Source organism: Perca fluviatilis, chromosome 5 (genome assembly GCF_010015445.1).
Source record: "Perca fluviatilis chromosome 5, GENO_Pfluv_1.0, whole genome shotgun sequence".
Classification (NCBI taxonomy): domain Eukaryota; kingdom Metazoa; phylum Chordata; class Actinopteri; order Perciformes; family Percidae; genus Perca; species Perca fluviatilis.
In genome coordinates this window covers 22,524,107-22,631,902 of record NC_053116.1, presented here as the reverse complement: position 1 = coordinate 22,631,902, position 107,796 = coordinate 22,524,107, and the positions used below count along the sequence as shown (strand labels likewise).

The 107,796-nt window shown below is 39.6% G+C and overlaps 13 protein-coding genes and 1 non-coding gene across 19 annotated transcripts in view; 4 read left to right on the top strand and 10 right to left on the bottom strand.

Annotated features, from left to right (window-relative positions):
• Window positions 1-768: 768 nt before the first annotated feature.
• Window positions 769-4,627, top strand: lhfpl5b (LHFPL tetraspan subfamily member 5b). Its single transcript, XM_039801071.1, has 3 exons — window positions 769-1,298; window positions 3,667-3,906; window positions 4,528-4,627. The coding sequence occupies exons 1-3, from the start codon at window positions 890-892 to the stop codon at window positions 4,536-4,538; spliced, it is 660 nt and encodes a 219-aa protein (XP_039657005.1). The 5' UTR covers window positions 769-889; the 3' UTR covers window positions 4,539-4,627.
• Window positions 4,628-4,743: 116 nt separating this feature from the next.
• Window positions 4,744-19,933, bottom strand: srpk1a (SRSF protein kinase 1a). Of its 3 annotated transcripts, none has more exons than XM_039801068.1 (16): window positions 19,823-19,933; window positions 19,096-19,150; window positions 16,006-16,133; window positions 14,679-14,787; window positions 14,434-14,521; window positions 13,990-14,077; window positions 13,379-13,485; window positions 12,770-12,935; window positions 11,746-11,771; window positions 11,381-11,606; window positions 10,908-11,237; window positions 10,613-10,713; window positions 9,893-10,000; window positions 9,659-9,728; window positions 8,418-8,510; window positions 4,744-6,105 (listed from the first exon to the last, which is right to left on the bottom strand). In XM_039801068.1, exons 1-16 carry the CDS (start codon window positions 19,833-19,835, stop codon window positions 5,921-5,923), a joined length of 1,893 nt encoding a protein of 630 aa, XP_039657002.1. In that variant the 5' UTR covers window positions 19,836-19,933; the 3' UTR covers window positions 4,744-5,920. The 3 variants fall into 3 exon arrangements, with proteins under 3 accessions (XP_039657002.1, XP_039657003.1, XP_039657004.1); XM_039801069.1 differs by lacking the exon at window positions 8,418-8,510 and adding an exon at window positions 6,464-6,556; XM_039801070.1 differs by having other exon boundaries at window positions 10,935-11,237.
• A 1,173-nt stretch (window positions 19,934-21,106) lies between these two features.
• Window positions 21,107-34,679, bottom strand: mapk14a (mitogen-activated protein kinase 14a). Of its 2 annotated transcripts, none has more exons than XM_039800877.1 (12): window positions 34,255-34,679; window positions 31,317-31,446; window positions 31,058-31,116; window positions 27,216-27,327; window positions 26,925-26,954; window positions 26,307-26,354; window positions 26,088-26,202; window positions 25,909-25,980; window positions 25,023-25,102; window positions 22,803-22,881; window positions 22,485-22,658; window positions 21,107-22,340 (listed from the first exon to the last, which is right to left on the bottom strand). In XM_039800877.1, exons 1-12 carry the CDS (start codon window positions 34,371-34,373, stop codon window positions 22,276-22,278), a joined length of 1,083 nt encoding a protein of 360 aa, XP_039656811.1. In that variant the 5' UTR covers window positions 34,374-34,679; the 3' UTR covers window positions 21,107-22,275. The 2 variants fall into 2 exon arrangements, with proteins under 2 accessions (XP_039656811.1, XP_039656810.1); XM_039800876.1 differs by lacking the exon at window positions 25,023-25,102 and adding an exon at window positions 24,518-24,597 and having other exon boundaries at window positions 34,255-34,678.
• Window positions 34,680-35,700: 1,021 nt separating this feature from the next.
• elapor1 (endosome-lysosome associated apoptosis and autophagy regulator 1) lies at window positions 35,701-46,472 on the bottom strand. Of its 2 annotated transcripts, XM_039799342.1 has the most exons (22): window positions 46,015-46,472; window positions 44,455-44,575; window positions 44,125-44,305; window positions 43,878-44,025; window positions 43,690-43,770; window positions 43,488-43,593; window positions 43,232-43,381; window positions 42,839-42,927; window positions 42,444-42,621; window positions 42,126-42,254; window positions 41,528-41,618; window positions 41,323-41,428; window positions 41,095-41,232; window positions 40,174-40,437; window positions 39,098-39,274; window positions 38,861-39,011; window positions 38,274-38,367; window positions 38,003-38,104; window positions 37,771-37,897; window positions 37,016-37,194; window positions 36,717-36,882; window positions 35,701-36,628 (listed from the first exon to the last, which is right to left on the bottom strand). In XM_039799342.1, the coding sequence occupies exons 1-22, from the start codon at window positions 46,099-46,101 to the stop codon at window positions 36,548-36,550; spliced, it is 2,946 nt and encodes a 981-aa protein (XP_039655276.1). In that variant the 5' UTR covers window positions 46,102-46,472; the 3' UTR covers window positions 35,701-36,547. The 2 variants fall into 2 exon arrangements, with proteins under 2 accessions (XP_039655276.1, XP_039655277.1); XM_039799343.1 differs by lacking the exon at window positions 35,701-36,628 and having other exon boundaries at window positions 36,732-36,882; window positions 37,016-37,076.
• Window positions 46,473-47,808: 1,336 nt separating this feature from the next.
• Window positions 47,809-49,829, top strand: c5h1orf194 (chromosome 5 C1orf194 homolog). Its single transcript, XM_039801393.1, has 5 exons — window positions 47,809-48,007; window positions 48,955-49,071; window positions 49,173-49,288; window positions 49,394-49,503; window positions 49,700-49,829. Exons 1-4 carry the CDS (start codon window positions 47,933-47,935, stop codon window positions 49,494-49,496), a joined length of 411 nt encoding a protein of 136 aa, XP_039657327.1. The 5' UTR covers window positions 47,809-47,932; the 3' UTR covers window positions 49,497-49,503; window positions 49,700-49,829.
• Window positions 49,830-50,317: 488 nt separating this feature from the next.
• smc5 (structural maintenance of chromosomes 5) lies at window positions 50,318-65,959 on the bottom strand. Its single transcript, XM_039801532.1, has 24 exons — window positions 65,701-65,959; window positions 64,357-64,498; window positions 64,058-64,110; window positions 63,594-63,756; window positions 63,149-63,283; window positions 62,752-62,892; window positions 62,491-62,652; window positions 60,818-60,889; window positions 59,773-60,028; window positions 59,488-59,642; window positions 58,653-58,766; window positions 58,405-58,499; window positions 58,164-58,296; window positions 57,565-57,738; window positions 57,238-57,407; window positions 55,524-55,647; window positions 54,264-54,386; window positions 53,997-54,122; window positions 53,787-53,882; window positions 53,464-53,568; window positions 53,210-53,329; window positions 52,754-52,933; window positions 51,397-51,492; window positions 50,318-50,833 (listed from the first exon to the last, which is right to left on the bottom strand). The coding sequence occupies exons 1-24, from the start codon at window positions 65,862-65,864 to the stop codon at window positions 50,699-50,701; spliced, it is 3,234 nt and encodes a 1,077-aa protein (XP_039657466.1). The 5' UTR covers window positions 65,865-65,959; the 3' UTR covers window positions 50,318-50,698.
• A 3,422-nt stretch (window positions 65,960-69,381) lies between these two features.
• LOC120559933 lies at window positions 69,382-69,749 on the bottom strand. The gene has a single exon (XR_005639388.1).
• A 1,827-nt stretch (window positions 69,750-71,576) lies between these two features.
• Window positions 71,577-75,610, top strand: zgc:195245 (uncharacterized protein LOC565483 homolog). Its single transcript, XM_039799299.1, has 5 exons — window positions 71,577-71,802; window positions 73,164-73,191; window positions 73,687-73,837; window positions 73,951-74,095; window positions 74,952-75,610. Exons 1-5 carry the CDS (start codon window positions 71,662-71,664, stop codon window positions 75,051-75,053), a joined length of 567 nt encoding a protein of 188 aa, XP_039655233.1. The 5' UTR covers window positions 71,577-71,661; the 3' UTR covers window positions 75,054-75,610.
• Window positions 75,611-77,172: 1,562 nt separating this feature from the next.
• On the top strand, window positions 77,173-85,985 carry inavaa (innate immunity activator a). Its single transcript, XM_039800105.1, is given in 10 exon segments — window positions 77,173-77,298; window positions 82,198-82,294; window positions 82,536-82,669; window positions 82,803-82,925; window positions 83,009-83,243; window positions 83,347-83,400; window positions 83,613-83,899; window positions 83,943-84,031; window positions 84,124-84,820; window positions 85,232-85,985. Coding segments are annotated over 9 exon segments (1,776 nt in total). The 5' UTR covers window positions 77,173-77,298; window positions 82,198-82,230; the 3' UTR covers window positions 85,325-85,985.
• Window positions 85,986-86,062: 77 nt separating this feature from the next.
• LOC120558833 (inositol 1,4,5-triphosphate receptor associated 2) lies at window positions 86,063-93,623 on the bottom strand. The gene is made up of 13 exons (XM_039800103.1): window positions 92,452-93,623; window positions 92,274-92,337; window positions 91,930-92,002; window positions 91,810-91,837; window positions 89,901-90,041; window positions 89,676-89,807; window positions 88,443-88,587; window positions 88,326-88,366; window positions 88,187-88,234; window positions 87,970-88,115; window positions 87,747-87,869; window positions 86,410-86,523; window positions 86,063-86,333 (listed from the first exon to the last, which is right to left on the bottom strand). The coding sequence occupies exons 1-13, from the start codon at window positions 92,461-92,463 to the stop codon at window positions 86,201-86,203; spliced, it is 1,200 nt and encodes a 399-aa protein (XP_039656037.1). The 5' UTR covers window positions 92,464-93,623; the 3' UTR covers window positions 86,063-86,200.
• A 126-nt stretch (window positions 93,624-93,749) lies between these two features.
• On the bottom strand, window positions 93,750-96,406 carry rpl10a (ribosomal protein L10a). Its single transcript, XM_039800104.1, has 6 exons — window positions 96,321-96,406; window positions 95,792-95,863; window positions 95,609-95,689; window positions 94,386-94,534; window positions 94,106-94,278; window positions 93,750-93,974 (listed from the first exon to the last, which is right to left on the bottom strand). Exons 1-6 carry the CDS (start codon window positions 96,323-96,325, stop codon window positions 93,804-93,806), a joined length of 651 nt encoding a protein of 216 aa, XP_039656038.1. The 5' UTR covers window positions 96,326-96,406; the 3' UTR covers window positions 93,750-93,803.
• An 891-nt stretch (window positions 96,407-97,297) lies between these two features.
• fance (FA complementation group E) lies at window positions 97,298-100,997 on the bottom strand. The gene is made up of 10 exons (XM_039800101.1): window positions 100,683-100,997; window positions 99,504-100,089; window positions 99,234-99,278; window positions 99,082-99,138; window positions 98,416-98,559; window positions 98,219-98,342; window positions 97,933-98,008; window positions 97,753-97,819; window positions 97,529-97,654; window positions 97,298-97,447 (listed from the first exon to the last, which is right to left on the bottom strand). Exons 1-10 carry the CDS (start codon window positions 100,889-100,891, stop codon window positions 97,343-97,345), a joined length of 1,539 nt encoding a protein of 512 aa, XP_039656035.1. The 5' UTR covers window positions 100,892-100,997; the 3' UTR covers window positions 97,298-97,342.
• Window positions 100,998-101,196: 199 nt separating this feature from the next.
• mkrn4 (makorin, ring finger protein, 4) lies at window positions 101,197-106,606 on the bottom strand. Its single transcript, XM_039800102.1, has 8 exons — window positions 106,476-106,606; window positions 105,050-105,178; window positions 104,704-104,942; window positions 104,547-104,629; window positions 104,199-104,446; window positions 103,998-104,105; window positions 102,213-102,312; window positions 101,197-102,110 (listed from the first exon to the last, which is right to left on the bottom strand). The coding sequence occupies exons 1-8, from the start codon at window positions 106,538-106,540 to the stop codon at window positions 101,970-101,972; spliced, it is 1,113 nt and encodes a 370-aa protein (XP_039656036.1). The 5' UTR covers window positions 106,541-106,606; the 3' UTR covers window positions 101,197-101,969.
• Window positions 106,607-106,962: 356 nt separating this feature from the next.
• Window positions 106,963-107,796, bottom strand: part of ppardb (peroxisome proliferator-activated receptor delta b) — a 7,702-nt gene continuing 6,868 nt past the window's right edge. For both annotated transcript variants that reach the window (XM_039801190.1, XM_039801191.1), the window contains exon 8: window positions 106,963-107,796. This exon is cut by the window's right edge and continues 1,041 nt beyond it. The gene's annotated coding sequence lies outside the window, so the exon portion shown is untranslated.

The window sequence follows — 107,796 nt, the reverse complement described above, 5'->3', positions numbered from 1 at the left end:
CAAAACAATCCAGTAAAATCGAAGTTAGGATATGAAAAATAACCACTGAACATTATAGCTTGCATGCATGTCAGTTGTTTTGTTGGTGATGATCAGATAGTTTGAACCAAAAGTAACATTTTGTTTGTTGATTTTGGAGCAAACTCAAGGGTTACAGGTTAGCTAGGCTAGATGTTCCAAGAAAGATGTACTTTCACATTTAATTGTATAATAATAGAAGTTTAGTGTTTAGATTCTACATATGTATGCTTATTTTTGCCTCCTAGTTCCTTATACTAATTAATATATGATATTTCAATGGTTATCTTTTTTGTTTTTTGTTTTTTGTTTCTTTATTGAATATTGTGAATAGACAGACATTCAGCAGGCCATGGACATTCTTATACAATTTAAGATTCCAGTGTGTAAAAAAGTGAGCAGTTAAAATCAAATCAATTAAATTAAATATCGAAAATAAGGCATCTAAACATAAACAAACAATAACATCAATAAAGTCAATATAGCTACCTTAATCAGGAGTTACAGAAAATAATTCTTTAAAATATAAACTTGTTTTCTTTGTCATAAGGGTTAATGCATCCATGTAAGTGAATTCAATCAGAAACAAATGTTAAGGTTTGGGAAGGACGTAGAGAATGTTTATCTTATCTGTTGTTGCTTATTCTTTTAATCTCTGATGTCAGAGCAACGTCATTAGAGAGGTGAGGGTGCTGTCCAGGGTGCTGAATCCTGAGCAAGGTCTTTCAATGCAAAGCAGCCACAGCAGCAGCAGGTGTGAGTGTGTTTGTGTGATGTGGCGAGTTTAAAGACTCAGGACATGTGGATTGAGTTTTGAAAAATGTTTTACTGATTTACTGAAGACGGACATACTTAAAGAAATACTTGGAAAATGGATCTGCTTCCAGCCCAGGAAGCTGCTAAAATCTACCACACCAACTATGTGAGAAACTCTCGAGCCATCGGCGTCATGTGGGCCGTGTTCACCATCTGCTTTGTCATCATCACCATGGTGGTCTTCATCCAGCCCTACTGGATCGGGGACAGCGTCAACACCCCGCAGGCCGGCTACTTCGGCCTCTTCCACTACTGCATCGGCAACGCGCTCACCTCGGAGCTCATCTGTAAGGGCAGCGTGTTCGACTTCAGCTCCATCCCTTCACCGGCCTTCAGGACCGCCATGTTCTTCGTGGGGACCTCCATGCTGCTGATTGTGGGCACTATGGTCTGCTTCAGCTTGTTCTTCTTCTGCAACGCCGGGAACGTCTACAAGATCTGTGCGTGGATGCAGCTGGCCTCTGGTGAGGAAGAGTGTCCTCTACTTTATACGTTTAGTCTAGTCCACTGCATTTCAGGGGTTAACGTTGTACTTTTTACTTCACTACGACAGTTATACTTAGTAGTTACTGTTTAGATTAAGATTTCACGTAAAAAAAAAAAAAGATCAATTTATGAAATATGACGCATAGTTATTGTTAAAAGTACTAAACAGCATAAAGCTTCAAGTGCAGTAGTTATAATGATATATAGGCTAATGTATATGCTAATCTAATACAATGAAATGGTCCATTCCGCATCATGATTAGTTTTACACTTTTAATACAGAGTAGGCCTACAGTTTGCTAGTAATACTTTCTGTATGTACATTTTGTAATGCAGAACCTTTACTTGTAATGGAGTATTTCTACATTGGGGGATCACTACTTGTAAAGAAAAGTAAAGAAATACATTCTTCCACCACTGGTAGCATTCAATGTAAAAATGAACATGAATACATTCGATTAAAAGAAATCAGTAGCCAACATCATCATTTTGTAGGTAATGTTTTCATTACATTTTATTTTGTAGTACAGGACTGATACTGTACTTACAACTGAGTGAAGCTGACATGTAGTTACTATGTCATCAAAACGTTTCCTGGGTTTAAAATGGAGGTTTGAAAAACAAAGGAGTCTGTTGCTTTGCATATTCAGAGTTAAGGTTCAAATCTTGGCTAAGGTCAAAGGTCACATGTCTGTGGAGAAACTCCATGTCCACCACTTATTCTACTTTTTAAAACATTACAGTTGCTTTAGTGTCAGCATCTAATTATCCAAACAAAGACCACATTTTTACATTTTGTAAGGAAAGTACACATTCGACAAAACCTTGTTTTTTAGCACCTGAATATCAAAACTGTGGAAAGGAGCAGTGAGTCTGGAGGATGAGTGAGACTCTCTTATGAACTGCTCCCTCTAAACTGAGTGTGAGGTGATAAACTCATCTTCTCACCTCTCTGGTTTCAGGCGAGGAGTGTGTTTGGAACAAATGTGTTGATCCTCACTGTGGAAGCCAATAAGCGATCCAGTTTCAACCCAGACTCTGACACCTCTGATGGTGGATTGATTACATGTAACAAGATCCGTTGTTGCTGTGTTGTTAACTGATCTAAACTCACACCTGAAACACACCAGGGCTGAGGAAACTAGCCATATTAAGTATTAAGAACAAAATATACTGAAAGAATCAAAAGTAAAAGTACTCATTCTGCAGTAAAATGTCCCCTTTGACTGATATAGTATCATATATTACATTTTACTGATGCAACAAGCAGGCACATAGTTACAGTCTTTTTTCTAATGGTTTCCAACGTAGAGGTCAGGCCCTTCCATAAGTGTGGTATTTTCTAAAAGTATTTTAAATACAAGCCGAGAGACATGTATCACACTACTTTCCACTTTATTCTTCTTCTTCTCTGCACATCCTTTTCTTCATCTACGCACATACCTTTCACCTGTAACCTCACGGTGCACTCTAGCGCCCCTAGTGTTCATTAACAGTATTAACAGGACACACCAATAGGTTCACCAGATAAATCTGAGTGGTCATGAGATGATTAGTCTCGCATTGCCTGACCTTTCTCCACAGCGCTGCGCAGGAAGGTCTGGCCCTTCCACACAACATTCCTGGATAGGAGAAAAACATGCTCTGGTTTCAATTAAGAAAACTCCTCACATTTAAGAAGCTGGAAACTTTTTTACATGAAAAATTACCAAAACTATCAATTAATCAGCTGATTAGGCCTATATATTGTTGGGTAGTTTAATTTATAGCAAACCATCATATTTTATAAACTCTTTATATGTTTTGTGTGCAAAACTCTTAATTTTTAGAGTAACTACTAGTAACTTAAGCTGTCAGATAATGTATTGGAGTAAAACGTACAATATTTCTCTCTGAAATGTAGTAGAGTAGAATTAGAAAGTGTAAAGTACAAGTACCTCAAATTTGTAACTCAAGTACAGTACTTGAGTAAATGTACTTAGTTACTCCACCACTGTATTTGACTTGCCAATTCCTTGAAATGCATACTTGATCTGCAAAATTCAGATTTTAATCTAACTTTGTACAGTAACAATAGCAAAAGCCCAGAGGACTCTTTGCCAGATGAAGAGCATTTAACATTTAAGAACACACATAACAGTACATCATGCAAACAGCCCCACTGAGCATCTTTTGCTGCTGCACCATAAATACATGAAACCTTTGGCACTTTATAGGACTACATCATGCCTTATCCTGCACTGGGGGCTCAGAAGAAACTCTATTGTAATTATTTATTAAAGTAAGAGCACACAAGGGGTAATTATTGCAAGGCTCCACTATTTCAGTGTCTGTCTTCCCCCGCAGCTGCTTTGATGGTGATGGGCTGCATGATCTACCCAGACGGCTGGGACTCTCCAGAGGTGAAAAGGATGTGTGGTCAGAAGACGGATAAGTACAGCCTGGGGAACTGTACGGTGCGCTGGGCCTACATCCTGGCCATCATCAGCATCCTGGACGCCCTCCTCCTGGCACTTTTGTCCTTCACCCTCGGCAACCGGCAGGACAAACTGCTGCCAGATGACTTCGAGGTGGAAGGAGGAGCAGGTAATGCAAAGAGATGAAGGATGTGGGTATGGACCAAAGCAGAGAGGTAGCCATCTCTGCTCTTGAGCTTGGTTTGGGGAGCCTGAATGCTGGTTGTAGGTTTTTCCACAGCAGACATTTTGACTTGTCATAAAAGGAAAAGCACAGGTGTCTGTTCCTAGTAAAGCTGTGTGTGACAGTGAGCCAGCGTCCACAACACCAGGACCCTGAAAGTGAAGCAGCTAAATGGAATCCAGCCATTACCTATGCTTTTCCTACTTTGACATAAGTTTACTCTTTCCTTTTCACTTTTTCACTTGCACTTCTGGAGATAATCTAATTATACATATAAAAATGTCCACTCTGAACATTTTTATGTAGTTTAATCTTTAATGGTTTAATTAAATAATTAAGACTGGGCACAAATAAAACCTTAGAACCATAGAACATTATGAAATCCAAAACAAGGATGATTTGGCGATTTTCCAAAAATACCTACTGCATCATATTTGATACACATTTTACCACAACTTTCTCAACATTAGCAAAATGACTAGCTAGGCATGCGAGTTGAAACCCAACAAACCCCGTGCCTTAAATCCATTAAAAGGTATCTATAAGAGTGTTTTCCCTCTTTTACAGAAAATCCCTGATGAACATGGAGCTTCAGGACCAGTGTGATGCAGATGCAATGAGCAAGCATCCTGAGATGTTGTGATGTAGTTTTGGTCAAACTGCTCACCTGACTTTTGGTTAATTGAAATGCAGTTCTTTACTGCTTTACAATCCTGGCAAGAACTGCAGTTTCAAATCTGTACTTGATGCCAAACACCTAATAAAGGAGCTCGACACAATCACTTTGTATTGTATGAACATCTGTTTTTATTGTATGGTGTTGTACAGTTCCGTAAATCGACAACTTACACAAAGTCTATTTTCTTAAATCTGACACCGATGTAAATTTTGTTTTTACCTAGGCTCAATAGATACTTTACTTTGATATGATCAATTTGGGACACCATTGCATAACATCAGATCTCACCAGTTCTATGGTAAAAACAGAGACATTATTGAACAGATGGCAATACATACAACTGAGCTCGAACACATCTTCCATACGCTTTATTAAAACACAGCTATCCAGCTAAATAATCTTAGCGAAGATATAAGATTTGTTAAAAACTGTACATAACTGTAATATACATAAAGGCAAACTCTTTGGTACAGATATATACAGTTTATTTTCACTTTTTCTCCTTAAATTGGGCTTCTTAACATGTGGTCTTGCTGAAACCTTTAAAACACTATATTCCTGAATTGTTATAGTTGTATGAGAATACCAGACTCCCATGAGAATGAAAGATCTCATTTATTATAATTAATTAACCACACTAAGTACCAGGTGACAACGGATTTGTTATGACTAAATAATATGACCTAAATTATCAGACAGTGGATGTCTCAGTAAGAAATTGCTGTTAACATTACCAGAGTCAGTGTAAATATCAGCCCAGTGTGCAACTTCCTAAGCCTACTTTACAAATACAAAATATACCTTACATGTGTAACATAAGATAAAATAATTCATTAAAAAAAACAACACAGCACTAATGAAAATGCACAAGAGAAGAAGTGATAGCGAATCCTTCTAAAGGGAACAAAATGACCAAGAAAGGCTACATATCCTTAATTTGTTTGGGTTTTAGTGCAGGAGTGTAACAAACAAGGAAGAGTCACTAGCAGTACAGGTTTGCTTAGTTTGGTGGGTGAATGAAGCACAGCAGGTTCGAGCCAACATGCCCACAAAGTAATGTAATCCATTGGATTTCTAACGTCATCACACGGAGAGAAAAAGCAACAAATACGAAGCAAACATACACAGAAGCATTAGTTCAATAAGAAGAACACAAGAAACAAAAACGAAACAAAAAAAGAGAAATAAATATTCATCTGATATGCCCGAACTGGAAAGTGATCTGTTGCAGTCTCTGAAGAGAGTGGGAAGGAAGGGAGGTGCAATGGTTGAAAGTCTCCACTAGAGGGTGAGCCATGGGTGACGCAAGCACTCTGCGGCTGTGGCTCTCTTCTCTGGGACCAGGTCCAGCATGGGAAGCAGGAAGTCAGAAAAGCACTCGGCTTCTTCACGGGGCCACTCGTACTTGTCAATCAGCACCTCCAGCAGGCCCCATGGCTTCAGCTTGGTGATGTGTTTCAAATCACCTACAGACAATCAGACAGTGCTGCATCAGAGAGCCATGCAGGAATTCAGCACAACAATTTCCCCTGTGTAAATTCACTTCTACAAGGTAGTTAAGTCTATGAAAACATATATATATATAACAAATATAAGGATGGCATGCATTACATTTCTTACTTCATTTACTCTCACTGTATTTTCAAAACAGGCATTGCTTTTTTAAATAGTAATATTTAATATTGGAAATTTTTTAACAATAAAAGTTTAACATAAAACATATATTTTAATTTCACATAACACAACAGAGGAGTGAAAATATTATAAGCGGCTCTTGGGCAGAAAACCTTCTCTAATCTTGACACTGATGCTGCTTTGTTTTACCTTTCTTGGTGAAAAAATCCTTGGAATATTTGCCAGTCATTATGAGTTTGCGTGGGACACTCCCCAGCAGTTCAATGATCAGCGCTATATGGTCTACATGGCAGACGACAGCAAGAGGAGAGGAACAAGACAGACAAGACAAGCAACAGATTGGTCAGACAGTGTCCCGGACACAGGCCCACTCTGGGTGGGTGGGTGGAGGGCTGAGGAAGAGAGCGGTCAAGCTGACGGCCCACGCACACACGGATGGGCCAGATTGTTGCAGAGGTTGGGGTGCACAGACATACAGTTAGAAATCAGGTTATCAAACATGGCCACCAGACGCATGAGCTGTAATGTTCTTAAACTTTTTCCAGCTCTGTGTCAATAATCAACTGCAGTCATTTAGAAACTGGATGGGAAACTAACAAAATTTCCATATTGCCTATGACAAATGTATACAACTAGGGTTCGAAACTTTGTAATCAGCCTTTTCACAGTGTAGCTGACCTTTTGGATATAAAAAGGTCCTCACTTAATTGTATCCTATTTAGGGCTGGGCGATAAATCGATTTTTATTGATTGACTCAAATGTGTAGTCAACGTGGATTTGTCTAAATGAAAAATCGATTTTCTCCTTAACATCCGCCGACGCTCCCCTCTGGGCTCCCGTAGCTCCGAACGGGCTCATCCCTCTCTGATCTCCCCCCGCGCGTTTGCCATAGAGATACACAAACAACATGGCAGCGACTGGGACGAACATTAATTATTTTCTTAACCAGTCGTTTCATTACTTACTTATCCGTAATCTCCGCCGAAATGACCGGCCGCTCGCGGTGCACTGTCCCCGGCTGAGAGTCACCTATTCTGGGTAACTGAACCACCAGCTACAGCTGACCTGAAGGAGCACCATGCGGGGCACCAGAGGCCGTGTTGAGGAATTCTTTTGCGGCTCAACACATCTACTAAATGGGTGGTGATGGCGCAGTGGATATGACACGTGCCTTTGGTGTGGGAGATCCGGGTTCGATTCCCACTGCGATACATCAACCAATGTGTCCCTGAGCAAGACACTTAACCCCTAGTTGCTCCAGAGGCGTGCGACCTCTGACATATGTAGCAATTGTAAGTCGCTTTGGATAAAAGCGTCAGCTAAATGACATGTAATGTAATGTAAATGCTGCTGATACAACGAGCTTTGACGGAGGTCAGTAGCGGCTTAAACAACTTGCAATCGCCGCTGTGTAGCACGGAGCTCCGCTTCGACGTTTGTTTTTATCGCTATGAAGGAGCTTGCTACAGGTATGCTACATTCAAGAGACCATGGGAGGTTAACGTACGTTACTCAGCAACAGGTGAAAATAAGGGCAAGGCTGCGCAATAACGTTAAAATGATTTGAACTTTTAGCGAGGAACGAGTTACCACCTGTGTGAAAACGGCTTTATCTCACGCATCCGTTTTGTTGTTGAATATATAGCCCCCCCCCCCAAAAAAAAAAAAAAAATCCAACCTCAAACCATTTTATATTTCCACAAAATTGGCATGAATAATCATAATGGTACATGCCCCATGTGTGTGTATGAGTCAAAACAAAATAAAACTTGTTTTGAACAATTTCTTTGTCATCTGCAGATTGATTTTAAGTAGAGGGAGAAAAAAATCGATTTAAATCTTAAATCGGATTTTTTATTTATTTATTTATTTTTTTAAATCGGGGATTTTTTTTTAGGCTACAACTGAGTAGGAACTGAGTGTACCTCTGCCAGACAATCTTTGGCAGAACTACTGACACTTTAATCCCTGATGACCACTGTTCAAAGAAACATACATTTATAGGTCTGTATTAATTATTTTGCTTACTGGCCTGCACACACCAACAACTTTGGTAGATCTGAATGTGCTGACAGAAACCTTGCCCCTTCGCCTCCCATCCACCGTTTTCCAGAGCGAGCCACAGACAGAGGGGTAGCATACCTCTCTTGGTGAAGTATTCCTGTGAGTATTTCCCACTCAGAGCATAGTGGCGAGGGATTTTACCGAGCAACTCAATCATGAGAGCAAGATGGTCTGGAAATGAGGCACATCAGAGGAGGAGAGATTGAAAGTCAGAGGGTAACAGTTTGGAAAGGGAAGGAGATGTAAAGTGGGAGAGGGGATAGGAGAGAGATGGCAAACATGTCATGTGGAACAATGTATTAGGAACAATGGATGATGACAGCCTGGTATGACAAGAAGCACATGTATGAGAAACCTATATTATTTTTTTCATATCAAAAGCTACAAACATTTGAACCCATGTAGGCCATTTACTTTCATATCAGAAAACAAACCATCAAGATTGAATCAGACTGAAAATAAGGCTTAAAGCACAGCCATCAAAAACACATGCACGAAAACTTGTGCAGCAGATTCTGATACAGGATGAGTGATTAGTAAAAGAAACACAACAGAGCAAGCTGTGGAAGAATAAAAGCCTCATGAGTTCATGTACTGTAGGTGAAAAAGCAGATTCACAGCTGCGGCATGTGCCAATAAACTGAAGGTTGAATCTTAGCAAATACCTGACATGCCTCAGCAGAATCAAGTCAGTACAGAAATCTCAAGCTAAGCAGCGAGCCAACATTAGCATAACGGAAGCATAAGGATGAGAACAATGAAATGTGGAGAGTGGGTGAGGAAGAGATGAAGAATAGAGGAGTAAGGAAATGAGAGACGGCCCCGTCTCCAGTGCAGCAAAAGTGTGGTTCGAGGTGTTAGAGAGGAAATAAACACAGGAATGTTGGTACTCATCATACGACTCGCATCTAGATTTCTTCTAAATATGAGACCTTTTGAAATCACTGTAATAGAGTACCTCATTTACTGTAAATGTTAACACTGTGGAAACTTAATAAAAGTTCACTGCAACATATGCAAACTGCACAATAACTTGGAGTGAAGGTCACAACTTTTCATGCTTACTGTGAAACTCTTAGATGTGTGGATATTTCTAAATAACTCATAATGGCAATACAACACCAATGAGGCACAATTTTGCAAGAAAAACATCACAAGGCTTTTCACAGTAGCAATAACTGTTAAACGTTATCTGCAATGCTAAATGACTTACCAGTGAAACATACATTTCAAAAATACTATTAAATATATCATTTAGGATTAATGATGTGCAGTTAAAATAACGGGAGAAAAAGAGGAAAAGGAAGTCCCAGCAATACCTTCATCCCTGGAATAATCTTCCCCAGAATGTGGTTCAAATAAGTAGTCCCCTGTGGCGAGCTCAAAGGCCTGAGGAGACAACACAATCATAAACACAGGAAAGCTACTGTATGAAGGGATATATTTACACCCTCGCATCACCTGCTAAACTCTCATAACACTTCAAGATACATTAGACTAGGATTTTTTTCTTAGGCTTGATATAGTGCAATAGTCAGTACAATCTCTCTCACCATGCAGGCTGTGCTCCATACATCGGCCGGTGTGCTGTATCCAGCACCAATGAGCACCTCTAAGGACCTGTACTGTCGTGTCTGGATGTCTTCTGTAAAGTGCTTGTGCTGAGAGGAAGAGACAGAAAGAAAAGAAGCAAATCCTAAAAAAGGGTTCCAAAATATGTAAGAGTGGCAGCCAACAACTGTATCCAACTTCATCTCCCATTTAAATTTCAAATGAAACAAAGGAAGATTAAAGCTTTAGTGCGCAACTTTTTTTTATATTAATGACCGTCCATTACGTTCAAGCCATTGCCAAATGAGTTGCTACAAAGCTAATTAAGACTATCAGCTCCACACAACTCTCTCTGTATTTCTCAGCATGGCTATGTTCAGAAACTGGTATCATCACGCAACTTTCGCACGCAGAAAATCTAGCAAAGATAATTACCTCTTCTGAAGAGTCCATGCTTTTTTAATCATCCGTGTCCTCCTTGGTTACAAACAACTGTGTGGAGGAGGGGTGGGGGTGGTGCGCGATCACGGAAGGCTTGTATCATGTGGACGCACTGACAGTTTTGTTGTAATTACTTAGAATTCCTCATGGGGGAGACAGAAACTACGCACTATAGCTTTAAAGTATTTCTATTTTGGTAGCTTGATGACACTGCATGTGTCCCAAGCTGGAGGCTTCATCCCTAATCAGGAAATCCCTCAGGTCATTAGCAGGCTACTCACCACCCAGCAGGCATTTCCCAAGTCTGCAATCTTGACCTTGATCTTGTCTGAATTGAGTGGCTCAAGGGGGTTAACTAGCAGGGATCCTGCTGTTAGCTTGCCTATATCAGAAGCAGAGAGAGAGACAAAGAGACAAGAATGGACTAAAAATCTAATAAAAGAAGAGCCTAACGATCAATACTTCGAAGTTCACACGGCTGAGCCTATATTAAACTTCCAAAGCAACCCAGCCAGAGCAAACCGCTATCAAAAACCTCTTTGCAGTTAGCAGATGTACTCATTTTGCCTAACTGACCGTCCAGGCTTTCGGGCCAGTCCTCACCATCCTCCTGCTCCAGCTCTCCCTCCTCCAGCCCAGGAGGAAGATGTGTCTCAGTTACTCCACTGCTGTGAGCACCCCTGCCTTCAGTCTCAGTGTCCACACCGTTGCAGAGGAGGTGAACAGGGGACTCCTCGTGTTGCCCCTCCTGACTGTCACATTTCTCTGTGTGCCCTGCGTTGCCATTGTGTTGGTCCTCGTCCCTCCACTGGGACTGCCTCTGGTCTGCCTCCACATGGCCATTACAGTTAACCTCCAACAGCCCCTCTGGTCCCACCCTCATGAGATCTGCATTCACACTGCTCTCTGAAATATCAGGAAAAGACAATATTTTTTTTCTCCAAATTACTCATACCAAAGTTTTTATAACTGTCACAACCTTGACGGAACTTTAACCAACCGCAATACAAATTTAAGCACACAATACTCCTGTGATGTTGGCTTCTTACCTTCTGTTCCCTCATTTTCTAGCTCCAGAATAGACACTGGTCTGAGAGGAGCGCAGGCCCGTCCCTTTGGAGACTGCGGGTCCTCATCTTCATCCTCTTCATCCTCTCGTGTCTCGGTGGTCTTTTCCATCTCCTCCAGGTCCAGGATGCACTTTTCCAGCAGCTCAGCCTGCCGCTTCTGCTTCTTTTTTAACTTCTTCTTCTTGTTCTTGGACATTTTTACTGTCTGTCAGAGATGAACGTAAGAAACAAAATAGCTCACATAGATAGTTGCATATTTGTGGGACTCTAAATAAATGTGTTTATACTAAACAATGTGGGAGGCTGATGTCCTATGCAAAAAGTAAATAATAAAAGGGTTGTACCTGTTTTGGAGCAGGCGCTGTGCTTACTGAAAAGAGAAAATCAGATGAGTACAAACCAAATGTTACCAAATGGAGCTCATGAATGTACTAGAGATGCACGATTACAACTTTCTAGGCCAATTCCGATTTCTCATTGAGTTTGCTGCCGTTTACGATAAATAGTGTGGAAAACTCACACACATCTAAGTGCAATGTTATGGATATATATATATATATATATATATATATATATATATATATATATATATATATATATATATATATATATATACACATACATACATACATACATACATACATACATACATATATATATATTTCTCAAAACACACATACGCCTGTTTGAACATCAGTAACGTAACCTGAAAACATTTAAACGTCACCACTCATTTTACACAGTTTAGCAACAAACTAAACGCTGAGGGAACATTAATATTGGTTTTGAGCGGTATGCATCCCCACTAACCTGGGAAAGTGTTTTAAACAGTAACGTTAATACAGCGTGACGGAGGATTACAGTGTCTCTCTTCTTTTTTTTGTTTTTAATACAGCATCTCTTGCAGCGGGGAGTCCAAGGCAGAGGGACCGAGCTTTCGCTAAAGTTAGCTTCTTGTCTCATCTGGGTTCTGATAAACAGTAAATTCATCAAAGTCAGTTTGGCCAACACTATTTTCCGATAAACTGTTGCTGTCATATTTCACGGGACCCGCGTGAGTGCAATTTTCATGTTCCAGTTGTTCAGCCTCAGAGGGGAGAGAGAGCGGCTGACCGTTCGCCTGAGATCAGTAGAGCAGACGGCTCTGCAGAGCTGTGTATAATTACGACTTTATAACATTTCATAAACAGCTGATTGAGTTGATTTTTATCATGCGGCGCCCGAGTGCATTTGACCGGCATAAATCTGCATATGTCAGACTGACCTGCCGGTCATGGCCAATCACATGAAAATCGGCCAATTCCGGTCACCGGCCGGTCAATCGGTGCATCTCTAGAATGTACATATGAACAAGTGTTTGTCTCATACTTGCTGAACCAGAGGGAGGAGGCGCACCAGCCCTCTGCCACTCTGTGGCTTCAGCTGCAAGTTTCCGGACATAAGGCTCATCAACACTCATCAGGATATTCTCTGGCTTGATGTCTGTGTGGATGATCTGACACTTTGTGTGCAGGTAGTCCAGGCCTTGGAGTACCTGGAAAATCAATTAGAGAACAGTTGACTGATTGTAAAAGTTTAACTTTATCTTTGAACTGAAACACTTCTTAAATATTTAAATATCCTTTTATTATATCTCCTATATAACTTTCTCTATGACTCTTTTGGTTTTCAATACAGTTAAAATAAAAAGCTGATAAACATCTTGGCAAACATATGAAAAAGATTTATGTCAATTATCAAAGCATAAATAAAGAGCTATACATAGTGGCAATGTATCAATATTGCTATCAGTTACTTGCTTCATTATGACAAAAGCTACTAAAAAGAAAAAAATGAAAACACAAAATGCTGCGCCCTGACAGGTTAACTCACGCTGGAGGCTAACTGGCTCTTGTAAATGAGTGGAAGCTACAACTGAACCTTCATCAGGAGTCACCAGCATACAAAAAAGTGGGGACACTGTGGGTCTAATGTTACCTGTCTAATGATGCTCTTCACACAGGAAAGGGGCAGCCCTTGGTAATTGGACTTTATTATCCACTTTAATAAGTGATGCCCCAACACCTCAAACACCATGCAGACATCTGAAGATCACAGCAGTTAAGATAATACAAGTAAAGCCAAAGTGAAAACCCATCACAAGAAAACAGTTTACCAAACACATTGAGGCCCTGTGGTCATTCACCTACATGAGGATTATTAGCATTATTTATACTGTAAAAAGAAAGTAGGTCATAGGAGTGCAAAACACTACAGGGTTGTTAGGGAGTGTCATATTACAGCTACAGCTCTCCCTATGGCATTCAGGGGATCTTACTCAGCCAAAGTGCTGTGGTAGGTGGACCTCTGTTTGGGACACACAAGGTTCCATTGAGTAATCCCATCACCTGTTCACCAACTTTGTGCCTTGCATACTGCTTTCACAGCTACATTTGACACCAGGGGAAAGAATGATCCTCTCCTTGTCAAAGTATTTATCTAACAATTAACGGGCTTTAATCTTTCCAGTAGGAAGCAATTAAACAGATCACATCTGAATCATAAAACAATAACAGGAAGCATTAACAATATCTGGCTGTAAAAGATACGGGTTCCATTGATACCAGAGATCTTGAAGTCGTCTAACATCTGGACCACCATCTCGCGGTTGGGATCAGTGGGATCTGAGTTTCTAACCTGGGAAGAAAATAAAAGAAACAGAACAGCACAATCCAAACAATCAGGATTTACACTTACTAATGTTAGACTGGACAAATACAGGATTGGCATGCATGTATCTTTATCTGTAGTCATGTTATACTGCTTGAACATGCCTAACATGCTGAATGTTCATGTTACACAGTACCGTATGTGAAGTCACACATAATGTAAAGTCTATAATGGTTTTCACTGAAAGATGATTCACTGTTATGATCGTGAACTGTGTTCAATGTGTCTGCGTTGATGTCATTAGTACATAATTGTATACATTGACTGTGCTTCCTGATTTCAACTCATAAAAACTTTGGTGTGCAATTAACTCCTCTACTCACAGATCTGAGGAGTTTGATCTCATCCACTGCTGTCTCTGTGTAGTGCTCCGCACTCTTTACCACCTTCATTGCAACAAACCTCTTCACCCTGCAACCACAGAGCAAGTAACGTTCGCTAACAGGAAGCACCGTACAAGGTCCTACCACAACAGTCTCAGAGTCAGCTGCTACTGAATCTGTATCCAACTTCAGGCCTCAAAAACAAAATAGTGCAGTAAGAATATGCAATAAACTTTTTCTCGTACTGGATGTCCCAGGCGAGCCACACCGTGGAGAAGTGTCCCCAGCCCAGTTTCCGGATTACATGGTATTTTCCGTTGTAAAGGTCTCCTACTTTCACATGGTGGTAGCCACCTAAAAGAGAAAAATGCACATTGCCTAGACAGTTCAAACTAGACCTAGGCGATATGGCAAAAAATGTGATCACAATATATTTCCCATTTTGATCGATATTTATCACAATATAATTTTTTGCTGATACTGCCCCATTCGCAGTGCATACTGACCGAAGCCTGAAGAAACCAGAGGTTGATTACACCTTAGAATATAGTTTATTAACATATAAAATAAGAAAAACATGACTTTACAATATTCAGCACAATGTTTTTGTTGAGGACTCACATTACACATTATGTCCCACTGGTCAACAGAGCAGTACTGCCCTCTACTTGCAAAAGAAATTAAGAGTAGCCCTCTTTTCCTCATACAGAGTCATCTTACAATTAAGTTTCCTTTTTTGTGTCTACAAAATGAACAACTGCAAACTAGTGAGTAGTCAGTTTTGTAAACAATCTAAAACTACTTAAAAGCAACATATTAAATGTTAACTCCTGCCAAGAAAGCATCTCAAATGTTTGTAGAGCTAGCACTAAACCAAAGTAAACAAGTGCATGTGTAAACAAGTGTCTTTCGCTATACAATAACTAGGATTGGGCATCGAGAACAGATTCCTACTTGGAATCGGTTAAATAATTACGATTCCAGTGGAATCGTTTCTTTATTGGAATCGTTTAGAGGGTTTGGTTTCAAATCCGATCATCGTTGCCCTCAGCGCCACTTACGCTCATTTCTTCTCCCTTTTCCAACTTCACCTTCTTCTCCATACCTAAACCTGAACCAACCCTTATCCCTAACCATAACTATGTATGGGGAAAACACTATTTGACAGGGGAACACACTCCGATACAACACCGGCAACAAACGCTCACAACAGGAAGTGGGCATGCCGGTAAGCCGAAAAGCCAGACTGGCAGTTGTGTAATCGGGTAAATATGTCCAAAGCTTATTATCGTTATCGACCAGAATTTTATCGTGATCCCGTTTCGAGATTGTTTTATCGCCCAGCCCTAGTTCAGATAGGTCAGTCAACAACCTAATAAAAGGCCTTTTTTTTTAATTGTAACTCTCGTACACACATCTTAACTTGGTTCTCTTAGTTAAATTAAGGCAGTAAATTGGCAATACTCTTTATTGCAAACCACACAAACGCTTTAATCAAATGTTTAAATCTGGTTATTCATAAGAACTGGGTTATAGCCTGCAGGTAAACATTCTGAATAAGACGGGACTCACCTTTGCAGTAGTCGTTGGGGTCCTCCTGCTCCTCATCATCAGAGCCGAGGATCTCCTCAGGTTCCTCGGGTTCCTGAGGCGAGGCTTCTTGTTGGGGATGCTGTCGAGCTCTGGGATTGACTGGCTGCCTGATGAACATAAGAAATCATATACTTTATTAGCCTGCATAATGTATTACAGGTTATTGTTCCAAAGACAAAACAATAGAGCAGCAGTTAGCATTAATCTTACATGAGAGCTGTACTGTACTGGCCAGACACCAGACCTTCAAACCTCTGACAGGGTATGAATTTGAATCACATCACCAGGTATTTCAGTTGTGGGCTTTAGTGTAACTGCCTTCAAGTGTTGTTGGTTTGACAGTATCTGTCCTGGTTTAACCAATTGAATTTATCTACACTTTTAATTTAAATTCATGTAAAACACCATTAAGAATGACCTATATCGAATGATTTTGAACTTCAACCGCAGCTCAAACAAACGGCACGGGAAATCCAGAGCTAATCTGCAAGATTGTTGTAATTTTATTTGACCTCTGTATCTGCTAGAGACAAATATTCACAAACAAATACACAGCAGTTTGCACATTGACAGAGACTGTTAGCGAGCAAAGACACCTTGAGTTATAAAAACATTTTTCAGGTCAACTGCCTTTGAACTGCTGCTGATGACTGAAAACTGTATTTGAACTTCTATATCTTGTTCATGCTGGGGATGAATGGTTTTTGCCACAACAGATCGACACTGACCCTCCCCCTTCCACAAATATCCCACACACAAAATATAGGAGACATTGTAAGAAATCTGTTCTGCAGGCTATATTTTCTTAATGCACAGCCATGCAGCTGTCGCGCATGCCTGAATAAGAATGGCTTTACTAAACTTAACTCAGTCCTATTTTAGGTTTAAAGACATATTTCAACGATTTAAATCCAGCTCTGTGTCATGTCATGATGTGTTGACACATCTTGTGTTTAGATGACAGTGTTTGGCTTCCCTCCGTGGCATGTGCATAGAGCTCCCGTGGATATCCTGGAGATCCGCCGGATGACGCAAAAAACTGGATTTCAGCAGACCTCCGCTCCTCCCTGCACTGGTGCCATGAAGGAAAGCCAAACACTGTTTATCTGCACACACTGCCCACACAAAGATGACACAGAGCTGGTTTAAAACTGTTCCGTTAAGTCTGTGCTGTGCAACTGTATTGTTTATGAAAATATAAAACATTGTTGAATCACGACTTCAGTACTCTGTATTGGTAGATATTGTATAACAAATTAGGATCAGGGTAAAAAAAAAAAACTGCAGCTGCATTTAAAAGAAGACAAACTGCCACCACCTTTGACTGTTTTCCTGCTTCCAACGTTAGCTACATGATTGCTGGATATACCAAACTAACTTTTCTTCACTTTCCTGGAGCACGAGCAGATAGCTGTAAGGAACATCGACTGTTGTGTGGAATAAGGAAAAAACAGACGCTGTGGTTTATTGCCATTTCTTTAAACCAATCACAATTGTCTTGGGCAGCGCTAAGCGCCAGACGGAGCAACAGTGCCTCTGTAAAATAGCCTCGGGAAAGAACTTGTTTTGGTGGAACATGTGTACGTTAAAAGGTTGTTTTAGTTGTGCAACAGAAAACTCAGATTGGACAGATAGTCTAGCTAGCTGTCTGGATTTACCCTGCAGAGATCTGAGGAGCAGTTAACCATAGTCCTCATAAATCGACCACAGTTTGAAATGCCAACACAAACAAAGCGGAAGGGGATGGACATCCTGCCGAAATGAGGGACAACCGGTGGAAATTCTGGCAGCACCTGAACAATCCTGGAAATGAAACGGCGTCGATAAAGACTACTGATATAGTGCCCAGCATGCAAGCATGACTGTGGCATGCAACAATAGCGTTTTTTAGTTATATTTAGCTTCTTAGTATCATATGATTCTTCTGCCTTATGGAAATGCCTGTTTCAGCCATGAAGATAACACTGTCAGGAGGTGAGTATCTGTAATAGTGCTGTTTTCAGTGTAACACCATGCTTCAGTGGGCTGATGTGGGCTTCTTCATTCTCTAGTTTTAAATATAGCACAGGCTGTTTGTTATGTAAGAATCCAGAGGATGCCACTGATGGCATGATTAGTAAATTGTTAAGTATACCAAAATAATCAGTATTGGAGATCAACGCTTAAATTGTATATTTTGAGACCTGATTGTCGCATAATATTAATGCAATCATTCATAAACTATTTTTATAGTAGGACATAGTCTTGGGTGGTTTATTATAGGCACTGAATACAGCACATTCTATACGGATAATTTACAACTTATATCTTATAAAATTAACTGTCCAAATGAATAATGCTAATGCCCTTACTTGAACCCCATGCAAAAAACATTTGTAAACCAACCTAGTGTTCAACCTCTGGATTCTTTTGAGATAATGTTAATCAGTCTTACACTTCTTTATCTTTGGATCATGCACATACCAAAATAAAATGCAAGCATGCAGTCAAGGACCTTGGGTGAATTTCACATCTAAACGGCTGGACCATGTACAGACTAGGGCTGCACGATATGAGGAAAATATGCGATAACGTTGTTGAATATTGCGATAACGATATTACTTGCGATAAATAACAGATATTAACTGTTCTCAGTTCTGCCACTTTCAGTATTCTGCTAAAATACAACAAATTGCTTGTTGAATTTAAAACAAATGAAAGGAAATAATTTCTAACATTAATTTATTGAACAAATTGAACATTGAATTGAATATAAAAGGCAGCACTAAAAAAGAATGACAGCTACATTATGAAGTGAGTTTTCTACTCATATTTTCTTTCAACTAAACACAAAAAGTCTTTGAGTTTCTTTCGCAATATGTCGCAGCCTGCAATGTGTTTATTGCGCCAGTTGATATTGCGATGACGATACAAAATCGATATATTGTGCAGCCCTAGACAGCCACAGCTCATGTGTCAAACTGAAACAATCACCTCTGACTGAACTGAACAAATGCATGCTTGAGGGTGTCATGCACATAATGAAGAGACGACGAATCTTAAATGGGGGTTTAAAAAAAAAAAACTCACTTTTTGCTGGTCTTCTTTGCTTTCCCCCTCTTCTTCCTCGCCTGGAGTGCAAGAACTGTCAAAAGAAACCAGTAACCAATTACCTTGCCATTGTCTGGTTGCCGTTTGTTGTCTACTTAGCTAACACTCAAGACACAAAAAAGGATGGACACTGTCTGAGGTAGAGGATATAATTACTTTCTCACCTACAGCTCATAAACCTGGTCATTATGCATTGTATTATGTCATATTTGCAACTACCAATATCCAAATAATTGCGGTGCATCTGTCGGTCTGCCAGTCACCCGGTTTGATACTGGAAGCCATCTAACGTTAAGTTACATCACTAAGCTACCCAAATACCTAACGTTAGGTAACTGTAACGATAGTGTGACATTAGCTAAGTAACTCGACTCTGGTGGGTAACTGGTCGGTTAACACAATAACGGCTGGTTAATGTTGATACTGTTATAGGTTGTGTGTAAAACGGACAGACATAGAAAGCTAAACGCAGCCACATAATCCTGACATGTCCCATTGAAGCTAAAGCTAATGTCTAGAGAGCTAGCGTAGCTCGCTTCAGCTCAACAGTGCGTGACAGACGCGTTCAATTAAACCACCCTCTGGATGTATGCAGCTCGGCTACACTTTACATTTGTGACCTTGAAGGAACATCAACTGCAGTGTCAACACACACACGGGCTAGCATTACTCATACAGTGTACGGCGTGTCGGTGTAAAGATTTACCTTTTCTTTCCATGTTGGCTGGATTCGTAGCTTAGCCGTTAGCTACACTACCAGTGATCGAATGTTCCACGCATGCGCACTGGTTCGTTTTGCTTAAGGGGGGAGCCATAGAGCTTCCCCAGTGATGTCCCCACCTGAACACCAGACGATATTTTTTTTTATGATTTTTACTACACTGAAGCTGCAGGGCAACACATACAGTGAACAGTCTGTTATAAATAAGTATTTAATGTGGTAGTACTGATGGGATTTCCAACTAATTATTTAATTTCTTATTTACTTTTACTGCATGAAAATGGCTACGGTATGTTGACCTAAAGTTTGTAGTTATAGTGTTTGATGTACCTGATGGAGGGAGAGCTGATGAAATGGTTTCTGCCCACATAACAAATTAACTAGAATAACTACTAAGTAGTACTTAGAACTAAGTTTCTATGGCCTGTGTTAAATTTTAATATTCACAGCCAATAAATTATATTTGTATTATAAACAATCGGTCAGATGTTGCCAATAAATATTTCCATGTTGTATTTAACATTTTTCTTACATGTATGCCTAACAATCCCTCACATTTGGTTGATAAAAAGTTGTAAGAGGGACATTTGACAGTACCACAAACTGTAATGGGGACACTTTTTTAACTAGCATAAAAAGATAAGTGCAGAGAAGCCAAAGTTATCCAGTGGAATTACTTTTTGGCCGACATGTTTAAACAATAGGTCTGTTTTAAGTTAATTTCACCTGATAATATCAGGGCTATAGTCCATAAATGTTAACATTATTTTGTCAGCATCAGTTATTTAATTGTGGCTTAATAAGCATTTGACACTTAAGAGATATACAGTCAGACATTGATTTTCCATTTGCAAAAGTTGCTGCTGCTGAACCACAGACAAAAATGCAGCCTGTATCACTCCTCCTGCACACCAGTGATTCACTATGCACTTAAGACCAAGTGCTTTTTCATCTTTGTGAGTGAATGGCCAAATCTAAGGTTTTTCAATTTTATGTTGTAGTTTTCTGTTTATCAGTGTTTTTTCCTCAAGAACAGGACGGATACAGCCCTAGTCATCATCGTAGGTGCTTAAGAGGAAGTCAAAATATTCCTTAAGTAAAAATGAATTTTCAAAATGCTAAATAAATGTGCAGGCGATTGTCGTCTTGGTCAAACCATCCACATCAATTCATGTATTAATTATCAAGTTAAATCGCAGAATTGGGATGAATGCTAAAAAGTTATGCAAGTATGGGAAATAGTAAATAAATGAAAAAGAAAAACATAGGTCTCTTAAAAATAAGTCTTTATTTTGTTAAACAAAGGACAGAAGATAGTAGTTAATCTGCTGGACTAAAAATAGTTTAAGGGATATTTCGATTTGTTTATAAATACCACCTCCACAAAGTATAAATACATCTGAAATCCCTCTTTTACACATTTAAGCAGTATTTCTATTAGAGGTTTTAGCATGACACTTACAATTCCTGTAAACCAACAACACACTCTCGCAAACACACACAAAGTCTTTAACTGATGTACATACTAATATTGATTGCTTTATAACATAAGCACAATAAGTCAGAGATTTAAAAAATAATGCACAGATATTTACATAGTTTTGAGTAGAGCATGTACCCATGAATATTTTTTTCCCTTACTCAGGTGCCTTATTGAATAGCATTGTCCTTAAACAGCAAAGGCTCAGATTTTCCTGTGTAGCCAAAACATGTATAAGAGTCTCACAGAGCATCTAAACTATCAAAATAAACATTAAAATGTGTGAAATTTAGTTGGTGAGCACTGAAGGTCAGTGACTACACAGAACACGCACATTCCCAAATTGTCAAATACCTAAAAACATATCTACTTCTGTCGCTGATATGAAACTCTTCAGAGTTATCTCTTTTTAAATGTGGGAGCAATTATCATAACTGAATCACTTTACAAATATGTGTGACCCAGTGCTATATGTGAGAGCTTGGCAGGGCGAGTGGTAGACTAGCATATTCCTTTTTCAATTAATAGGACACAGAAGCTTATTCATAAGTTACTCAAAAGAAAATTTAAAAAACACAAAATAGCACAGCTATAGGTCCAGGTGTTTCAGCATCTCCGTGTCACAGTGACGAGTCATCAAAGTCTAAATTTAAAAATATCTGAATATAAAATGATTTCAGCTACTGGCAAGAAGTGACATTTCCCAGCAAAAGACCAACAACATTAGTGGTTCATAAATAAGAATAATGATAACTGGTCAAGCTCTTCCTTTCCCAGCGCTGGTAATGATTTCCTCGCAAGAGCTAATTGTGGACAATGTTTTCTGTGTTAAAAAAAAGACAAAGGCTGGTATGCACTCTCATACAAGTGTGTCTGACAGTTTGTTTAACACTAATGCACATGTTCGAGGTTGTTACAAATTGTCGGAGAATGGACTTAATGTGGGTAGCGGGTCTCGTTACTCCATGTCGTCCTCATCGAAAATAGGTGGCTCAAAACTACACAACTCTTCGTAGGTTAATCCTGCAAGAAATAAGAAAATGTTCAAATACATATCTGGATTCCTATACTGTCAGTATGGCATCTCTCTTTAGTTTCTTTTTCTTCCATATAACAGACATGAATAGATTTGTAAAGATTTTTTCTCTGTGTAGAATAATGACATACGTTTCCACTCTTCAATCTCCAGCTCGCGGCTCTCAAAGCTCTGGTCGTACAGCTCAGCCTCGGGCTCGTCATCTGGGTCGTGGTACTGAGCAAAGTAGGGGTGAGCCAGAGCCTCGGCTGCGGTTATCCGCTTGTCTGTGTCCAGAACCAGCATTTTCTCCAGAAGGTCCACAGCTTAAAAACATGTAAACAGAGACAAATCTTCAACAGTCTATGATCCATTAAAGAAATGTCATATTACTCACACAAAATAGCCAAAACAATTTATTTTAAAAACAAAATATGAATTGCAGTTAGAAGGGCTGACACTTGTATTACCTAGTGGGTTGGCACCAATGAACACATCAGCAAAGTTCCTCTTGGGCATGTGTGGCAAGGAGCTGATGTAGTTCCTGGCCTGGAATACAGTAAATCAAACGTCAGCTCCTACTAGCAGCAACATTTCGGCAACATTCACCCTGTTTTATAATGCTCACGCATTTCCATGCTACGGATTCTTTTCAATGTAGCACCCTGCATCACATTATTACATTTCCATCTACAGACATGACTACACTGTATCACATGAATGTATTTATATACTATAAAGAGTATGTTGGTTGTAAAGCTTAAGCCTATGCAGTACTTAAGGTTCAATGTTTATTTTTTACTGAAGATTTTTCACCCATATTTTTTATGACCCCACGCACCCAAAAGGTTGACGTGTTTCCTTGTGCTTGACAACACTGATTAGTGCAGGTTACAGTCCTCCTTTGGTGAGGAATAGTCCCCTTTTACTGACCGCTTATGGCAGAAAGCACAGCGACATAAACAAAAACAGGTTTTATTAAGCAATATTAGTGAGAGTTTTTAGCTCCAATTGTCTGTTCGCACCGAGTTTTTGACTTCCTGAAATGAGACGCAAGCAGTCAAAAATCACATACACAACTGCAGTTTATAGGTATGGAATGTGTAGCTTGTGGTAAACGTGATCGACAGCCCTAATGTGTTGCCCAATTCAAGACGTCGAGGAAAAACATGGTGGTGTGGCTCTCTTTGTCTGGTTTTAATGGTTAAACAAAGTGTGCCAATACTATTTTTAATATCCAATTTTCATGATGATTTTAAAATTCTCTTTTGAATTTTTCAATAACAAATCTACATGAATTAAAAAGATTTATTTTTTTAATAACGAGCCCCAAATGTCCTGTAGAAAGAAAAGACCCTGCTGTTCTGGTCTCCTCGCTCTTATTCTACCGGTTGTAATTTCCCTGATAATAAACCTTGCGGTGTAACAGAAAAGTTTAGGTTGCAGACGGACAATTATTCGATCATTTGGAATGAAAAATAACATGTAAATTACACAGAAACATGTTGAGAGAAGCAAGACACCAAGTTTCAGGATATGTGCAACCAAAAACAGAAAGAAAACCACAGAACAAATCATCTTTCACAAAGAAATATGCTCTAACGACTGCATCACCAACAGTAACCGCAACTATTAAAACAGATTGTGCATGTTTAATTCTGAAGAGACATTTTAATACTATCCAGAGTGAAATGACAAGCACAAAAATGCCTTTATCACACAAGTTCAGAGCCACTTCTGGCAATCATTGTTACAATATCATGCAGCAAGCAGGTCAGACAACACACAATTAGGATTAAACTGGAAAACTAAAATCTTAAATCTCTGGTAGTGTCCCCTAGAGGTTGTGCTGCTCCTTACACCCAACTTGACCAGAGTAGATTCAACAGAGTGATGCTCTCATTAGTGTGGCCACCTTCATTACCCTATCTCTTAAGATAATTCAATTTAAATACAAGATTTACATTAGGATTACAGTTCAATCTTGGCATCAAATATTACTGCTATTATTAATCCATAAATGTTAGAATGGAACCATTTTGGGGTAACACTCAGAATAGATATAGGATACTAAGCCAAGAACGGTGTTGCTTTGAATGCAAAGAAAGAGTTCCAGCAGATCCGACGGTCCTCCCGCCTCGTTCTACTGTCTGGTCTAAAGTAAGTAACTGTGGATCCTGCTCACCTCATGGCTGGGCATCCTGCTTATGAGAGATGCTGGGGGTGTTCCTGTTAGACGCATTATCTGCTGAAGCTGGTTTATATCTATGAAGCTTGTGTCAAGGGGAGTATAGCGACAGAGCAGAGTAGGTTAAGAAGCTGCTTGCTTCTCAATCTAACACTGTGCGGATAAACTCTAAATAAGCTACAATGTTATGTTGAAAAGCAAGCTTCAAGCTTTGAAGCAAAATGTGACAAAAAAAAAAAACGACAACACAACACAATACTTTGCATATAGTCAATCAGTGAAAGCCAGAGCTCAATCACCTGTTTCATAATCACATCATGACAAACAAACTTAATTCACCCAGTTAAAGAGGCAGAAAGCAAGTCTCGAACCCACAAAGCTGAATGCTGGAAAACATGCGGTCAGTTTGGTAGCAGATCCACCAAGTTATTGCACAACAGTGTGGCAAGTTTGGAGCAGAAAACTGGTTAGAGAAAAATCTTGCATATCCTTGTGAACTCACAGACTCTGAAGATATTTTCATCAAGAGTTCGGGCCCTGGTGTTCCGACGAGCAGCAAGATTAGCTTCAACTGATCAATGTCTACCGGCACACGGTAAAGGAAGACCAGATGATGGATAAGGGAGAATGTGTAATCTGACCTGTTAGCTTTCATCTTCCTTGTGAAACGTAGGTTACTTATCTGAGATATTATATGTCACTATATTTACTTTGTATTTCACACATGAGATGCGGCAAGAGAAAAAGCCCACACGTAAGTCTGCACAGAGGAGAGAACATTGTGAATTGTAACCTGCAGACAGCTACAACACAACAAAAGCGGAGGCAGTGGACAGCCCTGTTGTACACTTAACACAACAAGCACAGCTGTTAGTCTGAAAACGCTGGCAGGGGCAGAGAAAATTAAACAAAATATTAAGCACTGACAGCGCAGATTGATAGGCCCATACTAATACTGGCAGTGGGGCATGCAGAAAGTGGACCCGAGCCAATGACGCATACTGACTGTGTAAAAAGAGTTGAAGCACGGCAGTGGAAACATTACAGCAAAGGGCATGTGTCAAGACAAAGGGGAAGTGTGGAAACAGCTACTATCTGTGTTACGTTTGAAATATTAAAAACACCTCAGGCAGCGTCATGTTGGAAGAGACAAGCAGAAAAGCTTTTTTTTTTTTTTTTTAATCAAAAAGGACACTGAAAAGAAGAAGCATTGCTGATAGTTTCTGCCACTGTTCTGGCAAAAAAACTCATAAATCAAGTACTGATTCATTATGTTTTTTATGTCAAAGCACATTTAACTTGTTTGATTTGTTATGCAAATGGTGTGTTAGAGTCTTCTCCAGCTACGCAAGTTCTAAACATACTGTACTCTCAAATGAAAAGGATACGGTCGGTTCCAGGAAATAGAGTTTTTCCCGTGAGGAGTTCTGCCATTATACAGCCCACTGACCAAATATCCACTGAAACACAGAAAAGCAGCACACACACATTAAGTTTCACGCGTCAAGCAACTCTATCATTATGTATAGGTGCAAAAAGTCACTGGGGAAGATCTTTTGTCATCTACCTGTCATGTTGTAATGCATCCAGTTCAGCATTATCTCTGGTGCGCGGTACCAGCGGGTGGCCACATAGCCCGTCATCTCATCATCAGTGTGCCGCGCCAAACCAAAGTCCAAAATCTGGAAGCAATGGAAGTGCAAAAAAGCTGAGTTGTTTGTAAAATCTTCACATTTGTGGACTCAGGATAAACCAACGTTTTAAATGAGAGCAGCAGTTCACTGACCTTAAGCTCACAGTCTTCATTTACTGCCAGGTTACTAGGTTTCAGATCCTGAATGATGAACATCATTTTGGTTAGACAGTACATCTGAAATCTTGATTACTACTTTTCATGATTGAAAACAAATCTGTCCTTTTGTTGTTGAACTTAAAATGGAAGCATTACATCATGAACACCATGTAAAAGTAAAGGTCCTGTTTTTGACTTCCCTTCAGTGTTTGCACAAGGCACAGGCCCAACTCTGCCAAGTGGAAGATGTCATAAACCCTGACACACTTTACACACTTCTCTTTTTACAATCGGGGCCAAAGACACTGTGACATTTGTCAGACAAAAAACAAAAGAATATGTATGTGTATATTCACAAGTCTTCATTAGTTTTTATACAGTATATGTTTCCGGTGCACTTTTGCAATTATAACTTTATCTTCCAGCCGTTTTCTCTTTTATATTGTTCTACTTTATATTATGTATTTATATAGCTTTATATTTTCTTTTTTTTTGTAGAGCTGACTCTAAGAGCAATGCACAAAACTTACAATGTACCTGTATGGCCTGTACCTGTGCAAATGGCAATAAACATCTATTCTAAAAAACAAATTAAAAAAACATGGCACTTACTCTGTGAATGATGTCTGCTGAGTGGATATACTGTTGAGAAATGGAGGACATGTAAATTACAATATCAGTTTAAAGATGTATTGATTTACCGCTACAGTACATATACAGTAATGTCATAGGCAGTGCAGTACAATGTAACCACTGATTGTGCTAACATTTGGGAAAATAAGCTAATTCGCTTTCTTGCTGAGAGTTAGATGAGAACATTGATCAATCTTTTCATCTGGCTCTTGGCAAGAAAACAAATAAGAGGATTTTCCAAAAAGTCAAGCTATTTCTCTTAAACCTCACCTTTAACCCTCTGAGGATCTGGTATATGAGGAACTGCACATGGTCATCTGTGAGTTTCTGACATTTCACTATGTTGTTGAGATCTGCCCCCATTAAGTGAGTCACAAGATACCTGTCAATCATAAAAGTGTAAAACAGACACAAATATCACAAGACATGTCAATGTTTTCTCACTCCATTAAAAGCCAGATGGATCTAAATGAATACATTTGCGCTTCCAACATTTCGTTCAACAGTTTCTTTGCAGTCTGAAACTAATTTCCAGTATGGCTAAGTGTAGCTTAAACCAGTTCTGCTCCTACTTCTTTTCAGTCTAACTTCCCCTACAAAGGCACTGAAGGCCAAGACCTTCACAAATGAAACCTCATTTAACAACACACCCGGATAAATAGGCATAATGGGACTGCATCAGTGGATAATTCAAATCAAATGCCAGAGCTGTTTAAAATGTCCAAACAGCACTTGTGACGAGAGCAGGATGCTACAGCCAAAGTACACAGAGCCATGTGCTGCTTCATCAGTCTGCCCCTCAACAAATACCCATTTCATGAATACTCTTCTCACACAGCGCAGAGAGCGAGGCCTTAAAATAGCACACAGACACTGTCCAAAGTTCACCCGCCTTGGGAAAAAAAATAAAAATGGATTTAAATAGTGACCTCTGTCTTCCTCTCTCCTATAGGAACAGGAGCTCTGAGGAGCCTTACCACAGCATAGTGACGCAGTGTCTGAATCTTTCTTTTAATGACCCATACTTAGATAGTATGGTTTTATTTATTTATTATTTTTTTTTTTATATATATATATATATATATATATATATATATATATATATATATATAGGATTTTTTCCTGCATATCATACTGCATTTAGAACAATTCTTATTTTACCATATTTTCTTCTGACAGGCTGTGACTCAGCATTTATTACCCTGCCACGTAAGGGATAATGTAGAGCGAGCCGGTCATTATTAAGAATTAGAAGCCTGACAGGGTGATGCAGGACTTGAATCAGCCTGAAGGGATAAAGACCCGATCAATCTAAATGATTTCACTCATTACATGGGGAGTTACTAAAGAAAATCAATAATTTGACAAAATATTGATTAAAACATGATTTTATTAATTTAAACATGGTCCTCCAGAATCTATGATCAGTATTACGTCCATAGCAACAGTCTGCTATTCATAGCAGTGGTCTGCTATACAAAAACAACAGACCGTAGAATGCCGTATTTGACAAATCAGAATGGAGTATTCAGCAAAGCTGCGTAATAAGGAGGTTATGTTTTCGGGTCACTTTGTTTGTTTGTTAGTAGAATTACAGAAAAACTACTGGCCCAATTTTCCTTTGGCTCTTTGAATGCCCTTCTAGCTCCATACCACCCACCTATACTCTTCCCCCCTATTTCTCCTTACTCTAAGGAACCCAGTCTCACACACAATCTACATGCAAGATCTTGTATTACTACTAGGCCTGTAACAATTATTACATAATTGTCAATTTTTTTATTATCCCGGATTTTTTGTTTAACCGCAATTAATTGCTATCATTAGCTAAGGTCTTAAGGGGTATGACTGGTATTTGTTGATTTTGTTTGTTATTATTTCAATTTTTAGTTGTTGACACTTGACCCTAAACACGTTCATAGCAACAAAAATGATAATAAAGAGGCGTAGTTTACTTCATAGGCTGTGTACTTGTGTTATTATCTGGGTCACATGACAGGTATATAACCCAAAGTTGTATCCTTGTTTGCTAAAGTAATAAATAAACAAACATTTTTTCAATTTGACTGAAAGAGACAATTATATTGTTAATCGCAATTATTTCTGAGACAATTAATTGTACAGCAAAATTTGGGATTGTTACAGCTGTAATTACTACTACTAGATTATTTTCATTATCAAACTTGTAGTCTACAGCCTCAACCAACACAAGTGACATCACTTGAGGCAATTTATAAGACTTTCCCCTCCCTCTGGAGGTACAAAAGGCTTCAAACTACTTTTTTTCCCAAATATGCAGTAGTACTCCCCACAACCTGTAAACAAACTTCAATGGGAGTTCCCCTTTAAAAAAATATTCACAAAGATATTAATCTTTACTACAGCACTTTCATGACATCACATAGACACATTGCTTGGGAGAGAGGCTATTTGGGGACATGTGAATTCTGTTGAATCTTTTAAAAAGCAATTGAAGACTCTGCTATTCAAGCAGGCTTTTAGTTAGTCAAGTTTTTATTTTTAATGGAGTTTTTTTTTTTATCATTTTTAACTGCTCTTTAATGTAAAGCACTTTGAATTGCCCTGTTGCTGAAATGTGCTATACAAATAAAGCTGCCTTGCCTTCTATTTGTATTTAAATTTTCCTGTATTTTAATTTGTTGCATTGTGTTACATTTTATTGTGAAGCACTTTGTGATTTTTATCTTTGAAAGGTGCTAATAAACTTTACACTACGCTTTAGCATACTGTATCAGCCCCAGCTGTCAACTGAATGCCTTTTTCAGATTTTGCATTAAAAATTCATCTTGGGTGGTCTGACAGTGGACAGCTCTCAATACAGGCATTAATGCAGCTAACAAAACCCATTCTGAGCAGTCAGGGAGGCAACAGAATATGCAGTGTAGCATGCAAGCAGGGTTTCCTGCAGTGTTTTATACAGCAGTAGAGGTGGGCTTTTATAACGTAAAGTACTAGACGACTGCCAGAGATACTGTATTATACCTATAAAACATTTTAATGTACATCATCTCTGGCGGTCAGGAAAAATAAAACAATAACCTTTAGTAGAAAGAGCAGAGGTGCCATTTCTCACAGCAAATGCCATATATTAATGAGTGTGGAAACCCTGCATTGCAAGCACATCCCTAACCACATTCACACAGGGCCTAATGTAGGATTCATGCGACACAAATAACTTCACAAGTGAATTTAGTTGATTTTCATATGCTAAACTACTCGGAAAAAGGTTAACTTATGACGAAGCTCAAATGTGAAGCATTTTCTGTTTAGCAGTGACTGCAGTTTCCCACAGTTAAAAATCAGGGAGCACCGTCTCCAAGTTCTTGGGCTCTGGTCTTGGGAGTTGACATATTCTCTCAGTATTTGAGTGAGTTTCCTCCCACACAAAATGGCATGCATGTTAGGTAATAGAAATAATACTGCCAATGCTGTTGACCAAGTCCTCAGACATGAAATGAGTCCCTGGGAGTTGCACTGCCCACTCCTAAACTGCTTCAAAATATTTAGGATGAGTCAAATCTTGAGGAATAATTTCCATACAGAAATGTAGAAAGTATGAAAATCAATAATTAGCATGAAGAAAAATCTGACTCCAAGTTGAGACACATTCTTATGTTGAGTGTCGACTGAAATCTGTCACAATTTAATCTCGATACAGTACAAGTCACTCAGTGTGCAGAGGAGAGAAAGAGACATTGCACACATGACAGGAGAGGCGGCACGCTCGTCTGAGGATTGAGTCACCGTCTAGCTGTCCACTTCCCTTTTTCATATGACTTAACATCATCAAACAATAAATACCTGTTTGCCAGCAAAGCAGGTTATGTTTCACAAAGCCAGAAAGCTGGAAACAAAGGGAAGGAAGCTGGGTGGTGAAACAACTCTAGCAGCAGCCTGCAAGTGAATAACTAACAGAGTTGACAGTCTAAGAAGAAATGTTCCAGTGTGTTTAGTCAGTTGGCCTGCCTCCAGGTGTTTCCCAGCCACAGCTAGGATTATCTGCTGCTGTGAAACTAAATGCTGCCGTGTGTTGTTGCTGAAGTGAACTTGGGATGAAGGTTATTATTCTAAACAAAACACATTCAACTTACACATCAGTGAATTCCTTCAGACTTGTAGCAGGGCTGAAGACATCTAGGAGGCCAATCACCTGCAAACAAATATGAAAACCAATGTGGAGTGAACAACCCAAAGAACAATAGGCAGCAACTAAACCATAATTATAAGTGAATAGGCAACATAATAAGCAAAGAAATTGTGAGGCATTGCATAGGCAAACACACACATTGTTTTTCTATGACTGTTCATCATCAGACAGAACAAAAAGGGAAGAGAAACAAGTGGACTCACATTTTCATGTTTCATGTGCTTCAGCAACCGCATCTCTCTATATGTTCTCTTGGCATGGATGATGGACTGAAATGGCCGAGAGAGCTTCTTCACAGCTATCTTCAAACCAGTCTTCACATCATATGCAGAACTGTTGAAAAAAAGTGGGCAAACATTTAAGCACAGTAATAATACACTTATCACTGTAACCCTACTTACAAGTCTTAATACAACGTTTTGTCAGCATGAGCAGGTTAAAGAATAAAACCTACATGTGATGAAAATCAAAACACTTTGAACTAGAAATTAACTTGAAATGAAAAGCAAGCTTGTCACTTTTAGGCAGAGGAGGAAAAACTGTTTTGGTTCAGAACGGTCTGAGTTTACTCTCAAAACCAAATTGGGTGCAGTAAGAGCTGCTGAAGGCTGCAGAAAAGGGCGACATCAGCAGAAAATGTCATCTCTCAGCAGATTGGGAATAGCCCTGCCTGCAGTCTGTCCTGCTCTCTAAAGGCTGACTGTCTCTAAGCCAAACCCAACAATTCCTCCTGCTCAGCTCACCTAACCAGTCACAGCCAGTGGACAGCCACCGGTGACTACTGCTGGGAATCAGAAACCAGTGTGACCAGGAATGCATTAACGTCACACTTCGTTAATGCTGAAATATCCAATATTTTACATCCATACCATATCAACCAATACCAATGTCTTTTTGGGAGTATTATTGAAAATGTGGATACACATGTCAAGCTATTAAAACATGCATATGTTTAAAAAAGCATCTATAGGAAGAGCAATTCCACAACAACCAAATTATAAATATGGATAATCCAAAAAAAAAAAAATGCATTTTCAGAGAGAGACACTGGGTGCTCAACCTCAAAGATATAAATCAGTTGTTTATTAAATAGAAAAATCGGGCTTTAAGGCCTCTGGCCAAAATGTGTCAGAAATTATATTTTAATAAAAGCTGCACAGACATTGACTGCTTTGATGCTAAATGTGAATAATATTGTGGCTCAGTAGATAAAGCAGGTTGTATATTAATCACAGAGTTAGCGGTTCTCTCTGTGTGTGTGTGTGTGTGTGTGTGTGTGTGTGTGTGTGTGTGTGTGTGTGTGTGTGTGTGTGTGTGTGTGTGTGTGTGTGTGTGTGTGTGTGTGTGTGTGTGTGTGTGTGTGTGTGTGAGAGAGAGAATTAGAGACCAATTGGTAAGCACTTTGAATAAAAGCACTAAACATGCAGTCTATTTATAAATAATGCTGATGTAGGAGTCACTTTCTGATTGGGAGAACTAACTGTTATTAGTAGTAGTAGTAGTAGTAGTATTTTCTATATACTGTACAGTTTTCCGGTATGTGCCATAACATTAAAGCTGTTGCAGTTCCAGTAAAAATAAATTGATCAGAAAGTCACAGTAAACTAACATGTAAACACTAACAATATAAACCAGTGTACTGTTTGGGGCATCAGTCAATGCACTGGGGAGCAGACAGTAATCTGACCAGCAACAGATTATCTTATTGCCCAGCAACAGCACAGCTGTCCACTTCCATTTGCAAAACAAACATCTGCCAACTAAATCAAGTGTACCGCTGACAATGTTAAGTCCTAGATAGTATCAGCAGCAGCATAACCTATTTAATCACCAGACCAATGCAACGGGACTATCCTATGAAAGTTTACACTTTTGCAATAGGGAAATCCACCTCACCAGCAAGATCTTCTGAAAGAAATCAAGAGGCAAGATCCCATCTCCACTGTAAATGCAAATGATTCTGTGCTGCAAATTTCATTAATAAAATTTACTGAGAGCAGCATATATCTTATATGCAGTTTTCAGTAATCATTTTTAGTAGTTATCAAGATGTTTTCATTACAGCTATTAAATATATTGAAATTATCATAATTGATATTTTGATGAGACTACCCCATCTACCCACCTATATTTGTGATTTGTATGACCAGGAAAGTTTCCTGGTCTTAATGGATGTTTTACAGTTAAAGTCACACAATTGTTTTTACAATTAATAGAATTAACATTTAATCTATAATATACCAGAAAAACTGAAACTAAAATGTTCAGTTATATAAAACAGAAAAGCAACACATCCCGAAACCAGGTTTTTGTTGTTGTTGCTGAATGACAATTAATCAATGATCAACATTTTGTGATTTTTTTTTTGTTCATTGACTAATAAATCGACCATAGTTTCAGCACAAATCTGAAGTGAAGTGAGTGAAAATAAAATAAAAATGTGGCCACTTTGTCAACACTACTAGTAATGTTTACTCTGAGACAATATCAGAGTATACTAAATATGTAAGGTTATATCAATAAAGCACCAATATTATAAATATTGTCACATCATCCATATGAAGGTAGCGAGTCAAAACATATTAGTAATAACGTTAGGTGTTCTCAAGATCCAACACACATTAGCAACACCCAAAAATAACGTTATCTGTTTGCCTCATCTTTACTTACTCGGATTACAGCACCTGTTGGTGGGACTAATAATGTAAATTAAATATCTTTTTCCAAACCAAATGTCATTAAACTAGCCTCTGGAAACAGGATATGCAGCTCCAGTATGTTAATTAGAAATACTTATTGATTACTCAGTTCTGCGATTGTCCACTGATTAGATTAGACTCCGGTACTTTTCAACAGTTGAACGTTATTGTTAGTGAGCAGCTTCCTGTTGTGTTGCTTGTGTGTATATGCAGTTAAACAGATTAAATAACGTTACAAGTTTTACAAGTGGATAGCACGACATAGATAGAAAGTAAACAGGTTTTCTGTTGAAAGGCACATCGTGGCTCCACCTTGCTAGCCGACAATCAAGACGAGCTAACCTAACTTTAGCATCTGCAGCACAGGCCTCGTCTAAATGAATGGAGGTTAAGTTAGGTGACTAACGTTAGACTACACAAACGAACATATAAAGTGATTTACCACACGGATCCGTAGGCGCCAGAGCCAACCGGGGACAGGTTTTGGTAGCGCTCCGGGACTTCCCATATCGTCTTGTTGACCTCATGCCGATAAAACTTGGGTCTATCTTTCTGCGACATTCCTGCAGAACGAACTGCCGACCACCGACTTGACTTTCTGCTCTGAGGTGGGTCCTCCGAGGCGTGCAGTTAAACTTCCCCCAAGTTACGAAAAGAGAAGCAAATGAAACGTTTCTCGTCGTTAGATAACTTTAAATAATCGAAAGTTACGGTGCTGCCTTCTTGCGAAATTTTGCACAATCACTGTCTGCTAAATGCACGTTTTAAAATCTTCACGCTATTTGTTCCTCTCTCCGCTTGCTTTCAGACAGCTCCCGAGATTTCACCCCGCTTGCAACACGTCGCAAAATCTCGCGAGAGAAAACAACTTGGGACAGCCGAGACGAGACCCTTCTTTTAACACATCCATCGACCCCTCAATGTACGAGATGAGAACAGGAACCAAACAAAATTAAGTAATAAGACACCTCATGAAAAACAATTGTCAAAATTGTGGAGTTATAAAACGAGTGAGGGGTGGAATGATTATTCAGATCCATTTGTGAGGACTAGTCAAAGAGTCCTATAGGATTTTCATCTTTTCCAATCGAATCCCTTAGTATTCCCATACATTTAAAAAAAAAAAATCCTAAAGGAATTCTATAGGAAATGTTTTTGTTCTTTTAGGATTTTCGCAGTCCTATTGGAAATCTTTTTTTCTATTGGTTCCAATAAAATCTTTTAGGATTCCTATTAATTTTTCATCTTGCAAGAAGTCCATAAAAAAGCTACCCCTGTATATATTTCATTTAATAGACACTGTGCTCCAGTTTTCTGCACTCAGCCATTGTACGTAATAGAAAGAGTTGTTACCCCTTTATGCCACAAGAGGGAGTATACCTTTACATTACCATTGTGGCCAACACTGGAAGCTTTTATTACAATTTCCGTCTGCTATTTCATCACTAAATTCACTAATTATTTTTTTTGGGGTCGAGAAATCAACTGTAAAGATTTCTAATATGAGTTTTTTTTAGGAAAACGGATGGTTGAGAACCTCCACAAACTGACGCAACAGCCAGCTGCCTGCTGGGTCGATCGCACCTGCAAGCAATTAGCAAAAAGACTGAAAACAGCCCAAACTGGTTGGAGCACATTTCATGGCATTGTCTCTTCAAAGTCTAGATTAATATGATAATATGATGATTCTGGGATAAAATCACGAGTAATTTGATTAGGTCATCCACAGCAGGTATAATACATGCAAGCAGCCGCATGGTAGTCCTGAAGCGATGTGGTTCCTTGAAGAAGAAAAAAGACAATTTTCCTGACTTTTTTTTTCTTGTAAATTTGTGAGTTTTTTTCTCTCGTAAATTTACCACTTTAATTTCAAAGAATATCCAAGTTTTTTTTCTCATAAATTTACGACTTTAATCTCAGAATATTAGCCTACCCCTCTCCCCTGACTCTGTATACTATTTGTTTTCCTTTGGCCTATTTTTATGACTTACTGTGTGTATTGCTGTCATAAAAATACTTTTTATAAAGAGTTATTTTATTAATTAAAGGCCACATGAAACTGCATTTTTAAACATAAGAAGTAGTTACATAAAAGCATTGTATAATATACGTAATTGTAAAGAGATGCAATATGATTTTACGAAGAGCACCTGAAGGGTTCCCAATACATTTGATGTTGTTTTTTATTGTAGAAAATGTCTTTACTTCACAATAAAGCAAGATCATATCCTTAGGTGCAGCAGAAAAGGTTATCAAAAGCTGTAGAAAATCACATATTGTCAAATAACATAAGACTGGATGGCTGGTCTAATAAAAAACAGAATAGCCTAATAACAAAGAACAGAAGAAAATGAAATATACACTCACAGTTATCTAAAATGTACACAGATGTGTGAGAACACATCTAATACAATTGTAACTTTATCCGCAGTTTGGCTCTTATATAATTTTGAAACACACCATTGGGCTTTGAAAAATACAGAATATCCCCAATATGAAGACTTTCTATTGCAGTATTAGGTTTGGCAACCTAACATATGACAAACAATACTAAATAAAATTGTTTCTCTTTACATTATTGTAAAACTCCTGCAGTAAGTAAATATCTTTTTTAATAAATAAAATGCATTCAACAGCCCATCTCTGTAATCTGTGACTCCTTCTGTTGGAGCTCATTATCTAAAGTTTAACAGATCCTCTGCACTCTGGTAGAAGGTTCTGTTCAACCTTCTGAATTAAGCGTCATCAGAGTCCTCCTCTCTTTGACGGCGTGAAGATGATTTAAGTGGAACTGAATCAAATCCATCTGATGTCCTCTGAAAACACATTGATAATAAAATAAAGCATGAGAAGTTGCCTTATACCGTACGTAGCTCAATGTGTGTTAATGGAGGGGTTATTTACCTCTCGTGAGAAGGACTTTATTTTGGTGAAGAAGGATTTCTTGGTGAGGTCCATGAGGTCGTCCTCGGCATCCTCTCCCTCCATTATTGCACAGCTGTCTGCAGTGGGCAGCTCACACTCCCTACCCTCAGAGCTCATCATCAGCTTGGAGTACTTATACTGCAACCTGCAGACAGAGAATGATACAAAATAACATCTCATCTTTGGAGTTTTCATACTATAAATTAATCTTATTTACTAGTATGACATATTAGTGCTTTAACAAACATCAAAGGAAATGTGAAGCTCAGCAGTCTCACTTGCGTGTCTTCTTCCAGAAATAGCAGCTGATACTGATGAGCAGCACAGCAGCGATCGTTCCTGTGGAAACACCGAACTTGAGCCAGAAATCCAGAGTCACACATGCACTGACTTTTTGTGCTGGTAGTGACTCTCCACCGTAACACTGCAATGGCTGCTGCCATACATACGTGGTTCTCTGAAACACACGTGTGACGCATGGCGCACACACACACACACACACACACACACACACACACACACACACACACACACACACACACACACACACACACACACACACACACACACACACACAGTTGCCTTGGTCACATATGAGATCACTACTTGAATCCTAATATTTACAGTATTTTCCTTACAGGAATAATGAGCTTTAGAGTTGTTGGTAGGCAGATTTTGTTACCCTTTGACGGAGTCCAGTCCAGTCTTAATGCTAAAATAAGCTAACCGGCTTATAGATGTACCCTTATATTTAATGGACAGACATAATAGTGGTATCAGTCTTCTCATTTAACTCTGCCAGAGAGCAAATAAATATATTTCTTAAAATGACAAACTATTAGTGTTTCACAGTGTCCATATCACACTTACAGTACCTTAAGTGAAATGCAAGATGCCCCTATCTGGGGCTAAATGATCATATAAAATGGAAGTTTCCAACACAACACAAGTTTGTGATCGACCTGTGATGGATTTGTGGGTTAGAGGAGGTAAAACATTTTTTGTCAATACATCTGTGCCTGTGCAGCACTACCTGTATTCCCTGGATGCAAGCGCTGACAATCTCTCTGTAGTGGTTTTTGGTGCAGAGTGGACATGCATGCTGGCTCTGCCACAGAAAGTGGAAAGTACAACCATCACACGTCCCCTCTGAACAGTTACTGTGGAGGAAAACACAGATAAGAGATCACAATTTTGTGTGATGAAAAAGATCTCCAAGGAGTCCTGTGGGGTCAAAAGTTGAGCTTGGTCACAGTGAAGGATACCTTGGCAGTGTGATGTGGTCTTCAGCAGTCACTGTGGGATTGCATCTCAGTCTAACGGTGGCTGATCTGCCTTGTTTACAAGCCTGAGTCGTCTCGCTGGACCTGGAAACATCACAAACATGACCAACATAAAAGTTTCAACTGACTTAGACTGTTTTTGATTCTGTATTACATTGCACACTTCAACAAATTATCAAACTTCCAGCATCAAATATTTACAATTAAAAATATGTATTAGAAAGCATCAAAATGGAGTTGTTATTTTACTTACTTGTAATAGAAGATGACATCAGGTAGGCTGGAAGCAGAGGGAAACAGCCATTTTGGAGATGAGATGCTATCCAGGGTCGTGTCAGTGGTCACACCTTCAGAATAAGATGATATAATATATAACAATTAATAAAAATTGTAAATTTTTATCTGATATATGACATGCACAAAATGTAAACCAGCAGTTCCAACTTTTTTTGCTATCAACCACAAAGAGCAACGTATATTTCAACCTTCTGTCACAGGCTGCATATGTCTGAGATGTGAGCCATTTAATCCAAGAGTTATTTTCCCTGTGTTTAGACTACACTATAGGGTATGAAACTACAAGTCTACAGCCACACTAATGGCTCTGTGAGGCTGTACTGTGGTATAATGGTGCTCTGAGCTAAATGCTAATGTCAGCGTGCAAAAGGCTCACAGTGAGAATACAGACGAAACAATATATGGCAATATGTGTTGCCCTTTATTAATATCAGAACGTTTTTAACACACATTTTCCATAAATGAATAAATTTGGTATTGGAAAACCATACAAACATATCCTCTCATTTACAGCAATAGATGTCTGCAGCATTCAGTCCATACCGATGAGTGAGTCACCAATGATGAAGGGCTGGGTGGACACCATGCTCTGACTCCTGATATCAGAGGGAACCACAGTGGACTGACAGATGTAACCTTTGACCTCTCTCCTGCTCTCTGTCACATTGTCCACACAGGCAGCAGGTACTCTGCCCTGTGAGAGAAACGCAGCAGGTTTAAATGCAACGTCAAACAAAATTTGACAAAAAATAGAAAGTCATCAGGATCACAGCTTCTCACCTCTTTCCCACACACTCCCAAATTAAAGTGATTGAAATATCTCAGGCCTTTATTGGTGAAGCGGGGGCTGCTGTGGAAGGCGGTGACGTTGGACAGAGGAGAAAAGTCATAGTGTAACAGCGCGCCTCCTTTCGTCTGAATGTCCAACGCACAGTCACTGAGACAAGCTGTATGGGCCTGGAGGATGGAGAGGTACATAAACGTGCTGTTTACAGTAGGTGGAATAATATCAAGTTCCAGCTGTGGTAAACCCAAATAAGACAACTGGGAAATGCTGATATCAGCTGGAATATAGAAGCATGCAAACACCTAATTCTGCGTGCTGTTACAGTAGAGGGCATCTTATCAGTGAATCTTAAGTTGATTTGGTTTTTGTGTTTTTGTTTTGTTTAGAATTAGATGTGTGAAAGCTATGTGATGTGGCTCAATATACTGTATATTTGGTGAGAGGTAAATAGCAGACCAGCAAATGCTGGTAACAAAACAATTAAAAATCAAATATGGCAGAAAATAGTGTCCACATGAGAACGTTCACTTTTGGGTAGAATGAGAAACAGAGTAATTGCATAATAAAAGAAATGAACATGTTGAGTGTTATACAGATATAGGCAGAGATATAGATACATTCAGGGACATAGCCAGAATTTTAGAAATGCTGAGGTCATGAGTCCAAATTCCCACAAAAGTTTATAAAACTTTCTGATTTAAATTTTTTATTTTTTATTTTATTTATTCAAATAAATAATTATAATAATAACAAAAATATATATATACACATACTTTACTAATAATATTTGTATTTTAATAATAATTTAGTTTTTTTTATTATAACTAAAAACAGCTGAACATAAAGATAGAGTCTACAAATACAAAAATCAGCCTTCAAAGTATTTATTTATATATTTATATTTGTAGAAAATATACTCCTCTCAGGTCGTTAAGGCCCACAAATCCCAGAAAGAACCCCAAAGACAAGACCTTTGTGTCTATAGCCATGCATACATTTATGTGGTAATATATTTAGTCAGGAATTTGTATTTAGAGCTTTTCAGTGGAAAGGATTTTGATCCCATTACCTTGTTTCTCTGTGTGTTTGGTCCACACTGAACACAAGCAGCCTCTCCGACAGGCTGATCGGCCCTGATGAAGGTGTTCGGTGGGCAGCTCTTACACACTCCTGTCTCATTGACCATGTAGTGTCCTGGTGGGCAGGGAACACAGGCGGAGCCAGCCTTAGCAGAACTCAAGGCACAGCGGCGACATTGGGAGGCCACACCTCTGATCACATTGGTGATGTGGATGGAGAAGATCTTTGCAGCATCCGCGCTGTATTTCCTCTCCTGAGGGACAAGAATCACAAGGTGTCATTCACCAGCTGAGTCGCTCTACACACAATGTAGTTGTTGGTTCTGCTTAAAGGACATTTTTAGAAAGTCTATCCCTATTTTCTACTCAGTTCTCATGCAGTCCATGTGCAAAAGTAATTCAATTTTTTTCAAATTGGACACAAACTCTGCCAAAAAACAAACTGCCCCCTAGAGTTCAGTGCAATAACTGGGGCAGACTCACTGTCAGTGCAAAAAAACCAAAACACTCCACAAATCAGCAAAAGCAAACATGATACAGCAGTTTATCATAACAAATTCCGGTGAGAATTTAAAATGTTTACAGCCATAATTGGTAAATAAATTCACAGTATTTATTGCTAAATTCCGTGCTTCATTTTCTTGCCTTCTTGAAAATCGAATGGATGTGTCAGCCTTCCTCTTACATGTACCCATAGTTCTCAGCATGTTGTTTTTACAATGTCTGATTATAACTAAGTAAACTTTAAAAACAGAAATTACAAAGTGTGGTACCAAGGTAGAAAAGAAGAAACATTGAGAGAGAGACAAGAGTATAACGATATTTATATATAAAATATACATTTTTAAACACAGACACAAAGTGCACATACTAAGATATATAAACTATAACATGAAGGGATTTAGTCTCACCATGTTAAGTTCCTCAGTTCGTTGAAATGTCCAGGTGAAGCTGGTGGTGCTGTTGCTCTGGATCAGGTAGGAGTATGACTGTTTCCTGTTGCTGCCTTTCCACTGCTCCACCACATCATTATTCCACTGGTTATAACCCTGCAGAGAAATACACTCACCTCATATAAATATATATGTATATATTCATACTGATGTCAACCTTATATATATATGAGCAATTCTGCTCACCGCCAAGAAGTAAAATTTGCAGTCAGCTGTACACGTGGTCTCAAAGACGAAGGTGATGCGAGAAAGTTCACTCCTCTCACTGTCTTTGGCCATGGACTGAGGCAGCCTGTGGAAACAAGTGGCATTTCATTCAATGTTTACAACTGGGATTTATAGTGTATACATATTAAGATGTTTAATTCCTTTCAGAAATGTTTGACTTTACCTGTATCCAGGGACATTGAGCATGAGCATCAGGTAGTCTGTGTCCTGATCCCCAGGGGTGGTGTAGACATACTCTCCAGCCACCTCCCATGCTGTCATTACAAATACAATTAAAAAAAAAGCACATTAACACTCCAATACTATCCTTCTAACAATGCAGACAATAATTGAGGTGGACATGCGGCGTCTTTAAAATAACTCTTCTAACATCTGTATACTGTAAATAAGGATCAAAGCATTAATTAATACCATAAGAAATGCATAGTCTTAACCTGTAAATTAATCTTTGACCCTGGAAATAGTAGCAGACAAAATAACCATACCAGCTTTTGTACCTTTGCACTTTAGCAGATTATTTTGTCAAATGCTGGGGCTGTTTTGTTGGTTATTTTATAAGAATTACATCCTGTACTTTTCCTTTATCTTCCAGATAATTGCTTTTTGGATGTTGTGCTATTTGTGCTTTAACCTCTGGCTGTTTTAGTCATTTTGTTCCCCTTCTGTTCTGTGCCTTTTAGAGTATTTTTTCTGACTGTGATGATTATCATTCAACTGCTGTGATGTCTGCCCTCTCCCTCTACACTGTGTTGCCTTCTCACCCGTGCTGTGTTCGGACTCGCTGAACTCTCGTTGGAAGATGGAGCTCTTCATGTTGCTCGGCATCGTGTTCCACCATTTGTACTCGAGACCCATCACTGGTTCCGTGCCAGAAGGGCACTTGGTACAGGCTGTGAGTAAATAATGTGTCATTAGGTCAAGGAACACATGGACTAAAAAACAGTTATGATAGTTTTATATACTGTTACAGTTTTATATACTTTCTTTTTTACATCACTTTGCAGTCAAGGCGTCTAATCAGTTTTGGTGATTTTTACAGGGACAGCAGATAGAGTATAAGGAGTGTACTGATTGTGCACCTGTTCCGTTTGAGTAGAAACCATCGTTGCAGGGTTCACAGGTGGAAGAGTTGGTGACAAAGAAACCCGGGTTACATGGAGGACAGGTTTGCTTCTCCCCTGATGCAGGCAGCTTCACGGCTCCTTCAACAGTCTCACTGCAGATCTTAGGCTCAATCCACTTGTACATTAGCTGAGTCTGAGACGCACAGCAAGCCAGACATGGACACATGAAAGAAGCCACCAGATGCTCTGTGGCACACACAATCGGCCCAGGCAATTTATATTCAAAGAAACCTAATAGTTGCACCAGATGGCTGCTAGCTATTTACTAGGTAACATCTCTCTCTGTGTGTTTACCTTTACTCAAGCATAAGCTCTGCCTTAACACACAGTCATGTCCTTTTCTACATTACCTTTCCCTCAGAGTCACAGGGAGTGTGGGTGTAGAAGTAGTCACTGTTTGTACACGCAGGTCTCGATTTGCAGCTCCCTGAACCAGCCACTGGAAAAATAGTAACCGAGCCAGGGGGGGAAACAATGGGCGGGGACGAGGGAAAACACACAGCTCACATTAAGATCCAGAGATAAGACAAACCTTACACACTTAAGCAGTAAATGCAGTATTTGCATGCAGAACGCCTTGCATGTGTGTGTGTGTGTGTGTGTGTGTGTGTGTGTGTGTGTGTGTGTGTGTGTGTGTGTGTGTGTGTGTGTGTGTGTGTGTGTGTGACAACATGCAAATACAAATATATAAGAGTATGCTGATCAATGATATAACTGGTGTCAGAAATTCAAACCTTTCATACCTGAATATTTGTCCTGTTCGCACTGATGGCAAACGATGGCGCCCTTGTTGGAATAGGTTTCAGCAGGGCAGGGGGTACAGCGGGCAGATCCTGCTTTTGCACTGTAGGTGCCGGGTTTACAATGGAAACACTCTGATGTGTAGGCCACCCCTGGATAAAAACCATCAATCAACTTGTAATCATTACCTGGAAAAAGTTGAGGAGTGAACAAATGTTTAAAACTGCTGTACACAACACACTACAGGCAATAATCTACCTGAGATGGCAATGTTCCTTAACAGCACGGGCTTGACAGCACTGCCCTGCAGAGTATACGCAGTGGTTCTCCAATACAGCACATTGTTGCCGCTGTTAAGCTCAGCCTGCACAGAGTGAATGTGAATGTGAAAATGAGAAAGGAACAAAAGAGAAAACATGAGAGCTTTTAATCTGAATTCTAATGCTATACTCAGACAAACCCCATATTTGCTAAAGTTGCTTTCAGAGATCTTCATCCACCGGCTCTCTGTGTCTGTAGACTGACACTGGTCATTCTGAACCTAAGGAGAGGGGAAAAAGATTCAGATGTGACCGAATATCCCCCCCCCCCCCCAAAAAAAAAACAGCCATCTTTGTCAACATCAACAGTCGTTTTTGAATTACTTACATAGAACTCAAAGTAAATGCTGTTGTCAGGGTAGAAATATTCAAAGGTCACAGTTCCAGGTTTCTTCAGGCTCACAGCATAGGACAGTGTTGCAGTGCACTCATCTGTATTTGAGGCTACGTAATCACCCTTTGGTGTCCAGGTTGAGCTGGAGAAACATCAGCAGCAGAAACAGTTTGATGAGCTTCTTGAAATAGTAAGAGCTTAGATTGATAAACAAAATCAAAACTAAAAAATGTATACTAACTTGGAGCAGTCTGTGTGGTCATCCCAGCCGTTCGTGGGCAACCCATGGGTGACAAAACCAGACGGCAGGCTGTCCCACTCATCAAAGGCCTCACCGGTGCCAAGAGAGTAGGTGCCTACAGCACACTTCTGGCACTGCTGCGACTGCATGTTGAGGAACTCCCCCTCACTACAGGAGAAGGCTGTAAGAGGAAGAGAAAGAAAGAGACCACATTGGAAATGTATCATGGAGATGTTGACAACATGACAAGGAACAGACAAAAGAGTGTGGTAACAATGTAATATATATAAAGCTGTAAAACAGATTGAGGTATAAGAGGAGGACACTCACTGCACTGAGTGCCTTTGACTGGATCTGGGAGGCCTGTGCATGTGTCGGCTTTGTTGGGAACCGCCACTCTCCATCGTGACCCGAGTACGTCACACTCTGTGTACTCAAAGTGATAATCTGACTGCAGGGACAAAACACAGGTGTTAGTTTCACACAGCTGGATGAAAACACACTACACACCATACATACATCAAATAGATTTAATTTATACATAAAGGTGCAAGTCAGCATGCATGTGAACAGCAAATGGAGCTGTTATTACAACCAGTTCAGAAGATTGTTTTACACCTCTGGAATTTCTTTTCCAAAACCAGGCAAACCTCTTTTCCAAATAAAGTCACAGCTAATATTTGCCCAGGAAGCCATCTCAACTGTTTTACTTATCAAGGATGTGCTGCAACTCTGCACCAGTAAAACTCCCTTCAGCGTTTATTTACTTATAGCCAAGAGGGGAGAGATGTTGATCCATCCAATCCTTTTGTAAACATGTAATTCTCAGTGTTGTCGCAGGACTTTGGAGACAGCAGGCGCTCAGGTGCAAAGCTTTTGCAGTATTTGTCTGTCGTGCTTTTTGGAGCTGACTGACAAACACTGTCCTACCCATCCCCCCTGTGTCATTTGGGATGTGACATAACGTTAAAAGTTATCTTGTAGATCTGACACCTTCTGAAACAAGCCGTGAATACTGACACAGTGTTATCTTGGCCAACAGCAGGCTGTAATATTCCAAGTAGTCAGACTAACCCAAGCCCACATAGCCTTGTGGGATTAATATTTAACAGAAACAGAGCAGCAGCACTCCTCTGGGTCTGTTTTTGATTAGAGTTGCTACATTAGCTGTGGTTGGGGTATCAGGTGAACATGTTTGGGTGGGAGGATCTGATGTAAAAATGCATCAAACTGGGGAAGTGCTGTAGCCTAATCGCCTCCTTTAAACAAACATGAGGAAACCAAGACAACGGGACATGATGACCGCTGTGCCTCATGGTCAATGGATTGGCATGGAAACTAACTCACCTCCTTCCCCAAATCATCATCACCTATAAGCCCAATAGACTCAAATTGCAAGACTACTTTTTCCTTACAACTGTCATATCTTAATTCTACCCATCTGCAGTAAAGTATGGTGATAAAAAATAAATGGTTTGAGTATTATCAAACTGTACTGTTATGCAAATGAAAACAGATATAGAAGGGCGAGAGCACGGCAGTGGATGTAACATATGGACATTCTAGTAAAACAATGAAGCAAGCAGAAGTGAAGTGACTAATGTAATGTTAAACATATTTTCATTTCTATTCTATTTCATGGCTAAAGCTGTTTAAGAGGCTTTAGGTCAGCCATTTCAACATTTTTAGAAATGTTGCACGGTGGCTTTAAATTAGCCTACATTTTCACATACAGCTCATCCATAAGCAATTTACCTGATTAAACATTAATATGCACATTCAATTGTAATAGGAAACAATTCACACCTGAATAATGTTAGCTTTTGGGGGTAGTTGTTATTATTTATAATGTCGAAATGGCTAACAATTAAACAATATGAATCTTCTCACCTCTTTGCACATGGGCAACTCCGCATTGGCTTGTGCAAAAAGCAACCACAGTAAAAAGTGGCGCAGGTGTATCGGGCCTCGCTGCATCGTCGCCTTCGGTCAGTGCTGAAGTGATGGAGACGGAGGAGCAGAGGGTTGACCTGCACCTAAAGGTGCAGCCCGCCTGGCGGCTGAAGGCGCGGCTGCAAGCTGAGCAAACATTCTCCTGGATAACTGGCTCTGGTGCCTGTTACTCTGAGTCATCTTTTAATGCCCAGCTTGTGTTGTACCTGCCTTCTGCTATTTGGACATTCAATGTAGAATTGAGTCCTTCGTAATCTTCAAGAAAAAAATATTAGCCTACTTAGCACGGTTAGGCCTACACGTATTTTTAGCGACTCGATCATGGCTAATAAAAGGTGGTGGATTTAAAAAATATAGCCTATATATTTATTTCACGGTGGCAAGTGGCCGTTTCATCATTTTTACAAAAGGGACACAGCAGTTAACTTACATGTGGGAAAAATAATGTGTAAACACGACACGTCATGACACGACACGTAATCTGAGGGAGCGCATTCGCAAAAACAATATAGGCGTAGACATACTCACATATAACCCACATAAACCTTCACAAACATGTTTCCTGATTCCTAATGAGATATAGCCTAGGAAATAAATATTAAACAAATGTAGAAGTAGGCCTAAATGAGGGATGAATTACACACTTAATCACACTATAAAATGTATAAATTCACTTCACAACAATAATAGAATAAAGGGGGCGACCTAGCTCACCCACTAGAGCGTGCGCCCCATGTCAGGCTGAGTCCTTACGGCATTGGCCGTGGGTTCGAATCCGACCTGCGGCCTTTGCTGCATGTCGCCCCCCTCTCCCCTTTCTTATTTAAGCTATCGATTAAAGGCCATAAAAGCCAACCAAAAAAATAGAAGAAAAAAAAGAATAGAGGATAAATAACCAATATGGTGTTAAGAAAGCACATCAAATATATTCTTATAACAGTCTATACATTTGTTGTCTTATGTATTATTAATCAAAGAAAGGGATTTAAGAAGTGACTCAAATTCCACTAAAAAAAAGAGGCGATGAGGGTTGAGAACCCAAGAATTTTTTCTTATGAAAGAAAAAATTCCCTATTAAAACAAAAAAGTTCACCACATAAATTAGAGATGCATGTTACATCCTTTAGAATAAAATTATGAGTGACCATGGGGGGATGGAAAATGAAACAATTCCACAAAAAGAACAGGAGCTATCAATATCCATATATCTAGATATTACAGAATTTACTGGATAGATTTTGTGTCAAATGTAAAAATTAATTTATTTTTGCTTTGTTAAAAATACAAAGTTTCTGAGGTAAAAGCCATGTTTTTTTCAGTTTGTCTTCCAATAAGACTTTCCTCTTTGAATAATTTTGTTTTTACTTTGCTAAATTTGACGGATATATTTATTATAAAATGTTTCATCAGGCAATTCAATACCATTCAAAGACAATGTAGGTTGAGCATATAAGCTAACTTCATTAAAACAAACACTTAATCAGATACTAGCTCAAACCTGAAGTTACAGCCACAGCCTTGTATTCCTTAAAAGGAATTGGAAAGTTGTGCTTTGATATAAAGTACTCTCGGACATTGTATTGTGTATTGTATGCAGCTTATCTGGCTTTTATTGTAATTTTTGAAGAATATAATGTACTATTTAAAAAAAATAAATTAAAAAAAAGGAGGGAAGCATTGCTTCGTTTTCTTTTGAAAAGGTCTATCCGGAAGTTTGCAGTTGCTTAGAAACCAGGTTGTAAACATTTAAGTAGGGTTCATTCGGGTTCATTCCTCATAAAAAGCTAACAGCAACAACATCATTACGGACATATATTGTGTTTTTCGTCTGCAGAGCTTCGTGTTGTCATTAAATATGTCTAGCCGGGATCCTTTCCCCTCCACAAAGTTTGAAAACTGCTTCACTCTCAGCGGATTCCGGCCGCAGCAGGTGGGTTTTCCTACTGATAAAAACGTTATGTTTGTCTTTATAAGCTAAAGGTTTAACCAACCGTGACTTCATGTGCAGAGGTTACTTTCAAAACACACATTTGATACTGACAATTTTGATACTGGACATAAAGCATTTTTTTCTCTTCTATTCGAACAACCTAGCTAGCTATAAGGGATGTCCAACATGCTGTAAACTCCTGTTATTTTGAATGAACATCACCCTACTAGCTACTAAATGCTGTGTTTTTCTTGTCCGGCCTTATTAACCTGCTACGCAAAAATATCCCGATGGGTTCCTAGTAAACCCTGCTAAAATATTACATTGCCCATGATTAATTGTCTGATAATTTAATTAAACACAAATCATCACAAAACTGAAATAATAAAGGGACACAGAGACCCACTTCAAAACAAGGCCTTAATTAAGATCCGGTATTAAAGCAGATGTAGTCAGTCCAATATCATGCAACTTGATACTGTGCTTTAGCAGGGCATATTCACATATTAGCAAACAAAGTTAAATGAAATGACCATAAACTGGTTGGCCATGGAACCTTCAAACAGCAAATAGCCAATGAAAACGTTAATGTTACCTCAATGTAAATATACAGAGTTAGTGTACCTGAGTATATCCTATCCCAAAAATACAGTCCCACATTTCTCTAAAGTTGTCATTTAAGCAAACTATACCCTGATTGATGGATCCCTCCAAGCATTTAAAATTTTGTATAAAACATTTACACTTTTGTTCACTATGGGCGTTACCTAAAGAAACATGCTAGTTTGACATGTTCGAGATCAGCCATTGTTGGCTCATTATATGGATTATTTTTAAATTCTTTGGTGAATAGATATTCATCAGTACAAGTCTTTAAATTATTTTGTGCTCTAATGTTTATCAAAATATAAACAATTTTGATTTTTCCCTCCTTGCTAATTGCACAGAGAAAAACCTATGATAAACCAACTCACATAGCCCAAACAGAGGAACCCTGGAGTCGCCTCCATGATACAGCCACTCTGGCCAGCTCCCGGCAGAGTGTTACGCATTATGAGCATCAGGTAACCTGCAGGGCGATGCATGATTTTGATCTTCACTTATGAAACCAGAACAATATTTCAAAGCAAGTACTTTGAATGCACCACTCTTTTCTCAACCACAGGCTCCAAACGACAGCCTCGACTTCCAACTAAAGTCAGTCTACGATCACCACAAGGACTTCTTCTGGAGAAAGAATCAGATTTTATACCAGAAGGAGACCGTGTCTGAGGACAGCAGGTGGGTATTTGTGAATTTTAATGTGTGGCCTGGCAGTACAACTTCACTCTGTTGGCATGGCATTTCAGGAGTCAAATTCAACCGTGTTTAAATTTCAATTTATAGGAAGCAGGGAAACTTAAAACAGGATGTGCTGGAAAAGGAACAAGAGAACGACATCAGAGTGTGGGTCGATCCACAGAGGTGCTCCATTTACAGCATTAAGTGAAGCTCAGGTGAAGTTCAGTTATATTATGATCCCCAGTTATTGCAGCAGGTGTCTGTGTGGATAAACAAACATTAATAAACCTTCAATTTCCTGACATAGAATCTGACTCTAACCAAACCCACTGATTCTGGGGAGAATCTGGCTTTGTGTGGAGCGAGGCGTGTCCCAAATACCAATACAATGCCCTTTTTTCCCCTCCACAGGCATTTTCAAACAAGGGCTACACCAAGGAGAATGGTGGCTTCTTCTATTCAACATGAAGTTTCCAGTACTACTATCTCTAACTGCTAACATCACAAAAGCTCTGTAAATAAAAGGAGTTATTTCAGTGCATTTGTGTATTGCTTGTGTTTATGCAAATGCCCTACATAGAAAACTGAATACTGAAAGGTGATTCATGGAAGAAAAAGATTTCAGGATCACTTCAACCACAAAAATCTCAACAAACACTGACCAAAACTACATGGTGGAATAAAGCATGCTTAAATGGCCAAGTGAATATGTAATGAAGGTACAAAAGTAAGGTACATTTCTGCATATTTTTAAATAACTTTTGTGCTTTTAACGCACAATGGTAGTGCCGTTTGTAGATTTAACTTTTGTTCAGATTGCCCCCAAATTTCATGCACATTAACACGTGCCCTTTTTCTTTAATAAAAAAAACAGTTTATTTTTGCATGCAAATACTTCTGTTCATATGAATTTTCTAGAAAATATCATTACCTACTTCATACTGCATTTCGTACTGAAGCAGTATTCAAGCAAAGCATACCATTAGATATTTATAAATATCAGCATTCTAAATAAATGTAACATACCCATTTAGAACACAAACAGCAGAATATTTTATTAAAATGTAAAAAAACATCTGCATGTGAACTGTTAACAGAGGAACAGTTGTACATATTTTGTATTATCAAAAGAATAAACCTGTTGCTGCATAAATAGAAAAACTGGGCAAATGAGAAAACAACAAATATTCTCAATGCATATTACAATTTACCATCTGTTGGACAACCCTTTCACAGAATCATTCAAATCTTCTCTTTTCAAGCTTTATATAGCAAATTATATCTAAAATAAAACCGCTAAACAGAAATTATTTATAATGAATGATAAAATATATTTTTTACAGTTGTATATTTTGAACTAACTGAACTGGAAACAGACTGAACTCAGGCAGGAAAGATCAGACAGTGGGTTCATGCCCTGGCTTTTCTTTCGAGACATCGTCTGATGAAAGCCTTCTCGTCCCATTGGTTGGGCGGAAGCATTTGGCCGCCATTATGGACACAAAGGACAGTCATCTCATCAGCGTACTGAAGATTCTGCAGCAGCTGAAGACAAACACCAGAGGAGCAAAGGTTCAGAAAAAAATGAAGAGCGCAGAGACGCATGGGTCACATAATACAGCGGATAAACATTAAAATAAAACATTTCACTTTTAACTCCGTTTTTGGTTTCCACCAACTCCTGAGGGAAATATCTGGCTCTTCAGCTGCTAAATGCTCTGCTATGTTCACCAGCTAGTTTCTGACTTTGTCTGTTGTTTGGTGCGGAGTAGGTAGTTTAGAGTGGGTTCTTTGCTTTAGAGTGGGCTTTTAGAACTTTTTCGCTGAAAACATCTGGAAACGAGGATGGTGAGTGAACCAAAACAGTAAAGATGTAGGTCGTAAAACCAAAACAATAAGCTGAAAGATGTTAAAACGTTCTGTAGAGCAGAGGAGAACTGTAGAGTTGGGTGATTATGATCCTTCTCTCTGTCTCACCACCGTGAGCGACACCTTTCAGTATTGATCCATTGTTAATATAAAATATTGATTATAGCCGCAGAATATATTATGCAGACTCAATGAGTGTTACCATCAGAACACACTCATTAGAAGGTACAAACACTCACTTTGGGTGTTATGAAGAAGTACTGGGACGTTGTCTCTTTGCAGGCCGTGCGGACCACAATGTCAAAGACTCTTCTCTCATTTACAGGATCCATTCCCTACACAAAAGAGAGAAAGTGCTGTGGAGTAAGGTCTGGCTACACCACATATACATTCTGCGATAGGAGGAAAAAATGCTCTTGGTTGTTTGCACTTCTTTAAAAGGTCCCATGACATGGTGCTATTTGGATGCTTTTATATAGACCTTAGTGGTCCCCTAATACTGTATCTGAAGTCTCTTTCCCAAAATTCAGCCTTGGTGCAGAATTACAGCCACTCGAGCCAGTCCCACAATGAGCTTTCCTTGGGCAAGGTGGAGGGTGTGTGTGTGGCCTTGACCTACTGCCACTTTGCTCGTTTGAAAGCCATGATGTCTCTCTCTCATGGGTGGGCCAAATTCTCTGAGCGGGCAAAGCAGAGAAAGGGGAGGTAACCTTGCTCCTTATGACCTCATAAGGAGAAGATTCCAGATCGGCCCATCTGAGCTTTCATTTTCTCAAAGGCAGAGCAGGATACCCAGGGCTCGGTTTAAACCTATCACCATTTCTAGCTACTGGGGGACCATAGGCAGGCTGGGGGAACTCATATTAATGTAAAAAACCTCATAAAGTGAAATTTTCATGCCATGGGACCTTTAAACCAATCACAATCACTAAGGTCCAGACGCAGCGACGATGGCTTTGCTAATCTCTGGAAGGAACTTGTTTTGGTGGAACATTTGCACCCCGCAAAAGACCACATAAAGCCATATAAAATATTAAATGAAGTTAACTGTTCACACAATACAGTACCGTGACCTATTATTAATTAGCTTGATACATGGTTAAACATAATTTGCTCTTACCAGTGTATCTCCGTGTATACTTCGTCCTTAGCAATCCTCTCCATTTGGTTCCAAATCGTCCCAGTTAGATAGTAAATGTCGTAAACATATTCGTTGTAAATCTTTACAATCATTCACCGAAAGAACCAAGGAGGCCTGCCTTATTGCACGATCCAAATTTTCTTTAAAACTTGCCCTTTTCAGCGTGTAGCTTGCTAGCTCAAAATTTGTTTTGTTGTTTTGTTTGTTGTTGTTAGCGAAGAGATGTTGAGAATGGCAAAGCCCAGAGAGCAGAAAGCGAGGGCCAAAGTCTGACATTCACACACTGGATGGCAGGCTTAATCCTGGAAATGTACTTCCGTTGATCCAGACTAACTGCTTTACTAACAAATGATGTTAGTGAAGCGAAAACTCACTTTGTTAAATCACTAAGAAACCTGCAAAATCTTCAGAGGACAGAACAAACCGATATGAAAGTGTGTGTGAGAGAGCACTACCTGGTTGATCTCGTCCACCACCCTGAAGGGGCAGCGGTTGAGCTCCTGCAGGGCCATGAGGTAGAGCATTGTGGAGACGCTGCGCTCTCCTCCGCTCTGATGGTAAGCAGTCAGCTCGTGGAGCTGAGTGCTGCTGTGGAACTTCACCCGAATTCGGATCCCATACTTGTCATACTCCTCCTGCAATGAAAGGCAGCATTTAATGGGGTAATAAATACAATTCTTATTGCCTGAACCAAAACAATGACCATAAGATATATTAGAGCTTTACAGGAATACATACTGTATACCACTGTTAAAAAAATACCAACTACATCTTATGTGAATAATTAATAAGGATGTCAGAGTGTGTGTGTGTGTGTGTGTGTGTGTGTGTGTGTGTGTGTGTGTGTGTGTGTGTGTGTGTGTGTGTGTGTGTGTGTGTGTGTGTGTGTGTGTGTGTGTGTGTGCATTTACCTCATTCTCTGAGTGCAAATCCACCTCTCCTGCACACTGCATGGAGCGGAAGAAATCACTGAACTTGCCATTAATCTGTTCCACCAGCTGCTTCAGCGGGTTCAGCCAGCGCTCCTTAGCCTGTGAGACACATACAGAAATCTCTACACACACATTTATACACAGGATGGCCATGCTGTCATATAAGAAATCGCAGACTGATATTTCTTTACAAACAAATCCCAGAGCAATCACTGCAGGGACACATAATGCACCTCTGATATGTTCTGTCGGTAGACGTTCAGGGCATTGCTCCTGTCTTCCAGCTCTTTCTCCAGATGTTTGATCTCCTGCTCTCTTTTGTTGTACTCTTCAACAACCTGCAAAACGGAGATAATTAACGTGAGAAGCATTCACACTGAGGGTACACGTCACGATGTATTCATACTCCCAATTTCTGTCCAAAAAAGTAAGAAAGCCAACAAAAAATTAATGGCAAAGAACAAATTAATAAATAACAATAAGATGGCTTGCATGGTGTGATCACAGTTTGCTATAGAGATGGAAAAAACGTCAGCTGATTCTCATGTGCTCTTACTCTTTCACTGAGGCCAGTGAAGCACTCAGCCCTGGCCCGCTCCTCATTCAGCAGTGTATCGATCTCGTCCAGCGTGTCGGGCAAATCGCTAAAAGCCTGCAATATGAAAAAAAAAAAAACAGGAATATTTTATGAGCTAATTAAACTAAATTAAAGAGATTAAAGCTGGTTTCATTCAGCAATATAATAAACACAATGATAAACACTAACATTACGCAGGTCTTCAGGTAATGACTCATCTGGTTGCATCCTGCAGATCGTCTTTGCTCTCTTCAACAGGCCTTTGCATTGTTCTGTCAGTTGGACCTTCCTCTGCTCCAGACGGCTGCATTTTTGCTGCAAGAAGACGTGTGCTGTTAGCATGTTAGCAGACAGCAGTGATACAGAATGAGGAGTAGATCATGACATACAGGAGTTAACGTCATGGACACTCCAGCAGGGCAGATGTATATGGAAAGGTGTGTGTGAAACGCTTACATCAATGGTCTTGAGTTCAGAAGCGCCTTCTCTACAATCATTCTCCAGCTTGGTCTTCTCAGCCATCAGCCCCACCGTCTCCAAAGCCAGGTACACCTTCTCCATAGTCAGCTTGGCTCTCAGCTACAGACAATGGAGAGACAGGGAAAAGGGAGGCCACAAGAATTGCACAGCATTAAGTTTTAATATGCATTCATTAAAGAGAATTTGACTGGCAAACAGTCAAAGTCCTTGACTGTTACTCAACTCCACTTCTATAATAAAGTCCATTATTCGGATGTTGTGAAATACCTGCCATATAAAAACCACATTTATGGGATCCTTGCATGACTGCATATTAACACCAACTTTAATAACTTATTAAAAGAGAGTCATGTTCAGCAACAAATTAAGACTGCAAACAAGAACAAAAGATATGGATTTTTTTTAAATTTTTGAACACACCCTCAAAGCACCTTGCTAGCTTGCAGCATGCAACAGACAGCTTTGTTAGGCAGTTTTGTCTTCAGATAGCTTTTTACACAGATCAACCAGTGGCCGGGCCATCGTGAATGACAAATTGTGTTCCGCTATGAACGTGCACACACGTATTTCTTTTTATCACAAACACTGTCGGTCATTAAAAGGCGCAGTGGCAGCGATGGCCGTTGCTTCCGGTAACGTACTCGTATGACAGAGTGCACGGGCCGAAGCTTTGTGACCAGCATTTAAGTCATGACGAGCAAGCACTTTCTTACCGCTGCTGCCGTAGTCTCTTCCTCGAATATATGCTGCAGAACTCGGGTAAACTCAGTGCATCATCCCATGTGGACTTTTTAATTTATTTAAATTTTTTCTAGAATAGCCACACGCCGGAGTACTTTAAGCCCTGTTGCTAACACGGAGGATTAAAAAACATGATGGACTCTTCAGAAGAGGTAATTATCTTGTAATTTTGATGTCCTCTTTGTCTCCAAAGCTGAACGCTGCTGTTTTCCTTTCTCAACGGTAACGTAAAATGCATGCCTCGAGCTTCTACGTGCGAAAGTCACCGGACGACACCATTTTGTAAACATAGCCATGCTGAGAAATACAGAGAGAGCTTTGTATCAACTCATTTGGCAATGGCTTGAATGTAACGGACGTTCATTAATATAAAATAGTTGCGCACTACAACTTTAACAAAACTTTTTTTTTTAAATAAAAATTTCAGCCTATCACAGCTATTAAATGTTTAGCAGTCATTTACATGTCCTTAGTTCTAAGTTCACTGATCCATACCTTCATTTGACTCATGAACACTGTGACTGTGGACACCTTCTGAGAATTGACAGCTGCAATTTTCTCTTTAGTCTCCTCTTCAATCTTCTGCAGGTCAATAACACTCTGCTCCATCTGCCTCAGACTGAACACATGGAAAGAGGGAGTGAGACTACTTTGAATAGATTTGCATTAGCCAAACTAACACATCTTTACAGAGACAATTTACTAGTCGGGTCATATATGCCAACATATGACAAGATACCGAGGGAAACGTTCTGTGCCTGTTGGGCCTTTTGACTATTTAAAGGTCCCCTATTATACTTCAGCATCATATTTGTACTCTTGGGGTCTAATAGAATAGGTTTACGTGCTTTGATGTTCTCATACTGCCCATTGCTACAGTGCATTCACCTGAAACACTAGGCTCGTTCGAGAAGAATTGCGTCTTGCTTGTAAGGCCGGCTACACACTGGCTGCTTGGCGTGAGCATTTCTGTTGCGTGTTTTTTTCTGTCTTTAGACACCAGAAACGTGTCTGACGCGACACTGCTGCTGCTAGCCTTGTCTGTACACATGTATGTTTCCCATTGATAAAATGCCCTAAAGCAGTAGTATACTTCATGTTAAACATAAATATATATTTGATTACAGCAAAGACAACATCGGCAGTATTGACGGCAAAAAATGCGCCTGTCAATGTGCATTTATGTCAAACATCAAAATGTAATTTATTAATATGTATTTGTGTCAAAATTACATATAAACATCTTTTCGTATTCTATTTTACCTGGAAACGCTTCCAACACACTTGCATGTCGTGTGAAAAATAGGCGTTGGTTCTATTTCTAGCATGAATGCGTTTTTGGCACGGCACGAGACGCGCCTGAGACGTGTGTCACGCAGGCAGCGTGTAAGCTCTAACCGGTTAACATGGGAGCCAAAATAAAAGTGGACACGCCATGCAGCCAATGCGTAGCAGGCCTAAAGTGGACGAGAGCAAGTGGCAGCAGCCAGGGGTGGTGACAAAAATTTGCTGTCAAGTCGGACAGTTAACAGCCGTTTCCAGCAGCCTTCAGTCTGAACAGGAAGTCACAGAAACACTCACATCCTGTTAGGTCCGATTCCGATTTAATAAAGTGTTATCAGACCTATATATCAGCTTGTACACAGTCTCCAGTTGTTTTTTATTATGACATGTTAAAATGCTCTACACTGTTGCTGATGTTAATAAACAACAGAATGTAGATGATCCGTAATCTGACTGGATTTAGTCTCTCTGACTACTAAACGTCACTATCAACCACACGTGTTCTGTACAGAATAAGCCTTTAGATCAGACAAAAAAGCACTTAAAATCCCTCCAATTCAAAAACAATAAAAAGTTTATATAAAACGTCATCATATTGAGTCGATTCTGAACCAATCAGCTGTTAGATCAGCTGAGAGCCAGGCATTTCCCATCATGCCCTTTGTCTAGCAGTCTGTGGAAAGCAACTGCGTCGGCTGGCTCTAAAAACTGCGGCTGCCTTGGTCACGTGAGGTTATCGTAGCCCACGTGTGCATGACGTCAGAGCAAGTCAGGATCAAGTCGGACACAAATCTAACCGGCATGCATCGGGCGGCGATCACCAGTGATCGATTCTGCGCAGGCCTGGCTCCCCTCAAACGAGCCTACTGTTTGAGCTTTTGGCCTGCCTTCCTGAAAAGCATAACAGGGGCTCTTTAAGACTTGCCTGTCCTGCTTGGTGCTGATTTTCTGCTCCAGTTGTCTCTTTTTGCCCTTTACTTCAGAAAGGTGCTTCTTCTCTGCCAACAATTCATTGTCACGGCGATCCAGTGAGACGGCTTCTGTCTGCAGGGCCTTCATCCGTTCTTCAATGTCTTGTAACTTCAACTCACAGGCCTAGTCGCAGTGGGGGTTAACAGTTAAACTCTAACATATTGAGATGTCTCAAGGCATATTTATGGGAGTAGCAGAAACTAGATTTGGTAAATGTTGGAGTTAAAAAAAAAGGCTCAAGGCTATGCTTCCAAAAGTGTTCCCGTGTCTCTCCCCTTACCTTCATCTGCTGCTCCAGCTGCCGTTTCTCTTCAGCGTCCACAGTGATGGTGAGGTACTGGGAAGGGTGAACTGCGGAGTTACTGGTGCTGATCTTGTTGGAGTAATGGGACCTCTTCAATGTGTACCTCTCCTCTGTTGTATAGAACACCCTGAGGTAGGGCTCCTCAATCACCTGTGAGGAAGAATGGTCATGGTCAGCAGAGACGCCTCACAAAATATGAAGTTAAACACTGACAACTCCGAGCAGGTTCTCTGAACTTCAAATGGTCCAGCTGGGAAATATCGTGAGAAAACAAAAGTGACGCAAAATACAGTAAAACTTAATCAGACAGTAACAAAATGCATCATTAATTAACACAATCCACTACATTGTCAGATCAGCAAACAATTTCTTTGACATCAAATTGAAGAATGCAACATCCTGACAACTCTGAAAGGCACTAGGTCCAAATAGTTGAATGGTTGAATTGAGTGATTAAATTATTTTGATAGGTGGTGCTTATTTACAGACAGATATATCCTACCAATTGAAATGACTTGCCTACTACTCTGCTGTTGTGTTGTAAGAACTTGAATAATATTGTAAGAGGAACGTACCGTTTTAATCATGGCTTTAGTTTGGTCATTGCCCACAGGGACGTCATGCACCTTGTACTGATGACAGAGGTAACTCATCACCTCATCAGGGGCGTCGAACATCTCGCGTAGGTAGGTGAAGAACCCAAAACGCCTACAAAAAGAAATCTAATTAAAACATATCAAAGTAAGTGTAAAACTAAAAAGTAGTGGTCACAGACAAAGACACAGTTACACAGTCAAATTCATTAATTTCTCTCACCTCAGGGCCTCAATACTCCGTGATGGCGGCCGCCTAGAACACGACTCCACCGGAGCAGAAATGGAGTTCACCTTCAAGTTCAACTTGTCACGGACCTGAGGTTTGGGACAGATCAAACTAAAGGTCTTATTTGGGAGGGTAAAAACTGGATGTCACACACAAAGTTAGGATTTGTCTGACAATTTGCACTCAAAGGAATTTTCATCCTCCACCCAGAACATGACAATCATACTCTGCAGCACCCTGACCTCAGTCATGAACCTCTCCATGTCGTCTTTTCTCTGGAATACAAACGCTCGCAGATCGTGGAATGAGATGTGGTTCTCCACGAACTTAGCAAAACGATGATCTTTCACATTGATCTAAGGAATGTGAAAAGGATTAGCATGTGAGCTATGCAACTGATACAAAAAAAAAAAAAACACCCCAATCACAATAATGATCAACAACAATTTTTTCAAAATCTTTTTTGTGAAAAATCACTGCTAAAAGTAGAACTTTATGGAATAATTCATGTCACTGTTTGGTTTTGTGAGGATTCCTAAAAGGCCAATAAAATAGGTTAATAAAAAAAGAAAGAACTCACCCCAATTTCAAAGAAATAAAATCAAGAATGTAAAACCCAACCATTAGCATTGAACACACCAGTTTTATTCTGTCAACCTGCCATGTGTACCCATTGTGGTAATACTTTATTTCAACCCCCCATTTAGCATTTATAAGCACTATATAAAAATGTAATAAAAAAAAGAAGAAGAAGAAAAAGAAGTTTATAATACACTGTAATGTAGTTGTATGAAAAGAGAAGGACATTTCTAAGTGTTTATTCATTTATTGTGTTTGTTAACAATTATATAATTCCAACTGTGTTTTTTCCTTAATTATGTGTTCTACAGCAGCCTTTCCTTATGAGAGCTGCCCTGATGCCCTTATGAGAGAGTTATACTGTAGTTGTTGACAAATACACTTATATCTGCATATAAACTTACAATGTTATCTACATTATAATGTCTTATAAACAATGTGTTAAATTTTATATTCTGCTCATAAATGCCAAATGGGGTGGGGCTCACTGGGACTCACCACCAGCATCATGGGCTCGTGGACATTTCCACCAAAGAGTTGTCTGTTCTGTCTGAGCCACTGGATGGCGTAGTGTGTGTCCCTGTGGCGTCCTCGCAGCTTCTCCTCTTTGGCATTCATCATGTTGTTCATGTCATTGAGCTTTCTCTCCAACACTGACAATTTAAACAAATAAACAAACATATGAACCACATTTGTGTGATACCTATGTTAGCAGAATCAAATGATTTCATCTTTATGTAAACTGGTTCAGCAGACACTGCAGTGTTTGTGGGAAACTCTCACTTCTGTACTCGGCAATGAGGTTGTCCTTCTCCCTGCGTAGGTCAGCCTTCTCTCCTTCCACCTTGGCTCTCTCTTCGCGGATGGTCCTCAGTTCGACATTTACAGCATTGATCCGCGGCATCACGTCAGGTTGGTCGCCAACTTTGGCAAGCTCCGCCTTCAAGTCGTCAATGGTCCGCCTGGTGTTGCTGATTCGCCTCTGGTGGTCTTCCTCTTCCATCTGCTTCAGCCTCAGCGTTTGTTTAATATCTTCAATCTGTAGAGAAGAACAAGGAGAGTTATCATTTATTATGAACAACGCACAGCTGCCGATAAAGTCTTCTTCATTCTGTAATAAAGGCACACGGAACAGGAAAAGTCAGCAACATCAGACTATATGAAGTAGGATTGTATCATAAATATAAAAAAACATATTGATCATTCAAATGGGTGGCAATTTCTTTTATCATCTCTTCTTAGTTGATACAGAGCTAGGAAAACATTGTTTCGTTAACTGAGTGTATGAAGTGTGAACCATGGCAGATACAAAAAGGAGAAAGTCCAGTTAGTGTATGATCCACGTTCTTACAAAACGGATTAGATTTAATGTTCTGTTCACTCACAAATATGAAGCCCCTGTTCAATAATTTATATATAAAAAAAATCAATAAATAAATCCATATATTTTACTTTTAAACTGTACTTATCTATGCCTTTTACTTTAAGTCACTTTTTCATTATGCTGCTATTGCTGCTGTTCTGCTGCAAATACTGCTACTGATTTTATTTTATCTATTTTATTAATTTGTCTGTTTCCTGTTTTGTCTACATCCAGAGAAGCCATACACAATTTCATTGTACCTGGTATAATGACAAAAAATATATTCTGATATGGCAAATTAATGGTTGCCACAAATCAAAAATCTCTTGTTTCTTTTCATTACAAGAGAAAACGTTCTTTCCAACATATAAGCAATTGGCTTCCATACGTTGTCAAGTCTATCAGATGGGTTGTTTTAGTAGATGACAACAACATAGATTACTTATTGTAAGTTAAGAGTCTCACCTCTTTATTTTTTCGATCCAACTGATCTTGTTTCTGTTTGCACTTCAGAGAGGCTTCTTTGATAGCGACAGTCTGAAAAACAACACGCTCACAGTTCATCATGATAATATCAAACATTACATTCCAGTATTCATTGTACTGTAGCAAAATATGCTAAAAACTCAGAGCTTCTCATTTTAATGACAACGCTAAGCCTACTTTCAAAAGGTTTATAATCAATTTCAATTATTCCTGCTTCACATTCAGTAAAGATGTATTTAAGAAATAAACCCATGCTATAATGTAATAGCTGGCAGGATTCTCAAGGGTGCCGCTCAAAAGTGTCTTAACATTTTTTTTATGCATTTCTGTGGGCAGTGTAATGCTCCGATTGATTTATAATGTACTTACAATTCATGTCAAATCCATCCCCAAAGAGGCTTTCAATTAAACCATTCAAGTACCTGATTCAAAACTATCAGTGAGAGCTCATGGCTAGACCCCTCGGCTCCATAGATACACACAGATCAAAAGTAATAAATAGGCTGAAAGTAAATCTACAAAAAAAAATTATTAACCATATTTGGGGTGGCAGTAGCTCAGTCGGTAGGGAGTTGTGTTGGGAACCGGAGGGTCGCTGGTAAAAGTCCCCGTACGGACTCTCTACAGCAATGGTAGCTGGAGAGATGCCAGTTCACCTCCTGGGCACTGCCAAAGTGCTCTTGAGCAAGGCGCCGTCTGTCTGTCTGTCTGTCTGTCTGTCTGTCTGTATGTATGTATGTATGTATGTATTAGGGGTGGTACGGTTCATGAAAAAACACCCGAACCGCTCGGTTCCCTAGTCTCGGTTCGGAGCATGTGTGTACCGCACGGTTCGTCAGTACACTGTTAAGCTGCACTAACCTCTTACTGCCGTAGTGCCCACTTTCGACACCTATGTTAAAACACTAACTGGAAATGACGAGCGGGATGGGCGTGACAAACGCAACCCATGGCAGCTGATTGGACGATCGTGTCACATGGGTCTGGCTGGTCCCAAATTTCAAAATAGACTGTCATGGCGGCTCGTTCAGAGTACGATCTCATATTGTACTAAAATAGTTCACCGAAACGTGTTTCTGAAAACATTTTAAGCGAGAAATAGGCCATGCAGTTGCTGAATCTGTCTTCATTTCAGATCGACAAAGGTCAGTTTAAAAGATTTTCATCAGATTTTGAGAGACACCGAGCCGACCGCTCCTCAAGTGGAGTGGGGCGCCGCTGCAGGTCACGTCACGTCACGTCACCTGCAGAAATGTCAAGTGGGAGAGAGGCTGCCCGGAGCTGTAGGATGCGCCAGCGTCGTTTATAGTCTGGTGTGTGGGAACATTTTGGATTTCATGGTACCTATGATGAAATAAAACAATATATAGAACTGCCACTGTGTGCATGTTTTGTGCAACATGCATTCAATATGCTAATTTTAGCTATATATCATATGCTGAAGTATATTCTGGAGTGTTAAAGATTAAAAGAAAAAATAACAAGAACCGTACAGAACCGAAAACCGTGACCCTAAAACCGTGATACAAACCGAACCGTGGGTTTTGTGAACCGTACCACCCCTAATATATATATGAATATATTTTATTTATTTTTTTCTTCTTTGACCCAACTATTATACTGTAGCCCTATCAGAGAGTAAGAACTTTTACCTTAGCCTTTATTTGTGCCTCAGTGGGCTTCAGCTGGTTGTCAATCAGCTGGATCTTCCTCAGCATGGGCGCCTGGGCCTGCTTCAGGGCAGAGAGCTGCTTTTTGGCCTCGTCTCGTTCCTTCTTCGTGCCCTCCAGCTCTTTACGGGTGGTCTCGTACTCCTAGTATCAGAGGGGAAAAAAATCAGAGCTAACACAGTCAAAAGAATTCAGTTTAACTCTGACTGCACACAGTGTTTATGTATCTCTTCCACCACTCACCACCCATGGTTTCTTCTTCTCAAGTAACTCAATCATGTCCAGATGCCTCTTCTTTTCATAGTAACGGTTTACATCATGTTTGTTCCTCTCATTCCTCTGTTTGGCCTTCTCGAGAAAACTGGACTTCTCTTTCACAATGTTCTAAAGGAAAACAAACCACCAACACTGAAAAACATCTGAGGTCTGCAATGCTGCCTTTAAATCTTTTCAATGTTAGAGGGAGGGAGGGGGTTAAATAATGGAGGGTGTAACAGAGATTTTGTTTTGTTAAAAGTGGTGACAGATAAACAGAAGAAAGGGGAAATTCCACTTAGATGATCAGTGAAAAAGACTCAAAAAAACATATCTACATAAAGTAGCTCTTTGAAATGCATTCCTTTTTGACAATTATGCTTACCTCCTGTTCTCGTTCTTTGTTGCGGAAGTTTTTGAGCTCACAGTGGTACTCATACATCTCTGGTGGTCCCACTGACTTCTCAGTTGCCTCCAGCAACTCAATTTTGGACATTTTGGCAAACTCTCCTACTTTTTCCTTTAGGGACAAACCAAGCACACAAACAGGAAATATGGAAAACATTGAGCAAAGTGTTGTTGGAAGTAACATTTAAAGCCAGTTAGAATGGATTTTTATGAATAAAATAAAATTGTATGTGTCCTCCATGAAAGCTTTGTTTGAAAAATAGAAAAAAATTATCAGCCTGCATTAACAAATATTGAGATTACAAACCAGTATGCAATAAGGCATTCACACAAATGATGCCTGCACCCTACAATGTGAAAGCACTAATTAAACAGCCTTACCTCCATTTCAGCAGCTATTACTCTAATTGACACAAACATACCTGAGGCAGAAACTGGCAGAGGTTGCTGACTTGGATACACAGAGTTTTGACTTCTTCTTCCACTGCTTTCTGGTTGCAGTGTCTTCCATTCAGCATCCACAGCGACTGATTGTTCTCCACATGGATCTCTCTGTTAATCACTACATTACCACCAGTCTTGTACCTGGAATAAGAAGAGCAATAGTTTGATTCTACAAATTAGATACATCTAGGAGAAAATATAATACAATTATTCCTAAATCATTAAATAGCTGACACACTTGCTGGAAAAAACAGTAGTATAATTTAAGGTTGAACTGTCTGTATTTCTAAAATGCTGAGCTATGTTAACAAGATTAATATGTCATGGTTTCTAAATGGATCAGAAATGTCTGAATAAATGCAACACAAATGTATTTCACCTATCTAATAGCTTGCTATTAGTAAAGTAACTGTGTGGCTGCAAACTCTTTCACATAACTTACAGTTCAATCTCAATAAATCCTTTACGGCACCCGCGTTTGACATAGAGCCCAACCTACAGAAAAAAATAAACAGTTCGTCATCAGAATTATAATTGATTTGTCAGGGAAAATAACTGACACTGGTTCAGGGATCTGAGACAAACCATTACATGCAGTGAAGGACAATGAAATACATCCAAATAAAAATGCCAATATTAATCCTCTATCATGCATTTTTATTTACTCCTTGTTTATTTTTTGGAAATAAATCAAGGCCTGATCTAATTCAAATCCAGTCATTGTGTAATTCTGCAGTTTACCTTGTCGCCTCTGCCCAGGATAGCGGTCTTGCCAGCCAGACCCAGACAGATGGCACAGACAATGCTAGACTTGCCAGTTCCATTGGCTCCAACAATCATGTTCAGATTAGGTCCAGGATGCACCACAGAGTAGTCATAGGTCCTGTCAGAGTACAAGATAGATATTTATATGCAGTGTTTTATAGCAGAGATGGACCACCTTGCCTGAAATCAAGGGAATCTCCACTAGCATCATAAAATATTATTTAAAAAAATATGATGCTTTTAACTATACTTACTAGAGTGCCATTTCATGCAGTAAATACCATATTGATCAAGTGTTGCTATTGCTTAGGCTCATGTACTGACTAAACTGATCATGAGATAAGAAGGTGCATCGGGATCTGTGTGGTTTATAATTATAATAAAGGCCATGCTAATGAGAGGTCCAAAAAAACTGTCCCGTTACAATGAAGAGCCTGTGCAGTATGGAAAGCATGGTAGACTAGCACCTACAACACAGACAATCCTTCAAACTTTAGGACTCGATCCTCTGGTTGTACTAGTTAGAGCTTTTTGACAGTCAACACCCACCGTGCTTAAGTACTTAAGATGCATTTATTTAGTAGACTAAATATAGTCTACTAAATACTTAGTCAACAAAATATGTAGTCTTGTCTACCATTGTTGTTATAAACGGGATCAAGATATTAGAAACACCTGTCAGTATAAAGCAGGTGAACAGCGTCACAAACGACAGTCTCCAAAATGACCATGAAGTTAAAACATCTCTACACCGATCTCGACAAAAGCTGAACATTGTCAAATGCATAAAGGGACCGTTGTTGCATCAGACTGCAGTAGTTTTAACAAGGTAACGTTACACCCGACGAACTGTCAGGTGAACGGATCCATTCTGAAGTGAACATTATAGAAATAGCGTTAGCCATTATGGAGAATTGACTTAGGCTTCTCCCTCAAGATCTTGAGACATGATTTGGGCTCCTACTCAAGACCTGAATTTTAATTTGTCCCTTACAATCTTTAATTGGAACTTAACATATGTTAATTGGGACTTGCTTTGTGCCTTACAGTGTGAATACATTTTACATGACAGCCGTGCAACTGACATCGCTGGTTTCTAGCTGGGGGTAACGTAACGTTCACGTTACACGACTTGGTGATGCTTTTACACATCAAAAATCCTGATACAGTGCCAGGTAGCGCTAATTTGTTAGCATGTCTGCTAGATTAGCCGTCTATCTATTAAGAGGGTGTATATTCTTCCAGGCTGGCGGAAGTTGAGTTTCGGTTTATAGTCGGTGTTGTGTGTTGTTGATTGACAGCTGAGACACAATAACTTACAGGAAGTTTTTCATGGTGAGGCGAAGTATGGATCCCTCAACAAAACGACCGTCTCCATCGCTGCCATCGGGCGAACTGCCTGTTAACATGTTCGCTACGCTATTAGAAGTTTGAGAGCCGCTGTTAACATGGCTGGTCCGCTTTCTTTTGCTGGACGAAGCCATGGTGGTAAGCAAAAAGAGAAGCCTGCCAAGGGAACTACAAACACGCTCGTTCACTCCTCGCCCTCCTCCCGCGCTTCGCCTCGTCTTTACTGAAAGCTGGTTGGACAAAACATGTCACGTGTGTACACAAAGATTGACGTAATCGCCAAGGATAACGTTCATTATCGCGAGACATTATGTCCCTACTGATAAATTAAGACCTTACATTCATGAATAAAACCAACTCAGTCAACCCAATTGGTACTTGTAAAACATTAACAAATAATATAATTACATGTGCCTTAAGAAAATTATATTGATGTGAACAGAAAATATTACAGATAGCTAGCTTCTGAGCTAACAGTATATACTATATATACACTATAAATTATATACACTGCTCAAAAAAATAAAGGGAACACTTAAACAACTCAATGTAACTCCCAAGTCAATCACACTTCTGTGAAATCAAACTGTCCACTTAGGAAGCAACACTGATTGACAATACATTTCATATGCTCTTGTGCAAGTGGAATAGACAACAGGTGGAAATTATAGGCAATTAGCAAGACACCCCCAATAAAGAAGTGGTTCTGCAGGTGGTGACCACAGACCACTTCTCAGTTCCTATGCTTCCTGGCTGATGTTTTGGTCACTTTTGAATGCTGGCGGTGCTTTCACTCTAGTGGTAGCATGAGACGGAGTGTACAACCCACACAAGTGGCTCAGGTAGTGCAGCTCATCCAGGATGGCACATCAATGCGAGCTGTGGCAAGAAGGTTTGCTGTGTCTGTCAGCGTAGTGTCCAGAGCATGGAGGCGCTACCAGGAGACAGGCCAGTACATCAGGAGACGTGGAGGAGGCCGTAGGAGGGCAACAACCAGCACCAGGACCGCTACCTCCGCCTTGGTGCAAGGAGGAGCAGGAGGAGCACTGCCAGAGCCCTGCAAAATGACCTCCAGCAGGCCACAAATATGCGTGTGTTTGCTCAAACGGTCAGAAACAGACTGCATGAGGGTGGTATGGTATGAGGGCCCGACGTCCACAGGTGGGGGTTGTGCTTACAGCCCAACACCATGCAGGACGTTTGGCATTTGCCAGAGAACACCAAGATTGGCAAAATTGCCACTGGCGCCCTGTGCTCTTCAGATGAAAGCAGGTTCACACTGAGCACATGTGACAGAGTCTGGAGACGCCGTGGAGAACGTTCTGCTGCCTGCAACATCCTCCAGCATGACCGGTTTGGCGGTGGGTCAGTAATGGTGTGGGGTGGCATTTCTTTGGGGGGCCGCACAGCCCTCCATGTGCTCACCAGAGGTAGCCTGACTGCCATTAGGTACCGAGATGAGATCCTCAGACCCCTTGTGAGACCATATGCTGGTGCGGTTGGCCCTGGGTTTCTCCTAATGCAAGACAATGCTAGACCTCATGTGGCTGGAGTGTGTCAGCAGTTTCTGCAAGAGGAAGGCATTGATGCTATGGACTGGCCCGCCTGTTTCCCAAACCTGAATCCAATTGACCACATCTGGGACATCATGTCTCGCTCCATCCACTAACGCCACGTTGCACCACAGACTGTCCAGGAGTTGGCGGATGCTTTAGTCCAGGTCTGGGAGGAGATCCCTCAGGAGACCATCCGACACCTCATCAGGAGCATGCCCAGGCGTTGTAGGGAGGTCATACAGGCACGTGGAGGCCACACACACTGAGCCTCATTTTGACTTGTTTTAAGGACATAAGTTGGATCAGCCTGTAGTGTGGTTTTCCACTTTAATTTTGAGTGTGACTCCAAATCAAGACCTCCATGGGTTGATAAATTTGATTTCCATTGATAATTTTTGTTGTCAGCACATTCAACTATGTAAAGGAAAAAGGTATTTAATAAAATTATTTCATTCAGATCTAGGATATGTTATTTTAGTTTTCCCTTTATTTGTTTTGTGTGTGTGTGTGTGTCTTTACCTTACATACTTTACTTACTGTATTATATATTATTATACCAACTGTTTACACCTCTGTGTATATGTATTACTTGTTGTTCCCAATAATGTATATAATTTGCAAATACTGTCTAAACAAATGTATATTTATATATTTTTTATATTTTAGCCATTTAATTCAACTGTACTATTGTCTTAAGAGTCTCATTTTGCTTATGTGATTTACTTTTATATTTATTGAGCATTGTTGAAGGGAGCCTGAGATACTTTTTTTTTTTTTTTTTTAATTGGAAACGACTGCTTATTGTAATTGTTGTGCACATGACAATAACTTGTACATTTGTATGATATAAGCACAGAAATATTGTGTTGGTATTAGAATAGGTGAGCTTTCTTTTGGAATTACATACCACCATACTGTAAAACATGTATTTATGATTTAGACCAGGAATTAGGATATTGAATATTCTTTTTGAGTTCTGTGGAGTAACATTGACATCTGCTCCTTTATTACAGGTCTACAAAACAGTCTTGGTTGACTTCAAGAACTTTAGGAGAAGAAATACTGAAAAGTGAATGAACCAGCCACAGTATAAAGATTTTATTTTCACTGTACAATTTGTTTTATTAATGAGGAAATTCCACACAATCAAAATGAAATTGACTGAATCCAATAAATTTGCCACATAACTATCTGAATAAAGAACCAAATGTAATGTTATAAAGGATTTGTTGAAAACATTTAAGTTTATTTTATTCCTTCTCCTCTACTCCTATTATATTGCATTATACAGAGAGGGTTTTAGTATCAGGCTAATCATTGTTATAAATGGGGTGGACAAAATATTAGAAACAGGTCATGGTAGGATTTATTGCAGGGTGTTGTAATAATGAATGGTTTTAGGTGTACCTGATAAAATGGCACCTGAGAGCAGTTCCCTTTATCTGAAAAAAAGAGAGATAAATAAGGGAGAAAAAAAGGAATAAAGTGTTCATATGCATGTTTTTTATTTCTATTGTCTTAATGCATATTTCTTCATACTGCACTTAAGACCTATGTTTTGTTTTGAGTATGAAAGGTTTTGTGCAAACAGGTTTGTTTTCAATAAGTCACAGACTAGGACTGCTTGGTTCTTTAGGGAATTATTGTAAATATTGACACACAAAAGGTAATGTACACATTACTTTATAATTTCATATTTTGTGGCATTTTTTAGGAAGGAGGAATAAGGAACTTGTTTTAAGTGTTCCACCAAAAAAAAGTTCCTTCCAGAGACTATTTTGCAGAGCCACCGCAGATTGTGATTGGTTTAAAGAAAGGCAAACAACCCAGAGCGGGTTTTCTCCTTCTCCTATGTTATAATGTATCTGTTGTGCAATACTAGACTATGGGTTACCACCAGGCCACGGATGTATAATAACACGACAACAGTTACTTTCCACCTCCGACTGCCTTTAAAGGTTTGGACAATTACACAAACAAACAAAGCTGCCGACATTTTGTTTTTTAAACCATTAAACGAGAGCAGAACGCAAGCAAAGGTCGCAGGCTTTAAAACAATAACGGGCCAGGATTCCTCGCGGCTTCTGGGTTGTGGATAGATCAGAATCGCCTCTATACTCATTGTCCATTGTGAAGCTCGAGATGAACCCAAACTCACTCAGAACTAGTATATCTGATCAATTCATCATCTCTGACCACGGTATGAAGCGTGGAGGCCCTGAACATCTCGCCAGCTGCTCATCGCCACGGAGGCTCGCGAGCGCTTTTCCTATCATCTCTGATCGGAGCAGAGCCAAACTCAGACCAGATCAAATAAGATCACTGTGTAGATTTTTTTTAAACAGAAATACACACTCGCACGCACAAACACTCCACATTTACTCACCCAAACACTCTCACACACTCGCCCCACTCACAAGCCATTCAAACCATAAGAAGCACGAAGAACTTCCGGGTCGGATTTAAAGCAAAAAGCCGCATGGGATCATGGGACATTGAAAGCAGGAAATAGTATGTCGACCTCCTATATATGTCAATGTCGACCTCATGTGGCCATAGACAGTATATAAGCATGTGGCCAATGCATGATGTGGCCACCAATGGAAAAGACCCTAAAAGACCGTCCCTTCTTTGACGGTTTTACTTGATATTTAACACACGATATTAACACACGTGAAATGTAAAATAGCAATCAAAAATACAATAACACACAAGTAAAAACAGAATAAAATAAAAACAATTCAAGTAATGATGTAAGTAATATAAAAGATGAAATGAAAAGAGTAAAAATAAATAGGCTAAATACCAAAACACGATTTTACAATGAAGTTATTATATTATTGTTTAAACTTTTCTGGTGCCTTCCAGTTCATGTTAAAGATGGATTCCACATAACGTTTATGATCAATTAAAAAAAAAAAATTTAATATTTTTTCCAGCATCATGGTCACAATTGTATTGTAAATGGTTGGAAAATATATACTGAGGTCTAATTAGCTCTGTGTTGATACATATATACAAACAGTTACTGTACAGAAGGAAACAAATACATAAATAAACTTTATGCCATATTATTTCAGGCTGTAGTGCTACAAACACACACTGAGTGCTGCTCAGAAATCATATAGATACGTTGTCTCTTGAGAAGGCAATGTGACCTGTGAGAAACAGACTTTTGAAAATGTTGATTATGCACAGTTTAGATTATTTCCATCTCAATGTTAAGAATTACTAAATGAGTTCAAATATAGCAAACACTCTATGATCTTGTCACATATCACTTACGGTTTACCCATTTGATCACAAGATAGTGTAACATCTCTGAAACCTTTGCAATCACTTTACAAACAAACTGTTAAAATCTTGTACAAGAAACCAAGCATTTCTCGTCATTGTCCAATATTACAAAAATACAGATTACTCAACTGGGAAAACATGGTCAAATATTCAAAACTATGTCCTCTCCACCAGTTTGTCAACATCAGAACAGCTGATCACAGCAGAAGCAGAGGTGCAGCGAGGGGAGATTGTATCATTCCATTTAGGAAAAGTGTATTTGGCCATACCTCTTTTTCTGTTCGAGCTGCTACAGAGTGGAACCTTACCCCCATAACCATCAGAAATCTAAACACTTACAGCACATTCAAGATACAGTTAAAGAAATGGCTCATTGATAATCAGAACTGTCACCATTACCATTGACTTCTTGACCTGCTCACGCTGCCCCTGCTGGCTTCTTGCCTTGTGTGTGAACATGTGTTCATGTCTTTGTCTGGTGTTTGTTTGAATGTGGTCTGCTGTGCTCCTATTGTACATTTTTAGCTTAATAGCACTTTTTACCAAATGTATTTTAAATGTTATATTGTTATGTAAATGTGTAATTTTACCTTCTTTTAGGGTGACTTTTTACTATCTGTCTAGGGGCTGCAGATGAAAAATAGCCTTCTGGCTAACTCTGGCATATTGACAGAAATGTTTATTAATCTGCACTGTCCCTGTAATAAAATAAATAATAATAAAAAAAAACACAATACCATAAACTGCAAATAATTGTTATACTTGTAAGGTTTCCAAGCAATAACAACCAATGAACATAGAGTAAAAATGTTTACTTCCTCACACTATAAACAGGATATTGGTATGCCTGAATGCATTTGTTGTTGAAGTCAACTTGTAATAGTGCCGTGTTAGGTTGGTTTTAAGCTGCATTTGTGTCTGCTGCAATTACCTAATCTAGCGTCTTGTGCCCTGTGGGGGCTGTGAGGTAATCTTGAATGGCGTAATAAGATTTCAGTGTCTACTACGAATATTGACTACTGCTAGGTGGCACATTGAGTCTGAGGATGCCTCATTAACAGCAATATGTTGGACTTGGATGCAGCAAGGAAACAGACAACAGACAGACTATGTGAGGAGGTGTGATTCTTTTAACAATGGACTAAAACAAGAACACTGTTTGTGGACAGAAACAGTGGACCTCCACCATCCTGCCATGGAGGGGTCAACTGCAAGAAAAGTGAGTTGTTTTCTTTCACCTTAACTCTTGTCTGGTGAGTGAGAGGTCAACGTCTGGTCTGGTGGCCATCTGTCAGAGGTTTAGATGACTTCTGTCAGGCTGTAAGTGAAGCCTCAGTAAGTTTACAGTCATGGTTTATTTTGAATTCTATATGTCCAATAGGCTTTACATCCGTCCTAATAATATGTAGATTATGGACACAAAAAATACACTATCCTTGGGACAATCAACCATTACCTTGCAGATTAGGATGATCAAGAATTAGATGTCCTGCAACGTTACAGTCTATTAATTTATAAAACTGATTTGTTCAGGTGAAAAGTGCTGGCATCAAAGTTTTGCATCCATAAAGTAAGCTATCAAACACAAGATTTATCCTCATGAGCGTCTTGTTGCTTTTTATGTTCACTGAAATTCTATCTTATTTCAGACAACTGATAAAGCCACATGTTGCATGTAACTATCTTTGTCATGTGAAAACAAACCGTTCAACGTAGGGGGTTTCATGTTCCAATGCATGAAAAGAACATGATCAGCTCGTGATAAAACTATTCAGAGTGTCTGTTCAAGAGATAAACAGGAGTTGTGAGATCAGGTGGAGTGATTTTGCTGGAATTCATCCCAGCCCTGCAGGCTTTGAATTGAACAATGGCTTCATCAGGTTATCCGTCAGCTCAACCTCTCTGCAGGAGCCCGAGGAGGGACAGGATCTGGAGGCTTATGTCTGTGACAGGAAGAGTAAAAGGCACAATCCCAAATACAGTTCTGAGCTCAAGAATCCAGAAGCAGAGCTTAGGGATCTTATGGTCAACTGTAGGGCAGTTTATGACAGAAATCTACTTGACTTTGTCTGAGAAAAAGCTTCTCAGACCAGTTACAACAGCATCTACCATCTGTTACTTGCTCAATATGATCCTTTCCTCCTGGTTATCTGGTTTCATGGGGTGTGGCAGAGGTAGCCTATCTGTCTGATTGTGTTACAGTAGAATGTCATGCCAAATTTTCATCCCGTGTTGTTATGTTATGAGACTAATAAATGCAGATATTTACATTATTTTTCTTTTTTATTGTCACACTTGTCGTGTTTTGTCAAAGACGATCACTTTCTGGCCATCACTGACAGAGCTGTTACGTCACCTTCGTGCTACAAACACAACTCACCTGCTTAAGTAGCACAGCGGGCACTGTCCCTTCCTTCTCTTACAGTATCTAATTATACCCTCTTTCCAGTCAAGTGAAGATCAAATTAAAGAAGATGTTTTGATACATCTATGTTAACATGTTTGGCTCAGCTAGTGGCTGCGAAATAACTTACTCGTCAAATTACTAACAGGGTGTCTCTTCTGTTTTTATTCTGACAGAAACCAGGATATGGACAACACAAAAAAGGTATCTTAACGCACAAATGCTGAGCAGAAATGGAAATAATATTCTAAACTTAAACAAGAGCAGTTGATGATACTGATGATTAGAAGATTTGATTGATAGAAGGATCACTCAAATGTTACCAATTAAATATTTGATTGATTCATCTATTTGATAGATTGATTATGAATGATAGACTGCAGAAGAATGATAGATTGATTCAATCTATCAATCAATCAAATATTTTATTATTAGATTAGGAATTGTTTGATGGATGTATTTTACATAGGTAGCCTACTTACCTGACATATTGTTCAATTGTTATTCAAATGTTGTTTCTCTCTTTAAATAATGTATTACTTTGTGACTGAAATCTCACCTCTACAACATACATTTAGGCAGCAGTGTCAAACGTTGTTCATTATCAATTTAAAGATTTGATAAGAATTAGAGTTTAGATCTGAGAAGTTAAAAGTTAAAGTCAACAGGTAGTGATATGAGTTGTTTTGTGTTCCTCAGAGAGTTCTGTTGGTCGCCAGAGGCTGTCCCGTCAGTCTACAGCAGACTGCAGCGGTGACGAGGTCCTTCAGCCCAGGAAACTGAACGGTTCCTCAGTGGAGACACCGAGCTACCAGAACCTGCACCGGGAACTGCTGCTCAGCCATAAACGGTATAACCAACACCGAAAACCCTCCTCTGACTCTCTGATCTTAATGTGTTCAACATTTGAAACAGAGAAGGGTGGATTTGTGTGTGTAACTGTGACTCTGCCTGACCATGCAGGGGCCTGCTGTTGGAGGAGAAACCGGAGCTGAAGCGAGTGTTGGAGCAGCGCAGACTGGAGCTGCACAAGGAGGAGGAGATGGCACGACAGCAGCCCTCAGATCTAGAGACGGAGCTCCGCAAGAGGCAGCAGAAGCTGCAAGAGGTCAGAAGAAGATCATACCAAACCGCTGAGAGACATTAATTAATGAAGGAATCATATAAATTCACTTTGGCCCAAACACACAGGGGTTCTTGTTAGTGTTACCGCTTTGAGCTTTAAGGGATTATGGGCCAATACCAGGAGTGGGAGGTCTGTTTACTCAAGTACTGAACAAAAGTACAATTTTGAGATACCTTTACTTTACTTTTTAATTTTCTGCGACACTACCCTTCTACGTCATTACATTTCAGAGGGAATATTGTGCTTTATACTCCACTGCGTTTATCTGACAGCTAAAAGTACTGGTTAATTTTCAAATTCAGACCTTACATTTAAAAAACATATGATAAACTTGAAAATACAATGCAAAAGATTAAACCAGTGGCTTTTAAAAAAGCTGTAGTTTTGCCCCATGTCACGTTTCAGATGTCTATGAGTTGTTAGCAGTTTAACCAAAGAGACTTTTCTCCTCTAAACCTTTCAGATTGTTCTTATACCAGTTCAACACCCAAAGAGGTGAAATTATCTGATATTATATTTAAAAAAAATGAAGATTAGAGAGAAGTCCACAAAATTAAAAGAAATGTGTGTAGCAGAACTTAGTTTTTTCTTCTTTCTTACCCCTTTAATCATGCAAGACCCCTCATATATATATTGTGACCCCTGTTTACAAACTACAACAACTAACTGTAAGAAGTAAATAACAACGTCTTTAAATCTGACCATGTTTATGCCCAAATACAAACCTTGGTGATGGAAATTTTGTTATATAGTAAAATGTAATGGTCTGATGATGGATGAGGTGGATGACACTGACTGGCTGAGAGCTGATGCACTGACTTGTCTTTTGTCTTTCCAGTATGAGCAGGAGGAGATCAGGCGGCTGGAGAACCAGCAGAAGATCCCAGAGTTTGTCCGTGTGAAGGACAACCTGAGACGGACACAGACGTCTGAGCAGTGAGGCCCCGAGGCTCCCTTCAGCCCCTGCAGCATCTCACCATAGTGGCCCTATCTTCATGTTCCCTGTCTGCTGAGTTACATATGGAAAAAAACAAACATCACAGAGGCACCAGCTCACTACACATCTCTTAGTGAATTTTAAATTACATTTTGGAATATCAGAATTTGAAAGGAATCATGCATACACATTTAGAAATGTCTTCTTAAATCTTTATAACAATTCTGTTTGTGATGAGGGAGTGGAAGTACTCATTTTTCATTCATAATTATGGGGATCAACATTTGTTGAAGAAAAGAAGATGGATATTTTTTATGTTTTTTATGGTCATTACTATTTATTTGTTCAACTTCTCTGCCACACCAGTCTAATTCTTTACTTACAATAAGACCACTAGCTACTATGTTAATAAGTGATTATTAACAGAGACATCTCAACAGACCTGGTTTGTATTAATAGAAATCCCCCACAAATGCATGTTTGTGTATCTGTTTCTGTCATGACTTTTGATTTTTAGTGTGTCTGTGTGCTATGGAAATAAAGGTTTTATGGTTTGCAGAGATGTGTTGTATTATTGGACACAATGTAAAGCTCTGGGGATTGATTTGCATGCAGCTCTTCTCCCTGAGGGCACTCACACTTCTTTCACACGGATAAGGGACTTTGTTTAATTAGTTGATCTTTTCATTCCATCACGGGACGAGAGGAGAAAGTACAGGCCATCTGGAGGAGGCTTTTTAGGATATATAGGCTAGGAATACCCAAGGGCCTGGTTAAGGCACTGGATACATGTGAGATAGTCAGGGAAGCCACAGACTAAAGGCAAATAAGACACACCAAATTGTTGGAAATGTATAAAGAGGACGACCAATTACATCATGTCCAATCATCCTTGACCTGGATGTTTTTTATTTTGTTGAAAAATGAAAAATTGTTAATCACAGAAAGAATTAAATTTAGATTATTTTAGTAACACATCTCATAAACAAATGGAACCTAAAGTGCTATACCTAATCAGGGGTGAAGAAAGTATTCGCACATAATCGGCAAAATGGAGGCTAATATCAAAAGTCCAAAATACTCAATAATTAAGATTGTTAGGCTATATATTATTATTATTATTATTATTATTATTATTATATACAGTAAACCCTATATTATATTATTGGATTATAGATACTGATACATTAACATCTAAGCAACATTTTAATGTTGAAGATGGTCGAGGTAGAGCTACTTCTAACTACTTTATGTCGCTGACTGTGTAACAGCAGATCATATTGTCTATGCTCATAATAGATAGCCTATTTGAAATCTTAATCTGCAAAGTAACTAGTAACAGTGGCTGTTTAAAGTAACATCAAATAGAAAAACTCACAAAAGTATATCCAAATTGAAATGTAATATATAGGCTACTATTTGAACTAATATAGGCCTACTAGTTAGGCTAGCCTACTTTTCGCCACTGCTGATGCAATAAAGACTAAAGTAATGATTAAAAACAATCCCCCTGCAGCATAAAATATTATCCTCGACACAAGTAGCTAGGTCAATAGGCTATAGCTTAGTAGAAATAAAGTAAACGAGTCAGCAATCAAAATTAGCCTACACCAGTCTCCAGAGTAGCCTAGGCCTATTATTAAGATTTAAGGTATTATTGTATGGATGGGTGGCTCATCTTGGCCCAAACACCACACTTTGCTCTTCTTTTTTTCTTCATCGTGGCGGAAGATAGAGGGGAGTGTGGTCTTGTTCATCACCACCAATTACTCACCAGCTGTCCTGGGTTTTAGCAAAACTTGCCTCTCCCTCCGGCTTTTCTTCTTTTGTACCTACTTTTTTTTTTTTATTAAAAGCCCCCTCAATGAGTCGCGTGCTGTGTCAATACGCAGAGCGTGTCTGGAGAGTCAGCAGCGTCGGACCAAACCATTAAAAAAGAAAATCCGGGTAGATCACCGACACCACTAAATGTACTTTTTCCTGTTAAAAACTTACTTAAGTGAAAACATATCATTTAAAGAAAGTATTAAGAGAAACTATTACGTGTTAAAGTTAATATAAGAATACATTTGTTAGCAAAGAAATACTTTAGCAAAAATCTATAAAGCTCTTCCCCCTTCACTGAGAAGGTGAAGTTGACTGAAACAGATGTCCCAAGCTTACTCTCATATCGAACCAGAGAAAGTCTGGACACCTCCTAATTCCTTAAGAACGGATTCTGTAGAGGAGCAGATACATATTATATAAGGTGAGTACACAAGACTTTACGTAGGTTAACAACATGAAAAATATAAAGGGAAAACACCGGGCAGGGTAGGAGCTGTGATGATGTTATAAGTGATGATGTTATAAGTCGGAAAACTTTACAGAGCAATTAGCTTAACTGAATTTGCTATTTGGGCTGTATATCAATCTTAAAACATGTCGTTAAGATAAGTGCTTACTCTTCTTCAGTGTTGTAAAGTAAGTACATTTACTACAATAGTTAACTACAATTATGAAGTAGTTGTAATTTATTTGAGTATTTCATTTTACTGCTACACTTTAATTCAGAGGGAAGAATTGCATTTTTTACTTCACTACATTAATTTGACAGCTAGCCTACCTATAGTAACCAGATTAAAACTTTATATGCAAAACATACAGAAAATATGATGCATTTACTTTTGACACTGTAAGTACATTTTGTCGAGGATACTAATGTACTTTATTTAAGTGAACATGCAGAATTTCAAATGGAACATTTACATAGTGTGATGTTGCCATTTTTATTTAGTAAAGTAATGGGAGGATCTTCTACTACTACTCTTCTTCAAGTTAAAACACCTCAATGTTTTTTTTTCTTCCTATTTTACTTATTATTTATGTGTATAACGTATGTGTTTTAATTGTGAATTTGTGTTGTTTTTCTGTTTTTCTTGCCCAGGTTGCTGTATAGTGTGTGTTTAGTTCTGTTACATGTTGTTAAATGTGGTGTGTTTCTCACATGGAAAAACAATAAAAACTTTGATTATAAAAAAACCCCACCTCAATGTTAAAATTATCAGACTAAGTTTTAATTAATTAATACAAAACAGCTACTATCTGGAAGACTGATTTGAGTCTCTGCAGTTAATCACTTGCTCTGTTTTGTACCATGGATATAAAAAGGTTGCTTTTACTGATAAACAACTTAGGATTTATATTGGTCAACAGGCTGCTTGGTGGCAGTTGTTTGTGCCCAAGGCAGCAGAATACACACCATCTCCATCAGTCCACATGTTGACAGACATGCAGTGCTACTGTGGTGCTAAAGACAACACCTCTGTGTTGTTATGTCTCTGGAATCCCCCAGTTCATTTGTAAGCGGTGGGTACTTGTGGGTGAAAAGTACTTTGTACAACCACATCCTACCCTAGATGACCATCAGTGTCCATACAGAGGTCTCAGAAATGATGACTCAGAGGGACAAGGTGTCGTGATCTCCGGTCAGCCCTTCAGCCTCTGGAGAACAATGGAGCATCTCTACTTGCCCTCTGTATTTACGCTGTCGTTTGGCTGTGACAGAGCTCTTGTGTCTGGCCAGCATATGGCCTGCAGTGAGTGCAGACCGATATGGTGCGAATTCATTGTCTCTACTGGAAAAACTAAAAGACCCCTGCAACACTTAACAATGTTTCTCTGACAAAGGAAAGAGGCTGACAGTGTTTGAGGCTTTGATACAGAATACACATAACCTTGGCTTTTATGTAATCACAGCCTACTGACTGTATTTTGCTACAGTCTGTGTAGCACTCAGCGCTGCTTCTTAAGACAAAGATCTGACTCCTGTGCCGCACTTTGTAACACAACACTTCATTTTTTTTCTCCTGCCGCTCCCCCACATTGATGCACTTTTCTTCCAGCAGCCCATATTGTGTGCTCAATGGTCTTTCAAGCCCCCAATGTCTCCTTCCAGGCAGCACTGCGACTATTGACTTCAAGGCACCTAACCCTAACCATAATCATTGCCTAATCCAAGTGCCTTTCACGCAGCGCTGCCTGGAAGGAGACGTTGGGTGCTTAAAACACAGATAAACATATTGCGTGCAGAGTGGATCCATTTTGCTGAATGGATTTTGGCTTTTCATCAGACTCTGAAATAAGGCATGCTGTAAAGTCGTTTGGTTTCTTCCACAGTATCAGCATTCAGTGGAGAGTCTTAATTACAGGGTTCGAACAGGCCTCGGTCTGGTTTCAGGCATCCCTTACTGTTTCCTCGGCGAGGCTTGTCCCCATTGGTAATTCTAGGGCCGACCACAGTGGTTATGAGTGCGGCAGTGGTGGCAGCATTCCAGGAGATCGCAGCTCCAAAGGCTCATGGGAAAGCGTGGGGGAAGTCTGGGAGACAGGGAATCCACTTCATGATCTCTTGCCATAAACACCCACTTCCGTAGACGTTACACTGTCACGGTCTGCTGAGCAGCGAGGATGGGTGGGATGGTCCCATCCCTGACACGTTCCTAGATAGTCGTCATTAGAGTTGATCGCATGCGCCATAATTAAGATGTTATGACTACATCAGTCAAGCCGGGTGGAGACTGTGCTATCAGCAGCTATCCCTCCAGGAAATGGACTGCTATTCCTGTTACACTCAATCAAGAAAAGTATTGTTTTTTTGGCTCTTCGTAACAGTATGATTTCAACACTCCCAGGACTCGAGGTTTTTATGAAAGCTACAACAAATGACATCGACATCTTGGCAATAAGTGGCAACTTCTAGTGAGATCTGCTGTTTTATCCGTACTCACCCACCCAGCCACCCACTTACTCAGCCGAGACCTCCGACCACAGACTCTTGTGAACGTCTTCAGAGAGTTATGGGGTGTAAGTGGGTAAATCCCACATTACCCTGCCTGTCTCTGATTACCAGGCTGGATTCCTGTTGACTGCAGCATGGAGCCATGTGTCTGAGAGTACAGCAGGACTCGACCTTGCACAGTAAAAACTCAGCACTGTTCCTTTCCCCATCTCTCACTGCAGCCTTGTCTCAATATTGGCCCAACAACACGGCTCAGGCCTAAAGCAGAGTTGTCAGCAGATATTGAGCCCACAGCAGATTATTGAGGCTGGTTGGTGGATACAGGGCCTTTGTTGCAGTGTTGTCTTACTGACTCAAGCTGCCTGTGCCTCATTGTACTATACGGCTACTCATAGCTGCATCAGTTCACATGAGTTGCGGTAATGAATGGGTCAGGCCTATCGGATACACAATAATATCCTGTCTACCTCTGTGTCCTACTGGTCCCTACAGGAAAAGGCCTGATACCAATCTCCAAACATAGAAGATGAGACAAGAGTTGAGGATTATACGCAGCCGCCTTAGGAACACATTCATTCACGTGGCGTCTGTTTGCATGTCACCTCAACTCCCCTTTATTCACCCTGATTAACAACACATTATTTACTTCTCATATGAGCTTTGTTTGCATGATATTAATGCAGTGACGGCTGAAGTTCATGAAGTATGATTTTATGAATGTGTGGCATTGAAGCAATAAGCGAGGCTAATAATAGGCGATTTTAGGGCTGGGCGATATGGACAAAATCAAATATCACGATATTTTTGACCAAATACCTCGATATCGATACCCCAACGATATTGTAGTGTTGACTATTGGTGCTTTCACAAAATATTTACACAATGAGATTTTTGATAAATAATCATCAGTAATATGTAGAGATGGGCATCGTTTGGATTTTAACGATTCTGATTCCAATTCCGATTCTTCCTTTTGATTCCGGTTCTTATCGATTCTCGATTCCGATTCTTTGAGTGGTGGAGTTGAAACAGGTTAGATGCTTATTTCACAAATAAGAGGAAAGTTTTATTTTGATTCATAGGTGGGTTGCAGTTTTACAGCTTTTACAATGCAAAATAAAGCCACACTAGAGCTCCGCTTACTGTGCTGCACGGCTGCAACACAACAAGCGCCTGGCTTCTACAGAAACCAAAACTTGCGCATATTAAATTTGGAACCTATGATCAGATTTGAAACCAAATCCTCCAAACAATTCCAATAAAGAAACGATTCCGATGGAATCGTAATTTTTTAAACGATTCCGATTAGGAATCGGTTCTTGATGCCCAACCCTAGTAATATGGATATAATGACTAAGTGGGTAAAGGCAAATAATAGAACAGTCTGGTAAGTTCATAAAATGACATCACTTTACTGTAATGCAGCCTTTAAAACCAGGAAAAGACACCACTTATGTCATATTACGATATTACGATATCCAAAATCTAAGATTATATCTATTCTCATATCACGATATCGATATAATATCGATATATTGCCCAGCTCTAGGCGATTTCACCAAAACCGCCACACACAGTCCCCTTTGCCGGGTTTTAAAAGCCTCGACTTATCTCTAGATGTTATCTCCAATTTGTTGTTGTCATTGTTTTCCTCTTCTTGCTGTCGTTCCTCTCCACATCTATTTTTTTTGTTTTGTGTTAGTCAGATGTTTGGTAGACAGCAACAATGGAACGGAGCGGGCCATAAACATGAATTGTGCTCGCCTTGTTTGTGAAAGTGTGACAGTGAAATGGGCAGTGTTGCACAGGAGTCAGCAGGGACCTTGTGATCTGATGCTGCGTGGACAAGCCCAGCATTGAGACATTCTTCCACTTCAAAGCCCCCAGAGGGTTTTCTGGACACTGGTTGAATAGGAGCTGAGGGAGGGGTGTATGGGGGGAACAGGTGCAGTCCATGAGTGGGGTAATTCCTGCTGCCATCTGCTTTCTTTTTCGGGGTCTGGGCTCTTTAAACGCCCTCTGACACGCCTCACGGCGACACACTCCCCTAGCCAGCCGCACCGTGCCCCGTCACCATGGCACCGTGATTCAGATTAACCCCCGCACATGTGCCGAGTCAACCATGGGGGTTTGCCTCTTTTGTGAGGAAGCATGGGAGGAAGAAAGAGGTGGAGGAGGAGGGAGATGGAGAGCTGCATGGATAAGTGTGTGAAAGGACACTCGCCAGTCATTCACTTTTGTTAAGTAAAGCAGCAGCAGGGAGCGTGAATGAAGCCATGTGGTAGGAAAACAACAGGAGAATCGGTATTCTTATAAATGACCAATCTCATTTTTACTAATCTCAGTAATATCTGCTCATTTCAACAGGTACTTCTAAAAACTTAAGAGCAGAAAGTCGAGATGACGGCCATCGAGAGCAAAGAGGAGATCAGTGACACTGACAGCGGGATTATTGTGCACTCTGGTATGAACATCACCACAAAATACATCATCTAATTTCCACGTGCCATGTATAGCTTGAGGCTGAAAACAGCAAGCTAAAGAAAATGTTGCATGTCCCATCGTTGTATTTATTTATATTTTAACAACTAATTCCTAGCTCACTTTTACGATTCATAAACATTTAAGAGGAAATTGTGAATAAATCCAATGGTCACATACAGATCCTGATGAGGAAAGCCTGATGTTCTGTGTGTTCGCTGCAGGTCCAGACAGCCCTACGTCCCCGGTGAAGGAGCTGACCACCCACACCAGAGCCCTGAAGCTGAAGCACCAGTCTCTGGAGGAGCGTCTGGAGCTCTGCCTGCTGGAGCTCAGGAAGCTCTGCATCCGGGAGGCAGTAAGTCATTTCTAGACGACAACATATTACCAAGTATATTTTAGCTCTATATGAATGGTTATAATTGCATTTGGTGTATAAGGGTCACACGTTTCCCCTTTTTGTAATCAACACTTTTATTGTGAAATCACAGGAGCTGACTGGGAAACTGCCCTCAGACTATCCTGTGATGCCCGATGAGAAGCTACCCCGGGTCAGGAGGAGGATTGGAGCTTCATTTAAGCTTGACGAAGGTCTGATCCATCTGGATAAACAGGTACGGCAATCCATCCAAGTCAACTATTTTTTGGGAAAGAAAGAGATTACAAAACTAAATGTCAGAATTTCTGTTGATTGCAGGATTCAGAGCTGCAAGTGCTGGAAACTGACTTGGCTCTTCAGCGGCAGATTTATGAGGCGGCCCGCAAACTCTCCCTGGAGGAGAATCTCAGTAAACCACAGAAGAAGAGCAGGCTGCAGCAGTGCAAGAGGGTAGAGAAGAAGGTGAAGGATCTGCAGGAGGCCGTGTTCCAGCACAGGATTAAGAGCGAGTGCAACTCACCGTGCATCAGCATCTCAAACAACCAAAACAGAGGTGAGTTGCACTGCTGCCCTCTTCAGGCCAAGTTGTGCACTGCACTCATTAACACATTCTTTGGGTTTGATGGACACTTTTATAATGTTCTTTCTGTATGCAGATCTGTGCATGTCTGATGACAGTTCCCTGTCTGATGTGGTTGCCCTGGATGATGGTGAGTGGGGAGTACATTTATACGTATATGCTTTAAAGAATACATATATGCTTTGAAGATTATCATCACTCTCTGACTAACATGCTTAGATTTAGACATACAGTAAAAATAAGTGTGAATTAGATAGGATGCATGTAATAGATAATGTAGATCGGAGATATTTTGGAGCAGCATGATACCGACTGTTTGATGTTCTCTGTGATCCCCCACAGATGTGGACTCGCCCGGCCCTCTCTCTCCTCCAGTGTTGGGCACTTCCTGTTCAGACCCCCTCCAGCTGTCAGCCACAACCCTTCAGTCGTCCCAGCAGTCATCAAGCCAGCTCAGTGTGGAGTATGAGCGCTCTCCTATCCAGAACTCTCCGTGGAAAGAGTCCAGTCTGGATCAGCCTTACCAGAAGGCCACAAACCCCCAGTCTGCTAGTAGCAGCAGGTCCAGGTAGGAGTCTGAAGTGTAATAACCACCCATCGACTACACAACTGCACTGGGTAGAGTGTGTGTCAACATGACTATAAGAAAAAAATCAAAAAAAATTTTCAAAGTAAATCGCGGCTCTGCGTCAGAACCACTCCACCAGCGCCCCCTCCACCCCAGAGCTGCACGTACGCCGACAGTACTCCCAGTCCTTCAGGTACACAGAGAAGTCAGATACATAAGTACACCAATGCACAGGAGAGCATCACAATATGTGTACTATAATTTTACAACTTCACGTCTCCTCAGACTTCCCAAAAGTAAGCCACCTGCTGACAAGGAGCGCCTCAGCTCCGAGAACAATCAAGGGCGAGCCAGGCTGCCGCAGCGACACTGCATGGCTGACTTCATGGTGCGTTCTCCAGAGTACTCTCCTTTGCGCCCTTACCAGTCCAGCTCGGAGGACAGCAGCTCAGAGCACTCGTCCTCCTCCTACATTAGCTCTCCTGGCAGGGACGGACCCACTGAGATCCCAAAGCTCTGCCCGCCGCCTTACGGATTCCACTTGGGAGCACAAAAGAAAGGGCTCTCCAACTTCGCCAGCTCACACAAGAACATCAACCAGTCCCAGCCCAGTCCTGGCTACGTCAGGCCAATGGCAGAAGATTGCCCCCTCTCCCCTCAAGACCTGGACATGGGAAAGTGCTTCCTTTCCTCCCCTCCTGTGGCACACAGCCCTCGGCAAAGACAGTGGCAGGAGGGAGCGTTGTCCCCTCGGGGAATCCTAAAGCCCCCTCCGCCTTACACCAGGCTGGTGCGAACGCCCTCGCTGAAGGAGTATCCGAACCACGCCATCAGGCTGATGCCCAGGGACATCGTGTCGGAGGAGTTGAAGTCCTGGCATCAGAGGAATCAGCTGCAGAAGTTTCGGCCAGGCTGCGTTGATCAGCAGAGCTACCGGAGTGTCAAGAGCCCCACTTCACCTCATCTGCCTCCATTTAAACAGGTTGGTACTGATTAGGATACAACACTAAAATAGGCCACCTTTAATATACTGTATTAGTACTGGAGCCAGTCTGTTCATTATTTCCTCCATAAATCAATTAATTGTTTGGTCTATAAAACATCAGATATCAATGAAAATGTCCATCACAATTTCCTGGGGTCGAAGGTGACGTCTTCAAATTTCTTGGTTTGTCCGACCAACAGTCCAAAACCCAAATATATTTAGATCACAATAACGTTCAAATAATGGAAAATCCTCACATCTGAGAAGCTGGAACCATCACATTTTTTCGGCATTTTTGCTTGAAAAATTAACAGTTGCTGATTAATGTTCTTTTGATCAACTAATCATATATACAATATATTTATGTGCAGAATGCATAAGGTAAACACTGATTGTTTTTTTTCACAGGGTTTGGGTAATGTGATTCTCCAGAGAGCTGCAGACGGGACTCCAGTCCAGTGGTTCGTTGCAGAGGATGCTGAAATCGTGAGCCAGGTGTAACTGAACCCTCTACTGCTCTGCAGTATGTTCAGTAGGATTATTCCTCTCTTCCTTATCTCTGTATTTATTACGGCTTTTGACTCTCTGTGAGATTGTATGTTGACGTGAGAAGATGAGCACATTTCTCTCTCGTCTTTTAATTTAAAACTTAATGTAAGGTGGTATGCCACTTTTATTTATTTTAAATTGTTTTCCAATAGGTGTTTCTAAACTTTCTGAGGTGAATTTAGGTTCATATGAAACAGATTTAGAACGCATTTGCTGTAGTTTCAAGAACGTATTTGTGTCTGGCACATAATTTGCACATGAAATTCATCTACAGTAGTTTTCAAAGAGGTTTCTCCATTCCTAGTATAATTTTTTATGTTATACTATTTTTTATCTGTTAATGAAGACTTATAACTAAAATGTTGATACACCTTTGAAAATGCATTGCTCTTCTATATATATATATATATATAGGTAAGATTTAACATCTAGCCATGACGTGAAGTGAGCTGAATCTTAACGTTTGCTACTAACTCTTAATAATTAATCACTGATGCCTTAAACGGCGGTTTGATGAATGTTTTCACTGCAGTATGGAGTTTTCTTACTAACCAAGTGATTGTATCAGTTTTGATATGTTTTGTATATTTATAATAAAAAATTACAGCTGTGAGTGAAGTTTGTGGATTTGATATCTAGAAGGTATCTAGAGTATCTTAAAGTATTTCAAAACACACAAACAACCACAAGTGTCCTAAAATGTTTTTATATTCATATCCAAAGACTGATACAGGTGTTTCAGCTGTCTGCACCCTTCATGTTTGCAATACAGTCACAGAATTTAGACAACGTCCTGCTGACTGTATGTCCATGGCCCAGGTGGTCCCATCATGAAGCTTCCACAAAAAGGTAAGCCAATGTTAGGACACAGAAAAGCACCAACAGGTACACGCAGAAGAGCGCCCAGCGACAGCGATACAACCAGTGAGCCAGAGGACGATGTCTCCACAAGGACCCACACCTGAGGACAGCAGTCAGTCAGTGTTTGTCCAAAAACAATCCTCACAGTTGTCTTTTAAAAACATATGTTGACTTACGGGATTGCAGAAAGCTGTCGGTAAATATTTGCACTTTTTTTATCCTTGTCTGCCTTTTTCTTTGATAACGCAGCTTTGCCCTTGTGTCTCTGCCGCAAAGTCTCCAGAGGGGATCTGTAACAGAGACAGTTACATTATTCTAGTACAGTGTCAAAGCAATTTTACAAAGGTGAGCAAAATAACAGAAAAAGCCCTTTTTTATTAGGCTTTAGTTTGTACTGATGTGAAATATATAAAGTGTCTTTCAGTCACAGTTCCCTATATTCCCAGAAATTGGCATACACATATTCAAATTAATTCCATTCTATAAACTCAGGGGTGATTAATCCGGCTCAAGATCCCCTGAGCAATGAGCTCTGGGCCCCAATGAGCTCTGGGCCTCTCACAGACCATTCCCTAGTCTCGCTTTGCCAGACCATCCTCCAAGGCACTGCGCTGGAAGAAAAAACGTGCCCTGGTTTATTGGCATTTCTTTAAAGCAATCACAATCGCCAGAAGCTCTGCACAGAGCCGCTGCCAAATAGCCTCGGGAAGGAACTTGTTTTGCTGGAACTAAACGTTCAAAAGTTGTTTTAGTCGTGCGAGAGAAAACTCAGATTGGACAGATAGTCTAGCTAGCAGTCTCAATTTACCCTGCAGAGATCTGAGGAGCAGTTAACCATAGTCCTCAGAAATCTACCAGAGTTTAAAATTCAAACACAAAAAAAACGGAAGGAAACGGACATCAGCGAAAAGACATGCATCCGGCTAATTTCCTGCGGCACCGGAGCAATCCCGGAAGTGGAACATTGTGGATATAGACTAACCATTCCCCAATGTGTGAAATCCCTACGTTTTTTCATAGCCACATGCACGCACGGCCGACCCAGCTACCAAAACAGAGAATAGGAGAAGCTCAGATTACAACACACAGAGGGAGTGTGATTTCCTTCTCTGCTCAGGACGCCATTACTCCACTATATCTCAACATAGCAAATATTTGTTTGCTGCTATATTAATATTCTGAATGTTGTGTACAGCCCCTTTAAGGACATGCACCATGTACGCATAATGCTAACTGAAATATTTATGATATTGACATTCTGTTTCTACACAGGGCCTCTCTATAAAACAGAGCCTCAACATTAGGTAAAAATCCAATAGCCACCTTAGGGCTCTTTAACATTTTAGTTTTCAGTTGAATGGAAACTTGCATTGTTGCTCTTGCAATTAATCTTTTTTCACAGCAAATAATAATCAATAATTGAAGAAGAAAAAAGAAACATCAAGTGCTTCATCAAATGTGTTTACTGCAGGCTATAGTATTGTGTGATGTTTCCGCTATTTTGATTCCATACTTTTTGTTGTGTATCTTTCTGGTGGCCAGTTGTTTCGATGGGAGGTACTCTGATTTGGGGATGGGAGGTGAAGGAAGCTCAGCAGCTGGAGCTTCTGATGGAGTGTCATCTGGATCCAGTGGCCTGAAGAAAAAAAAGAGAAAAGGGAAATCAGCTGATGTGAGGCTCACTTGCTGATCATGTGGCCCAGGCACAAAGAGTAAAAGTAGAGCCTCTAGTCGACCTGTCATCCACTGAGAAGCTGTTGTCATTGGTCACAGAGCAGCTGGACTCTGATCTCAGGGGGGGAGACGGACAGGTGAGGAAGGATTCTTTGCTGAAGGACCTTCTGGGAGTAGCTTGTTTCTTTAAGTCTTGCTTTATCTTCTCCTGTAGAGACAAAGAAGGAGACACTAATTTGGGTTTCTAGATGATAACAAACTGTAAAGAAAGTTCCTTACCTGGATTTGGCTGGGAATAAGTGTTATGCTGACTCTGCGACGAAGGCTCTAAAAAAATAACAAAAATAAAACGCATATTGAGGTGATGAAAAGGTGGCTACCCATTTCAGATGGTACGATAAGCCAAATATCTGCATACCTGATGAGAGCTTTTCTTTCTGATGTCACTTTCCTCTGGATCTAGAACAAGAGATTCAGTCAAACATTGCACATGATGGCAGAACACGACAAACACCACAAGATAGAATCAGAGAACCTGGCGATGCTCTTTGGTCGATGCTCTTTTGCTGCTGGATCGTCTTCTTGGCCTCCTCCAGCTCTAGCACGTTTCTCTCATGTTGTCTCCTCAGATTCTCCACATGAGCAACCATCAGTTCGACTTCATGACTCACTCTAGCCTCCTATCAGATGAAAAAATAAATAAATAAATATATATATATATATATATATATATATATATATACAGTACAGGCCAAAGGTTTGGACACACCTTCTCATTCAATGTGTTTCTTTATTTTCATGACTATTTACATTGTAGATTCTCACTGAAGGCATCAAAACTATGAATGAACACATATAGAATAATGTACTAAACAAAAAAGTGAGAAATAACTGAAAACATGTCTTATATTTTAGATTCTTCAAAGTAGCCACCCTTTGCTTTTTTTGATAACTCTGCAAACCCTTGGTGTTCTCTCAATGAGCTTCATGAGGTTGTCACCTGAAATGGTTTTCACTTCACAGGTGTGCTTTGTCAGGGTTAATTAGTGGAATTTTTTCCCTTATTAATAAAAAAGCAAATTGTGGCTACTTTGAAGAATCTAAAATATAAGACATGTTTTCAGTTATTTCACACTTTTTTTTTAAGTACATAATTCCATATGTGTTCATTCATAGTTTTGATGCCTTCAGTGAGAATCTACAATGTAAATAGTCATGAAAATAAAAAGGAAACGCATTGAATGAGAAGGTGTGTCCAAACTTTTGGCCTGTACTGTATATAATGTTGTTAATAGCTTTAATGTACATAAATACATTATAATGTGTTACAGATCATTATTAAGACACTATAATGCATAAATAGAGAGATTTGGGTTTTCCAGGATGGTTGCTGCTCCTAAAACAGTGTACAAACCTACACACATCTGTTTTTACCACAAACTTTAACTTTGATTGTTTCTTATTTGGTAATTAATTAATATTTAATGTTATCAAGTAAATGTTTAATGGGCTGTAATGATGTACTAGCATTTAAAATGTCTGCCTTGCGGCTTATTGTACACTGTGGGCTTCTACACTAATACATTCTTTTATTATTAACCAATGATTAAGTCATGAACAGAAACTTATAAACCCTTGAGGAGAATGTATGTTGACGAGAATGTCTTTTCTGGGACTCTTTCTTGGAGCTCCGACCCACAGGTTGGAAACCACAGAGTGGTACTTAGCTATCCAAATGTAAAATAAGAGCAAAGGAGCCTCGACGTGCCTGGTGCACAGCGCCGAGCACCTCCGCTGTGTTGGAGATTCGTTCCACGGTCCCACCGAGGATGTCGAGAGACAGCTCCAGCCTCTGCAGGATCATACTGCGCTTACTGTCCAGACACAGGCCTTTCAGCGTCTAAAAATACACACAAAAAACACACACACACACACACTTGCACTCTGGTGGTGTTATTTAGACTTTTTTCACATCATCTGTCAGTCATTGCACCTCCAGGGTCTCCCTGCCTCTGGTCAGCTCCAGCTGGATGTTCTCCTCAGCCAGGTTGCGGGCGTGCTCCTCCGCCTGCAGCCTCTGCTTCAGGGTGTACTGATCACAGCGGAAGGCCAGGGCGATCTGACAGAAGGCCGTCTGGAAGCAAGAACATTTATTTCACTCAGGTTTTAAATGAACCCTTACATTTCAGACGTGTATGTATTGTCAGTTTTTAAGCTGCATTCTTTATGGTTGAAATGATAAGAAATATGAATTAAAAACATGTGTATCTGCTGCCTAGATATCAAGATATTCAGCGCAAATCAACAACTACACTCTTCCATACCTTGATACACAAAATGTGCCTGTTAAAACATTAAAGGATAGGTACACAATTTTTCAAGTCTGTGTTCAACCAATATTCAGGTGCCCCTATGAACATTGAAACTGGTTTCGCTTGTTGTAATCATTCCTCCTGTGTATATGAGCGTTTAAATGCACCTTTGCACAGGAGGACGACAGAGTTTTCACCATCACTTACATTAAAAGAGCATTAGGGAGGGACCTTTAAATGGCCAGTGTGATTATAACAAGCACGTTTCCCTTGAAAAATTGCAAACTTATCCTTAAAGCAACATAAAAGAGGCACAACAAGCCAATATTGCATACAAGTAACATATAGCATAATATGATATATGTCCATGCTAAATCAGGTCAAAAAGCAGCAGCTGTGCTCCAGAGAGCGATGGAAAAAATATCAGATTGGATGGTACAATCATGCTTGACATTAAATTTTAGTAAAACAGTCAGCATGTTCTTTTCAATAAGGAATACGTTTCACTCTGCGCCGGAAATTGTGGTAAAAGGACACAAGGATTCAAGTATTTAGGCGTAGTGTTGGATAGGACATTTCAAAATTCAAAAAAAGCATATTTCAAAATTGATAAAAACTGTTAAATTTAATTTATCACAGTTTAGATATATTCGTCCTCAAATGAGCACAGATGCTGCTAAGCTTTATATGCATGCGATGATATTTTCTCATCTTACTTACTGCATCAGAAATTGGTCTCTTTCAACCAATTCTGCCTTACAACCACTTCAAAGCTTGTACAAACAGGCACTTAAAATTTTTGATAAAAAACCTTTTTCATACCACTACTGTAACATTGTGAAGAAATATAAATGATTAACGTTTCAAAATTTCGTTTTGTTTTCAAATGTCAGTTTAATATACAAAATTCTTCATAATTTGGCCCCACAGCCCCTGAGAAAGTTTGTGAAACCTTGTGAAGAGGCAGGACTTAGGACTACGCGAGCCTCCTCCAGAAGAGATTGTTATGTCAACTTTAGGTCCTCTACCTTTGGACAGAATTGCTTTTCTGTGAAAGCTGCAGGGATGTGGAATTTGTTGCCAGTTGTTGTTCGAGACAGTGCTACTTTGCAACAGTCTAAAATTAATCTCAAGAAGTGGTTGAAAGAAGGTCAGATTTGTGATCATTAACACAAAACTGGTAAACTAGGGTACTGTTAAAATTTTAGGTAGGCAATAATAAAATTAAAATAAAAAATAAATTAAAAAAACTAATAATTGTAAATACTGTAAATTTTGAAATTGCATGTCTGTTGAGGTGATCCTTGTGTAGGTGCTGTATCTGTATTTTATCTGTATTTTATATTGTGAATGAACTTATTAGTAGGAATGCTCATTATCCACTGTATAAACCTGCTGTCACTTTGCCTCTGCCCAGGGACTACAGATGAAAATTAGCTTGTAGCTATCTCTGGTCTGTGCAACACATTTGTTGTGCAATGTCCCTGTCAAATAAATAAATAATAAAAACATAAAACTGCACACGTAGGCCAATAAAAGGAGGAAAGACGTAATGCGTGGTATATCATGGTGAAGAAGTAGGTGACCTACCTCCAAATCTTTCTCTGACATCTCCATGCTGTCAGAAAACAAGACAAGTTTAATGAAAAGTCTGATTAAATCATGTTATTTAGATAAACTATGATAAATATTAATATGAGGCTGTGTCACCTGTTGAGGCCTACACGTTCTATGATGGACAGCTCGTTCCAGTTTGGGATTGAGGGCTCCTCTTGACTGGTTTCTGTTGTAAAGACACAACCCAGTTCAAATGCAGAGTCCTGGACCTTTTTTAATAAGATTATTTTTTGGGGCATTTTAGGCCTTTAATTCCACAGGACAGATGAAGACATGAAAGGGGAGAGAGAATGGAAATGACATGCAGCAAAGAGCCACAGATCGGAGTCGAACCTGCGGCCACTGCATAGAGGAGCAAACCTGTACGTGTCCGCCCGCTCCACCAACTGAGCTAACCTGGCCACATTCCTGGACCTTTTATGAACATTTTATGTTACCTTCGTCACTGTCCTCACTGCCCAGCATGGTGGACAGACTGCAGTTGGTTGTCTCGGCAACAGGCTGAAATTAGTTGAGAAACATGACCTCTATTACTGAACGATAGTCATCACTATAAAGGTGTTAATCAGTATTAAGAGGAACAGGCGAGGACAGCTGGTACATTATTTAACTCACCTGGGCGTTCATCACTACTGTCTTCAAAAGAATAATCCAAATGTCCTCCTCAGGTAAAAAACAGAATCAAGTCTTCAAATCCTCTTCACAGTCAACACTGGATTTTTTATTGTTGCTGTAAACACAAATACGTTCTCACAAGGTCTTAAACGCGTTTGGTTCTTTTCTCCCCTGGCCTTTCTCCTGTACTGAGAATAGATAATCCTATTAAGACAGTCAAACCTGAGCAGGACATCCGCCCCAAGAGGATCATGGGGAGCCGTGGCTGTACCTGTTGCAGTGTTTTTATCTTTAAATAATATATAAATAAATGCTGGTGTTGTCCCAAGTGATGAATCAAATGTACCAATAAATGTACCTATACACAGCACTAAATCCAAACACTGCAAAGACACAGGGATACTTTAATATCTTTAAAATGATTGGTGGATGCATATACCTTTACTGTACACAAATGTGACACAAAGGGGTGTACAATGGTGTTCACCGATTACACTACTGTATTCTCCCACTGATCAGGTCAGCTGGATGTTATTACTTCTTATATTATCCATGTAGTAGTATGAGTACAATATTAGACCAGCTTTGGGCCACCCCCAGACCACTAGGACGGCATTGGCCAGACAAGTTTGATTACTTCAAGAAACATCTCTAGTTCCTAAATAATTACAATTTGAGGGATTATTCTGTATCAAGAACATAGACAGGGCTCCATTTGGTCAATATTTCAGACCTTTAGAAGCCACTGAAGCAGGGATGGGCTGATCTTAGTAGTATTAATATACAAGGCAGCAATACTAATAACTAGGGTAAGTAGGACAAAAAACTTGTTTCATCCATCTCATGTTAAATACTCTGGTCACAAAAGCTAGGAATATGGTCAACCGCAGAACACACATTTGCTAAAACTACTGAAAAATGGGAAAACCCACATGCCTAATGTTTTTAAGGTAAAGCACAATTGTGTTGTCAGGATACATTAACATAAGACAAGAAATAAGCCAGGCTCTCACTCTTATTTAAAACTGGGGAAAAAATAGGTACTTGTTGACTTGTTTTTGTTCCTATGTAGTATCCTTAAGTGTTAGTTTAGTTTCTTTCCATCCATCATTTCTTCAAAACTGAGTGATTCATAGACCGTAATAGAAGCCTAATATTCTATTGATTTAAATATGTTCATGTTTGCAAAATGATTAAACTATGAACAAAGATAATTTCATTACCAAGTACCCTAACCTCAAAATACTAAGATGTTGACAATTACACTAAAAAGATCTGACAAAAAAGGAAACTCCAAAAACAGTCAACTTTGGAGCCATATCCACATTTTTTATTAATAGAAAAGCGGTCCTTTAGTAGAGGCGTTGGGGTTTGCCCATGGTGCTCTTGACGTAGAGGGCACGCACGTTCTGCCAGTTCTTCTTCAGCAGAGACACCAGGAAGTTGACAGCCAGGTGGATGTTGTACACGAGCTCATCCTCTGTCATCTTCACGTGTCCTACAGCCACAGCCAGACAGAGCACCTACAGCACAAAGATAATATATTATCCAGTAACCCAACAACCAATTTCTTCAACATCAGTGCTTTAAGATTAACAGTTAGGTAACAATCCGTAAAGTGGCATTTTATAAATTTGAGTACTGCTGAGCGTACCTTCTTCATCTGGAATTTGATTGTGGATTTGACCTCATCCACCTTGGTGTTCAGGTTCTCGTTGTGGGTGAGCAGGGAGGGGAACTTGCCGGCCTTGTTCAACCCAGGACCCAGGATACGAGGGATCTGCTTGATCAGAGACTCAGAGGCCAGGAAGGCATCATACTTCTTGGCTGGAGGAGGGCAATTTGAAACAAGACAAAATTTTTAAAAAAAATTCCTGTCAGACTGCAATAGTCACAAATCCGGTGTCTCGTGGGTCATGATGCCAACTTCGTACCGAGCTTCTTGACCATCTTCTTGTTCTTGTTGAGCTTCTTGAGAGCCTCGATGTCCATGTGTGGCAGCTCAGCGGCTTTGGCCTCGTCACAGTGCTGCTGGTCTCCCAGGATGCACACAGAGAATTTTGGCCTGGGGAGACTCTTCAGCCTGCAGATTAACAAAGCAGTTAGAGACACTGCTCCCAACCCCACGTCAAACAAAGGGGCATCAGTTGGATGTAAGGCAGGGTATGGTTGAGCGAAAACGTCTGTATAGCGTGCAACATGCTGGTATAACAGTGCGTCCCATTTATGTCGGAACTCTGAAGCAGAAGCTGGGAACGACATCACACCCCGAGTTGAAGGCGTTCCATTTACAAGTCAGATTTTCATTGTTTTCATTAGCTTTAGCCAGGTTAGCCATATCAGTTTATAACACACTGTTGTCTGTGCATACAAACAGCATAACAACATTGTCCAAAGAGAATATGGAAAGCGCTGCGTGTACGACTGATTCAGTGAGACAAATAACACAGATGTGCTTATAACCGTAAGTTACTACAGCTTTCACAACTGTTGATGCACAGAGCCGCCAGGTTGGATTTCTAGCTCAGGGTACACGGCGGTTGCCCGAGTTCCAAGCTTTCCGACTTTGACCTCAGAAAAATTTTGTACAAATGGAACGCACTATAAATGGATACATTATGCAATACAGGCCAAGACATTTATCAAATTATCATTCCAGTTTACAAACATGTTTTGTAGAGCAACTGAAACTAGATGCAAATCATTTGGGGATTAAAAAGGTTTACTTGTCTAAACTAGGACATTGAAACTCATACTCTGCCATTACCAAATGACACCTTCCTCATTTACTGTGTAATAGAAAGAGTCTTACCCATACCACCACAGTGGCCGGTGTCCAGCTGACCTCTTTGGTAACATAATGTAAATTGGTCGGCTTGAGGACATGAACTTACAGCTCAGCCACTCAAAGCCTCCCCTCATGTTTTAAGACCCAGGGTAGGGGTCCGCCTGCTTCACCTCCACCAGCAAGGCTGGGTCAGCTCAGTCAGACTACCCAGAGTACTTCTCCATGTCTGCCCCTGGCCTGTCTGGATTTGTATTTTTTTAACTTTCGAGATTTCAGCAACTACTTGCCGTATAAACAGGCTGTTTTAATACTTAGACAGGGCTGGAAGCACACAGGGAAAAGGTTGGGTGAAACAGTAAAAGGTCGAACCTGACAGTGCCGGAGAAACGCTTGTCCTTCTGGGGATCATAGTTTTTCAAGCTGATCTGCAGCTCCACCGACTCCGTAAACCTACAGACAGACAGTTTATAACGTTACACGGTATCCCATTAGTGCATTTTTATCTACAGTGTCACAGGTTTACCAGCTTTATCCATATGACTATGAACTTACTTCCTTGGCTTGGTCAGAGAGCCCTGCAGGACCTCCTTCACGGCTTCATACAACGTATCCCTGGATACCTTACTGTTAAATAAAACAAAATAAAAGAAATAAAAATCACAAAACACGTTAAATGAAAGTGAATTATCTAAACACCTCCATAAACCCAGTTACTTCCATTGGTCTATGACGGCAACTAAACACTCATAAAAACAGGTCCCAAACTGGGAAAGATTGAATTACATATTATCTAGGAGAGCTAATGTATACATCCGATGCTTGATAGTTTTCAAAAACACGTTTTATATGTGTGGATGGCGGTGGATTACATCTAAAACTCAGCGTGGGGATTCTAACGTTACAGCGGCAGATGAACCGGTCCCGTACCAGACACTATGCTTCACCCAATTCTAAATAATGGTACTAGATAACATAACTGCCGCATAAATAACAAAATTACATGCTGAGAAGGGTAATACAACTCCGTTTGAATGTGGAAACAGTTCATGTTTTGACATTTATTAGTTAAAATGGGCCTAACCTCATTTTAGCGGCTTGTCCCTCCCGTCTCGCTACGATGAAAAGGAAGTGCAAGCGGAAGTTACGCAAGATAAAGGCTGCCTTTTGCTGACGTCATCAAAAAGCGCAAATTACGTTTTTGTTTTTTCATACTACACACATATATTCATATAATATACAAATAATGACTTTGTAGGATATTGTTTACACGTGTCACTTGTTTGATGTTTTTAATTTGTTTAAATATAATGGCTGTCTGATTAGTATTTTTATGACAATATATGTTTGCTGTGCTCAACATAATACACTGCCAAAAAAAGATTTGTAGACTGTATTGAAATGTAAAGGCTCCCAACAAAATAAAGTATTTTTCTTTAAACTACATTACTACAAGAAAGCTGTGTATTTAAAAGCCAGGCATACTGATACGTACATTTATGGTATAAGTAATTATTTAAAGAAGAAAAAAAATGTAAAAAAATAGTAAAACCCTAACCCTCAATTTAAATCCTGCATTCAAACTTATAAAGAACCACAAAGAAGCAATATCAGAAAGATTTATTAAAATTAAAAGTATCCATGCAGCAGAATGGGGTTGGTCAGTGTTGTATTATTACAAACAATATATTACGTAATACAGATGCCTTAACCTATAAGCAGGATTTCAGTGTTGAAAATAGAGACAATTCTAATCACTTTATACACTATTAACAGCATAATATATAACTATGCATCATATTTTACAAGATGATCACATTTTGTATGTAAAATCTGAATCTGCAGGGTAACTAGTCACTATAGCTCTCAAATACAGTAATTGTATAGTAAAAAGTACAATATTTCTCTCTGAAATGTAGTGAAGTAGGGGTTTAAGGGACATTAAATGGAAGTATTACAGTCAAGGACCTCAAAATTGTATTCAAGAAAAGTACTTGAGTAAATATACTTGAGGTGCTTCATTTGTTTTTAGTCAAAATATAGCCAATAAGTACACAATGACATATTTAAACAGTTTTATTAACATGCATTAGGTCAGATGAAACTTCATGTGTGTGTGATTCTTTTCAAAGCAGCTTGGAGAGACTTTTTCAGGAAGGTCTCATTTAATATCAGGCAACCATGCAGGGAGTGTTTGTGTGCAGCTGTCACCTGGAAAAACAGCAGAAAGATTACAAATACTATTTCATCCACTGTTCAGCCATTACACATTATGTAAATGTACAAACTTACATGACTGCTATATTTGGTGAGGACTGTTAGCATCATCTTTGCAAACTTCACAGACTTCGTGAATTGAGGACCCTTGCTGACGAGCTGTTCGATAAACTGTGTGAACAGTTCTTCACTCAAGTCAGGCTGGAAAAAATAAATATAAAACAGGCACCTCAATAACAGTGAATATTATGACTAAGTGGCCTTGCAGCACTTTTCCCATGAATAAAGATTTATCTTACCTTGGAGTCTAGCAAGCTGTGGATAATGGAGAGCACAGCCTCACTCCACGCTATTTTGAATGTCATTCTGGGGAAAAAGAGGTAAAAGACTGCATCAGCAACTAATAACCATATGAGTCCACTATTATGTTGTGCTTCTTGACATATTACAGCAGTAAATACATCATTTAAATATCTTACTGAAGCACCAGCAGTCTGTAATGGGAATCCAGGCAGCCTTCTATCAGTCTGTTCAGCAGCTCAGCCTGTGGATTCCCTGAAAACAAAGCAAAGTTCAAAATAGAGGATTCATTGATGTACGGGCCAATAGGTGAGGAACAAGGTCATAACATCAAAGCATCATTTTCCATGTAACTGGACCAGGACAGGGAATCCATGCCAGCTGCTCTCTAACTCTGACCCCCCTGCGACAGGAAATGTTAATAAGAGATTGCTGCGCTCAGTCACAGCTCACACCATTCCTCACCTATGTTCTTTTCCTCTAGAACTGGTCCAATCAGAACGTGGCACATTGGTCTGGGATAGCGGCTACACAGTGACATCACTGCAGTGACTAGACATCTGGAGGCCGGTTCTGACAGGAACAGGACCTGCAGTAAAACAATATCCTGTCAGTATCAAACACAATGACACATTCTGCATCCTTCATATTCAGTGATGGACCTTCTGCAGCAGGAGGCTCTTGATGAGTGTTGCTGCCGTGCTGTAGCTGAAGTCAGGAGAGGGACCCAAAATACTGCTGCACAGTTTAGGCAGAGTCTGCTCCAGTAAGTCAGGGAAATTCAGCATGCTGCATAAAACCTCCACCTAAACAGGAGAGGTAGAGATGTGGGATTAGTCCTTTCACCGCCCATCAGCAAGCAAATGTATAACATGAGTGGTTCAGTAAAGCTCCCCGATTGGTCTACAGGGTATTTTTCTTTTGCCGAGTGCAGCAGTAAAGCACAACAAGCTAAACTAATCAGTGGTAACTATGGTGATAATTAATAATCTGTTTCTCCACTTTATTTCTTAAATTAGAGTTGCTATAGATTCAGTGACATTTGTACAATTGTATATAATAGCTCTGCAATAGCTACTACCTTTGTAAAACTTATGTTACATTTTTGTTGGGATGTTTACTCGACTACATTATAATTTCTGAACCTGTATTTATATTGCCGTTGTATAACAGTACATTAAAAGATTTATCTAATATATTTTGTTTCCCAATGTACAATAATGGGGTGGATAAAATATTACAAACACCTTTACATATAGTCCATTTTACACTAGTGTTACTGTGGGGATAAACTATTAACAAAAAGCTATACTATGTTGAGGACATACTTGGCCGGGGTCACAGTCGTTCAGCACTTTGAACACCTCCATGGAGCTCTGGTCCCACTGCAAACAGACAATAATAAAATATAGTAATAACAAAGGTCAGTCTCAGTCTGTGCTAACTGTGCTGGCTAGAAGAAAGAAGACATTTTTCTTACCTCTGTCTGACTTTCCAGTAATTCTTTTATTTGAAGAACAGAGACCTATATAAACATAGATCAAGTTTTGTTATTCTAACTGTAAATGTAAACTGTGTGATACAAATAAGTACAATGGTCTGTTAGTACACCTCATTTAATCCCTGTGGAAACTCACTATCAGGATCTCCAATCATTTGAAAATTCAGAAAGAAATCAAATTGGTCAATTGAATGATACATTTCAGTGTAGACAGGACAGATAAAGCCTGTCCTGCCACAGTGTCCCTACCTTTATATGTTCAGGCAGGGCATCACATAAACTGTCTGGTGCTGGCTGCAGTTCTTCAGCAAGAGTTTCTGCTGGAGCATCACTTCCTAATCTTCCCGATGCCTCTGCTTTTGCGCTCTGTTCTTCAGTATCGAGACATTCACTTCCACAGAGATCCATCTTTATCCGTTTACTCTGCTGTCCTGTTTCCTCACCATCAGAGTCCAAAGTGACAACGCTGCCCTTTCTTTTCCTTTGTGTACCCAGCTCTGATAAACAAGATGCACTCCGAGATTCAGATTCTACTGGTTTACCGCTGAAGCACTTGGCCCATCCTTCAGTTTCACCAGAACCAACCAAACGCTGTGAAAGCTCCTTGAGTCTCTGGCTGCACAGTGGAGTATACAGAGGCTTTTCATTGTGGGCCCCCAAGTTTCTTTCCAGCTGTCTAACCAGAGCAGTGACCCAGGGGCTTGGATGAAGGTCCTGGCTGAGGCATTTCAGAAGATGGAGGACAGTGGTCCGGGGAAGAACCGATTGGACCCGATGGATGAAGGACAGCAGGTTTTGTTTGAATAATGCTGGAAACAGGCACACCAGGGGTTTACTAGAATAGTTGAGGAAATAAAATGTTAGAGGAATGGAGGAACAGGTATGTGACATTATGGTAGATGTCCAGTTTATCTTAGTTTGGCATTTATGGACTTAATTTAGCGCTTATCTGGTGCATAGCTGAAGATTATCATTTCATCCTTAAGTTTAAGTAAAGAGTCAAAAATATTGTAAAGTAAAAACATTTTTCTCTGAAATGCAGGGAGAGTAGTAGTAAAACATGGAAGGTACAATTATCTGGCATGACACAATGGCATCACCCTTTTATTTAAGACATGTTCATATATGAAATTATGTATATAGTTGTAACTCATATGGTTTAATTAGTGAGTTTGCCATTACAAAGTAAGAACTACACTTGAGTAACTGTACACCCAAGGTGCCTATACACTTCTCACTTGTCAACTGTTTCTACAGCAACAACATCCTGGAGAGGTTTTCTAGGGTAAATTCTGGCAGAAAGAAACTTCACTATCCCTTAAGAAAACAAACGTTATCTCCAGTGACTAGTACTACCAATTTAGCTAAAAAAAAAATAAAAAATAAAAAAAACTCATTTATTTTACGGAATCCCAACCTTTTACTCACACAGTTAGTGTTTGGGCTTTGGTATCTGGACAGGTTACTTCGTCTTGACACAGGGTTCCCATGAGATTAGACAGAGACATTTCAGGGTTGGCTCGCTGCTGCCTGTAGAAGACGCCTAGAGCTCTGTGGACACCAGAGGTTCCACAGAGCGACCGGACCAGCAGCTTCGACTGCCCGTCAAACCGACTCAGAAACCTACCCGTGTCCATACTATCGGGTGAAGTACCGTGATAGCCTCTTTATATGTACACACTGCCTGCCACTGTCCGGCCACCCCGCCAGTTTAGTTTACATTTCTTCTTCGCGAGTGTCATTTCCGGTAATTTCATTTGACTAAGTTCGTGCTCCACCTAGTTGTAAAACCAGAGACCGGTAGAAACAGGTTAAAAATAGAAATTCTTTGGTAAAACTCAGAAGCAATAGATTCTAGCCTCTAAAATTAAATCTTACAAATCTATAACTACAACAAAAAAAAAAATGTTAGTGAAAAGCAAGACACGTATTTTCAGTGAGACAGAGTGTGAAGCAATGTTTTATTTTCTGTGTACAAGTACAACTTGTTAAAAAAGAAATAAAATCTTATACATTCCATATTCTTGCCAAAACTAGAAAAAAAGGGTCTCATGACTATCACTTGAGGCAGGTATCATAAGTAGTAGACATTAGCAAGAAGGGTACAGCATACTTTTCATCTATAGACAATTAAAACTACCATCCACACAACACTTTAAAATATCAAAATGGTGCAAATTGCTCAGAGAAGTCAGAATTGAGCACTCCCATTAAATCATAGGTAAAGGGAAAATTAACAATCATGTTTAAAGAACTATGGCCACTGGAGTGTAATAAATGCAAAACTAGATGGCCACAGATTAACCACAAGATCATTAGACGGATTAAAGATGCATCACATCTGGGATGCTTACATATTAGAACTGGAGCAACAAACCATGTGCCGCAGAGAGCAAAGTGTACATGTCCTCAATTCCAAACAGACTGTAGCAGGTGATTTCACATGTTAGCTCCTCTCTGGTTGAAAGAGTGCTTGTCAGTTAAAATCACCAGCTGTAGTCTGACTGCAATTTAAAACCCCAAAACACTGGGCCCTCCATTGTGCATGGTGGACATCCCGGATCTTGATCACAGCTACTTATGAAGAGGTTTCAATACCGACAGAAGGGTCAAAACACAGCCATGTGTTCTTCTGGGGCCAATTTAAATAAAGACCCCATTCAGTGGATCGAGTCACTGACAATAAAGAATGAAAAAGCTCAGGAACCATGCTCTTCAGAAACCATACTCATCAGATGGATAAAAAGGAAAGCCAAAGTCGTCATCGTCATCGTCATCGTCGTCACCGATAAGGGTCATGGCTATGAAAAGATTAAGCAGATCTACACCATCGTAGTCTTCATCTTCTGTATCATACTGTTGAGCAAAAAACAAATGCAAGGGGAGAGTAAAAACACATTATCACATGCATACCAATGGCAATGAAACCTGATAGCATATAACAGGGATTATATTTACCGGAAATGAACTGCGACGTGCATGTTTGTCATGCCGATAAAGGCACTCCGTTTTGAAAGGGCAGCATCTGTATCGGGTATAGTAACTGCATCTTCTCTTACTGGAATCACAAAGAGACGAGACAGAACAGAAGGGGGATTTCAGCTAATTGTGGTCATTTCTCAACACAATTTAGCATTGGCTTAAGATTTCAAGCAATTTTGTATTTAACTTGACATAACACTTACAGGCAAAACTGCATGGAAACATATGAGGCTATAACTAATGTAACAACTTCTGAATTTAAAAAAATTAAATGCATCCCCATTTTGTATTCAATACAAATGTAGGACCTTTAGTATTCATAATAGACCGTTCTAGTTTGACAATATATCCAATCCATCAGGGTAAAATGTGTGAAATGTGCCATATGTATTGTATCGCACGGCCAGACCCATCTCCACAGCGCTGCGGAGGAAGTTCTGGCTAGTCCACACAACATTCCTGGATAGGAGATAAATGTGCTCTGGTTACATTTCTTTAAACCAATAATTGCCTTGGGCAACGCTAAGCACCCGACGCAGCACCATTGCCTCCACAAGTTTAGAGTGCAAACAAAGAACGCAGAAGGTGAGGGACATCTGGCGCAACCGGAATTATCAGTTAAATAAAATGTTAGAAAATGTATGCTTAGAACGGTTTTGCTTCAGTTTCTTTGTTAAACCATTTTCATCCAAACGTTTAGTATTTCTGTCTTTCATGTGTTAATCATGAATGCTGAGTGACCTTGCAATCTGAGAGCAGAGCACATAATGTGGAGGAGATGCCAGGCATGACCATTTGAGAGAAAAAAAAACAAAAAAAAAAACTACCAATTGCATGAACCCAATAACTAACTTGACTCCCAACTCCTTTAAAAAGATGCTGCTGTGAACAATCTTCAGTCATTTTTCTGTACTTTCACTGAAGTGCTGTAAAATTGACTGTATTGGCAGGTAAAAAAACAGAATGCCAGTGATTTTGTCCATTCTTTGATAAATAATTATCCTAACAAAATGTCATCAATATAGACTACAGGTTTCATATCTCCTTAATTTAATGCATTTCCTGTTAAAAAACATGTTGAGACAAGATCATCACATTGCTTTACACCTCAAGAATGATCCCTCCCCATTATGGATAGTAGGAGAAAGGCTATTTTAGTATGTAGAGGCTGGCTGGATTCAGCCAGACATTTGTCACTGACTTCTTTTGGACCATTTTTATTTCTAAAACCTTAAGACTTACTTTGGTGGCCTTCAAAAAAAAAAAAATAAATAAATAAATAAATATAAATATATATATATATATATATATATATATATATATATATATATATATATATATATATATATATATATATATATATATATATATATATATATATATATATATATATATATATATATATTATATATATATATATATATATATATATACACACTTTGGAGTTGCTGAGGTGGTTTAATCATATTGCACATGTGTTGTACAGGCAATAAAAAAATAAAAACACATCAGAAGTTAAAAAAGAAAATAAAAATTACAAAAAAAAAAATAAATCACTGAAAAGGCAGGGGATGGATGGGCGAGAGCTGAGAAGTCAAGCTGGAGTGGCATGTCCCGCATGAAGAAAATGGATGAGTGAAACCTATGTACAGTACTACATACATAGCATGTACAAAATAAGGGTAAACTTAAATTGCAAGCCAATTTTTAAAAAAACAGTGCCCTGGTAGGACAAAAAGAAAGAAAACATTCCATAGTTACCTGAATTTCTCTTTGAAGGCAGCTATTAGCCTTTCCTTTGCTTGTCCTTCAACCCAGTGTCTGTTAGGCACATAAAAGGCAGACCTCACTCTGCACTGTGGGCAGCTCCTGAGGAATAATCATTAAACACTGACATCAAGTCAAATTCCTTTACACGCGTCGTCAGATGTAGTAAAATATTCAAATATTACTGGAACCTACTTTACCACATCCGGCCCGAGGTCTTTTGTTTTCCTCCAAGTCATGATGCACTGTAAACAGAAGGCGTGATTGCAGTTTGGCAAGATTCCAAAAATGTGGTTTCTTGGATCCATCTTTTCATACACCTTGTCCATGCAGATGCCACAAGTCACATTTTTACTCTGGAGGAAGGCCTCAATTTCCTCTATATTCCCCTGGGTACTAGAGGCTGCAGCACCATCCTCTGTCGTCTGACTGGAAGAAATCTCCTGAACACAGAAACATTGTGGTCAGTATAACCTATCCTGGGTTCAACTTTGTTTTATTCACTAATATGCCCTGTAAAAAGATCACTAAAATCAAGCTAACCTGCTCATTTCTTCCATCACATGCTTGAGCAACTTCTGAGCTCTGGACCGACTCCCAAGAAGCAGTGCGGGGAGTGTTCATATCTGTATAGGAAGAGCAAGTGAAGTATAAAGAAATGCTGACCAGAGTCATTGTCACCCATGAAAACACCAAATACCTTGTGATTGTTCCTCAGCAATATCTGTTGCCAGGCGCCCAATGTTGCGTTGAGGATATAAGATATTATCCGCCAATTGTGATCTGCTGCATTCCTGCGTAGACATCACCTGAGCCTGCAGAAAAGCAGGTTCTGAGCCTCTTCTGTCAGGCAGAGCATAAACAACACGGGAGGAGGAAACCGTAGGCACTGAACCTCTTCTACCTGCAGCCACTTCAGGTTGAAGGACATGAAGATACCTAGTGGTGAAAAATATTGAATAAGCTAAGGTAATCAACATGCATGGCATCCTCTTTCATTTAGTTCCATACAACTGAAGGGTGGAATGAAATGGAAAAACCCTTACCTACAGCGATCACCATACCAGCATCCACCTTTCTGAAAGTACCTACATATTTGGGATGACTGTAAAACTGGCCATTCATGTCGATAATTACACCTTGGACCAAATCTGCAAGAGCCATTTATAAAACGCCTGTAATGAAAAGGGAAGTGACTGAATCAGAAGCAGCATATTTTTACATAGCTAGCTATCTATCTATCTGAGGCCACAATCATTCAATAAATAGTATTCAAATATAGTGTAGTATAGTAGAACATTCAAAGTGTGAGACTTTAACACCTGGATTTACGGAGGTCAAAACTTCTGTTTCTGTCCTGTTCTGTCTAGTCCTAAATCGGTCAAGTCACAGAACAGTCAAGACTCAAGTCTTAATTTTGTGTTAAATCTCTTTAAATAAAAAAATAAAAAACTAATATGAGCGGGGGTTATGGAAGTAGCAATGGCATCTGATAAACTAAGGACAGAAGTGGTTAACGGTTAACCCGACCACCATTTAAAAAAAAAACATAGGTAAATTCTACACAGCTAACGTTAACTCTACGAAAAGAGCACACTGTAACGTTACAGTTCATGATAATGCTGATAGATAAAAGACAGATATATACATATGTATACATCCATGGATAAAAGAAATGGTGAAGATGGGATACGTTAGAGGCATAGGCTAGGACCATGGATTTATTAAGAGAACGACACACACACACACACACACACACACACACACACACACACACACACACACACACACACACACACACACACACACACACACACACACACACACACACACACACACACACACACACACACACACACACACACACACACACACACACACACACACACACACACACACACACACACACACACACACACACACACACACACTTTGTGTTTATGTGGTGTCGGAAGTCCATCTGTTGCAAAAAGTTAGTCACCACTCAACTAAGTTATGCTAGCTAGTTAGCCATGTCCAGAATGTGTAGCTATTTAAGGACAGCTGAGTTTCACGTTGAATGTGATAGCTAACGTTAAACAGTGTGCAGATAGTTGCCCAACAATCGATTGAAATTAAACGTTAACGCTGAACAGTTTCGGCACATATTTCAACGCTAAACGTTAGCTAATGTCAGCTAACGTTAATCCTTTCCTGACACACACGTATTAACATGGTTAGCTAGCTAACGTTACCCACGCTAACACTTTTAAACACCAACCAAAATGCTAATTTGTCTTATTTTACTTACAACTAAAATTACTTTTAAGTGAATCGTTCACATAATGCAGCACAACTTAAAAGTAGCACAGATTCTCGGTGGCACTAACGGGTAAGTTAGTAAGCTACATGACCGTTTCTCATCTCAGATCAACTGCTTTCCCACAATATGTTCACTTTAATGGCTTTATAATTCAACCCAACTCCGCTTACCTACAGATACTTGCACTACGGTCCATCCTCAGTGTGTTTTGAGCATGCCGCCAAACACCCTCCATCTCACTATCTAGCTAAATAGTTGTCAGCCGGTTCCTTTTACCAATCAACTTAGCAACGAGCGTGACGTTGACGTTTGTAAGTTACGTATTCCAAATTCCCATTCATCCGTCCATTTGTCTGAACTCTCCAGACAAATGGTTTGATTGGTTATGGTCATATCATACCAGGACCAGGTAGTACTTTCAAGTGAAAACAGTTGATAAACTGCAGGTTATGTGACATATTATCTGTATAATAAAAAAAAAAAAGAGAAAATCATTGTTAATATTTCTAATAAAGTTTATAGGTGTGATGTTAGCTAGCTAGATCTGCAGATAGGTTACATGTGACTATAAGAAGAAATTATTTCAAGTCTTAACACGTTTTCGTGAACAAATATGTCAATTCATCACTTAAGACAGTCATAGAGGTAGCTTACATCAACTTTTTGGTGTACTTTCTTGTTTTGTTGGCACAACGCACATCAGCCAATAATATCAAATTTGCAATGTGTTGCAATAGCAGGAATTAAGGCAAAGGAAAAAAATGTCAGAGATCAGATGAGACAGTGGAATAATGTCACAGATCATACATTAGAGGTAGCTAGGGATCAAGAGACAGATTACGAGCACAAAGGGAGATTTCTGAAGGTGGACTCTGTGCACCAGTGCTGACATACTGAAGTCCATTCAGATGAAGTACAGTAAAAAAAAAGAAGTCCTACAGAATATGAGGGGAAGAAAAACAGTTTGAAACTTATGAATCCTGGCTACAGTATTGTAAAGGTTTTTACACTGTGTGGCTCTCCTTACAAGCCAAATCAGACTGTACACAGAAAGGGTAGTAATCTAGGACTGTGGTTATATCTTGTATATCGTGTGAATACAGAAGCGTTTTATGACACCAGATGCTGGATGTTGATTTCTAATCATCAATTTTCCCAACGACATTGTGGTAGTGTGCTGCCAAATTCCTCATCAAGGAAACATTTGTTGGTATGCTTGACAATATATTTGGTACAACCTAAACTAAATAGGCAAGCATGTAATATGAAAGGACACATACTGAATAATACATAAAACAAGATAATTCATGTTTTGCCTTACAAATATGATCAACAAATACAAATAATTAGTAACATAATTACAAAGAATAAACTAAGAAAAAAAAACAACTTAAAATGGCAAATTCATGATCATTTGCATGTCAAAAAAAGAGAAACAAAAAATGCTGTCCCTTGTACTTCAATGGGTAATGTGTTTATAGTGTCAGTTTA

Coding starts and splice junctions, on each gene's coding strand:
- elapor1 (XM_039799342.1), bottom strand. CDS start 46,101: ATGCAGCGAGGCCCGATACACCTGCGCCACTTTTTACTGTGGTTGCTT. Junction 43,771..43,877: donor GCATTTACTTTGAGTTCTAT/GTAAGTAATTCA, acceptor CCCTCTCCTTAG/GTTCAGAATGACCAGTGTCA. Junction 39,275..40,173: donor CAAACACACAGAGAAACAAG/GTAATGGGATCA, acceptor TCCATCCTCCAG/GCCCATACAGCTTGTCTCAG.
- mapk14a (XM_039800877.1), bottom strand. CDS start 34,373: ATGTCGCAGAAAGATAGACCCAAGTTTTATCGGCATGAGGTCAACAAG. Junction 31,447..34,254: donor GGCGCCTACGGATCCGTGTG/GTAAATCACTTT, acceptor TTTTTTCAACAG/TTCTGCATATGATGTGAAGA. Junction 27,328..31,057: donor CTGAAGGAATTCACTGATGT/GTAAGTTGAATG, acceptor TATGATTGACAG/GTATCTTGTGACTCACTTAA.
- fance (XM_039800101.1), bottom strand. CDS start 100,891: ATGGACACGGGTAGGTTTCTGAGTCGGTTTGACGGGCAGTCGAAGCTG. Junction 100,090..100,682: donor AAAGCCCAAACACTAACTGT/GTGAGTAAAAGG, acceptor CAACTATTCTAG/TAAACCCCTGGTGTGCCTGT. Junction 98,009..98,218: donor TCTAGAGGAAAAGAACATAG/GTGAGGAATGGT, acceptor CTTTGTTTTCAG/GGAATCCACAGGCTGAGCTG.
- srpk1a (XM_039801068.1), bottom strand. Junction 14,788..16,005: donor CCCCAACGACTACTGCAAAG/GTGAGTCCCGTC, acceptor TTTCTCTTTTAG/GTGGCTACCACCATGTGAAA. Junction 13,486..13,989: donor CTCTGGTATCAATGGAACCC/GTATCTTTTACA, acceptor TGTGATCTTCAG/ATGTCTGCATGGTGTTTGAG.
- rpl10a (XM_039800104.1), bottom strand. Junction 94,535..95,608: donor CGTTTCTCCGGCACTGTCAG/GTTCGACCTTTT, acceptor GTTAATCTGCAG/GCTGAAGAGTCTCCCCAGGC. Junction 93,975..94,105: donor TCAAATTCCAGATGAAGAAG/GTACGCTCAGCA, acceptor TTTGTGCTGTAG/GTGCTCTGTCTGGCTGTGGC.
- LOC120558833 (XM_039800103.1), bottom strand. Junction 88,588..89,675: donor TGCTCGGCGCTGTGCACCAG/GCACGTCGAGGC, acceptor TTCATCTGATAG/GAGGCTAGAGTGAGTCATGA. Junction 86,524..87,746: donor AGAAAGATACACAACAAAAA/GTATGGAATCAA, acceptor TCTCTGTTACAG/ATCCCCTCTGGAGACTTTGC.
- lhfpl5b (XM_039801071.1), top strand. CDS start 890: ATGGATCTGCTTCCAGCCCAGGAAGCTGCTAAAATCTACCACACCAAC. Junction 1,299..3,666: donor GTGGATGCAGCTGGCCTCTG/GTGAGGAAGAGT, acceptor CTTCCCCCGCAG/CTGCTTTGATGGTGATGGGC.
- smc5 (XM_039801532.1), bottom strand. CDS start 65,864: ATGGCTTCGTCCAGCAAAAGAAAGCGGACCAGCCATGTTAACAGCGGC. Junction 58,767..59,487: donor ACGAGCCCATGATGCTGGTG/GTGAGTCCCAGT, acceptor CACATTCCTTAG/ATCAATGTGAAAGATCATCG. Junction 51,493..52,753: donor TGGTGGACGAGATCAACCAG/GTAGTGCTCTCT, acceptor TCTTTTGTGTAG/GGAATGGATCCTGTAAATGA.
- zgc:195245 (XM_039799299.1), top strand. CDS start 71,662: ATGCAGCAAGGAAACAGACAACAGACAGACTATGTGAGGAGGTGTGAT. Junction 71,803..73,163: donor AGGGGTCAACTGCAAGAAAA/GTGAGTTGTTTT, acceptor TTATTCTGACAG/AAACCAGGATATGGACAACA. Junction 73,838..73,950: donor CTGCTGCTCAGCCATAAACG/GTATAACCAACA, acceptor CTGACCATGCAG/GGGCCTGCTGTTGGAGGAGA.
- mkrn4 (XM_039800102.1), bottom strand. CDS start 106,540: ATGGAGGGTGTTTGGCGGCATGCTCAAAACACACTGAGGATGGACCGT. Junction 104,447..104,546: donor GTGATGGAAGAAATGAGCAG/GTTAGCTTGATT, acceptor TTCTGTGTTCAG/GAGATTTCTTCCAGTCAGAC. Junction 102,313..103,997: donor GCCTTCAAAGAGAAATTCAG/GTAACTATGGAA, acceptor TTGTGATTCCAG/TAAGAGAAGATGCAGTTACT.
- c5h1orf194 (XM_039801393.1), top strand. CDS start 47,933: ATGTCTAGCCGGGATCCTTTCCCCTCCACAAAGTTTGAAAACTGCTTC. Junction 48,008..48,954: donor GCGGATTCCGGCCGCAGCAG/GTGGGTTTTCCT, acceptor CTAATTGCACAG/AGAAAAACCTATGATAAACC. Junction 49,072..49,172: donor TTACGCATTATGAGCATCAG/GTAACCTGCAGG, acceptor TCTCAACCACAG/GCTCCAAACGACAGCCTCGA.